The sequence below is a fragment of the Meles meles genome, chromosome 16 (genome assembly GCF_922984935.1).
Source record: "Meles meles chromosome 16, mMelMel3.1 paternal haplotype, whole genome shotgun sequence".
In the NCBI taxonomy this organism is placed as follows: Eukaryota; Metazoa; Chordata; class Mammalia; order Carnivora; family Mustelidae; genus Meles; species Meles meles.
This window is the reverse complement of record NC_060081.1, coordinates 39765846-39881781: the sequence shown is the minus strand read 5'-3', so window position 1 is coordinate 39881781 and position 115936 is coordinate 39765846. Positions and strand designations below refer to the sequence as shown.

The window sequence follows — 115936 nt, the reverse complement described above, 5'->3', positions numbered from 1 at the left end:
TCCTTCACATATGTGTGTGTGAGAGAGAAAGAGAGAGTCTAATTACCCTCCCCATGGATCTGGATTGGCCTTAGGTATTTGCTTGATCAAAAGAATATAGGAGAAATGATATTATGGGACTTCTGATGTTAGTCCATGAAAAACCTTATGGTTTCTACGCTGATTCCCATTTTTGTGCTGTGAAAAAAGCCACACTGAGAGACCTCATCGAGGTATTCTGGTCAATAGCCCTAGCTCAGCTAGCCAACAGTTAACGTCAGCTGCAGTTACGTGATAGAGCTGTCTTGGAAACCCCCTTCTGCTGCTCCTTCACACCTCAAGAGAGAACCGTTCAGCTGAGCTCAGTCAGTCTATGGAACTGTGAGGGATGATGACAATCAAATTGTCTTTAGCCCTAAATTTTAGCATTGCTGTTATATAGCTATAGATAATTTTAACACCTTTGAAACACGGGGCACCTAGGTGGCTCAGTGGGTTAAAGCCTCTGCCTTCAGCTCAGGTCATGATCCCAGGGTCCTGGGATCAAGCCCTGCATCGGGCTCTCTGCTCAGCAGGGGAGCCTGCTTCCTCCTCTCTGTCTGCTTGCCTCTCTGCCTACTTGTGATCTCTGTCTGTCAAATAAATACATAAAATCTTAAAAAAAAAAAAGAAACATAGGACTGACTTTTCTACCTATGACTCAAAATCTTGAAGCCATAGTGAAAATAGGTCGAGTTTTGCTACACAAAAATAAATTCTGCAAGACAACCCACACCTTCAGCCAAAACCAAAGACAAACTGGAGGGACATACTGAAGTCCATAATATAGAGAGACCTACAAAATATCTCTGGAAACGGAGTTTTTAAAATCAACAAAAGGGGTGCCTGGGTGGCTCAGTGGGTTAAGCCTCTGCCTTTGGCTCAGGTCACGATCTCTGGGTCCTGGGATCAAGCCCTGCGTCGGGCTCTCTGCTCAGCAGAGTGCCTGCTTCCCTCTCTCTCTCTGCCTGCCTCTCTGCCTACTTGTTTGTGATCTCTGTCTGTCAAATAAATAAATAAATCTATACTGACTGTATGATCAGACTCAGATCACAGTGTACAAAGTCTTTTTTCATTTGAAAATGTCCTTAATGTCAATGAAGATACAAATGAAAACCCACAGCAAGATTTACACCTGTCAGACTGGCCAAAATTCCAAAAGTTGAAAACATACTCGTGTAATAGACTATGGAAACAGGGACAATTACGTGTTAGTCTTGGGAGTATAAATTGGCACAAGTTACAGCGGGCAACCTAGTGATATCTACCAAAATTATGAATTCATATTCCCCTTATGAGCCCATAAACTCAATGGAATTTATCCGATAGCTGTACATGTGTATGTGCGAAATGATTTACGGAGTTCTTCAGTGCAGTAGTAACTTCAACTTTTAGTAAAGAAGACAACATTCACCAGTAGAGGAACTAATTAAAGTAAACCATGCGTAAATAGAACAAGATGCTGTGTATTGTCAAAGAATGGGAAGCATCATTATGTTCTGACATGTGGAGATCTCCAAGATCAACCAATGGAGGGAGGGTTAGGGAAAACAGTTTGAGAGTGTTAACAGCCATTGTGCTATGTTTTACATTAAAAAGCAGAACATATTTTTAGAAAATAAGAGCTAAGTTGAAAGACTACACTTCCAGTTTCAAAACTTACTAAAGCTAGAGCAACAATCAGTGGCATTTCAGGAACAGAAGCCCCACGGCAGAATTTTCTTCCAAAATAGCCCAAGAAATGCAGCTTTTCATACAAATTCATGCAAAGAGTTTAAGTTTTGCACCTAAACTTATACACTTGGATTTTCTTCTAAAATGGCCTAGAAAGATGTTTTTCATCCAAATTAGCACAATAAGTGGGATTTTCTGTCTGTAATACTACACCATGATTTTGGAAATACAGTTTTTCATCCAAATTTATTAAGTTTTATGGGTTTTTGGAAATAATTCGTATGCCAAACTTCTCTCTCTCTCTCTCTTTTAAGATTTGTTTATTTATTTGAGAGAGAGGGCAGGAACAGGGCAGCAAGGAGCAAAGGGAAAGGGAGAAGGAGGATCCTAATATGCAGGACCTGGGATCTTGACCTGAGTCAAAGGCACTCAATGGAGCTACCAGGCACCCCGCCAGACTTTTCTAAGATGACAAAAAAGTATGACTTTCCATCTAAGTATGCTCAGACTGAAGGGTAGTGTGGTTATAAATGCTATGCTACATTATTTTAACAAACTACCTAGAAATACACTTTCTCATCCGAACTCATTCAAATCATTGGTTTTGGGGGGCACAAATTCTTCATCAAATTGTCCTCCCAAATGGACAAGAAACATGAATTTTAAAATCCAACTTCATATAAATAATGGAGCTTTGGGAAATCAGTCATATGCCACATGTTTGTCCCAGATGCCCCGCTAATGTGGTATTTTCATGTACATCTGTTCAAATTTGGGGTCTTATTGAAACTAGGTCCTACATTGGATTTTTTTTTTCTAAATTATGCCAAACATGTGATTTCTGACCCAAATTCACTCAAATCTTGGTATCTTTTGGACATAAGTATTATGCAAGACTTTTCTTCTAAAAGATCTGGAAATGTGATTTTTCACATTGTCTCAAATAGTTTGTTGGTAGGTTTTTTTTTTTCGGGGAGGACATAATTTCTGTGCCAGATTGTCTTCCAGAGTGGTCTAAAAATGTGACATTTCATCCAAATGTCCTCAACTGGTAGGAGGTTTTTTGGGTAGGCCCTGTGCCAGGTTGTTCCTTGCAAATGGCCATAAAATATTTTTTATTAAAATTTACTAATATCATGAGGTTTATTAGATGTAAGTCCTGTGGCATATTTTCTTATAAAGTGGCCCTTAAACATATTTTTAAACCTAAGTTCATTCCGGGACACCTGGGTGGCTCAGTGGGTTAAGGCCTTTCTTTGCCTTCGGCTCAAGTCATGATCCCAGGGTCTTATGATCGAGCCTCGCATCGAGCCTCACATCAGGCTCTCTGCTCGGCAGGGAGCCTGCTTTTCTGTCTCTCTCTGCCTGCCTCTGCCTACTTGTGATCTGTGTCTGTCAAATAATAAATAAAATCTTAAAAAAAAAAAAACCAAATACCTAAATTCATTCCAAAATGCAGTTTTTTTCCCATAAAGTGGGTTCTTATAGATATGAGTCCCATGACACTTTTTTTTCTTCCAAAATGGTTTAGACTCTTTTTTATAAATTAGTTTTATTAAAGACTTTATTTATTTGACAGAGAGAGATCACAAGTAGACAGAGAAGCAGGCAGAGGTGAGGGAAGCAGGCTCCCTGCTGAGCAGAGAGCCCAATTTGGGGCTCGATCCCAGGACCCTGAGACCATGACCTGAGCTGAAGGCAGAGGCTTTAACCCACTAAGCAACGCAGGCGCCCCGCAAAATGGTTTAGAAAGATGACTTCTCATTCAAATTTTCCCCAAATGTATTTTTGGCCATAATCATATGCCATATTTTCCCTCCAAAATGGTGCAAAAATAAAATATTTTATCCAAATCTCCTAAATATTGGGAAGGTTTTGGACATTAATGCTTCACCATATATTTTCCAAAAAATTTTAAATCCATATTCAAATTGTGGCATTTTCTGGATATATATATTATGGCAATTTTTTCTTCAAAATGGTCCAGAAATATGATGTTTAAATTCAGATTATCCCAAAATTTAGATTATTTGGATATAAATCCTATGTTAGATTATTATTTGAAAATGGCCTAGAAATACAATTTTCTAATCAAAATTTTTATAAGTAATAGATTTCTGCATTTTTTGTTACTCTTTGATAGTTTTTAAGTCCTAGCATAGTGAATTACTGTTTAGATTAGGTGTAAGTACTGGTGGACAAAAAAAGTTTAACACACAAGTTTATACCTTATTTCCCAATATAAATCATTCTCAGTTTCTGAGTATGTGTGAAGCTGAACATCTTTTATCCCAATGAGATTTCTTAAATGCACATATTTGTTCTTTGTATTGAGGCTAGAGGATTGTTCTTTGTTTTTTGTTCTCTAGAGCCTGGCGTTATTTCTTGTATTTTCACATTTCTTCAACAGTAATGAACACCTAGTTCATGAAAAGATTTATGTACTAAAAATTAACCAAGAATGCTTCAGGTTCTGAACATCCTATCATTTTTCTGAAATGAAACACTTTTTTTTTTCTTTTTCAAATTTTTATTTAAATTCCAGTTAGTGAACATACAGTGCAGTACTGGTTTCAGGAGTAGAATTCAGTGATTCATCACTTACATACAACAACACCCAGGGCCCATCATAACAAGTGCCCTCTTTAATACCCATCACCCATGTAGCCCATTCCTTTCTCACCTCCCTCCATCAACCCTGTTTGTTCTCTATCAGTAAGAGTCTCTTACAGTTTGCTTCCCTCTCTCCTTTTCTTTTTTCCTCCTTTCCATATATTCTCTGCTTTCTTTCTTAAATTCCACATATGAGTGAGATCATATGTGTAAGGGCCTATTCAGCCAGAGCACCCCCACCCCGGTTGAACTGCCATTTTGTTGTAAAACTTAAATTGACCTTGCCCTACCCAGGGCAACTTACTTAAAGCAAATCAGGGAAACCAGTCCCAGGTAACAGCCCAAATAAAAGGGTGGGTCAGGTCAGGTGGAGACATTCAATCAGTGGGGGTACATACTGTCTCCTAGCTACCAAGGTGATGGGCTAGTTTCCATGGCTACTGTGGGGGTGAATTGTAATTCAGTTAGACACCTGTGTGTGGCCAGACCCAACTACATGGCCTTTGCTCTATAAAAGTTAGTCTGGAGAGCAGGGAGGGGTCGTCCTTTCTGTAAGGGGCGGCCCCAAACGGTCTGTCTGTTTGACGATCGGTTTGATTCTTGATGCTTGGCGCAAAATAAAGCTTTGCTTGACTTTCGCTTTGTATCAGTCTTGCTCCTTTAATCACGGACCCATTATTGGGGGACCCAACAATATGGTATTTGTCTTTCTCTGACTGACTTCTTTGACTTAGCCAAATACACTATGGCTCCATCCATGTCATCCCAAATGGCAAGATTCCATTCTTTTTTCACATCTTCTTTATCCATTCATCTGTCGATAGACATTTGGGCTCTTTCCATATTTTGGCAATTGTGGATAATGCTGCTATAAGCATTTGGGTGCCTGTGCCCCCTTTGAATCTGTGTTTTTTTATCCTTTGGGTAAATACCTAGGGGTAGAATTGCTGGGTCATAGGGTAGTTCTATTTTTAACTTTTTAAGGACCCTCCATTTCTCTGAGAGTGCTGTGGCATTGTATCTTACCTGCTGAACCTGGAAAAGATTGACCCCACGGACAAACCTTTAGTGAAACTAAGAAAAAAAAAGAGAAAAGATGAAAATAATATCAAAGAGAGGACATTACTACTGGCCTCATGGAAATAAAAAGGAGTCTAAGGAAATATTATGAACAATCGGATGCTGTTCAACAAATTAGAAAACCCAGAGGACAAGGCCAAATTCTAGAAAAAGACCACCTACCAAGATTTACCTAAGAAGAAGTGCAAAATCTGAACAGTTCTAAAACAAGAGATAAAATCAACAATTTTTTGAAGTCTGGCATGGATGTAAGAATCTCAGAAGCACAGATATGAACAGGGTTACTCAGGTCACTTCAGAGCACATGGATGGGATAATAGTAAGGAAGTCAGCTTTGCCCTGGGATAAGTTAAATTCCTTTACCTACTCAACTGGATTGGAGGAGTGAGCCTACCGGCCTGCTTGGCATCCATGCTCCTTGGAGCATGGGGAAGAACCGCCCAGCCCAGCCCAGCCCAGCCCCACAGGCCCAGCATCAACAGGAATGGGAGGAAGTGCCCATATCTACCAACCCTGCTGGTCAGCCATCTATTAATACCGACCACCCACAAAGCCCCAGCAGTCACCGAAGAAGATCAGCCATATTACATGTAACCTGTGTAAGTGAGCACAATACCAATGGGAACAGAAGGCAAGCTGAGGACAAAGCAGGAGCTGACCCCATAACACCCACCCCCTCCCATGGGATGTATGTGGCATTCCTCAGGCACTCTTGGCTGCCCTTGAGGAAAAACAAACAGTTGATTTACAGAGATTACAATCCTGCAAGATAGGAATCTCCCCCCATTTACAAAAGGTTTAGCAATTTACAAGAACAAAGCCTTTCTACCAATGGCCTAGGTTCCAGAAGGGAATGTGGATAGATTAAAAATCCTTATCATCCATGGCCCCTTGAAAGATACCTGAACCTGGCAAAGTGTAATGTTCCTCCAGGAAGCTCCCAGCTATCTTAATGTCAATGCCTTGCTAAAGGCAAAAAAAACCCCTTAACTTGACAATCCGCCAGGCCCCTGTGTATCCTGTGAATCTTTAACAGATGAAAATCCTTTCAAAAACCTCCCTTTCCCTTATCTCCCCCAACCCCATAGTATATAATTAGCCACCCCTCACAGCCCAGGCAGCCCCTCTTCCTGCCACGGGTCCTGTCCCCTGTGCTTTAATAAACCACCTATTTGCACCAAAGACATCTCAAGAATTCCTTCTTAGTCATCTGCTCCAGACCTACCCCCCTGAACCTCACCTATATTCCAAAACCCCATCAACACCACATCTGGCAGCCAAGCACACATATATTTGATTGTGTCCAAGTGGTTAAAGAGAATAAAAACCCTTCCAGTTGTTCCCTTGGGGAAAAGATGGATCATTAGGAGAGTTCCGTGGATGAAATGTTTACACACCATTTACATTCACAGTTTTCAGTAACTAGATTGTGTGAATAATGAAATGGAGATAACAAATGGCATAGCTTAACATACATTTTTGGCAAAAACTGGTGAGTTTATATCCATAGGAGGAGAGTGTACCAGTTCAAATTCATATTTCCTTCGTAAACAAGGGGTCTCTCCCTGAAACATCAGTATGAGCCCTCACTGAGAAAGAAACATGGATAAATTAAGGCAATTAGTCTATTATTAAGGTGAATCCCAAAGACCTGATCTAAAAAGAAAGGGTGGAGGAGGGTAACTCAGGAGAGGTGGGGGAGGGGTGGGAGAGGAGGCACAGGAGGAGGAGAAGGGGGAAGGGAGGCAGAGGAAAGTTGGGGGTGGGGGAGGGAGGGAGAGGAGGAGGGAAGAGGTAAAGGGCAGGAAAAGTAGGAGAGGTGGAAAAGGGGAAGATGGAGATAAGGGGCAGTAGTAAGAAGGGAGGAGAAATTTAGGAGAGTGGGCAGTGAAGCTGAGTTTGCAATATTTAGCCAATTCCATGAAGACATCTAGGTCTAATCTAAGACATACTAGACCAGGTTTGCATCCTAGTAAAAATCTTGCATGACCCATGCCCCAAGAAGGATGTTTCAAGAAATGTATACAATTCTAGGCTTCTTTTGTCACTGAATGGTCAGATGTTTTTAAGTACTTTCCCAGTAGAAACCACCAATCTCTTGGGACACGCGGGGCTATGGATTCCCACCACATGCAAATTCCCAGTTCTAGCTGATGGAACAAAAGGCCTTCAAACTTAGCAGAAGGAAAGAAGCCAGAGGAACCCCCCCCTCGGAACTACCCTCCTGGCCCCGTGCCATGTTCTCCTGAGCCCCCTCCTCCTTTCCTGGGACAAACACCCAGCAGTGTGCGGAGGCTGGTTCCTCCCTGGAAAGGCCAAAGACTCTGCATTTCTCTGTAAAATTTAAAGCCTGAAAACATTTGTTCATGCCTTGGGGATCAAAAAGAAGGGGAGGGATGAATGGAGAAAGGACACTTTTTGCCTATGTCTTTTATGTAAAGGAAACTTTCTAAAGTAGTTTACCTTTAAGGCCCCAAGGCCAGGACACCTGGAGCTGGGGCTCTGGCTGCTACTTAGTGGGGCCCACCAGCCACAGGAGAAGACACTTTCAGACTGGAGGATCCAGGCTCCCAGTGTCCTTGTTGTGTGGAACTCAGAATACAGTGACCTCTAACTATTTCATCACATAGAACAGAAGTTTCTAGAACACTGTGAACACAGCTGACTCATGGGTCACATAGAAACCAGCCATAGTGAACACCATTTTACATTAAAATACTCTAGGTTATGGATAGCTTGAAGGGTCTCAGTTTGCAGAAGTCCTTCATGTTTTCTACTGAAAATCCTCATGTCATTTTATGGAGGCCAAGAAAAGCAAGGCTGTACCCACCTCAAGTCTAACCTTGACATAAGTACAGCCATCTCGGCCCCGGCAGCCATCTTAGGCCTCCATGACCGGTAAATGACCCCTGCTCCAGGAAGACTGACCAGAAACCGGTTTTGAAAACAAAACACCATACCAAAAACCAATTAGGAAAGGTAACTCAACGAGGTATTAAGTCATGTCAGGAGTAGGATAGTTTGACGTTGTAATAAATCATGTCAGAAATAGGATAGCTTAACACTGTAATAGATCACAAGAACATAGGGATGTGGTCATGGCCCAATCACCTGCTGCCAAATCCACCCCTACTCTGTCTTTAAAAACTCTGACTATGATCTGGTTTGGGATCCAAGTCCCTACTCCTCTGTGTTGGGTATACTTGGGCCCAAGCTTAAGCTTGCTGAATAAATCCTCATGTGTTTACATCGGTGTTGGCTCCTTGGTGGTCTCTCAGATGCGAAAACTCAGGCACAACAATTTTTGGCACCTCAGTTGAACAGTGTTTGGAGGAAAAGTTACCAGAATGTTGATATCACTTGATCAGGGCAGTTTTTATTCCTCTTATCGTAGCATACTGTTAAAAATCCTGTTCTCCATTAATAATTTATTGTGTAACACCCTTAAGTCTTCAAGAAAAAAAATTTTTTAATTTATTTATTTGAGAAAGAGAAAGTGTCCAAGTAGGAGGATTGGTAGGCAAGGGAGAGGGAAAAACAGGCTCCCCATGGAGCAGGGAGCCTCAAACGGAGCTCGATCCCAGGACCTTGAGATCATGACTTGAGCCGAAGGCAGATGCTTAACCAACTGAGCCACCCAGGAGCCCCAGGAAAGTGATTTCAAAAGACACAGCACGTTGTGTTTGCCATCACCATAATTAAAATCATGCCAACTGCTAAAAACCAGGAATACCAATAGTCATTCCACGACACACAAAGATCTGAGGCTTAGCATAAATATTTTTGGAACATCTGACAATTTAACACTCTGTTAGTGTTTTCCTTTCTCCATTTCTAGTAAATCTGACCCATAAAGGTCTCCCTCTTCCAGCCACCCAAACCCGTTTAGGGGACACTTGGCGGCATTCTGTTATGTGGCAGCTATACTGACCCAGACTCAGACTTCCCCTCCAGTGCTTGGATAAGCCAGTGGCTCCAAGTACTCCCAGGGACACCAGGGAATACTATGAGTTCTAAGAAGGCTAAGGAATGGAGACCTTCATTTCTTGTGTATCTGCTTTCTTCTCTTCCCTATAGCTTGTCACAGGCTCTGCTGGATCAGAGTTGGGCATACCCACATCCTGCACATGCCTTCAGTTCTTCTTGGTGCGTGCAAGAAGCTGCATGCCTGTCCTCTGGCCTGAGTGTGAGCTGTGGGTGGCAGAGCCTGGAGCACAGGGAAGCCCATCCTCCTGAGGAGCGAAAGACAGAAGGGATGCATTCTAAGCAGTCACCATTGGGGGCACCTTCGTGCAGACCCCTCCAGCAGCTCTGACAGAGTGTGGAGGGACACAAAGGTGGGGGTGGGAACCTGGAGGAGGGCAGTTTCATCAGACTATAAGAGATGACCTTGACTAAGCCAGTGGTTGCAGGAAGAGGAGAAAAGAGAGCCAGGAACAGTTTAGGAGACCCGGTCTGCTAGGCTTGGTGACTGGATGTGAACGGCGGAAAGGGGGAGCTGGGGCCAACTGCCAGGCAGCACACTTGGGCCCCTCGGGGGCTCCCAGCTGGGACAGGGAATAAGCAACAGGGCAAGGTCTTGGGACCAGGGTTTACCCTGCTTCTGAACCCGATCCTTGAGCTCTCTAAGGGATAGAAATTGACAAGAGGGGGCGCCTGGCAGGCTCAGTTGGAAGAGGAAGCAGCTCTTGATCTCATGAGTTGTGAGTTGTGGTTCCGCCTTGGGTGTAGAGATTACTTAAAAATAAAATCTTTTTAAAAGGGGGGAATTGCCTGGGTGGCTCAGTCTGCAGAGCCTTGGACTCTTGATTTCAGTGTTGTGAGTTTGAGCCCAGCCTTGGGCATGGAGTCTACTTAGAAATAAAAATGAAAAAAGGAAGAAAGGGAAGGAAGGGAGGGGAGAGGGAAAGGGGGAGGAATACCTTTTGATTGGAGAAGTTCGATTTCCCTGTAAATCTGGACTCTGATTTTAAGGAATTTAAGAAAAAAGCAGGAGAAGCAGGTGAAATAAGAGATGCTTCCCAAGGTATTTCTTGGTCTATGGAGTAAAACCAGGATATCATTTTTATAAGGAGATAGATTTCAATATATTATTGAGCAAAAATATTTATGTAAAATAGTCTATGTGTAGAGGGATGTTTAGAAAACTATGTCTGGGGATGCCTGGGTGACTCAGACTTTAGGTAAAGCATGGGACTCCTGATTTCAGCTCAGGTCATGATCCCAGGGTTCTGGGATTGAGCCCCATGTCAGGCTCCCTGCTTAGTGGGGAGTCCGCTTGAGATCCTCTCCCTCTGCCCTTTCCTCTCCCCGAACACCCCACTCATGTGTGCTCTCTATAAAAGAAATAAATAAATCTTTAAGAAATTAAAAAAAGGTATTATGCTAAGCTAGATAAGTCAATCAGAGAAAAATAATTATCATACGATCTCACTGATATGAGGAATTTGAGAAGACAGAGGATCATAGGAGAAGGAAGGAAAAATGAAACAAGATGAAATCAGAGAGGGAGACAAACTATAAGAGAATCTTAATCTCAGGAAACAAACTGAGAATTGCTAGAGGGGAGGGCTGTGGGAGGGATGGGGTGACTGGGGCATGGATATAGGGGAGGGTATGTGCTATGGTGAGTGCTGTGAATTGTGTAAGACTGATGATTCACAGACCTGTACCTCTGAAACAAATAATTATATGTTAATAAATATGTTATTATATGTTAATTATATTTTAATAAAAAAATAAAAGAAAACTATTCTGGATGGTGGTATTTCATTTCATTTCATTCTTTGAGTTTTCTGCATTGTTTTAGTTTTTTTTTTTCTTACAACAAACACATAATGCTTTACACAATTATTTCTATAAGAGAAATAGTAAATTACTCAGGCTGTTAACATTTGATGAGGCTTAAATATCAACCTTAACTATAAATGTGGCAAAAAGCAAAACATGCAACATTACCTGTCTTAGAGCAACACATAAACCCACAAATCCAGGATATTATTTGGAATTTAAAATATTTACTTTGAAATTTTTTAGTTGTAAGAGTCAATACCCAAATATTTTATAGTCTACTGACATACATACTTTCATTTTTATCTACAAACTTACAGCAGAATTATCAGATAAAAAAAAATAAGAACTGTGATTTTCAAACTTCACGGGCCAGACACCCAGCCACGAAACTTTGCCCATACCAAAAAGCCCGCAATGTATTACATCAACAACTATTTTTGAGAACCTACCACACACCAGAAACTGGAATTAGGCACCAGATGCAGCGCCCACGTACGTTCAGTGTCCCAGGGAGTTTGGGCATATGGCCAGGCCAGTTCACAACGGACTGGTCACTTGTGCTGGAGGGAGAAGCAGATGCCATTGTGGCAGGTGGTGGAGGAACAGGAGGGGCAGCCAGAGGTGCGCAGGCCCAGAGCTGAGCAAGCACGCCCAGGGAACTTTTTTAGGCCCAGGTGTGGGAGTGAGGAGCAGCAAGGAGAGAGGCCGGGGCGATGGCTGCAGCCACTAATCCAGGAGTCACCTGCCAACATGGGGAGGGCATTGGGATTTCTCATGAGAACAACTGCGGGCTACTTGGAGAAAGGCAGGACACAAGGCAGGACAGGAGGAAGAAGGCTACAAGGGGCCCAGAGCCTGTGGATGGGGGCCTGAGCAAGGTGTCGGGATGGGACCCCAGAGCCTGGCATCCTAGCAGGTGCAGTGTGGGGGTCCCGGCCACAGATGCAGCTGGAGGCTCAAGAACAACGGGCAGGCGTGGCCTCCAGGGGCGCAGGGGGCGGGTGTGATAGAGCCAAGGTGAAGTGTCTGAAAGCCTGCTATGCCCAAGTCAAAGCCTCCAGGAAAGAGAACAAGATGGAGGGAGTGAAATGAGAAATTCACTGACTTGTCACTAACTCCTTCCAAGAGGAAAGAAAATGCATAGTGATGGGCCATGCGTAGAGGAGGGAGCTGTAGAACACTGTAGAACAGTGTAGAACAGTAACTGTAGAATAGTAACTCCCGAATGGCACAACCTGAAAGTTACAGGACTTCCAGCCTGAGAAATAACCCAAGCAGCAGAAAGGGCTCCCAGCTGCATCCAGGGCAGGCAGAGATTTCTGTCTCTGCTGTGTAACTCCTCTTTGAAGGAGAAGAAGGAACATAGTCCTGGGACATCCAAGGGAAAACAAACAATAAATTAAAGCAGTGTGTTTGTCAGGGTTCTCCAGAGAAACAGAGCCAACAGTACAGTGTAGAAAGGAGAGAGCTTTATGGTAAGAAATAGGCTCATGCTCTTAGGAAGGCTGAGAACCCTCATGACGTCCATCTGCAAGCTGGAGGTCCAGGAAAGCCAGTGACATAGTTCCAGTTTGAGTCCAAACTCCTGAGAACCAGGAGCACCACGGTGGAAGTCCCAGTCCAAGGGCAGGAGAAGACTAATGTCTTCTCAATAGTCAATAGTCAAGTGGGCAGTGAATTCTCCCTTCCTCCATCTTTTTGTTCTATCCAGCCCTCAACAGATTGGGTGATGCTCACCACATCGGGGAGGATCATCTGCTTCACTCAGTGCACCAACTCAAATGCTAGTCTCATCCAGACACACCCAGAGATAAGGTTTCACCGAATATCCGGACACTCCATGACCCAGTCAGGCTGACCCATGAAATTAACCATTCTAGGCAGCTTTTCCAAAGACAGGCATGGTGGCTGGGGGTGGGTGCCGGGTGGGCTAAAGTGAGGAAAATAGAAAATCATGTGTGAAGCTACATTTCTCTGTGCACGTTGGTAGAGTCCTGGCCAATCTCAGATTCTGCCTAACTCACTCCACTCCCACAGGTGCAGTATGAAAGTGGGTGCCCTGGACACACAGGGACAGTTAGGAGATGGGGAGGGATGTAGACGGAAGGAGAGCCTGGGGTTGCTTGTCTTAGTGAGAAGTGGATTGTCGTGGGCAGGCAGTCTGAGATGGGAGAGCACCTGAGAGCTCTATGGGCATCTGTGATTTTTTTTTTTTTGATTACTATCTAAAGATAACACTGATTGTGGAAAGGTGGAAAGAGAAGAGAGGAATCAAGTAAATTAAATTACATTTCTTTAATGTGAGGAGCCAGATCCAGATATATTTGTTGTATAAATGCTTATTTTAAAAAGACTAATAAGCGGGGCACCTGGGTGGCTCAGTGGGTTGGGGCCTCTGCCTTCAGCTCGGGTCATGATCCCAGGGTCCTGGGATCGAGCCCCACGTCAGGCTCTCTGCTCTGTGGGGAGCCTGCTTCCTCCTCTCTATCTGCCTGCCTCTCTGCCTAGTTGTGATTTCTCTCTGTCAAATAAATAAAATATTAAAAAAAAATAAAAAGACTAATAAGTGTTAGAGAGCGGGACGTCTGGCTTGTGAATGGCACCTTTGTTTCGCTCGCGACGAAAGAGCGATTTTAAAAAGGGTGATGTTGAGAAGGGCAAGAAGATTTTTGTTTAGAAGTGTGCCCAGTGCCATACCGTGGAAAAGGGAGGCAAGCACAAGACTGGGCCAAATCTCCATGGTTTATTTGGCTGAAAGACAGGCCAGGCCCCTGGATAAAGAATAAAGGCATCACCTGGGGAGAGGAGACACTGATGGAGTATTTGGAGAATCCCAAGAAGTACATCCTGGGACACAAACGATCTTCCCTGGCATCAAGAAGACAGGGGAAAGAACAGACTTGATAGCTTATCTCAAAAAAATCTACTAAGGAGTAATAGTTGGCCATCGCCTTACTTATTGCAAAACAAAAATGTCTCATGACTTTTTTTAGGTGTTCAGTTGATCTCATACACCAGAATTCAGATCATGAATGGCTGATAGAATATTTCTTTTGGACAGTCCTGATTTAAGTAAGATTGGCTTGTGGTTAAGTGAATATGATCAGCTTTTGAACCTTAATAGTCATTCTGGTTCAGCAAGTGCTCTCAGTTTTCCCCTTCTAAAAGTATGGTCAGAATTGATTAGTAATGTTCAGCTTCTCACAGAGGTGGTAAATGCCATCTCTAAACTTATAGGAGGCTGGTTTTGTATTTAGATTTATATAACTGGTTATATTAATATATTTAAATACTGAGGAAATCCCTTCACTGTCTCAGAACCAGCAAGACTCAGCTGTGTTTCAGGTTGTGTTCATTAGCCTGATAAAGGCAAGGGTGGAAGATAAGCTGGCAGTGTCCACTTTTTTCTCTTACCTATGCCAATTTAATTAAAATTCCCTGCATTAAAAAAAATAATAAATAATTAAAAATTCCCTGCATCTAAAATGTTGCCTCTTGCTTAATGAAAGACATTTTAGTGTGGTCCCTCAACACACTGGGTTACCCAGGTGCCCCAATGTTTAACTCTTAACACTTTATTGATACATACTTTTAAAACATTTATGTATTTATCTGCATCATAACCTTCTGCTCCAAGTAGCCAAGTATGAAAAAGGGAAAGGTTTTCTGAAGCTGATTGACAATTATGTGTCAATGCAGAACACTTATTTTCTAGCCCATCTACTAATCAACTCTTACTTGCGGAAGTGGCCAACTTCCAAAATGACCCCCTCATGGCCCTTATCTCCTGGTGTTGTCTTCATGTGTTTGCCTCTCACACTGAACAGAGCTGACCACAGTAGGATGCAGTGGAACTCGTGGTGTGGAATTCCAATCGTAGGTGATAAAAGACAAGTGTCTTCTGCCTCGGTCTCTCTTAGATTGCTCACTTGAGGGGAAGTGGGCCACCATGTTGTGAGGCCACCCAAGCAGCCCATGGAGAGGCCCACCCAGGAAGAACAGAGGCCTCCTCACAAAACCAGCAGCATGGGAGCAAGCCATCTGGAAACCTACCCTCTGGCCTCAGCCAAGCTTTCAGAAGACTGAGGCCCTGACCTGCTTCTTTAGTGCAACTAATCAAAGATCCCAAATCAGAACCACCCAGCTCAGTTGCTTCTGAATTCTTAAGCCAGAGAAACTGCCAGATAGTAAGGCTTTATTGTTTTTAAGCAACAGAGTTTTGGAGTAGTTAGTTATGCAGCAATAAAAACATGACGTAATTAAATATTTACCAAGCATCTCTTGTTTGTCAGGCCCTGGGTCAAGAGAGAGAAATAGCAGATGGTAATTTTTCTGCAAGGGCAGTGTCTCAGAAAGTGGAGGGTCTGGGGTGAGCTGTGCACATCCTGGTGGAAATGTCCAAATGTTGGCTGGAGCAAGGAAGGGGTGAAGAGTCTTGAATTTCTGAACAAATAGCGCTGTTGAGGTAAGATGGTGGTATTAAACTAGCTCAGAGCAAGCCCTCTCTAAACACAATGAAATTATGAGCAAATAAGTAAAAACACAAAAAAACCCACACTTCAGATTTTAAAGCAAGGGATGTTAGAAATTAATTTCTAGAAGTCTCGGGGCACCTGGGTGGCTCAGTTGGTTAGGCATCTGCCTTCGGCTCAGGTCATGATCCCAGGGTTCTGGGATCGAGCATCACATTAGGCTCCCTGCTCCACAGGAAGTCTGCTTCTCCCTTTCCCTCTGCCTGCTGCTCCCCCTGCTTGTGCTCTATCTCTCTCTCTGTCAAATAAATAAATAAAATCTTAAAAAAAAAAAAAAAGAAAATACATGTCTCATACTCTGTAAGGCTAACATTTCGCTTAACAAAGCAGCCTAAGGGAAGGATGTGAAAAGTCATGTTCTAAAAATCTCTAATACCTCCCCAAATTTGAAAACAACCGAAGAACAGAACATACTTGCCAGAGGAAAAGGCATGAATGTCCCTCTAACAGCAATCTGTTCCTAACAACTACGTGGTCAGAAGAAAAGAATCGACCAGATTTCACTGGTTTCTATTTCCACGCTTGGAGAAAGTAGGAAAGGGAATTCCAGGAAGAACAAGAAAAAATAAGAAAAGCACCCAAAACAGCCAGGGAGGAGAATGTGAGTCAAGCCTAATAGTGGACATATTACAGAAAACTGTATTTGAGAATGCCCCTCTCTGCCACAAAATCAGAAAGGATTTGGGAATCCCTCCCAAGGATTGCCTCTTTCCCTTCTGTCTGATTAGGGAAAGGAAGTTTCTGTTGAGCAGATGCAGGATAAAGTTGGGGAGGGGTTGGGGAGAAAAGAATAAAATTTTCCATGTTGAGAGTTTGGGTCAGAAGTAGAATTTCTGAGGTTCTAAGTGCACTGGAAGTAATTAATCAAAAAATCGAAAGACTTATTACCACCCAGCTGGGACTCCAGATCAGGGGCCTGGAAACTGCTGTTTATATAAAAATTACAATAAACAGTAAGTATTGGATTCATATCCACTAAATGGTTTTGTTTTGTTTTGTTTTTGACTCAAGGTGATTCTGGAATGGGTCAACCTCTTCTTCCAGGCCACCTCATTTAAACTCACCCTCCCCTCCCCTATCATGAAGGGGTCCTGGTGGTGGGTAAGGGGTCTGAGAGTGAAGCAGATATGAATGTTAGGTCACTCTGGTCCTTCTCCGAGGATGTGTTTGGGGACTGGGTGGGCCGGAGTGCGGAGAAGGGGTTCAGCTTTGCCAGAAAGTTCTCTTCAACTCTCTTCAACCCTCACTACTTGGGCATTTGCAGGCGGTGAAGCTCTTGCTACTACAAGTGGCTCTAAGTTCACACAAATTGAAATAGTGGCAGTCAAATGAGAGGTTAACAACTGATCTGAATATAAAAACACAAAAGAAGGGTGGATAAAAACTGCATGGCCCCCAAATCCAGGCAACTGGCTGAAAAAAAAAAAAAAGGACACAAAATGTACATGTGTGTGATGTGTGTGTATTACTGATTTTTATTCAAGTCAGGAGTAGGAAAAAGAATCAATAATCAATGACATTGTAACAGAAGCTGTGATGGTCCTTTTTTATGTGTCATCTTGCCTGGGCTCCAGTCCTCAGTTATCCACACACTAACCTATATAGGTGTTGCTGGGACGGTATTTTGTATTGTGATTAAAGTTCTTAGCTGACTTGAAGAAAGGGAGATCATCTGAGCAGGTCTGGGTTTACCTGATTCAGTGGGTTGAAAGCCTGAAGGAAAGAGATCTCCGTAGAGGAGTTCTGCTGGTGGGCACCAGCTTCAGTAGTGCTGGAGCACGCCCTTCCTGACATCCACCCTGTGACTGGGGACTTGCCCAACAGGCCTCTAGAACAACCTCCACCCGTTTCTTGCAGTGAGTCTCTTGATACACATCTCCTGTTAGTCCTACTTCTCTGTCTGAGCCCTGACTGATAAAAGAGGCCCAAGATTAATGCCTAAAAATCACGAGGCCCTGAGTTATACTGAAAGCCTTCTACTAAATCTGCACAACATATTTCATTCCTGTGTTTCATGAACCACTCCAAAATACTCGGAAAACAGAAGGTTATAGCATTGTGAGTCTAGGGGCGCCTGGGTGGCTCAGTGGGTTAAGGTCTCTGACTTTGGCTCAGGTCATGATCCCGGGATCCTGGGATCAAGTCCCGAGTCGGGCTCTCTGCTGAGCGGGGAGCCTGCTTCCTCCTCTCTCTCTGCCTGCCTCTCTGCCTACTTGTGATCTTTGTCTGTCAAATAAATAAATAAAATCTTAAAAAAAAAAAAACATTGTGAGTCTAGCATTACCCTAGTTCCAAAACAAATAGCAAAAATAAATAAATTGAGGTCCATTTCAATTAATAAAAAGACATAATAACCTCAAGCAGATTGTTAGCAAATAAAATCCGGGAGTGGAATTTAGTTAAGAATGTGTTATATTTATCCGAGCAAAGAAGGCTTGATTTAAAAAAGAGACGCTATCAGTATAACTCAGTCATGGGGAAAAATTAATTTAACGGATGCTGAAAATCATTAACGTACAGTTTTTCATCCCATCAGGATTGGTAGTAAGTTAGGAATCAGTGGAAACTAAGTTTGGCTACTAGAAAACTTATATATGCGGCCAGCATTATATTTCTATTCAATATTGCTGCTCAAGACCCTAGAAAATACTCTGATTCTAGAGGGTATAATTCATTTCTCCAAATCAACAAGAAAACTGTAAGGTACTCAATGGCCAATAAACATGTGAGACTCCATTCACCGGATGGTCCGATGGCCGGGGGGTTGGGGGCGAGGTGGGGGGGCGGGCGGGATGGCAAACTCCACAGCCACTGGAGCCCTGTGGGGATGTGGAAGGAAGCTGCAAAGTGAGGGCGGCTCCTCCAAGAGTTGCCGCTGAGCCTCAGAAGGAGTCTGTGGGGAATACAGGTGCAGGGAGTTTGCTGTGGCCTGAGTCACCAGCCACCGGGCCCTCCACTCATTGTCCCTCCATGTACCACCCGGCACCCAGAGCATCAACCACTGGACCTGAGCTGAGAGGGCAGGTGGGCGCTCTGAGGTCGGTGTCCCTGGCATTCAGGGCTGGCTGGTGAGTGGGGGCAGTTCCCACCAGACCCCCTCCTTCAGGCAGCCAGGGTCAGGGACCCACGCCGTGCGCTCGGTGGTACCCACAGGGCACATTCTGTGCATGCCCCTCAGAGCAGGGCTGACCTCCGGGGGTAGGGAATGGAGGCAACAGACAGGGCAGCAGACTGCCTCCAGTCATTAGCAACTTCAGGGACTGCCTCAGGGAGCTGCCTGGGCTGAAGTCATGCTGTCCTGGGGGAGCAGCCACCCAGTGACTGAGCTGCAGCTGTCCAGGCACGGCAGGATGATGGGCAATCCTCCTCTCCAGCACCCTGCCCTGGGGCTTGCTGCAGCTTTGTGGGGGCTGCATCTGGGGTGGCAACTCCTGCAGTACCTCCGCCTTCTTCCTTCCACGAGGGCTGATCCCCCATACATCCGCGGCCTCTTCTATCTGCCATCCCCAGCTGTCTCAGTCTGCTTCTGGAGAGCCCAGCCTGAGATGCTTGGAACAAGTTACGTGCTGAAGGGCGGTCTCATCTCCTGCGGGTCACCTGTGACCATGCAGACAGAGGGAGACTGGGCCCACAGGTTCCACGTTGTCCTCACTCATCCCACTCGGCACCCTCTTTCTCTTCCCCACTGAGGCCCTGCTGAGCTACAGCAGCTCCTGGACTGCGACCAGCCTCACTCACTCACGAAGTCACAGTCCTTTTCATTGCCCCTTACTCGTTATCAACTAAGGTGATTCTGCTCCCATTTCAAGCCCTGATACAGGGTCCCGGGGAAAGGAAAAATAAAACTTCACGACAGACAAGAAATAACATGAATTTTGAAATCAGAAAGGCCTTGCCTGAAACATGTGTGTAACTTTATTTTCCTGAAAATATGTAGTTCAATGTTTATGTAAGGCTTTACATAACCCTGCAGGATTTCAGCAGAGCTCCTGGACCTGAACCTGTGCTCTCGCATCTCGAGCCACCTGCTCACTCTGTAAATGAGGTTTGCCGGAAACTCAAAGGTGATTTGTGCTGGCAGAGGGCAAAAGGGTGGATCCCTGGCAGGAGATGTCAGGTGCGGGCCTTGCCTCTTGGGTACAGGGGCAGGCCACTCCCTCCTCCTGGAAACCCAAGGAACAGTGGAGATGGGCTTCCTGCACTCAGGGCATGAAAGTTACCCCTGAGAGCTCCAAGAGGATAGTTTCTGGAACCCATGGGTCCATGGGGTCTCCCCTGTTCCCTGAGTTCTGGGTAAAATGGTCTTGAACTCCACACTCACCTCCCTGAGCGTCAAATCCAGAGCCTGTAGGGTGTGAGCATCTGGGGCCCTCACCCACCTTCCTAGCGTGAGGACCGCAGCTTCACTTCCATCTTGGGAAGCTGGAACCTTGTGCAGTCACTCCTGCGGCCAATCCCGCACGAAGCCATAAAGGCAGGTTAGTCTGGGACAGGTCGCATTGTACCAGCTGAGCTGATACAATGCAAACTGCCCCTGACCCCCTCTGTGGGTCTATCAGGACCCTGGTTACCTTGCAGCAGCCCAACACAGCGGGCCAAGTGTGACAGGGGCCGGCCAGTGCCACCCAACCCCCCATGGGGGCTTGGCTTTCAGCAACCCTGCTCCTGTCCTCCCGCAGACAGTCGCCCACTCGGGAAAGGTGTGCAGGTAGTGATGACAGCAGTGTCCTCAAAGAAGTCGGGTATTTATTGTGGCGAATTAATCATTCAGAATTAATAAATATTCCATCAACACGCTTTAACAGAAACTATTTAGGGACACCACGATTGCAGCATTATCGCCCGAGGACTGAAATAACAATCTGAAAAAAGACATGTCAAAATTACACATTCCTGCAGATGGCTGATTCGGGGCTTGTTTGCCAACCAAAGAACAAACCGTAACAATAGGAATATTGATGAGCTCAACATCAGAAGCAACATTTTTAAAATAAACTTAATCTTTATGTACTAAGTTGGAACCACCTACGAGATATATTACGGAAGAGAACAAGATGCAACACATCGGAAGAGTGTGTGCTTTGCTGGTACTTGTTTTAAAGAGGGCAAGGACTGTATCTGTTCTCTATATTTGTATTTTATGTATACCCTCTCTGTACAGATGCATATATTATATACATGTGCTTATATAATCCTGTGCTATATCTGGAAAGACACAGATGATACTGGTATCAGTGGTGCCTCTGAGGAGGGGATGTGGGTGGCTGTGGGACAGGGATGGCAGAGTTTTTACTACATAACACTTCATACTTTTTAGCTCTGAACCATGTGCCATTATTATCTACTGAAAAATAAATTTTTTAAACATTTTTAAGGATTTATTTATTTGAGAGAGAGCGTGCGCGTGCTTGCACAAGTGTAGGGAGAGGGCAGAGGAAGAGAGAGAATCTTTTGAGCAGACTCTGCGCTGAGCATGGAGCCCAACGTGGGGCTCGATCTCAGAACCCTGAGATCACGACCTAAGCCAAAACCGAGAGTCAGCCACTCAACTGACTGTGCCACCTAGATGCCCCCTGAAAAATAACTTTAAAAGAAAATTCTAAAATAAGCAGCAACAAACCCTTAAAAAAAAATAGACATATATTAAGATCGTCACCATCGACAGCATATTGGGAAATGCCTGCATGGTGGCTTACAGTGTTGTATTAAAAAAATAAAAAGTCTTATGAGTTCCTTTCCATCTCAATTCTCAAACTGCAAATACACATTTCAGAAAGAAACAAAGAACAGCCAGAACTGGATGCTTTCTTGCAATTAGGTCCTCTGCAGGCCCTTGGGTCTATGAGTCGTCCAGGCTGAGCTTAGCGGCAAAGAGCGAGGTGATGACATCATCCCCAGTCTGCAGAGCCAGGTCATATGGCGTCTGGCCATTCACGTTCTTCTTTTGGATGCTTGCATTGCACCTGCCAAGGGAATGGGCATGAATAGAAGGAAGGACTCAGGCACTTGAACCTGGAGGCCTGGCTCATCCCTGACACAGAGGCCAGTCCGGGAGCCTCCTGGCCCCACCTTCCTAAACCCGTCCCCAAAAGACCCCAAGGCAACTCTACCCTGAGATCTTTGGAGGGGCTCTGTGATTTCAACACATTCAATTACCAGTCCTGCCCATTGGCTCCCATTGCATCGAAGTCCCACAACCAAGTATGTTTGGTGGGGGGACAACATTTTCATTGTGCTTTTCAGAGGCTTCAGTGCTGGGGATCCACGGTGGGATGGTAGCCCCTATTCACAGGGTTAACTGCTCTGGAACTAGGGCCTTCTGAAATCATCACAGGTCAGAAGGGGGCCCTCAGAAGTCTCCCCCAAAGGCCGAGAGCATACCGCAGTAAAGCAGCGACGCACTCCTTTCCTGCCAGGCCAAGCAGAGTAGCTTCATGAAGAGCTGTGTTTTGGAGCCTGTTTTGGGGGAAGAAAATCATCCTGCTAAAGTAGTTGTAACACAGGATACCATGGGCATGCCGACAGAGTCATGCCAATGACGCCAACCCTTCCTTACCTTTCATCTTTCCTTTCTCCCTGGTAGCACAACTGCTTGTTACTTCAGCCCTCACATTCCTTGGGTCTTGCTTAGGCATTTAAGACTGGAACTTACATGTATTCACGGGCTTGCCCCATCTCCCGAGCGGACACATGATCTTCTTTCATAACTCCCCCTAAACTGAGAGCCGAGCGCATGTTCTATTTCCCAGTTGGGGGAGGGGGGCGGCAGGGCACCATGGCTGGCTTTTCTGTGTAACCACAGTTCAGCCCAGGAAAGTAATGAATTGTGACTGCCGACTCTAACTTTGTACACTGGTCATCAAATGACATGACTCCAACAAGGCAACACTAGAGGGGACACCTTCTTCTGTTCAGAGCAGAGGTGATACTTGTGAATCTGTTGCTCCGAGCAGCTTGGTGCTACATCACCAGACCTTCTAGAACATGCTTTGTACAGCAGGTACAACCATGGCATTCTGTGACTTTGTATTTTAAAGAAACTCTACTGTGAATGCACAAATTACTCAAACGGTTTACTCAAATCTAAGTATCATGGTGGATGAAGGTACCTTCTCTCTTTGTAAATCAGGAATTACCTAATAGAATAACTCTCCACAGTTGAACCTCTAAGAAGCAAAGTGATGGTTACATCTGCCCCTCCCGGTTACTGGGGCAGAACTAAGAGCCAGAACGTAGGTAAATGTCAATTTATAGAATGGTGAGGAAGTAAGAAAGGGCACTGAGGAACACAAGGGAAAAACGGGAACTCTGTTTCATGCCCAGAGCAGTTTCTTCCTCTCAGCTGGACTTCTCATAAGGCTGGGACTCATCATATATAAGCATCAGTTCAAAATCTGTTCAAGAGATTTTGTATCAACCACGGGCATTATACACAAGCGCTCTAAGAAAAGCTTGCCTGAATTGAACAAATATAAAGTACACCTCAGTTCCAAACAAGGTGGCATTATTTTTATGAATAATGATAACTCAAATGTGGGATAAATGAAGAAGCTGACAGAGTACGAAGAATGAGAACCCTGGGAAAAGGTGAGCAAGTAAATTACAGCCACAAAATACATCCACCAAATGTGTCAAATGTTCTGCTCTAAAATAAACTAAAAAGGAGGTTGTGTCTACCTCCCATAGCTGTTTTATTGGGCCAAAACATAAAAGCATGCACAGAAAAATTAACGGGTATATATCTTGAATAAAAACCCTGGAGGAAATGTTGAGACAGAGGAAAACAGAAGCAAAGCTCTCTAACTTCATCTCCGTGTGCTGGCTTAGCATACTCAGCAGCCTGAGTCCCTGGTGGGCCTTGATCTGGTCTCAGTCATCGGCCAGGGGGTCGCAGTGTCAGATGGCTGCAGGACCCCTAGAGGACTCCCAGCCTGGCAGCTTAGTTGGCAGGCTATGAGCAGTTAACATGTGGAACCCGTACTCAAGGAACTGTCCACCCCATGTTTCCAAAGGAATTGGGAGAGAACAACAGAACCCCAAGGCTGGGAGAGGCCAAGAAGTAGGGAGGGCCCAAGACTAGGGAAGTGACAAAAGCCCCCAGCGGGACTTGATGTCTGTCCGTCCTGCTTCCCAGCTGGGGAAACCAAGGCACAGATCACATAGTGAACTTGGATGAAGTTTCCTTTGTGCAGTAACTTCATGGCTACGTTTCTATAGGGACTACACTGGGCCTACTCTCCTCTGAGCGATCTCAACAGTTCAGATCATTATGAAAATAATGTTGCTTAACATCCCAAGGGGGAAGGATTTGCCGGCCACCTCAGTGTAAATTGCGAGCTAGCAAAATGTATCATCATTTATAGAAGCTACAAAAAATTTGGCAATCCAACAGTCCAATTAAAAGTTTTTATTTTGCCAAGATTTGGAAGACAGTGGCAGTTAAGCCTCTGCTTAAGGCCCAGATAGGTTAAGATGGATCCCAAGGATCATTCCCTGCATATTTTCAGACCACAATACTCTGAAGCTAGAACTCAATCACAAGGGGAAAGTTGGAAAGAATCAAAACACATGGAGATTAAACAGCATACTTCTAAAGAATGAATGGGTCAACCAGGAAATTAAAGAAGAATTGAAAAAATTCATGGAAACAAATGATAATGAAAACACAACGGTTCAAAATCTGTGGGACACACCCAAGGCAGTCCTGAGAGGAAAATATATATCGGTACAAGCCTCTCTCAAGAAACAAGAAAGGTCTCAAGTACACAACCTAACCCTACACCTAAAGGAGCTGGAGAAAGAACAAGAAAGAAATCCTAAACCCAGCAGGAGAAGAGAAATCATAAAGATCAGAGCAGAAATCAATGAAATAGAAACCAAAAAAACAATAGAACAAATCAACAAAACTAGGAGCTGGTTCTTTGAAAGAATTAATAAGATTGATAAACCCCTGGCCAGACTTATCAAAAAGAGAAGAGAAAGGACCCAAATAAATAAATTCATGAATGAAAGAGGAGAGATCACAACTAACACCAAAGAAATACAGACAATTATAAGAACATACTATGCGCAACTCTACGCCAACAAATTTGACAATCTGGAAGAAATGGATGCATTCTTAGAGACATATGAACTACCACAACTGAACCAGGAAGAAATAGAAAACCTGAACAGGCCCATAACCAGTAAGGAGATTGAAACAGTCATCAAAAATCTCCAAACAAAAGCCCAGGGCCAGACGGCTTCCCAGGGGAATTTTACCAAACATTTAAAGAAGAACTAATTCCTATTCTCCTGAAACTGTTCCAAAAAAATAGAAATGGAAGGAAAACTTCCAAACTCATTTTATGAGGCAAGCATCACCTTGATCCCAAAACCAGACAAGGATCCCACCAAAAAAGAGAACTACAGACCAATATCCTTGATGAACACAGATGCAAAAATTCTCACCGAAATACTAGCCAATAGGATTCAACAGTACATTAAAAGGATTATTCACCACGACCAAGTGGGATTTATTCCAGGGCTGCAGGGTTGGTTCAACATCCGCAAATCAATCAATGTGATACAACACATTAATAAAAGAAAGAACAAGAACCATATGATACTCTCAATAGATGCTGAAAAAGCATTTGACAAAGTACAGCATCCCTTCCTGATCAAAACTCTGCAAAGTGTAGGGATAGAGGGCACATACCTCAATATTATCAAAGCCATCTATGAAAAACCCACCGCAAATATCATTCTCAATAGAGAAAAACCGAGAGTTTTTCCGCTAAGGTCAGGAACACGGCAGGGATGTCCATTATCACCACTGCTATTCAACATAGTACTAGAAGTCCTAGCCTCAGCAATCAGACAACAAAAGGAAATTAAAGGCATCCAAATCAGCAAAGAAGAAGTCAAACTATCACTCTTCGCAGATGATATGATACTATATGTGGAAAACCCAAAAGACTCCACTCCAAAACTGCTAGAACTTGTACAGGAATTCAGTAAAGTGTCAGGATATAAAATCAATGCACAGAAATCAGTTGCATTTCTCTACACCAACAACAAGACAGAAGAAAGAGAAATTAAGGAGTCAATCCCATTTACAATTGCACCCAAAACTATAGGATACCTGGGAATATACCTAACCAAAGAGGCTAAGAATCAATATGCAGAAAACTATAAAGTACTCATGAAAGAAATTGAGGAAGACACAAAGAAATGGAAAAATGTTCCATGCTCCTGGATTGGAAGAATAAATATTGTGAAAATGTCTATGCTACCTAAAGCAATCTACACATTTAATGCAATCCCTATCAAAATACCATCCATTTTTTTTTCAAAGAAATGGAACAAATAATCCTAAAATTTATATGGAACCAGAAAAGATCTCAAATAGCCAAAGGAACATTGAAAAAGAAAGCCAAAGTTGGTGGCACCACAATTCCGGACTTCAAGCTCTATTACAAAGCTGTCATCATCAAGCAGCATGGTACTGGCACAAAAACAGACACATAGATCAATGGAACAGAATAGAGAGCCCAGAAATCGACCCTCAACTGTATGGTCAACTCATCTTCGACAAAGCAGGAAAGAATGTCCAATGGAAAAAAGACAGCCTCTTCAATAAATGGTGCTGGGAAAATTGGACAGCCACATGCAGAAAAATGAAATTGGACCACTTCCTTACACCACACACGAAAATAGACTCCAAATGGATGAAGGACCTCAATGTGAGAAAGGAATCCATCAAAATCCTTGAGGAGAACACAGGCAGCAACCTCTTCGACCTCAGCCGCAGCAACATCTTCCTAGGAATATCGCCAAAGGCAAGGGAAGCAATGGCAAAAATGAACTATTGGGATTTCATCAAGATCAAAAGCTTTTGCACAGCAAAGGAAACAGTTCACAAAACCAAAAGACAACTGACAGAATGGGAGAAGATATTTGCAAACGACATATCAGATAAAGGGCTACTGTCCAAAATCTATGAGGAACTTAGCAAACTCAACACCCAGAGAACAAATAATCCAATCAAGAAATGGGCAGAGGACACGACAGACACTTCTGAAAAGAAGACATCCAGATGGCCAACAGACACATGAAAAAGTGCTCTACATCACTCGGCATCAGGGAAATACAAATCAAAACCACAATGAGATATCACCTCACACCAGTCAGAATGGCTAAAATTAACAAGTCAGGAAATGACAGATGCTGGCAAGGATGCGGAGAAAGGGGAACCCTCCTACACTATTGGTGAGAATGCAAGCTGGTGCAACCACTCTGGAAAACAGCATGGAGGTTCCTCAAAATGTTGAAAATAGAACTACCCTATGACCCAGCAATTGCACTACTGGGTATTTACCCTAAAGATACAAACATAGTGATCCGAAGGGGCACATGCACCCGAATGTTTATAGCAGCAATGTCCACAATAGCCAAGCTATGGAAAGAACCTAGATGTCCATCAACAGATGAATGGATAAAGAAGAGGTGGTATATATACACAATGGAATACTATGCAGCCATCAAAAGAAATGAACTCTTGCCATTTGCGATGATGTGGATGGAACTAGAGGGTATCATGCTTAGTGAAATAAGTCAGTCGGAGAAAGACAACTATCATAAGATCTCCCTGATATGAGGACGTGGAGATGCAACATGGGGGGTTAATGGGATAGGAGAAGAATAAATGAAACAAGATGGGATTGGGAGGGAGACAAACCATAAGTGACTCTTAATCTCACAAAACAAACTGAGCGTTGCTGGAGGGAGGGGGGGTTGGGAGAGGGGGAGTGGGGTTATGTACATTGGGGAGGGTATGTGCTATGGTGAGTGCTGTGAAGTGTGTAAACCTGGCGATTCACAGACCTGTACCCCTGGGGATAAAAATACATTATATGTTTATAAAAAATAAATAAAAAAATTAAAAAAAAAAAAAAAGATGGATCCCAAGGGGTTCCAGCCGAGCAGAGCAGGCATGTGGATGGACGCTGCTGGGGCAGGGCCCCGGGGCAGCTGCTGGCCGCCACATGCACCAGGACTCTCCTGTGACTGCGTCTTACTTACGGGCCCCAGCGCTGCTCCGTGTCTGCTCCTCTCTGCACAAGGACTGGAATCACTTCATGGTGCTTGTTCAAAACGGCCTTGATTATCACAGGTTGCTCTTCGCCATCCCTGCAGTTGGGATCTGCTCCCTGCAGCATAAGGAAATGGACAGACTGGCCACAAAACCCCGCTCTTGGCAGCATCCTGCTGCCATCCTGCAAAGTAACACACATGCTTGGAGGAACTAAACTGCTTTAAATCAAAAGAGAAAAGAATCAGGACACCCAAGATCTAACTGCCTTTACTTGGGTGATAAAACTTCTGCTTGCCCCCAATCAGGAGGGGCAGGCACCCTCAAAACTCGCTTATTTAGGAAACATGAAGGTCACATGGGGACACAGACCAGGGATTCGGTCCACCTTTATGTACAGCATTTGGGCTCATATGACGTTCTTCTTTGCTATTAAAACTAGTAATCAGTAATAATTAATGTAAAAGTTCTTGACTGGCTGTTTAGCCCACTTCCAGGCAGTTTTAAATGAAGTAGCCCGTGGTTCTCACAATACCAAACAAGACTTGCATCCAAAAGAGACAGAAGTGAAACGTGAGGCTGAAATCCACAGAGACTTGGTCTTTGAGTTGGACTGACCTCCTCGAGTAGCTGTTCAATCACAGAGACTCTCCCTTCCCCTGTTGGTCCAACTTCCTTCAGCAGGAGACGGTTTTCAGGCTGCAGGGTTATACAACAAGGTCATTTCCACCACCACAAAACAGCATGGTCCCCCTTGCCCCAGCTCAACCTGCCAGGCAAACACTTCTCCAAGGTTAAGTTCTGAGCTCCAGGAACAGGTGAGTGTGAGCGTGTGCGTGTATGTGCTCATGCATGTGTGTGACTATGTGTGGGTGTCATCTCTGACACCAGCAGCACAAATAAACCTAGCTAATGAAAATCTGGCTGGTTTCGGGGCACCTGGGTGGCTCAGTTGTTGAGTGTCTGCCTTTGGCTCAAGTCATGATCTCAGGGTCCACAGATCGAGCCCCGCATCGGACTCCCTGCTTGGGGGGAAACCTGCTTCTCCTTCTCCCCTCCTCCTGCTTGTGTTCCCTCTCTCATTGCCTCTCTCTGTCAAATATAAATACTTAAAATCTTAAAAAAAATGTTTAATAAAAAAAGAAAGAAAGAAAATTTTGCTGTCCTCTGAAACATAGTTTCGAGGAAGGACGCCACATTGGCATTGTTTTATCTTTACTAAGGACAGGGATGCAATGAAAAACTTCTCCACCACTAGTTTAATTACAAAGGAAATAAATATTCCTAGGAAAAGCAACCAGATGAATCCTAATATTTTCTCTGCATGTTTTTGTAAAGTGTTCTGAATCAGCCTAAGTATGACCATTCAGAAAATGTGCTCAGCTGAGGCATGAGTGAACTCATAAAGTCGACTCTTATTGCGGGGGGGGGGGGTCTCACCTAACATCAGACATCTGAAGAATTTCTTATATGCTTAATTTTCAAAATGTGATGGAATTCCCCTTTATTTGCAATTTTTCTTTATATATAAAGGATTGCAGGTGCTGGTTGTTACAAGACTGAAGAGGCCATCTAGAAGGCTGGAGACATTACTTTCAGTAGCTTTCCACCACTGGATCTGAGGGCAACTTGGGGTGGTCCCAGGACTCTCATTTTCCTGTCTACAAAGTAGAAATAATATATCTGCCCTCTCCTGGATCTCTGAGGAGCCATTAGGATGAGGACATTAGTCAAGGCCTCTAAGCCTTCCAGAAGAAGATCCCGGGTTCAGGCTGTGTCCCTTCTGCCCCCTACTCTAGGCTAGTTACACAACGGTACAAGGTATTCTAATAGGTGAACACCTAAGGAGTCTTGGGGGGCACACTTGTTCTTACTGAATTCCATTCCTTATGGAAACGTCTACTAGAATGTACTAGAATGTTACCCTCAAGAGGTCTGAGACTTTTACAGCTTTTGTTTATTATTTATTTTTCACCACTGAGAACTGTGCCTGGTATATGTGTGCTCCGAATAACCACTAAATGAGTGAGCCACTGGACACTGTTATTATTTGTCTGATACTTATCCCCTAAATACAAATGAGAAAATAAAGGCATCTAGTAATGGGGGATTTGGGTCACATACCGAGTAAGTGGGGGTGGTCTCTAAAACTGTTAAAGTTTATGCAACTCTGTACTTCTTTTTTGGTCACTGACAGTATTTTAAACTGGGAGAAGGCCAAGAGAATCATACACAATACAGGTTAATATAATTCTAAGGTCTTCTTCCCCAATTTATTGGTGTTTATGACATGCAAAGCATGTGGTGGGGCAAACACAAGATGAGGTGAGACGTGACCTACCTCTGGAGAAATGATACAATCTAGATGCCGGTATATACACCCCTGAGGGTGCCTTGAGGGCCTGGCTTCATGGAAGGTGGAGGGAAGAACCACATGTGTCCATCCCCATCTCCGTGGAGACCTAGGCTTTGGGCTTGCTGCTAACACATCTGTCTTCCCTTACCGCAGCCAAAGAGGACGGACTGAAAGGCAAGTTGGGGGACTGAACAAGGGCATCCACTGTCTCTTTCTCTAAAGCTCCACTTAAAAGTGTTCATGGTCTATATTTTGGAAAAACAAAACTCTAACAGCCGTGGGAAGCTCTGGAAGGGTGCCATCAGTGGATCAGGAATTGTGAGGAATTCCAAAGATTGGAAGTAGCTGGAATTTGGCTGAGATGGAAAACAAAGCAAAGAAAAACAAGCTGAAGATGCCAGAGATAGAGTCGGTTCCCTCCAGGGAGCCCTGCAGAAGCTGAGTTAATCAAGGAGGGCTGGTGTTGGGTGCAGGCTGGATTCTATGGAAGGGCTTTGCTTTGAGTGGCTGAGATGAGTGATGCCTTCCTCTCTCTGCTGTGCTCTCTGCTTAAAGACTGGTAACTTTTTTCCAGAGAGTTCATGATTTGCCTAACAAAGTTTTCTACTGGGAATACTGGGTCCAAGAAGGGCAGAGCCCAGATCTCTGTGACAGACACAGGGAAGGAGAGTAAGGAAGGAAAGATAGCTCCATCCAGGAATGAAATATGCTAGAGCCCTTCACAGCACCATCCTTACTTCCAGAGGAAAGGCAGTTTACGGGACCCCAATGCATTTTCCTGCCCTCCGCCCAAACACCGTTCAGGGAGGCCTGCCCCACAGCATGCCCATCCACCCTCACAGAGACCTGAGGCCGAAACATCCATGCCACACACCCATGGCAGGCACTGGTGCTACTCAAACTGGCCCTTCACTTGTCAACATGATCTAGTAACCAAGGATCATCGCATATTTGAGACAAACCAAAAATAAGATAGAGACAGATGGACAGACAGAACTGACCCCAGAGGAAATAGGTGATTCCAGAAACTATTAAGAAATTTAAAATAATTCCTTTTTTTTTTTTACTAAAAAATTGTATTTATTTATTTGACAGACAGAGATCACAAGTAGGCAGAGAGGCAGGCAGAGAGAGAGGAGGAAGCAGGCTCCCTGCTGAGCAGAGAGCCTGATGTGGGGCTTGATCCCAGGACCCTGGGATCATGAGCTGAGCAGAAGGCAGAGGCTTTAACCCACTGAGCCACCCAGGCACCCCGTGAACTTTAAAATAATTCTAATTAATAATATTGACATACTTTAAAGGATTCCACAAAATAAAAATACACTTCTAAAAAGGAACAGAAAATTAAAGGTATTCTTTAATGTAAAAAAAATCTCAAAGTACAGCCATCTGGCTGGCTCAGTCAGTAGACCACGCAACTCTTGATCACAGGCCCATGAGTTCAAGTCCCATGTTGGGTGTGGAGACTACTTTAAAAAATAAATAGAATGGAATGGAATAGAGTAAAATAAATAAGATAAAATAAAATGAAATAAAATAAAATATCTCAAAGTAAAACATTCAATAGACAGGCCTAAGAAGACAGCTATAAGGACAAAGGAGTACACATACTGTGAGCGGCTCCTTTTCTTGAAACTTTTTGATCTTGAAATTCTTTGTCCTCTTGACTTTTTCAGTGGTATCTGAGGTGCTCTGGCTGTAGTCACTCACTGAAATGACAGAGTCAAGGACTAAAATGATACCCCCCGCCATTCCCCACATATAAAGATCTATGCCCCTCAAGAGGTCAGAAGTATAAAATGGCTTGTATAGAAATGTCTATTTTATTGAACCTCACAAGAAGGACTCCTGGAGCCACTCATCTCAGTCCAGGACCAGAGGATGAATGGGAGGGAGGGGAGAAAAGGAGACTACAGTTTTTTAACTTATCTCTCCAAGCCCTGTGAAAGATTTCAAAAATCTCACTCCTAACTTCAGAGAAGCCAAAAGAATAAAAGGGCTGGAACACTAAAGGAAGATGTGTGGTTGGACCGGCAAATTTTAAGCAATTCCCTGCCCTCCTTTCCAGGTCAGTATGTTCCTGGTTGACTGTTTTAAAATTACTGTAAGGGTATAACTCACCCAAGCTAGACCTGCTGCCAAATGGCCCATCACCACCCTCGGTGACACTGCTCAGAAAGTGGTTGCTGAAATCCACTGCCTTGCTGAGGTAAAGGTTCTGGGCAACAGAAAAAACATAGACACCGTGACTGATGATGCTCTCTCCCTGATAACCTGTTCCACTCTTCATTAATGACTGCTCTAGCTACACATATAGCCAACCCCGGAACTGGACATCCCCTCACTGTGATGTCTTGTCTGTTCTGTCTCTTAAATGGCTCCTCAGCCTGGCCCCTCCTTTCTGTCATTATAGCCACAGCCCCTTCTTCACACACCAAGATCCCTGCAAGGGATTCCCAACTGGTTCCTGATAGCACACATTCTACATGGCTGCCCCAGTCAAACTTCTACAATTTATATGTGATGGTGTTCCCCTGCTTCGAACCCCTCTATGTCTTAGAATTTGGGTGGCAAGATGGGAAAGCTCAGGCTACAGAGTTCGAATCTTGGCTCTATCACTTATTAGCTTAGGGACCGTGAACAAAGGTGGTTAAATTTCTCTGTACTTCAATTTCTTCACCTGTAAAGTGAAAATATCATGGCCTACCTCAAAGGGATGCTGTGAAAGTCAAACAGGTAAAATGAAGGTCTATAAAATTAGGAGAGATGATCACAGACCAGACCTGGAATTCTGTATCCACCTGGATGGATTCCACAGCCTGGCATCCTGCCCCACCCTCATGTGGCTGCCTCTCCCACCACAGGGCACCACCTGCTACTGCCTGAACAGAATGCACAGGCTAAGAAAAAAACATATTAAACCTGGGGATAATGATTCCACTTCTACCTGATAGACTGAATGTTGAAGATGTTCTTGGTGCCCACCCGGTTCCCCAAACAGTTTAGCGTATCCCTCTCAGCTGCTAACACCTCACAGCTGGCCAGCTGCCTCTACAGATGGGTGCTGCCTTGCCCTAGAGGTTACATCTCTCCTTTTCTTGCATCAACTGGGACAACTTCATGGTGCAAGTCACATTTAGAGCTCCTCATGGATGGTTGAAGCTGGACTCTATTCAGACCACTCAGCCCCTTTCCTTGCCTTATCTCATGTCCCTCACTCCCCTTCTCCTCAAGTACCTCCCTGACCCAAGCTCTTCTGTAGCCACACAACTGAAAACACTGCATTAGTGCTTGACTTCAAAACACTTTTGTGTGTGTCCATAGAATGCATTCTCCCAGCCTCTGAATTAGGCAGAGTCCATGTGTCTGTCCTCATTTTAGAGACACTGCTAGTCCCCTGTTGTGGACATGGCCAGGGTCTGATAAATACTGATCAGTATGCTTTTCCTTACCTTCTTTACCAGTCTTCTCAATCCATTCCTTATTCTTCTGTATATTCTGACTTCTTGTCCAATGAAACTACAGCTACTGGTATGAGTCAGTCAGTCTGACAAACAGACATAGTGTTTGTCACACACTATGGGCACTGTAGCAAAGTTCCAGTCACCACATAAGAGGGTAGATCAAGGGAGGCAGAGCCACAGAGTTTGGTTTGTTATAGGCAAATAGGTGAAAGTACATACTGGCAAACATATCTGTCCATCTTCCACCTATAGTCAGACTTCAGTGAGTATAAATAAGTCTGAGAACCACCGGACCAATAGGGTGGGTAATAATTTCTGTTCTTACTACATCTTTATGTGCCTAAAACTTGGCTTCTCTGAGATTTGGTGCAGTTATTTATCTATTTCTATGAAATTACTGGCCTTTAGTCAAGTTTTATAACATTTGGAATTTATGCCTTCTATGCATTACACAGAAGTATTTCAATAGAGTGCAAGCTACAATTTACTGGTTTGGTCAATTTTCAAATGAATAGCTTCTAAAGGTTTTATTCACCTTGTTGGATACTTGAATATAATTCAGCCGGATGCTAACTTGATAGCCATCTTCATGGACAGTAGCAGAGATGAGCTTTTAAAAAAACATTGGAGAGAATTCACAACCACGTACATGGGACTTGATGTCCTGAGCAACAGCCAAGAAATCCTGAGATGTTAAACTGTAAATTTAATCAAATATTTAACAAACTCAAAAGAAGACAAGAAAAAAGAAACAAAGGAACAAAAGCTAAGTAAAACAGGGCATAAGTAGCAAAGTAACAGACACAAATCCAGCCACAGCTATAATTCCATTAATTGTAAATGAACAAAATTAATGTTCCCATCAAAGAGCAGAGACTGCCAGACTGGATAAGAAAGCAAGACCCTAATTTATATTCTCTAAAGAGACATACTTTACATCTAATCAATCCACCTGGCTGGATATCATCAGCTGGGTGTCCTGAGGGGCCAGGCCTTGGCAATCAAGGGCCAAGTATCGTAGTTGAGCAACCTTCTCTGTTAAGCTGCTGGAAGAATTTCAACCACACAGGGGTAAGCAAATGCTTTAAGGATCAGACAGAAAATATTTTAGGTTTTGTGGACTATATGGCCATTGCCACTGCAGCACAAAAGCAGTTATGGACAATAAGTAAATGAATGAACTGTGGTCCAATAAAACCTGATTTACAGTGCACCTGGGTGGCTCAGTTGGTTAAGTGGCTGCCTTCGGCTTGGGTCATGATCCCAGGGTCCTGTGACTGAGCCCCACATTGGTCTCCTTGCTCAGTGGGGAGCCTGCTTCTCCCCCTGCTTGTGCTCTCTCTCTCTCTCTCTCTCTTGCTCGCTCTGTGCCAAATAAATAAATAAAATCTTTAAAAAATTTTGATTTACAAAACTGGGCGGCAGGCCTGATCTGCCACACACACCATAGTTTACAGACCTCTGGATTAGGCCAAAGAATGAATAAACCACCAAAATAGATTATCAAAGGAAACCAAGCAATACTTGACAATAAATAGCTTCAATGTTCCTATTTGGTGGCAGAGGATCAAACAGGCTGATTTTCCAAGGTTCCTTTCTAGTGTCATACAAACAGAAGAGATCTTCTCACAGAGCTCTGTGGTATAATGCTCGACAGACCTGCTTCAAATCTTGAATCCCCCAAGACACATCAGTGCAGTCCTGGGCAAGTCACCAAACTTCTCTGAACCAATTTTCCCAAGTGTCAAATAAGGCTTGTTCAGATTATATACTGCAGTGTAAAAAAAAAAAACACCTCAAACTTAGTGGCACTAAACAACAACCATTTTATGAAGTTCATGGCTTCCAACAGGGCACAGCAGGGACTGTCTTTGCTCTATTCGTCTGACATCTCAGCTGGGAAAACTCAAATGGCTAGAGGTGGCTGCATGTTTGGAGGCTGGAATGACCTTGACTCTCATCACTCATCTGCCTGGCTCCTGAGCCAAGATGACTCAAGGGTTCAGCTACGGCTGCAGAGGGGGTACACCTCCATGTCACCTCTCCACGGAGCTTGGGTTTCTCACGGCAGGGTGGCTGGGCTCCAAGAAGGAGTGTTGGAAGGGAGTCTGCCCAATAGGAGAGGAAGCAGTGTGGCCTCACAGGACCACACCTTGGAAGTCCCACAGCATCACTGCCACCACTCTGTAAGCCCAACTGCCACAAGCCCGCCCACATCTGAGGTAAGAAGACAGTGACTCCACTCTCTGAAGGGAAGACTACCGGTGAATTTGTGGCCATTAAAAAACAAAAACAAAAACAAAACACTGCTGCCAAAGTAATATTCCTACCTTATAGGTTTGTTATGAGCACTAGGGACAGATGAATACCATGCACATAGTGAGTGTGTTGGGAAATTGCAACCCTTATGATTACTATTGCTGCTAATATAGATTGGATTTAAGTGCACAATTTGGGAGACTAAACTCTTCTGGGTTTTTTAGCTCTGAACCCCAGAATCTCCATAGCTTGTGGCATCTAAAAGCATGGAATGTTCACAATTTACTATCTTAGGTGCCCAGAAGCGGACTCAAGAGACAAGGCTCATGTGCAAGTGATTTGCTAAGACAGTGTTTGCAGGGGAGGACTGTACGGAAGTGTGGAAAGCAGGACAGGAATGGGGAAAAAGCCAAGCAAAGTGCAGTCTCAGATGACGTCAGAGGAGGGGACCTGCAGCCTGATCCCACGGGACTCTCTGGAGTGGAGATTCCATCAAGAGCTCACCCACCTTTCCCATTCTGGGTTCTGCGATCAAGGTTCGGAATTCAGGGTTGTTCTGAGCATAAGACCTGAGATGAGCAGAGACATGATCCAATTGTTTTCTCCAGTATCCTAAAAAAAAAGAGAAACCCATCCTTGTGGATAACTCTTCTGAAGCCAAGAAAGAAAAATGTTCCTGTGCAACAAGAATTCTTGGATTATTTTTCTTTGCCAAACTTTGTGATGGTTTTTACTTACTGAACTTCAACTAGGTACCAGAATAAGTTCCAGTTTTGCTCCCAAGTGTATTTTTCACATGACTGATCATAGAAAAGTAGAGAATCTCAAAAGAATATATTTTGATGGCCACATATGGGGTCTTTTTCTTTTATTCTTTTAAAATTAATCATATTGAGGGGCACCTGGGTGGCTCAGTCAGTTAAGCATCTGCCCTCAGCTTAGGTCATGATCTCAGGGTCCTGGGATCAAGCCCCTCATTAGGCTCTCTGCTCGGCAAGAAGTCTGCTTCTCCCTCTCCCTCTGTCCTCCTGTCCCATGCTGTCACGTTCTCTCTCTAAAAATCTTTAAGAATAAATAAATCAAATTAACCATATTGAGATATAACTTTCAAGTGTACAGTTTGAGTTTCAGCGAGTGTATATATCCCAATCAGTATGAAGGACACTTCCATTGCTCCAGAAAGCTCCCTTGTGCCCCTCTGCAGTGTGCGTAGTGCTGAAAACACATTTGAATTCACACATCACTACCACTTAACGTTTGGAAGATTTTTGCATGAGTCTGGATTTCTGGTTTCTCAAGTACAGGCAGGAGATGCATTTATAGGAAATGTCCAGAAGAGGAAAACCCATCAAAACAGAAAGTAGATTTGTACTTGCCAGGCACCTGGGAGAGGAGATGTGGGGCATGTTTGCAAAATGAATACTGGGTCTACTTTTGGGGTGATGAAAACATTCTCGACAAACAGAGTGGTGATGCTTCTATATTGCTGCTAATGTACTAAATAGCACTCTACACTTTAAAATGGCTAAAATGGTGAATTTAGTTAGGTGAGTTTTAGAATGGTAAAAAGAGAAAGATAACGGTAGATAGCAATAATGACACAGGCTAACATTTCTACTGCAATAACAGCCATCTATACGTGCTATTTGATTTACAGACTAGACAATGGAGCTATGAGTCAAAACATCAGATTACTGGGGCATCTGGATGGCTCAGATGGCTCTGGATTTTGGCTCTGGTCATGATCTCAGGGTCCTGGAACTGAGCCCCATGTCAGGCTCCATGCTCAGCGGGAGTCTGCTCATGGATTCTCTCTACCTCTCTCTCTGTCCCTACCCTTCTCTCTCTCTCTCTCAAATAAGTAAATAAAATCTTTTTATAAAACATTGAAAAAAAAATAGGGGTACCTGGGTGGCTCATTTGTTAAGTGTCTGCATTCGGCTCAGGTCATGATCCCAGAGTACTGGGATCGAGCCCAGCAGAGCGGGGAGCCTGTTTCTCCCTCTCCTACTCCCTCTGCTTGTGTTCCCTCTCTCACTGTGTCTCTATCAAATAAATAAATAAAATCTTTTTTAAAAATTGGAAAAAATAAAAATAAAAATATCAGAATCCTTAAAGTTTAAGAGCTATAATATGAGGGAAAATTACCTAAAGAAAAACAATGGAATTTACTCCTTAAGTATAGAAATAAATCTAAAGGAAGAAAAAAGGCAATTTTCTTTCCAAGAGGGAGTTCCCTACTGATGAGAAGGTATACATTTTACCTCACCTCTTCCTGGGCTGATGGCTGTGAGGAGAGGTTTATGGCCACTCATTTTTTGCCTCTGCTTCTGAGAAGCCATTTCCTGTTCCTTTTTAGCTAGTAGCGTGCCAGATGGGTAGAACAGGCCAGCGGTCTGTGTGCCCACATCCTTCCGAGTCCCAGCATCAGGTCTGGGTGAAGGAACATTGAGGGACTGCCAGGCAGATCGGGGCTATAAGCAAGGCAGAAAACATAAAATATTAGCATATAATTGAATTAATTCTTCATATTACTAATAGAAAAGAATTCTAATCAGAAGTAAAAATATCTCTAAGAAACTGTACTTCAAACTAAAAAGAGGTTTTCAGCCCTTGCCTCACCTTCCTTGCTTCTGTCTCTCCTGGCGACTCCCAGCCTGATCCATATAGCCAGCCTCATCTGTTTGGCCATTTACTATCTCAGATTCAGCCAATCAACCGAACTGATATTCTCTGTTTTGCTGCCTGAGGCCTGAAAGAAATCTAATTTATCAGTTCTATTTATTTATCAATAGAATATAGGCTTAACTACTCATCCAACCACTAGTCATCAGTATTTTCTCTGAGATACTCTTGCATCTGGATGTGGGGTCTTGAGAGGACCATCATGTAAGGTTATGTAGTTTGTACAGTACAACTTCACTGCATCTAAAGGGATAAAATTCACGTGGTGGGTATTATATGTCTGCATATTTATTAGGACAATTTCTCTGGTAGAAGGAAGAAAATGTTTTCCTAACAAAATCAGTATATTATAATCAATTTCCAAAAGATCACAGTGAAGTATCTTGAGGAAAGAATCCCTTTGTCTCATTAGCATATGGTTCCATATGGGCTATTCGCAGTCCCAGGATCTGTAAGTCTCAGTCTGGGTTATGAAGGCCAGGAACTCCCTAAAAAGGGATGCAAAGATGTTGAATGTATGGGCATTCTCTCTAATAACTATCATCAGTCTTCAAATTCTTCTAATGAAGAACTAAGCTTTTATTTGCCTTAGAGAAATTTATAAAAGGTTAACACCAAGCTGGTTAGAGATTAAGTCCTCCTGAAGATAATCTTGTAAGATTTTCCTTAAATTGTACACTGTTGTTATAAATGGAAAAAGCAATTTCATATATCTGCTGAAAGTTTTCTAAAATATAAAAGAGCAGGAGGAAAGTTCCTGGTATGCCTCATGAAATTCGTGGCGAGTATGTCTGACTCAGAGTGCCTGGGTGGCTCAGTCGGTTAAGTGTCTGCAGTCCACTCAGGTCATGGTCTCAAGGTCCTGGGATTGAGCCCAGTGTTGGGCTCCCTGCTCAGTGGGGAGCCTGCTTCTCCCTCTGCCTTTCCCCTGCCGACCCACCACTTGTGCTTTTCTCTGTCTGTCTCAAACAAATAAATAAAATCTTTAAAAAAATGCATTTTAAATCCACTTCTCCTTCATGCTATTGTATTGATTTACATTATTTATATTAGTAGTCTTGCAAATGCAATTAAACCTCAAACTTCTACAAATAAATCTTTGAATTCTGAAATCACTCGAGTGTTTAAAGCCTAAATTGATCGAATTTATTTACACATCTAGTTGAAAATCCAAGGTAAAGGTCTACATATTTTGGCTCTTCCTCCCCAGGTTGATCCACAAGGTAGAGGAAAAAATTCAGAGCCTTAAGCTTGTCCCCCAGCACCAGTGCTTCCTACAGTGGAGGTCTCTCACCTGAGGAAAAAGGCCAAGTCCTCCAGTGGCTAGGGCCAGGCTGTTGTCCAGGCTAAGTCTTGCCAAGGACGTCACATAAATACCACAGGAACCACAGAATTGGGCAGATGGGTGATTGCTGGCCCCACATTTGGGGCAAACAGAGATGCCTGGCTAGAGGACAGAAAATATTTCCACACTTTCATAAATAGTAGAGTCCTAATTTTTCTGTATAAATTATTGTCACACCATACAATCCCCAGCCATCAAAATAACATATGCCTACACCTCTGACTCTGCAAGTTCACCTTCTAGAACTTATCCTACAGATGGACAAGTACACAAAGAAGTATATTTAATACCATTCCCTGCAGGATTGTTGTTTTAGACAAAGTAACTGGAAACAACCTAATGTCTGGCAAGAGGGTATGGCCTAAATGCATCATGGTACAGACAGATGGCGGTCTATTATGGAGCCACTGAAAAGAATGAGGTGGTTACTAACGAGGCACATTGCTAGCTGAAAGGAACAGAATTAGTGTCTGTATGAAACTACTAGTTTACTTATTAATGCACTGAATGGCTCAAAGAACACTCACACACTAGGTAAGTGTGATGGCTTCTGGGGATAGGTTCTGTGGCCCGGGATGAGAAGGGAGATTAACTCTTTACACGAAACCTGCTCTATTGTTTACATGCAATACTCATTCAAAGAAATGACTTTGAGTGTTTCATTAAAAAGGTAAGGGGTGGGCGCCTGGGTGGCTCAGTGGGTTAAAGCCTCTGCCTTTGGCTCAGGTAATGATCCCGGGGTCCTGGGATGGAGCCCCGCATCGGGCTCTCTGCTCAGCAGGGAGCCTGCTTCCCCCTCTCTCTCTGCCTGCCTCTCTGCCTATTTGTGATCTCTGTCTGTCAAATAAATAAATAAAATCTTTAAAAAAAAAAAAAAAAAGGTAAGGGGCACCTGGGTGGCTCAGTGGGTTAAGCTTCTGGCTCTTTGCTTTGCTTCAGCTCAGGTCATGATCCTGGGGTCTTGGGATCGATCTCCATGTCAGGTTCCACACTCAATGGGGAGTCTGCTTGAAGATTCTCCCTCTCCCTCTGCCCTTCCCCCACTTGAATGAGCACTCTCTCTTTTACTAAAATAAATTTTAAAATCTTTAAAAAAAAAGGTAAGTAGATAATTCATAAAAGAAGAAATACCAAGAGTTAGTAAATCATCGAAAGTTTAACCTCAAAGAAATGCAAGGCAAAACAGCAACAACAGAGCTTTCTTAATTCAAGAGAATTAATTATCTCTGTCTCCAGATTCTTACCTAAATAGGTGCTAGTACTCAAATCCCAAGAAGTGATTTCTGTAAGGGGGATGGGGGGAGCCTGGCTCTCTCTAGAGAGAGGTGAGGCCTCCACACTAAGAAGCTCAGATTTAAAATACCCACCTTGGCTCCACACCAGTCACAGAAGCAAGCTTCCCTGCGATTCCTGCGACCACACTTGGAGCAGGAAATGGTCTCCCTTTTCTGAGTGGGCGGAGAAGGTGGTTTCTCTCCACCGCGCATGCGCTGGGGAACACAATGGCATTTATCAATAGACAGATCAATACTATATTCTGCAGTCTCCCTCTGAATCCAGGGAGGGAAAAGCCCCAAATTAATGCAAGCCCTGGAATAAGGTATTTTTGCCCCAAAGAGTAAAACTGTGATAAACTTCACCAATTAATAAATTCGTACAAGGAAGACACATTTCACAAGTTGATAAAACTGGTTCCTCACACATCTTGATATTCCTCAGTATCTTCAATACCGAAGGTAGCAAGCCTACCATTGATTTACCATAACGATATTTATAAGCAAGAATGTAAACAGAATGTCACAATTGAGGTTCATCTTCTTTCCTTTAGGGCTCTGGTTTTTGTCCGGAAATGTGAATTTATTTTCCACCCCTGACACATGAAAATAATTATTGTGGGGTGCCTGGGTGGCTCAGTTATTAGGTGTCTGCCTTTGGCTCAGGTCATGATCCCAGAGTCCTGGGATCGAGTCCCACATCTGGCTCCCTCTTTCGCTGCCTCTCTCTGTCAAATAAATAAATTAAAAAAATCTTAAAAAAAAAAAAGGAATTATTTTATTCTGGGGAAAGACAATTGTTTCATGAGAATTCCTGAAACTTCGTGAGGTAGGCCTGGATTAGAATCTTTGCTCCGGCTACTTTCTTACGGTCTAGGAAGAGACTTCCTCATCAGACAAATGAGGATGAGAGTATTTGTCACTGCTCTGTGATCACCTACTGTGCAGGCATGTCGTGCTGAGCACAGTCCTTCTAACCTCACATCAAACCACAGGAAGACCTGTGAGGCAGGTGCCATTGTCACCCGTGTTTTACAGAGATTGGAAACTGAGGCACGGAGAAGGCGAGACCTACGATTTGACCCCAGGCCATGTGATTATATCTATGACCTTGTGCAACCTCTTAGAGCCTCTCCACAGATCTGTAGGCGGTGTTCAGATGGCTCAGGGCAACTAAGTACGGAGGGATGTTTAGCACAGGGTCAGGCTCCATATGTCAGCTTTCCTTCTTTCTCTTGCTTTCCACTAGACCCTGATTTCTTTCTTTCTTTTTTTTTTAAAGACTTTATTTATTTATTTGAAAGAGTGAGAGAGAACATGAGAGGGGAGAAGGTCAGAGGGAGAAGCAGATTCCCTGCGGAGCTGAGAGCCTGATGCAGGACTCAATCCCTGGACCCCAGGATCATGACCTGAGCCAAAGGCAGTTGCTTAACCACCCAGGCGCCCATAGACCCTGATTTCTTTAGAAGAAAGGACTACACTTCACATTGTTCCCCCACTAACACAGTACCTTGTACCTTGGCACATTAGAGTCATGCAAATGGTTACTGAATGAATGAATGAATCAATCAATGCTGAAACTGAGAAATATCCCACATCCAATATTAAGAACATGCACACTAGGGAAGACATTTTCAAAGGACCATTTTTTCCTCCAGGACTGATATTTTAGTCAGCTTTATTTGCTTAGCTATATCCTGTTTCACTTCAGGGACAGTTTCGGTACTCTAAAACAGACATCTATCCGGAAAGACAGAACGAAGATCTCTGTTTGTAAATACTTAACCATTACACCATTTCTGTGAAAGAGTGAGACTCCTTGGGACAAATCAAGAGAGAAATGCTTTGCACCCTTTTGCTTTAGACTTAAATTTCAAATATATCCTCCTGCTACAACAGGGTTTTGATATAAAACTTGCTGACCTGGGTTTCTAAATAGAAAGCCTTCAGCTCTTTTATTTAAATGCATCTACTATTCAGGGTGCCCGGGCGGCTCAGTTGGTTAAGCATCCAACTCTTGATTTTGGATGAGGTCATGATCCCACTGCTGTGAGACTGAGCCCTGCATCTGGCTATACGGGCTCGGAGCATTCTTGAGATTCTTTCCCCCTTTTTTCTCCTTCCCCCTCCACTCCTCCTCCCCGCACCCCACCCCCATTTGTGCACACTCCCCCAAACTAAAAAAAAAAAAAAAGAAAGAAATCTTTAAAAAAATGCCTCTATTGTTCAAGTGGATTTTTAAAAACATAACATTGCTTTACAGAAAGAAAAGGTATTTTATTCCATTCATATTAACGCCATTAAACAAAGAAAAGACATAAGCTATCAGACTGACGACACACTGTTACTTCTTTGACACTTCAATGGTATATACTCTTATTGTGACATCCAAACTCCGATATACCATTCAAAGAGAAATCAAATACGGAAAACAAATTCAATTTTGTAATTGTTCCTGAAACAGTTCTGCTGATAGGTGAGACCCAGAAACCACTACATCCCTGACAGATAGTAACATCAATTTCAGTTGCATGTACTCTTATCCTTCACTATAAATACTCAGAATAGACTGGTAGGAAATCCAGAAGCGAGTACTCACCATGTTCTCGATTTCAAAAAACAGCATGGCATAGTCAGCGAAGACATATGTGACCATGAATGAAATATGAGGGGGTCTACTTCTCCACTGGCTGCCACCAGCCTTCCAGGCAAAGTTATCAAAGGAAATTGTAGGAAACTGCTGATTTTAGGGGCGCCTGGGTGGCTCAGTGGGTTAAAGCCTCTGCCTTCAGCTCAGGTCATGATCTCAGGGTCCTGGGATCGAGCCCCGCATCGGGCTCTCTGCTCAGCAGGGAGCCTGCTTCCTCCTCTCTCTCTGCCTGCCTCTCTGTCTACTAGTGATCTCTCTGTCAAACAAAATAAATAAAATCTTAAAAAAAAAAAATTGCTGATTTTATTGAATCCCCTGGAGTTAAGACTTTGAAAACAGTTTTGTATTGGTGAATATATAAAGTCCTCTCCACATTTAGAAATGTTGCCTTCCATGTCTCTCTCCAACCTCCTACTTCTCTCCTCTGCAGATTATATTTCTTCATTATTATAATTATTTTTTAAAGATTTTATTTGACACACAGAGAGAGAGAACAGGAGTGGGGAGGAGAGGGAGAAGCAGGCTCCCCACTGAGCAGGGAGCCTGATATGGGGCTTGATCCCAGGCCCCTGGGATCATGACCCAAGCTGAAGGCAGACACTTAACTGACTGAGCCACCCAGGCACCCCTCTTCATTATTATTGACACTGGACTTTGAGCACCCACCAAACAGAGGCCTGGCCCATGCTGTCAACTTACCTCCTGAGATGAAGGCAGGGCCCCCTCACAGGTGACACAGTATTTCAGGTGAGCTGGATTCCCTGTGCCACAGGTTCGGCAGACTACTTTCTCCTTGAAAACAAGGAACAAGAAACACATTTTTCTCTGAGCAAACAACTGTGCAAAGAAATCATCAAGCAGTCTTTTCAATCAGTCAGATATGGACTTTATTTTAGCACCAAGACCCTGAAATTGGATTGGTTTAGGAATGATTATAACAGTGTTAGACAAATGAAAATTGTTTTAAAAAAGAAACAACCCAAAAATGAACAAACAAACTGAAAACGGGTATTCATTTGGCCTCGGGAAGGCAAAAAAAAATTTTGCACTGATTATGTGTGAGTTTTTTACTTTCTTTTTTTTCCCCAGTGGAAAACATGGTGGTAGGCTCTCCATCTCATGGCTTGAACAATAAACAGAAAAGCCCAGGACTAGCAAAACGTTACCTATGTGTTTACAAGTCATCTTGTAAACTGCCTATAAGACTTCATGTTAATGAATTTAGGTTTGCTCTGTAGTTTCTTACTCAGAAAATGAGAAGACTGTCTTAGAAAATAAATGGTAAGTACAACTGTCCAAGTTAGGAAACTGAGGATAAGTAGCAATACAGAGAGGAAGGAAGGAAAGAAGGAAGGAAGGAAGGAATATTAAAATACTCCAACTAGAGATGAGCTATTAAAGGTTTGCTAACACCTATTCGGTCGCTGGACCCTCCTGCACTGTCAGGATACTATCCCCTTCACTTATCAATGACTGATGACACTCAAATATTCCTTGTTCCTCCAGTGCCTACATTTCCCGGGTGTCCTGAAACTGACATGGTGTGTTCTGAAGCTGTAGAGGCAACGATAACAATCAAAAGAAAGTCCAACTCCCAGGACTGTAGTTCCAATGCCACTAGGTAGGCTATGAAGTCCCTGGTCTTTCCAAGGCTGGTTAATTTCACTCTAGTTCTTGCAACTCAAAGAACTCCGAAAGTGCAAACGGCCAACTGACTGATATTGAAAATGGCAGAGAATCACAGACTTGCTCCTAGTGGATCCTGACACTCTGGTTCAGCATTCTTCAAAGCTGCTTAGTCTCTGTAGCATAACCTGTAATTGCCAGAGCTTTTCTGTGAGATTTAGGGTTGTGGTCTTCCTGGAGACTCAGAAAAGATTTGGTGACTCTCAGATACTCACTGAGAGTGAATCAAATTTCCTGTCCCTGTGTTAAAGAAATACCAAGATCAAACAAAAATAATAAAAGCTGTTTGCTTCAGGAAATACTCTGGAAAGACTGAAAACCAATAAGGCTGCTTACTTATTTATTTAGTCCAACAGCTTACTTTAGGATCCTCACACGGGCAGGTCCCACAATCCAAAATTAATATATTCCCACATCATTAACAGTTCTGTGTGTGTGTGTGTGCGCGCGCACGCACACACACATGTGCATGCATACATGTGTAGTGAAAACACCTAAAATCTACTCTCAGCAAATTTCCACTATACAAAGATGGATATGTTACTTAGCTTGAATATAGTAATCATTTCACTATGTTCATGTATATTAAAACATCATTACCTTAAATGTATAAAATTTTTATTTATTTATTTTGAGAGAGAGAGCGAGTTGGGGTGGGGGTAAGGAGAGAGAGGGAATCTTAAGGAGACCACACACTCAGCACACAACCTGAAGTGAGGTTCAATCTCACGACCCTGAGATCATGACCTGATCCAAATCAAGAGTCAGATGCTTAACCGACTGAGACGCCCAGTGGCTAAAATTCTTTACTTAAAAAATTATTAAAATTTTATTTAAATATTTAAAATTTTTAATAAACTATTTTTAAAACTAGCATATCATAACTTAGCCTGATCCAAACTAACTCAGCCCTCAAGCCTGCCTTGCAAAACTCCCTTTTAAATTTTTTTAACTAATAAACTTCATTTTTTTGGAGTGGTTTTAGGTTTATATGAAAACTGAGCAGAAATTACAGGGAGTAATGTTTATAGCAGCAATGGCCACGGTCACCAAACTGTGGAAAGAACCAAGATGCCCTTCAACAGACGAATGGATAAGGAAGATGTGGTCCATATACACGATGGAGTATTATGCCTTCATCAGAAAAGATGAATACCCAACTTTTGTAGCAACATGGACGGGACTGGAAGAGATTATGCTGAGTGAAATAAGTTAAGCAGAGAGAGTCAAGTATCATATGGTCTCGCTTATTTGTGGAGCATAACAAATAACATGGAGGACATGGGGAGATGGAGAGGAGAAGGGAGTTGAGGGAAACTGGAAGGGGAGATGAACCATGTGAGACTATGGACTCTGAAAAACAACCTGAGGGTTTTGAAGGGGCGGGGGGTGGGAGGTTGGGGGAACCAGAACCAGGTGGTGGGCAACAGGGAGGGCATGTACTGCATGGAGTACTGGGTGTGGTGCAAAAACAATGAATACTATTACACTGAAAAGAAATAAAAAAAAAAAAAGAAATTACAGGGGGTTCCCATATACTTATTCCCTGTTCCCACACACATACAACCCCCCACTGCTGATATCCCACACTAGGATGGTACACTCAGTACAACCAGTGAACGCACAGAGACACATCATTATCACCCAAAGTCCATAATTGACCTTAGGGTTCATGCTTGTCAAACTCCCTTTTAAAAAAATCACCCAAATGTAGTACTAAAACCCTATAAACACCCTCCCTGCCTTCTCTCTTCTGAGATAATCAACACAGTCAAAGTGGCAGTCTACCTTCCTGTTTTAGGTCCAGGAAATAGTCTTCTTGGTCAAGAGGTCTCTTTAATGGTTCTGTTGGTGACTTTCTGACACCATGTCATGGCTCACTTCCTTGAAGAGCAGTGACCACGACCCACAGATAGAAATGATTTTAGGTCATAATCACTGTACTCAAAGATGTCCATAGGGATGACTTGAGATTGAGGCCACTATCAGACTACCTTAAAGAGATGCTAAACATCTGTGATGAGAACATTTTTTTTTTAAAAAGTCATTACCCTTCCGTGCCTGGGTGGCTCAGTCTGTTAAGCGTCTGCCTTTGGCTCAAGTTGTGATCCCAGGATCCTGGGATTGAGCCCCATGTCTGGCTCTCTGCTCAGCAGGGAGTTTGCTTCTCCCTCTGCCCCCATCCTCTCATGCGTGCTCTCTCTCTCTCTCTCAGATAAATAAATAAAATCTTTTTTAAAAAGTCAGTACCCTCAGATGCTACCTCACCCACAGCATTTGCAATGTTTTGTTGAATGGTTCTATGCAATTTAGCGGACCCAACTTAGTTATTAGGGTAACATTTTTCCTTACAAAGTAGTTGGGAGATGAGAACAATTTTCTAATCTCCCAAATGATGAGCTCTGACAAAATGAAGTGAGGAAAAATATAGTAGGTCATTGCAAAGCTCACTTCCAAGTGGATTTTGTATGTTACCAAGCTAAAGTTCTGCTTGATGCAGAGCTGTGGTTACACTAGCTTTAGCCCCAAATCATTGTGTGAGAGGCGGGGGTCTCATAAGGAGGTAACTGCCCCAGTCACGTGAATCATCAGATCTTTTTCAGTAATGACTTAAAGAGGATCCCAGCCCTAAGGTAACTGTATGCATTTTGCCCAAATCCATGTTCAAGGAACACACCTCTATGCATCTCTCTTAGTAATTATAGATCCTATTGGCAGGTAAAATTCTTGGGCAGCATAGCTTCTCAAAAATTAGAGTGGATTAGTGTAGAGTAGTTAGTGTAGAGTAGATACAAGTTTATCAATTGTTCACCAACTCCACAGCTGAAAACATTTAATGACTTACATGTCACTTTCTATGTATTTTATTCATGTTTTTACAGAATCACATTTTATTACCTTCAAGCGGAGGCTGGCCTGTGGCTGCAACTGTAGGGTAAGAGAGGCCTCACACACCACACAGATGGGAGTGTTCATGGGCACCATGTTTCCACACTCTGCACATAAGCCCATCTGCACAAAGAAAGAGATTTGTCTTGGAATGCAAAAACTGAAGGTGTAAGTAGATCTTCAAATATAAAATTTATTTTGCTTTTTGGGGGCCCCTGGGTGGCTTAGTCGGTTAAGCATCTGCTTTCGGCTCAGGTCATGATCCTGGAGTCCTGGCATCAAGTCTGGCATCAGCTCCCCGGTGAGCCAGGAGTCCGCTTCTCTTTCTCTCCCTCGGCCCCTCCCCCTGTTCATGCTCTGTCTCTCTCTCTCTGTCCGTCCCCCTTGCTCTCAAATAAATAAAATCTTTAAAAAAAAAATTAATTTGCTTTGTAAAAAAAATCTTTAAAAATAATTACCTATTCTTATTTTTGTGTATTGTGAGTAAGAATATGTTTATTGTAGAACATAGACATATAAAAAAAGAAAAAATATCTTATAGCACAATGGAGTAAGGAAACCCACAACTCCTCTCTCCAAAAAGCAATTATAAAGTTGGATAAAACTGTCATTTCAGATTCAAAAAACCATTCCAGATTCTGAAAGTCACCAAAGGTACACAGCAAACTGAAAAGTGGTGAATTACAGATAAGAACACAAGTCTATGTGGTTCCTGCTTGAGGCTGTTCCCATCCTCCTTCAGCTCTGTCAGTGTGAGAGCTTCACTGGGGCAGGACAGGCTGTGAAAACCAGCAGCTTCATAGCTGCTGCTGCTGGGCAGGGCTCCCTTGATTTGGAGCACTGTTAAGATGACAATCTCAGTGGCCAGCAAACAGAGATGGCCAGTGGCTCTATAATTATGCCTGAAATCATTGTCCTGTTTGAGGCAACTAGCCAGGGATTTAACACAAAGTTCCAGGAGGTAAGTCAAATATAGGGAGCTTGATAAGCCCCCCACATATCTTTAGTTGACTAGAAGATATGCACATGTACAGCATAAACCACAGTGGGTGTAAGCCACTCACACATCTCTGGCTGATGGAGGCTGCACATGGAGATGCAAAGGAGTTTAGTATAAAGTAAAAGCTGAGGCAGACTTGAAAATAGCCTGAAGGTTGAATGTTCGGTCCAGCCCACACGGATCCATCAGCAGAGAGTGGAAGCCTTACTGGACCAAGGTATTTGAGTACAACTTCTGGCCAGTCTTCAATTGAGCACTAAGCTATGCAGACCCAGGGAGTCCCCAGGCTTAAAAATAAAAACAAGAACATAATAATACATTATATGTTAATAAAAAATTTTAAAAATTATATTTAAAAAAAAAAAACAAGAACAAGAAACCTGATATCAGTGGCCGCACATTTCAGGAGAGACAAACATGAGGAAAAAAATAATCCCAGTAATTAACAATAAAAACAGCAGAAAAAAAAAAGAAAAACAACACTATGAAAAAAACTCAGAGTCTAGAGTTGTTACAATATATCATCTAACATGTCCAGAATTGGGGCACCTGGGTGGCTCAGTGGGGTAAGCCTCTGCCTTTGGCTCAGGTCATGATCTCAGGGTCCTGGGATTGAGCCCCACATCGGGCTCTCTGCTCCACAGGGAGCCTGCTTCCCCCTCCCCCTCTGCCTATCTCTCTGCCTACTTGTGATCTCTGTCTGTCAAATAAATAAATAAAATCTTTAAAAAAAATGTCCAGAATCAAAGAAAAAAATTATGAGGCATATGAAAAACAAGAAAGTGTGACCTATACTCAGGGAGAAAAAAAACAGTTGATATACTATCCCCAAATGTTGGATTTACAAAGATTTCAAAACAGCTATTATAAAAATGTTCAAAGAACTCAAGGAAACCATGTTTGTTTGTTTTTTAAATATTTTATTTATTTAATTGTCAGAGAGAGAGTGAGAGAGAGAGCATAAGCAAGTGGAGAGGCAGGCAGAGCAGACAGAGGGAGAAGCAGAGGGAGAAGCAGGTTCCCTGCTGAGCAAGGAGCCTGATGTGGGACTCGATCCTAGGACCTGGGATCATGACCTGAGCTGAAGGCAGCCACTTAACCAACTGAACCATCCAGGCATCCCTCAAGGAAATCATGTTTAAAAGATAAAGAAAGTATGATAGCAATGATCCAAAAAATAAGGACTCTCAATAAAGACATAGAAATTATTTTTTAAAAAGAACCATATAAAAACCTGGAGTTTATTATTGTTTTTAAAGATTTTATATATTTATTTGACAGAGAGACAGAGAGAGAGAGAGAGCGAGAGAGAGCACTCAAGCACAAGCAGGGGGAGCAGCAGGCAGAGGGAGAAGCAGGCTCCCGGCTGAGCAAGGAGCCCAGTGCAGGGCTCGATCCCAGGACCCTAGAATCATGACTTGAGTGGAAGGCAGATGCTTAATTGACTGAGCAGCCCAAATGCCCCGAAATTAAGATGAAAATTAAATTTTTAAAATTAAAATAACTGAAGTGGGAAAAAAAAATTCTCCAGAGGGACTCAAAAGCAGATCAGAGATGACAGAAGAATCGGTGAACATGAATATGTCCAATAGAAATGTTCCAAACTGAAGAACAGAGAGAAAAAGGGTGGAAGAAAATAAACAAACCATCAAACACCTGTGGGACAACATAAAACATATCAACATACATGTAACAGGAATCCTAGAAGGAAAGGAGAGGGAAGAAAAGCCAAAAAAAGAATGTGAGGAAATAATAGCCAGAAACTTCCCACATTTAAAGAAAACATGAATCCATAGCTCCAAGAAAATCAATTCCAAGAAAGATAAACAGAAAGAGATCCACAGTCATAGTATAAACAAATTATTGAATATCAGAGACAGAGAAAAGTCTTAAAAGTAACAGGAGAAAAAACTACTTATCACATACATCAAAAACCATGCAGGTCAGAGGTAGGAGAATAATGTATTCAAATGACTGAAATTAAAAATAACTGTCAAACAAGGGGCATCTGGGTGGCTCAGTTGGTTAAGCATCCAACTCTTGGTTTCAGCTCAGGTCATGATCTCAGGGTTGGACGATAGAGTCCCACATCAGGGTCCATGCTCAGCAGGGAGTCTGCTTGAGATTCCCCCTTCTCCCTCTGCCCCTCCCTTCCTTCTCTCTCAAATAAATAAGTAAATCCTTTCAAACAAGAATTCTACATCCAGTAAAACTATCCTTCAGAAGAGGATGCAAAATAAATATTCTCAGATAAACAAAGACAGAGAGAAATGGCAAGCAGATGTGCATTTAGTAAAGGAAGTCCACCAGGCTGAAGATAAGTGACACTAGATGATAACCTGAGTTCACAGGAAAGAAATGAAGAAATTAGAGACCAGATTTAATAAATATGTGAGTGCCTTCGGCTCAGGTCATGATCCCAGAGTCCTGGGATCGAGCCCCATATCGGGCTCTCTGCTCGGCGGGGAGCCTGCTTCCCCCTCTCTCTCTGCCTGCCTCTCTGCCTCCTTGTGATCTCTGTCTGTCAAATAAATAAATAAAATCAACATTTTTTCTCATCTTTAAATGACATAAGATCATGTAACACTGCATTTTCAGTTTATAACATGTATAGTTGTAATATATATATAATATATATTACAGAAAAGATAAATAAATGGGGAGGAAAAGGAGTATGGCTGTTGACTATTGGATAGCAGAGAAGTTTAACTGGGGTGACGCAGACCTGAACCGGCAAGCAAAAAACAAAAAACTGGGTCCAGTGAAACCTGTTTGGAAATCTCCTTCTGGGGAGCCATGTGCAGGCATGCTGTTAAAAGTTGCTGGCAAACAACTGGGTTCCTGCAGGTTAGTTGAGCACCATCAAAGCACAAAGAGATGAAAGCATATCAGAACCAGGAAGAAAACCCAAGCCCCTTGTCCTGCAGTGTTCTTCCAGCAGCAATGTCTCTCTACTAACAAAAATTAACATCTAGCTAGCTGGCACAGGAGAAATGTTTAAAGGGTCCAGCTCTAAGACCCATGAGATAGGGCAACGAAGGGTGGATCTGGAGCTGTAAGGTGCACTTCTCCATCTGTCTAACAGGACTCCGAGTGTTTTGGGTCTAGGATCTTAGGAGTAGGCTCCACCCTTTTGAATCCCAGAAACCCAGCTGAGAGCAGGACACCATAAGTAGCAAATAAAGAGTTTAAATTACAAATCTGTTTATACACACACACACACACACACATATATACATACACACACACATATATATATATTTATATTTTTTTATTTTTTTAAAGATTTTATTTATTTATTTGACAGAGAGAGAGAGATCACAAGTAGGCAGAGAGGTAGATGGAGAGAGAGAGGGAAGCAGGCTCCCTGCTGAGGAGAGAGCCCGATGTGGGGTTCGATCCCAGGACCCTGGGACCATGACCTGAGCCAAAGGCAGAGGCTTAACCCACTGAGCCACCCAGGCGCCCCCAAATCTGTTTATATATTATAGCATATTAACAAATATTATTTGGGGGACAATATAGATGTTTCAAAGTTTGTCATTTAAAATATTCACCTGGGTGGCTCAGTTGGTTAAAGTCTGCCTTTGGTTCAAGTCATGATCCCAGGGTCCTAGGATCAAGCTGAGCAGGGAGTCTGCTTCTCCCTCTCTTTATGCCTGCTGCTCCCCTGCTTGTGCTCTCTCGGTCAAATAAATAAATAAAATCTTTAAAAAATAAATAAAATATTGGGGTGCCTGGGTGGCTCAGTGGGTTAAGCCTCTGCCTTCGACTCAGGTCATGATCTCAGGGTCCTGGGATCGAGCCCCACATCGGGCTCTCTGCTCAGGAGGGAGCCTGCTTCCCCCTCTCTCTGCCTGCCTCTCTGCCTACTTGTGATGTCTCTCTGTGTCAAATAAGTAAATAAAATCTTTAAAAAATAAATAAATGAATAAATAATAAAATATTTATAATCTTTGATGACCTTTCCTCCCTAAAGGAACAAAGAAAGTTCTGAAAATCTGTTTTCCAGGGCACTGGGTTGCACAGTTGGTTGAGCAATTGACTCTTGGTTTCAACTTGTGTTGTGATCTCAAGGTTCTGGGATCGAGCCCCACATCGGGCTCTGTGCTCAGCAGAGTCTGCTTGGGAGTCTTTCTCTCTCTCTCCCTAGTCCCATTCCCTGTTCATGTTATCTCTCTCTCTAAAATAATAAATAAAATCTTTGAAAATCTGTTTTCAGGCAAGTAAAAAATATCTTTGACACTGTACCAACAAATGAATATAAGCAGGGAAAATCCAAACTACTGAGAGCTGTTTATGTTTTATTTGCTGTATTATCTTCTTCATGAAGTTCAAGGTATTTTATAGTAAATTAAATTAACTTCTACAACATTCTTGAGCAATATGTTGGAATAAAATGTAAAAAAGATATCCATTTAGATTCTCACCCTTTGCTTGAAGATATAACTCAATTCTAGAACTCTAGACTTAAACTCACTGAATTAGTGGCTTTTTCTTAGTGACTACCTTTTTAAAGATGGTTATCTTTCAGTCAACATCATAGATCCTTTTATTTCATTTTGCAAACCCTACTCCAAAAAACTCCCCAAGTTTCAAATGCATAAAAGACAACACATTTTGGCAAAGGTTTTGATTTTTAGTAAGCTGAGTATCTTTTCTAACTACAAACTCTTTAGTAGGCTAATACCAATTATTATCTACACTTAACAGCCAAAATTTTTTAGTTGATCCCTCTATAGGTTATACCAAGAGCATCTTTGGACAGAATGATGTATCTTAAGGATACAAAGACTTGAATTAGTACTTCTCTCCATTTATTTCTAGAATAGAAATATTACTGTACACAGGTTATAAACTGAATATCATGCAAGTAGGACATAGATATTTATCTATGCACATATCACTGAAACAGTAAGATTTCAGTATCCTTTTCAGCCTGTACTTTTTTAAGGCCACTGAAAGAAATGGCATTGGAAACAAGGTTTTCCATTCTTAAGTAAGAGACTGGACAATAAGAGATTAATCTGTCAGTAATTTTTTCAACAAGAATTTATGTTTGGGGATCATGAATACCAGGTACTATGCTACTGTGGCTATTAAAGATCAGATAAACCAATGAAAGAAATTTTTGAAGATTCTGCTGCTCACCTGAGCTCCTTCCGGGGGTGGGAGACGACAGCCAAATATGGGTGGGACAGGAGAGCCGCATTCTTGACAGAAGCGAGCAAAGGGGTCAGATGGGCGGGGGGCCAGGCAGTGGGCACACCTGCAATAAAACAGGTTCCTCATTGGCCATGTTCTGATGAGTTCGCATTAAGAAGTCAGATGAAAATCTCCAAGTGTTCAAACATTTTAGAAAAACAAAAACAAAGAGCAGACCACTCTCAGAGGCTATGGAAAAAGGTCAAGACAGGGATGCTTCTCTGGTCATTCTATTACAAAGTGGCCTTCCACATGGACCCACTGGTGCCCTTCACCTGGTCTGGCTTACCTTGCTTCCTGACTGTGGCAGAAGTTTATCAGCAGTCTTGATCCCACTTCTGAGTCATCCTATCACATTGGATTTGACATGTGTGACGGTGAGCCTCGAAAATTCCAGCAAAGTCTATATTAAGTGCAATTTTCTGACTTTCCACCTGACCTCTGAGCTCAGCCTAAGTGACAGATCTTGCCTGGCATGCTGGAGAACCACTCCTTGACCAAAGAAGATATACAAATGGCCAAGAAACACGTGAAAAACATTCTCAAGATCACTTGTCACTAGGAATGCAAAGCAAAAACCCCAATGAAAATCCACTTTATATTTACTAGGATGACTATTAGAAAAACAGAAAATATTAAGTATTGGTGGAGAAAGTGACACCCTTGTGCATTTCTGGTGGAAGGTAAAATGAGGCAGTTGTTGTGAGAAAGAGCTTGGCAGTTCCTCAAAGTGTTGGACAAGAATTACCATAAAATCAAAATTCCAGTCCTAGGTAAATACCCAAAAGAACTGAAGTCAGGGACTCAGATACTTGGACACCAGTGTTCACAGCAGCGTTATTCACAATAGTCAAATGTCGTAACAACTCAAGTGTCCATCAACAGATGAGCAGAGAAACAAATGGTTGTGTATATATAATGGAATATTTTTCATCTTTAATATGGAATGAAATTCTGATACATACTACAACATGAGAACTTTGAAAATATTATGCTAAGTGAAATAAGGCAAACACTAAAGGACAAATACTATCTGATGTCTGATTCTACTTATATAAAGTAACTAGAATAGGCAAATTCATCGAAACAGAAAGGAGATCAGAAGTCATCAGGGGCTGCAAGGATTAGGTAAAGGGGTTGTTGTTTAATGGGAACTGAGTTCCATTTGGAATGACAAAAAAATTCTGGAAATGGATGGCTGGTGATGGTTGCACAACACTGTGGATGTACTTAATGCCAGAGAACTGTACACTTAAAAATTGTTAAAATGGTAGATTTTATTTATTTACAACAATAAAAGTATAAAGGGCCTCAAAAATAATTGATTATATCAAATAAAAGTAATAATATAATAATGTATATGTATAATATGTTTAAACATAATAATGTATTATGGGGTTCATAGTATTTGTAGATGTGAAATGAGTAACCACAACAGCACTAAGGCTACTGTTACTGAGCTCCTAGAAGTATAGGATATAATGTTCTTATGCTTTATACAAGGTGGCATAGTCCTATTTGAGGATAGGCTGTGATGAGTTAAATATGTTTTAGAAACCCTAAAGCAACCACCAAAAACAAAGTTACAGCTAATAAGCTAACAAAGCATATAAAATAAAATGGAATCATGAAACATACCCAATTAATCCAACAGATGGCAGAAAAAAGAAAAGCAACAAAGGACAGATAAGATGAACAGAGAACAAAAAGCATGATGGTTGATTTAAATTCAAACATATCAATCAACAGAATATACTCTTTTTTTTTTTTAAAGATTTTATCTATTATTTGACAGACAGAGATCACAAGTAGGGAGAGAGGCAGGCAGAGAGAGAGAGAGGAGGAAGCAGGCTCCCTGCCAAGCAGAGAGTCCGATGCGGGGCTCGATCCCAGGACTCTGGGATCACGACCTGAGCGAAAGGCAGAGGCTTTAACCCACTGAGCCACCCAGGCGCCCCAACAGAATATACTCTTAACACCCCAATTAAAATATTTTTAAAGCAACTAGATGCTGTTTTTAAAAAAACTTAAAGAGGGACGCCTGGGTGGCTCAGTTGGTTAAGCAGTTGCCTTCGGCTCGAGTCATGACCCCAACATCCTCGGATTGAGTCCCGAATCGGGCTCCTTGCTCAGCAGGGAGCCTGCTTCTCCCTCTGCCTCTGCCTACCACTGTCTGCCTGTGCATGTGCTCTCTCTCTCTCTTTTTCTCTCTAACAAATAAATAAATTTTAAAAAAATTTAAAAACTTGAAGAAAAACAAATAGGTTAAAAGTAAAAGGATGAAAAAAGTTAGACCACGCAAACACTAATCAGAAGAAAGCAGGAGTAGCTATGTTAATGTCAAACAAAATAGATTTTTTTTTTCAGACAAAACAGATTTCTAAGCAAAGGGTATCACCAAGGTTAAAGAAGTAAAGGGGTCAACTCAGCAATAGGACATAAGAATCCAAAATGTTTATACATGATAATAGAACTTAAAAGTACATGAAGCAAAATTTGATAGAAAGCAAGGATAAGTAGACAAATTCATAATTATAGTCACATAGATTTCTCAATCACTCATTAAGTAATAGAGTTAAACAATACTATCAATTAACTTAACCTAATTGACATTTACAGAATACTTACCCTAGCAAAATGCACATTCTTTTCAAATGTACATGGAGCATTCACCAATCAAATCATATATGTTCTCTGATCAAAAAGGGAATTAAATTTGAAATAAATATCAGCGGATATAAGGAAAATCCCCAAATATTTAGGAATTTAATAAAATACTTTCAAATAACCCATGGGTCAAAAAAGAAACAAGGACAATTAGAGTTTACACTGAATTAAAATGAAAACACAACAGGGGCACCTTTCTCAGTCAGTAGAGCGTGTGGCTCTTGATCTCAGGATCATGAGTTCAAGCCCTACAATGGGCATGGAGTCTACTTAAAAAATTTTAAAATAAAAATGAAATGAAATGAAAAGACAACATACCAACATTAGGGGCTAACGCAGTACTCAGGGGGAAATGCAGAGTTCTAAATGTCTATATTCGAAAGAAGAAAGGCTTCAAATGAATGACTTCATCTTCCACATTAAAGAAATTAGAAAAAGAAGAGGAGGGGTGCCTGGATGGTGCAGTTGGTTGAGCAAACAGCTCATGGTTTCAGCTCAGGCGCTGATCTCAGGGTCAGGAGATTGAGCCCTGTGTCCAGCTCCACATTCAGTGTACAGTCTGCTTCAGATTCTCTCTCCCTCTGCCCCCTGCTCCTTTTCTAACAAATAAATAAATCTTAAAAAAAAAAAAAAGAAAAAAGAAAAGCAAATGAAACCAAAGGTTCACAAAAAAAAGAAATAAACCTAAAAAATTTATATTAAACAAATTTTATTTATTTATTTTTTTAAAGATATTTATTTATTTATTTGACAGACAGAGATCACAAGTAGGTAGAGAGGCAGGCAGAGAGAGAAAGGAGGAAGCAGGCTCCCTGCTGAGCAGAGAGCCCGATGTGGGGCTCAATCCCAGGACCCTGGGATCATGACCTGAGCCGAAGGCAGAGGCTTTAACCCACTGAGCCACCCAGGTGCCCCTATTAAAGAAATTTAATATGTAGTTTAAAATCTTCCTTAAAACTCTGGGCCCCAGTGCCTTTACTAGTGTACACTACCAAACACCTAAGGAAAAATAATACCAATTCTACACAAACTCAGAAAATTAAAGGAAAGAGAATACTTCCCAACTCATTTAGTATTATCCTGATACTAAAATCAGACAAAGATCTTCACTGTAAGGTGTGAAAACTACAGACCAATATCCTTCATGCACACATACACAAAAGTTCTTTATATTTTAGCAAATGAAATTAAACATGACATAAAATAAATAATACTTCAAGTGAGACTTATCTCAGAAATGCATGGGTGATTTAAAACTTAAAAATCAGGGGCACCTGGGTGGCTCAGGTGGTTAAGCATCTGCCTTCAACTCAGGTCATGATCCCAGGGTCCTAGGATTGAGCCCTGCATTGGGCTCCCTGCTCAGTGGGGAGCCTGCTTCTCCTTCTCCCTCTGCGTGCTGCTCTGCCTACTTGTGTGTTCCCTGCCCACCCCCGTCAAATAAATACATAAAATATATATATTTTTTAAACTTGAAAATCAAGGGTGCCTGGGTGGCTCAGTCAGTTAAGCATTTGCCTCTGGCTCAGGTCATGATCCCCAGCATTCTGGAATCAAACCCCGAATCAGGCTCTATGCTCAGCAGGGAGTCTGCTTCTCCCTCTTTCTCTGCCCTTTCCCCAGCTCAGGTTCTCCCTCTCACTCTCTCTCCCTCTATTTCAGATAGATAAATAAAATCTTTAAAAAAAAGAAACTCTCAGCAAGCTAGTAATAGAAAGTTTCCTCAATCTGAAAGGTCAACAAAAAAATCTCTAGCCAATATCATATTTAATGTTAAAAAATGGAATATTTTCTCCCTATGTTCAGGAATAAGGAGGCAAGAATGTCCACGCTCATCACTTCTATTCTTTTTTTTTTTTTTAAGATTTTATTTATTTATTTGACAGAGATCACAAGTAAGCAGAGAGGCAGGCAGAGAGAGAGAGGAGGAAGCAGGCTCCCCGCAGAGCAGAGAGCCCAATGCGGGGCTCGATCCCAGGACCCTGGGATCATGACCTGAGCCGAAGGCAGAGGCTTTAACCCACTGAGCCACCCAGGCACCCCTCATCACTTCTATTCTAAATTTATTGGAAATTCTGGCCAAGACAACAAGTCAAGAAAAAAAAAAAAAGGGATCTGCATATATGTTCCAGCTGCAGAGGGCAGACAGTTTTGGCTTGCAGAGTTCCTTAGGGAGGGAAGAATATATGCATAGAGAATGTTGCCATCTAGGTGGCTTTAGGGTCCTAAGGAGTAGAGAGGGATGGCACTGGGGAGGTCTGGAAGCCTCTAATTTGTGTAGAGTTCCCTGTAGATAAATAACAGATCCCCCAACTTCTATCCCCCAGGATGTAACAGCTGAGGTAATACGTAATTGATTGCACTGTGACTAAGGCAGGTGCACCCCCACCCAATACCATTTCTTACCCTCGAACACTACCTGCTCTTTAACAAAGCATTGCTAATTCTAAGGATAATCTCTAGTTTACTGCGCTTTTTTAAACTTTTAAATAAATCAGTTTATGCTGGAAGGAAGGAAGGATGGAAGGAAGGAAGGACCCACACAGAAAATGAAGAAATAAAACAATTGCCTTTATTTGCAGGTGAGGGGCGCCTGGCTGCCACAGTCAGAAGAGCATGTGACTCTCGATCTCAGGGTCGTGAGTTTGAACCCCATGTTGTGTGTAGAGATTAAATAAATAAACTTAAAAAAAAAATATTCACAGGTGTCCTGACCACCTATAGATAATTCTATGGACTCTACCAAAAAAAGTTAAAAGAATACGTGAGTTGAGTAAGATTCCAGGATGTACGAACACTACATAAAACTCCATTTAATATCCCAGCAATGAAAAATCAGAAATTTATATTTTAAAAGTAATAACATTTATGACTGCATCAAAAAATTATGAAATACTTGGGAATCAATTTGACAAAGGATATGTAAAACCTGAGCACTGAAAACTACACAACATTGCTGAAAGAAATTAAGGAAGACCTAAATAAATGATGATACCCCATTTTCCTGGACTGTAAAAGGCAGTAACAATTGCAAAATTGTTAATAACATCAATCTGTCCTAAATTAATGTATCAACTAAATGCAATCCAAATCAAAACTCTAGCAGACATTTTGTAGATGTTGAGAACTTGATTTTAAAACTTGTTTGAAAATGCGAAGTATCGGGATGACTGGGTGGCTCAGTGGGTTAGGTGGCTGCCTTTGGCTCAGGTCATGATTCCATGGTCCTGTGATCGAGACCCGCATCAGGCTCCTTGCTCAGTGGGGAGTCTGCTTCTCCCTCTGCCCCTCCCCCTGCTTGTGCTCTCTCTCTCTCTGACAAATGGATAAATAAAATCTTAATAAAAAAAATGCAAAGTACCGAGAAGAGCCAAACTATTTTTATAAAAGAAGAACAAAGTTGGAGAATTTATAACACTTAGTTTCAAGACTTATTATAAGGGATGGTAATCAAGAAATGTGGTAGTAAATAAATAAAAACAAACATCAGTGGATCAGAATACAGAGTCCAGAAACACAGCCACAAAATCCCAAAAGTAATCAATAAGGAAAGGACAATCTTTTCAGCCAATGGTCCTGGAATACCTCACACCATAATTAAATTTGGATCATAAGAGATGAAATTTCTAGAAGAAAACATAGAGGAAAATCTTGTGGTGGGATCTGTCTTGGGTTTAGGAAGGACTTTTTAAATATGTCAAAATAAATATTAAGTATAAAAGAAAAATAAATATATTTCATTTCATCAAAAGTAAAAAACTTTGCTCTTCAAAAAAAGCCCCAAAACCTTCTTAAGCAAATAATGAGCCAAAATTGGGAGAAAATATTTACTAAACATATATTAACAAAAGAGAACATGTACAACTCTATAATTAGGAGATATAGTACTCAATTTTTAAAAAGGGCAAAATGTTTGAAAAGGCAACTTCCCAAAGAAGGCATATGGATGAATAATAAATACTTTTAAAAATGCTCAAAATCATTAGTCACTAGGGAAATTCAAATGAAATGCACAAGCACCATCTCAAACATTATGGCCAAACATAAAAATTAAAGCATTGGTGAGGACATAGAGAAAGTGGGATTCTCATATACTGCTGCTGAGAATGTAAAATGGTGCACCTCCTTTGGAAAACAGTTTGGCAGTTTCTTTAAAAAGTTAAATGTACACATATCATATGACCGAGGCAATTCACTCCAGGATGTATTTAAGGAAAATGAAACTATATGTGCACATCATGACTTGCATACAAATTGTTCTTAGCTTTATCTGTAACAGCCCCAAACTAGAAACACCCCAGATGTCCATCAATAGACAGACTGGTGTATCCATACAATGGGATACTACTCAACAGTAAAATGAAATGAGCATTTGCTATGTGCAGCAATGTGGGTGAATCTCAAAATAACTAGGAAAATGGAAGAGGCATATACTGAATTATTCCATTTATGTATGGAATCAAATGCAAACTAAGCTACAGTGACCAGAAGTAGATCAATAGTTGCCTTGGGATAGGGAGAGATTTCAAAAGGGTACAGTGCAAGAAACTTTTGGAGGTGATGGACTTGTTCATTTTCTTGATTATGGTGATAGTTTCAAGGTTATATGCGTGTCAGTTGCACTTTTCTTGCAAAATGAATTAAATTTTTTTTTTTTTACTTGAGTAGAGTTGATACACAATGTTATGTAACATAGTGGTTAGATTTCTTTCTTTTCTTTTCTTTCTTTTTTTTTTTTAGTGGTTAGATTTCTTTATATGCTATGCTCACCCCAACTATAGCTACCGTCTATCACCATACAATGTTATTACCACTCACTATATTCCCTATGCTTTTATTCCTTTAATTTATTCATTCCATAACTGGAATTCTATTTCTCCCACTCCTCTTCCCCATTTTGCCCATCCCTCCGACCCCTTCCCCTCCAGCAACCATTAGTTTGTTCTTTGTATTTATAAGTCTGATTCTTCTGTTCATTTATTCATTTGTCTTGTTTTTAGACTCCACATATGAGTGAAATCATATGGTATTTGTCTTTCTCAGTGTGATTTATTTCACTCAGCATAATATCCCCTAGGTCTAGCTATGATGTCACAAATGGCATGGTCTCATCCTTTTTTATGGCTGTGTAATATTCCACTGTGTAACTATACCGCATCTTCCCTATTCATTAGCCTACTGATGAACACCTAGGTTGTTTCCATGTCTTGGCCATTGTACATAATGATCTGATATACATAAGGGTCAACTGTACTTTTTAAATAAGTACAGTTTTATTGTACACTTTTAAAATTTGTAAAAATTTAATGAAAGACAGTTGGGTGAGCAAACACCATTCTTATGCCTCATCCTTAAATTTTCTTGACAATGCATCAGTAGAATTGAAGAAATAGTAAAGAAAATGTGATACTTACTTAAGAAAGTCTGTCTCTCTTTGAATTCTCATGATCTCTGTGCTTGTCAAACTCTTCTGGCCAGTTATGTGTGCAAAACTAGGGAACTACAATAAAGGATACACATAAAATCACGGCAAAAGCTCTGGTACAGTAAAATTGCATTAAAATTTTTTTTAATGTGTTGTCTTATCACATCCAGCACTCATCTTTTAAGAACCATGATGGGAGAGTCAGAAGTTAACGATTACCCCAGGCCCCAACATTTAAAAAAAATTAAGGTGCTATCACAATTAGACATGTATATTTCATTAGAAACAAGAGTTTACAAGAAGAGATCCAAATCTATCATCAGACAGACCAGAGTTTAGAATTTAAAAACCTAAGCTGCCCTCCATTTTTCTCAAAGATTACATCCCTGGGAAACAATTCAAAAATTGAGGTGGGATTGGGAGAGGGGGAGCGGGCTATGGACATTGGGGAGGGGAGGCGAACCATAAGAGACTATGGACTCTGAAAAACAACCTGAGGGTTTTGAAGGGTCAGGGGTGGGAGGTTGGGGCAACCTGAGGGTTTTGAAGGGTCAAGGGTGGGAGGTTGGGGGAACAGGTGGTGGGTAATGGGGAGGGCACGTTTTGCATGGAGCACTGGGTGTTGTGCAAAAAGAATGAATACTGTTACGCTGAAAAAATAAATAAAATGGAAAAAAAAATTCACGTAAAAGAACCTATGCAGAGAAAACACTTAACTCATTCTGATATATTTTTATTTGAGCATTCTTTGTACCAGGCACTATGTTTGACACAGGGAGGGGACAAAGATAGATATTACATGGTCCCTACCCTTTAGGAGCTGAACTGGTATACACAGAAAATACTGAAACACTGTGGGTTCAGTGTCGTAATGCATTTGTATTGAGTCCCATGGAACTCTAGAAGACGAAATAATCACATTCATTGCTTCAGGGGAGAAAGGCGTCCCAGGGTGCTAACACCTGAGCTGGGCCTGGGAGAATAAAAAAAAGGTTGTCAAATGGACACAGGACAATGGGAATAAGAAGCAGAGGAAACCCATTTGCAAAGGCACAGTGATAGGGCAGTGCTTTGCCTATCGTGGGGCTCAGGGATGTGACATGATTTAGAAGTCTGAGTAGCTGGAGAAGGAACACAGAGGGGAGGAGCTATCATTTAGGAAGGGTCTGACACCTGCTAAAATGGTATTATGTAGCCATTATCTCAACATTTCACAGTGATCTTATGAGGTGGGTAATATTATCCTCATTTAAAAATTTTTTTGTGGGGCGCCTGGGTGGCTCAGTCATTAAGCATCTGCCTTTGGCTCAGGTCATGATCCCAGGGTCCTGGGATTGAACCCCCTGGTGGACTTTCTGCTTAGCAGGAGGCCTGCTTCTCCCTCTCCCTCTCGCTGTGTCTCTGTCAAATAAATAAAATCTTTTAAAAAATAATTTTTTGTAATAGTTTCTTTTGATATAATTTGCAAGGAGAATACAAATAACTCCTGAATACCCAGCTTGACCAGTTTTTCATATTAACATTTTGTCCAGTGCACCTTCCTTCTCTCTCTCTCTCTCTGTGGGTGTCCCTGAATCATTTGAGAATGAACAGCAGTAACTTTGCCCTTCTGCCCCTACATACTTCAGTGTGCACATCCTAAGAACTATGATGTCCTCTTACACAACAATGCAATTATCAAAACCAGAAAATTTAATGGCCACACAATACTATTATCTAGTCCCCAGATCTTTTTTCAAATGTCATGTTCGCACCAACGATGTCCTTCACACTATGTATTTTTTTCTTAGTCTAGGATCCAGTCCAGTGTCACGCTGTGCATTTAGTTGTCAAGTCTCTTTTGTCTCCTTTATTTTGGTTTTGTGTGTGTGTGTGTGTGTGTGTGTGTGTGTTTTAAGATTTTATTTGTCTATTTATTCGACAGACAGAGATCACAAGTAGGCAGAGAGGCAGGCAGAGAGAGAGAGAGGGGGGAGGAAGCAGGCTCCCCGCTGAGCAGAGAGCCCGATGCGGGGCTCAATCCCAGGACCCTGAGATCACGACCCAAGCCGAAGGCAGAGGCCCACCCACTGAGCCACCCAGGTGCCCCTCTTTTGTCTCCTTTAATCTGAAATTGTTCCTCGGTCTACCTGCATCTTTCATGATCTTGACATGTTTGAAGAGTAACATGTCATTTAATTTGTAGAATCTCCTTCAATTTGGTTTTGTCTGATGTTTTGTCATGATTGGATTCACGTATGCATTTGGCACAAATATGAGAGAAATGATATAGTGTCCATCTCAGTGCCTCACACCAAGAGGTGCATATAATCCCCATTTTTATCTCCCTTGCCTTTGAAGACGTGTCTAGCAAGAAGTTGCTGCAGCCAAGGTCAAAGACATTGCTGCCTATATTCTCCTTTAGGATTTTCATGGATTCCTTTCCCAGAGTTGGGTCTTTTTTTTTTTTTTAAGATTTTTATTTATTTGACAGAGAGAGAGAGAGAGCACAAGCAGGGGCAACAGCAGGCAGAGAAAGAAGCAGGCTCTCCACTGAGTAGGGAGCCTGATGTGGGACTTGATCCCAGGACTCTAGGATCATGACCTGAGCCGAAGGCAAATGCTTAACTGACTGAGTGACTCAGGCGTCCCTCAGATTTAATCTGAGGTCTTTAATCCATTTTGAGTTTATCTTTGTATAAGGTGTAATGATATGGTCCAGTTTCACTCTTCTGCATGTGGCTGTCCAGTTTTCCCAACACCGTTTGTTGAAGAGACTGTCTTTTTCCAGTGGACATTCTTTCCTGTTTCGTCGAAAATTAGTTGACCATAGAGTTGAAGGTCTATTTCTGGGCTCTCTATTCTGTTCCATTGATCTATGTGTCTGTTTTTGTGCCAGTAGCATACCGTCTTGATGATGACAGCTTTGTAATAGACCTTGGAGTCTGGAATTATGATGCTACCAGCTTTGGTTTTCTTTTTCAACATTCCTTTGGCTATTTGGCTATTTCTGATTCCAGACAAATTTTAGGATTATTTGTTCCATCTCTTTGAAAAATATTGATGGTATTTTGATAGGAATTGCATTGAATGCATAGATTGTTTTGGGTAGCCCAGACATTTTCACAGTATTTGTTCTTGGACGGAGGTGGGTGTAACCCGGTGATGGGCATTAAGGAGGGCACGTGATGTAATGAGGAATGTAATATCCAACTTATGAATCACTAAACTCTGCCTCTGAAACTAAAAATAATCATCATCATCATCAGCATCCCCATTTTTGAGATGAAGATGCTGAGGCTCAGAAAGTTTGAGTCACTTGCTCGAAGTCATGTTAACAATATGTGAACTAGCTTAAGTACTCAGGCCTCTCTGACCCCGAAAGGGTCCCTGTCCACCACATACCTGTGGGCTGAGCTTAGGACTCCAGAATTTATGCTTCAGGCAATGGGGAGCAGTCAGAGGTTCTGAGTTGCTTTTGTGTCAGATCCATCATGGCACAGACCAGATATTGCAAAGTGGTGGTCTACTTGACCAAATCTGGACCGCCACTGAGTTTCATTTGGCCCAATATATTGGTCCACACAGCATTTCAAAATCTGATTTAATTGTTAACATTTAAAATTAGATCATAGCACATAAAGATGCAGGTTTCTGGATTTTTCTTGCAAAATCATGAGATGTGGCAACACTAAGCCTGTAGGCTTTCTTGTCAATAGTTGACTGGAGCTGAGTAGAGATAACTAACCCATTCAGCTGTCTCAGGTATTCCACGTTGCCAGAAAACCCCCAGCTCTTATGCCCTGAAACTAAAGCCCTGTGTCAGCTGTCATTTATGTCCAACTCAGGTTTTACATTTACTCTGCTGCATAGCCCCTAACGATGCCTAAGGTCAGACACTTAGTTCAGAGACATCTTGTCTCCCTGGTGGTATTGTTGAAATGTTGTAATACCCAGTATCGTTAATTCTGATGTTTCTTGACATATGCGTCAGATGGGATTCAGCTGGAATATTGATAAGAATCTCTTGCCAAGAGGAATGAAAAGAGTGGGAGATAAATGTTCTGCAGTCCTTTTCTGGACCCCTTGGTGTTTCGACTTCTAGTCAAATTCCCCAAATGTGTCCCCATGTTCCTAGTTTTGGGGGATTCTAAATCTTAGAATATTTACATATTGTCTCATTTTATCTTAACTCTTAAAAGGTGCGCAAGGTAATCCAAATATTTATACACAAAGAAAATCACTCTTTCTGGACACATTACAGATTATTATGGTCATGTGAGAATGTTTTCCGAAAAGTTATGATTGCATTTTGTCATATACCATTCGTTCTTCAAAATGGTATTTTTCTATCTCAAAACCAGTATTCTTATATACTACACTGGCTGCACTGGTGAGCACTGCTCACAGGAGTTGAATGCTCATTAGTCCATTTGGTAACCAGGGAATCTTTCTTCCAGGAGACTAAGATGGGCAATCTTCTATTTCAGGGATGTGTGTCCTTTTGTTTACTGAGATTTCTGGGAAGGCCTTACTAGATCTGTGGTCCTCTGGTCTGGGCTTTGTGACTCGCCAGGAAGTATAGTCATGGGCTGATAGAAGAACCCAGGAAGTTCCACTGAGATGCACTATGGCACTGGAGACTGGAAATGAAGAAAAGGATTGGACTTTGGGAGAAGGATAGCTGGTCTTCTAGGCCAGGGATACTCAGACTGAAGTGATCACCAAAATCTTTCAGGACTCCATCCCAGGCTTATGGGATCAGATTATCTAAAAGGATTGCAGGAAGGTGTAACTGGGAGGGCATATATATTTAAAGTTCCCCCAGGTGATTCTGTGCAACCAGGGTTGGGAGTCACGCTTTTTTTATACTTGATGCTAAGTACAAGCAGCCTTGGATCACAGGCAAAGAAGCAGCAGCTGTGGCTGGATAGACAGTGTGATTCCAGGTACACTCTACTTAGGACTCAGAATTAGAGGAAGAAAGCAAGGGCTCCTGTGTTGCCCTTAGATGCCTAAGTCTAAACTACAATTTTATAAACACTGAAAAACCCGATGCTAGAATAGTTGTAGTAGGCAACTAGTATGAGAGAATCTTTGTGTTATACAGTAATTAAATTATTGACAGGGCTTTTATTTAGGTAGTAAATCACCTCCATCTTGTCAAATCCAATGGGCAAGTCCCAGTCCTTGTCTAATTTGAATCCTTGGTGACATTTGACATAGATGTCCACTTCTCCTTGAAACTCTTTCTTCTTTTGGCTTCTATGGCACCACTTTTTCCCCCACTTTGGCTTTCTTCCTATTTCTCAGGCTCTTCCTCCTCTGCTCAACCTCTAAGTCAAGGATTTTGTCTTGTGCCATCTGCTCTTCATCTTTTATACACTGTCAGCAAGTAATCTCATTCAGACCCAAGCTTTAAACACCATCATTTTATTGGATATTTCTAAATATGTATCTGTGGCCCTGACCTCTTCCCTGAGTTTGAACTTGCACATGTAATGGTCTACTTAAGACCTCCATCTGGATATGTAATGAGTCCTTTTATACCTGCTCCTCCCTGGCCTTCCCCATCTCAGTTAATACCACCACCATCTCTAGACGCCCAGGCCAGAAACCAGAGTCAACTTTGGCTCCTCCCTGTCCCTTATCCCATCCATCTGATCCTTCAGCCAAACCTGGGGGCTCTTGCTCCAAAACATGTCTGGATTCCCATGCCTCCCACCACCACCGCTTCTACAACCTTAGTCCAAGCTACCATCATCTCTCCCCTGGAGTAAAAACCTTCTAAATGTTACTCCCCTCTTACTTCTCTACAGCTTAATCTCCATATTTTTAATGCAAATGATAAAAAAAAATTTTTTAATTTTTAAATGCAAATGATATCTTGTCTGACCTTCCAAATAGATTTTCTTTACAATGAGAAGAAAATTCAAACTCCTTGCTATTGGCCTCAAGATCCTAGCATCTGTGATTCTCAACCATGCCTGTCCATTAGAATCACTTGTGGGTGAATTTTATTCATTTTTTTAAAGATTTATTTATTTATTTATTTGAGAGAGAGAGGGAGAGAGAGAGATTGTGCACAAGCTGGGGGGAGGGGCAGAGGGAGAAGGAGAAGCAGGCTTCCTGCTGAGCAGGGAGCCTGATGAGGGACTCAACCCCAGGACCCTAGGATCATGACCTGAGCCAAAGGCAGATGCTTAAGCAGCTAAGCCACTCAGGCGTTCCCACTACTCTAAAATTTTTGGTTGATGACTTCCATGTTTATTATCTTCATGCTCCCACCCCGCATAAAATGTAAGCTCCTGAGTACAGGGACTTTCTTGTCCAACACAATATTCCCAACACTGAAACAGTGCCTGACAAATGGCGAAAAGGCTAGGGGACATTGCCTTAAAAGGATTTCATGGGAAGTTTAAAAATATAGGAGGTATTTAGTACCATGAAGATTTTCTTTAGAAGTTACCTGAGACTGGCGAGTGGGTGGTCTAGAGCCTGATTCTTCATAGTGAGATGGGATTTCCAGTGGACTCTCTGAGAAACGAAGATCCTTCCATGTTTTAGAGTCAGTTCTTTCACCTACTTCAAGATCTACAATTATTTAAAAAAAAAATTCTATGATTATCTGTAATTACATATGTAATCGTGCAAATATGTCTTCATAGGTGGAAACCTTTTGAGGGACCACAGTCATCACATCTTGAACTAGACGGAGGAATTATATAAAGAAGCCCCCACTCCGTGAACTAGCACCGGGAAAGAAAAAAACTAGCCCAGACTGAGAAAAGAAAAATCTGCCCTGCTACATTCTACAACACTCCACATGAGGCTGAGAAAAGTGAGAAATCCAATGGCAGGGTGAGTAGGAAACCCTCTTTCTCCTACGGACGCACTGGAGCCATAAAATGTCATAACAACCCCCTTCCCCCTTCTTTGAGTGGTTGTTGTTTCTTACTTGCTAAGAAACCTTGTTCTCTAAAACCAGAAATTATCACAAATCTTGCTGGTTAAAATCTTATCAGAAAGAATGAACCATCCAACTCTTGACACAGAGCAGCAGCCTCAATTTCCAACCTTGGTGCAGAGTATCAGAGAATTGTCTCTGAACACAACATTCCACATTTATTTTTGTAGTTTCCAAGGTGAACAAAGCCCTCGTTCCCTTTGTAATCCATATATGATGGTGACAGTTCACGTGCAGCCCTGCTTTGCTTCGAGCCTGTCAAAACTTGGCTCTCACTTCAATTTCATCCAGACTCCACCTGCCCCCCAATCCCTATAACCTTGTCTTTTCCTTTGTTTGGTGTGATGCCCCATACTTCTGCTGTGTGGTCTCCCTCACTGCAACAAGTCAACAAATCTCACTTTGTTGGACTCCGTGATGATCCCTCTTGGTCTTAAGCTGTTGGCAAGGATAGCACTAAGATTATCTTACTTTTCTATTCCAGTATTTCTTATTCCAACCGTTCTGTAGTCAAGAACATGAGCAATGAACGCGTTTGGTGGTTTAGAATATTAAACCTTATCTTCATCCTTCCATGTCATACCTGCAGACTTTCTAAGGTTAAGATTCCAATCCTGTTTATTTTCAGCATTCTTGTATTTCTTCCATAGTTTTGATCCAACAAATCCATTTTTCAATTCCTAGGAATGACAATCCTATGTCAATCACTTGATTACATGTTGGATGTCATGTACATATGTTGCATGTCAATCACTTGATTACACCCATTTGCAAGGTGAAAATGAAAAGTTGCCAAGTAGAGACAATGTCATAGCATGCCCTTCTTACTCGAAAGGGTTTACAGTAGTTTTTACAAAATGACCTTTGTTTCACCTTACTCTGGAAACCCATGGCTTTGTATCTGGGCCAGTTAGCTGGCAGAATGTCTGGCTATTAGGCTCCACCATTTAAGCAGTCAAGGCCAGCAGCAGGACATGAAGGCAGGATGTTACAATCATTGGAATCTGGGGAATAACAAAGGGACCACCAGATCCAGGAGGCAAATAAAGGGTTGGGTTCAGACCAAAATAGGACTTAACTACACTACCTGCCCATGCACAGTACTCATATTCTTCTCCATGGACTTTCTTCCCCCTGGACTCAGTCCCTTATGCCTGATTCACGCCTGAGCATCTACTGAGGCAAATAAGCTCCGCTTCTACTGGATACCCCTGCCCATGGTAGATCCCTGCCACAATCATACTTGAGCCCCACATTAGGCCTGCACCCACTGCTCTGGTCCCATAGCCACCTCTCTGGGCTCTGGTCCATCCTGGGGCTGAAGGGATCCCCTCCCAAACTTCTGGTCACCCCCACCAAGACCTCCATGACTGAGACTTTTCAGTTGATTGCCTTACCATGAGCTAGCCCATCCTCTGGCCCTTGGATCTATCTCACTGGTGCCCAAAGCCCAGGGACTGAAGTTTGAAACACCCTTGTAGGTAAGTCTGGTTCATCCTCCGGAGAAGCAAGGCTTTGAGCTTTTCAGGGTTGAAGATTTCAGCATAATCAACAGCTATGGTCACAGAGGATTTCTACTAGTCTGATGTATCTGTTCAACAAATATACACTCACTGCCCTCTCCAGCCCTCCTCTGTGCAAGGCAATGAGTATGACAGACATGTTCTCTGCCACCTTGGAACTTACTCTGCATGGGGAAGGTAAACGATGAGCAAAGTAATCACATATTCAAAGCACTATAAAAGAGAAGGTCCAGACGCTAGGGGAGCAGTGACAGAACACAGCATACACAATGTAGTTTGGCTGGAGGAATATACAGGGGAGTCACACAATGAGAAAGGATGACTGAAGACAGAAACCGATCACTTTCTTCAATAGGTAAGCGGGGGTCACTGAAGACAATGGAGCATGGGCCATAATGCTGGGGAGGAATTTCTAATGTGCAGGATAGAACACATGCAGGATGACTGGCTAACAGAAGGGCAATCACTTCATAGTGGTGGCTACTGACCACAATTATAATAACCTATGAGCATAGGCGATGAAATGAAAGAGAAGATGGAATCACTGAGAAAGAAGGAACCAAGAATGCGGTGACCATCTGAAAGTGTTACATCTACTTGCTTGCTTGGAAGAATCTTTGAGGACATTTCCGACATGGTTTTCTGAAGAGACTGTATTTGCTGGTTCGCAGCCCACCTGAAACACCTTTGTTACAATGCCACTCTGTCTACAGTCCCTGAAAATAGAAAAAGTGTTAATGAAGTTTCCAAGAAAAGACAGCTCTCTTGAATAACCACACTGCCAGCCACACCACTGCCAGGCCACTGGGAGCCTGGGTGGCTCAGTGGGTTAAAACCTCTGCCTTCAGCTCAGGTCATGATCTCAGGGTCCTGGGATCGAGCCCCGCATCAGGCTCTCTGCTCAGCAGGGAGCCTACTTCCCCCCACTCTCTCCGTCTGCCTCTCTGCCTACTTGTGATCTCTGTCTGTCAAATCAATAAATAAAATCTTAAAAAAAAAAAAAAAAGAACCAGGGTACTGCTATCTTCAAACCCCACCTCCCCACCTCACCCCCGCCAGGCTCCTTGGTTGGTTTCCATAAATTACCATTTGGGGCCCTTGTTTGTTTGTTGTCTTCCCAAGCTTCAAATTCCTGCTCTTATGTTTTAAATTAACCAATAAAGAGTGAGACCAAGAGACCCTAGGCCCCCAACCTCAACTCCAATAGAAGCAGCACCCCAGGCCCATATACTCTCTCTACTGGTGACCTTGCTGTGTGGCCCAGGTATGCTACATAATTTCCAGGACTTTTAAGTAATAAACCTTGTCTCTGAGAGTTTCCTGATGGTTCCTGCTGAGGATATCTTACAATCATGATAAGAACCACAAGGGCCAGTCCAGCTACAACACTGGTTACTGATGGGCCAAGGCCAGCCTATGACAGTCTTCATGTGGACATGTTTTCGTTTCTCTTGAATAGATATACAGGAGTGGAATTGCTGGGTCAAGTGTATCTCTAACTTTTTAGAAACTGCTAAACTGTGGTTGTTCCATTTTACATTCCCACCAGTATTATTTGAAGGTTCCAGTTTCTCCACATACTCATCAACATTTGATATTGTCAGCCTTTTTGGTCACCTGTACTCTTGATTATGTTCTCTGTAGGCATTTGCTTCTGCTGTGTCCCTACAATATTGGGACATAGGCTTGGCTGTTGTAACACAGAATCAAAATAATAGTGGTTTAAACTAGAGAGAATCAACAGGGTATAATCAGCTCAGAGCTGGTACAGAGGTGCCATGGTGATGGGTGCATGGTGTCAAGTTTCTTTCTTACTGCTCCATCTCTAGGACCTTGAAATTATCTTCATGGGCCAACACGGCTGACCACATCCACATTCCAGCTAGCAGGAAGCAGGGCCCACCTCTTCCCTTTAAGGGCACAATCTAGAAGTTGCACAGACCACTTTTACCTACATCCCACTGGCCACACCTTGCTCTGACCAGTTGCAAGGAGGATTGGGAAATATCTTTCTTCCAGGCAAACATGTGTCCAGCTAAAAATCATGGGTTCTGTTATTCTAGAAGAAGGGAAACACAGATACTGGGGGACAGCCAACAGCCTCCAATGATCATCATGACCATGAATCAAATTTAACATTTTAAACTCTCATGCCCACTAATTTGTGTTGAAAGCTCACAGCTGGAACACAGGTGATTCTGTGTGAATTCTATTCTGCCCAGGCACTTAACTCTTTCTTCATTCCCATTCTCTTCTTCCTTTTGTGTTCTCTGTCTGCTTTGCTCTTGCTGATTTTCATATTGGTCTCTGAAACATTTCATGTTTCATTAGCCTTTCTTTTGCAATTTCTCAGATCTCTTACTTGCCAGGTTTTTAATGTTTCTTAAAAAATTTTGAAGCTTTAAGTTTTAGATTCTTTGATCAAGTAAATATTTATAAATGCATAAGCATCAATTACAAAACAGAAATATTTAACATTAAGCAATAAAGAAGTTTCAAGCTACATTTCTAGGAGAAAAAAAAAGATCAGAAATACACAATTTATCTCAATGGCACTATCAGTGTGTAACAGTATTTAACAATATCTAAATAATATTATATTGTAATATAATATTGTAATAATATTAACAATATTTAAACTGCATGTTCACTGGTTGGAGTGATTTATGGGTGGCTACTTTTGGGGAAGCACACGGTTTTTGCTTTCCTTTGTTTTGTTCAGTTTTACAGTTACAGAAATCTGGCTGCAGATACAGAGGATCTTTTAGATGAGATGCTTATTTAACTCATTCACCTACATCCATCTCACCTAAATGTTCATCTTTGGTCCCAGGTCTGCCATCCAAGATACAGCTGTCTTCCTTGCTAGCACACTTCCTGGACACCACAAATATCTCCATCTAGGGATCCTTCAAATCCTGGATAATCGTGGTGCTCCCTGAAATGTGCGCTTCTAGTCCCACCATCAAACTGAGCAGAAGCCTGACTCCCATCCGCTTGCTCTACTCCTGGAAGGTACAGGTTGTCTCCCCCACCATAGCTGGTCCCTTCCACAGGGACACAGCACGGGCTTTTACCCATGGACTTGTTCCCTCCATGAGGAGCACAGAAACTAGCTTCAACTGCCTGCTAAGTAGAAGGATTTCCTGATTGTGATATCAAAAAATGTTTAAGTTTGACGTTGGAGCTAGAAATCACACTCTACCCAAATCTCATTTAAATACATAGGAATTTTGCTAGGATTGATAACAGAGGCCTTAAATATGTATCTTTAGAAATAGCAATATAAGGGGCGCCTGGGTGGTTCAGTGGGTTAAGCCGCTGCCTTCGGCTCAGGTCATGATCTTAGGGTTCTGGGATCAAGCCCCGCTTCGGGCTCTCTGCTCAGCGGGGAGCCTGCTTCCCCCTCTCTCTCTGCCTGCTGCTCTGCCTACTTGTGATCTTTCTCTCTGTGTGTTAAATAAATAAATAAAATCTTTAAAAAAAATACTGATGCCTGGCTCCCATCCCAAAACATTGTTATTTAGTTGGTCTGGAGTGTACACATGACCTGGGCATGGAGATTCTGCAAAGCTCCCTGGGTGATTCTGAGAGGGACTTGTGGTAGAATGTTACAATCCCAGTCCCTGAGGCATTATGTCTTCTATCTGCACCTCCTGGTGCCCTTGTGCCCTTACAGAATCCCATCACACATTGACCTTGGGGGTTGCCAAGTGACTTGCTTTGGCCAGTGAAACATTAACAAATATGACACAAGCAGAGACTAGAAAAAACATCTGCATATCCAGGCTTGCCCTTTCTCTTACAGCTTTTGGAGATGAATGAAAAAACTCAGGTGACCCAGCTGGAGACCCAAGGCTCAGCCAACCACCAGCACCAACCACCAGAAAAGTGACTCAAGCTTTCTTAGACTCTCCAGCTCAAGGTGAGCCAAAAAAAAAAAAATGTAGCCAGGTCAGGGACCTCAGGAAAGACTAAGAGAACAAGTGCTCAGCCAAATGTATACCAAAATGCTGACCCACAGAATAATGAGCAAATGAATGATTGTTCAAACCTTTAAGACACTAAATGTCAGGGTGGTTGGTTATACAGCAATAGCCAACTGATTAAGCAGCCAAGGTTGAGAAGCACTGGTTACATGATAATTTCAGAGACTCTTTTATCACAAAAGCAGAGCTCACTGTTAAATTTTGGAAACTACAAAAATTATCAACACAAACAATGCAAACCATGACTGAATCACCAGAGGCAATGAAATGCTAAAGTTGGGCTTGTTTGTTGTTTTGTTCCCAAATCATTTAATCATGAGAACCAAACAAAAATCAGATAGAGAGATAAACCATAAGAGGTTCTTAATCATAGGAAACAAACAGAGTGTTGCTGGAGGGGAGGGGGATGGGGGACGGGGTAACTTTGTGATGGGCATTATGGAGGGCATGTGATGTAATGAGCACTGGGTATTATACAGGACTGATGAATCACCGAACTCTACCTCTGAAACTAATAATACATTATATGTTAATTAAATTTAAATTTAAAATTTTTTTTTAAAAAGGAAAGCTTACAATAGAGAAGAATTACATGTCAGTACCTTTTCCAAACTGAGCTGGGGCAGAAAGAGACTGGGGGGCTGCCCCTCAACCTGACCCCTTTGAAACAAAGACATCCACAATGTCCCTGGCCATCTGGCTCAGGGAAGGAGAAGATGGCTGGCTCCGTGCAATGAGCACTCTTTGCCCACCACTCACTCCCTCCTGGATGCCTCTGGTAGTGCCCTTCTTCAGTTTTCTCCTGACACATTTTGAAGATTCTTTAAAAAAGTTTTATTTAACAAAGGGGGAGAGAGTGGGAGAGCACAAGCAGGGGGAGCAGCAGGCAGAGGGAGAGGGAGAAGCAGGCTCCCTGCTCAGCAAGGAGCCCAACAGAGCTAGATCCCAGGACCATGGGATCATGACCTGAGCCTAAGGCAGATGCTTAAAGGACTGAGCCACCCAGGCGCCCATACTGACACATTATTAAACAATGTCAAAATACTATAGTGCACTCATATATCCTAACTTGTTTTCACTTGAATCATAAATATTTCCCCAAATCATTCAAAATTTCATGACCATAATTTTTCCTTATAACATACTAGTGGCCTTTAATTAACACTCTCATTTCAAAGCCTTTTCTCCTCATTAAGAAATTAATTACTGTAAGTACCTAGAAAAGGGCTTGAATGAAGCAGTATAATTTCTATAAAGAAAACTTACTGCATTTAAATTCATTTAAATGCATACAAGCACAAATCTTTTTTTTCTTCTTTTTTTTTTTTTTAAGATTTTGTTTATTTATTTGACAGACAGAGATCACAAGTAGGCAGAGAGGTGGGCAGAGAGAGAGGAGGAAGCAGGCTCCCTGCTGAGCAGAGAGCCCGATGCAGGGCTCCATCCCAGGACCCTGAGATCATGACCTGAGCCTAAGGCAGAGGCTTTAAACCACTGAGCCACTCAGGCGCCTCACAAGCACAAATCTTTCTGTCTTGAAGACAGAAAAAATTTTTACATAAATACTTTCCCTGAGCTGAGCATACCTGAACTACTAAGAGTGCTTTCAGAAAAGACACTAAGTAGGTACAGAGCAAGATGGTGAGAGGCATAAAGAGTGACCTTATTTTAGATGTTTTTGAAAGCTTTGTTAACTTCTTTGAATTACATAGTAATTATTACTTCATTTTATTACTACCTGTAAATTATAAAAAGGCCTGCCTTACAGCATTAGGCACCAAAGTATTTTGTTAATTTTTCATAACTGAGATGATTGTTTCGACAGAAGTGGTTTGACGAGTGAAAGCCAATTTTTTTCTAGTCTTTAATAAAGAATGATAATGTGTATTAGCATTTTTGTTTATTTTTATTTTTATTTTTTAAAACTTTCAGATGCCAAAGCTGTCATCTGCATCTTAATCTCACAAAACAAACTGAGGGTTACTGGTGGTAGGGAGTAGGGAGAGGGAAGTGGGGTTATGGACACTGAGGAAGGTATGTGCTATGGTGAGTGCTGTGAAGTTTGTAAACCTGGTGATTCACAGACCTGTACCCCTGGGCTAAAAATACATTATATGTTAATTAAAAAAAAAAAAAAAGAAAGGAATTTCTAATTCTCAAACGCTATGCAGTACCTCAGCCACCAGGGGGAGCCCGGAGAGACACTGTGCCCACGCCCACCTTTTTTTTTTTTTTCCTAAGTGCCTGCTCAAAGTCAGGTTTTGGTTTGGGGCTAAAAAGTGTTCAAAAGGGACGCCTGGGTGGCTCAGTTCGTTAAGCGGCTGCCTTCGGCTCAGGTCATGATCCCAGCGACCTAGGATTGAGTCCCACATTGGGCTCCTTGCTCGGCGGGGAGCCTGCTTCTCCCTCTCCCTCTGCCTCTGCCTGCCACTCTGCCTGTGCTCGCTCTCTCTCTCTCTCTCTCTCTCTCTCTCTGACAAATAAATAAATAAAATCTTTTTTAAAAAAAAAGTGTTAAAAAATGTGGCTAAACCTGTCTTGCTGTGCGGAATAATTCCTCTATCTCGGACACACAGACGTGCAAAGCACTTGAGTCTTTTTCTCCACAACATACGGTTTCCAAATTGAGTGGTGTCTCTATATTTGAAAACCCTTAAAAAAAAAAAAAATTAAAAATTAAAAAAAAACTCCCTCCACTAACTGAAAATAATTTAAAAATAATAATAATTTTTAAAAAAAGAGTCTCTGAGGCTATGTCTCTCTCTGTCAAATAAATAAAATCTTCAAAAAAATATTTAAAAAGAAAGGACAAAGAAACAAATAAAGGAGCTAATGTCCAACAAATTAAAATGACAGTAGCCATGAAGGCCGATTAAGTGAATACAAAACATAACAGAGAATGATGGTAGTGATTGAAGGCCATGTCCTGTGGAATAAAAGGACCATCTACTAAAAACAGTATTTTCTTCACAGCCAGATGAATCATTTCAAAGGTCCCAAGCCCTGAAAAGGCTCTTCCTTCCCAAAATTCCAATGTGGAATTCAAAAGAAAAACAGTAGATACATAGGATCTCATCAAGCTGTACACTCGTGATTTGTGCACTTTACCATATAACTTGGTAAAAGACAAACAAAACCCCAAAGTTATAGATATATGTTGAAATTAAAATAACTTTGCCTTGAGAGCCCTTCTAATACTGCACTTGTTCTCACAGGAAGAAATAAATAAAATCAAAACGTAATGTCATTGTATTACCAATTATTTTCATCACCATGTGCTTAACTTACTTAGAGACTGCAACAGCTTTAACTTGTATTTTTCCATCAGGCAGAGTAATAGGCTTCGTGTACTTATATGTATTATTTTCACCATAACCAATTCTCTTTAGAAATTCAGGTTTGCTGCCATCCAGCGTATAATATATGTTGACATCAGGGGTGTCTGAAAAACCCAAAACAGGTAACTGTAATTAACACTAAAGTAGCACAGTCTCTGAATAATGTTTGTGGGTCAGTTAATTAACGAGATTTTTTTTTAATATATCATAGTAACAGTAAGTAGCAATAAGTGAGTTCTTTCTCCGTGCCAGGCACTGTGTCTTATATGAATTAGCTCCCTGCATGTGTACAAGCCTATGTGACAGGTCCCATTTTATACCCACGGTGTAGATGAGGAAACTGAGTCCCAGAGAGGTTAAGGAGGTTGCTTGGTAACAGCAGAGTTGTGGTTTCACTTTGGCTATGGATCCAGAGCCCATGTTCTTGAACCACTATGCTACTGTGCCACTCCAATAAGGCACTGATGCGAAAAGAGCAGGGCTCAGTTTTAAGACTACAATACCCATTTAGAAAGCAGAAGCTAGGGGTACCTGGGTGGCTCAGTGGGTTAAGCCTCTGCCTTCGGCTCAGGTCATGATCTCAGGGTCCTGGGATTGAGCCCTGTGTCCAGCTCTCTGTTCAGCAGGGAGCCTGCCTCCCTCTCCCCCTCTACCTGCCTCTCTGCCTACTTGTGACGTCTCTCTCTCTGTCAAATAAATTTAAAAAATGTTTTAAAAAAAACTATTAAAAAAAAAAAGAAAGCAGAAGCTAATTTTTTATTTTTTTTTGATGTTTTCTTTTTTTTTTTCCCTTTTTATTAATTTTTTCAGCGTAACAGTATTCATTCTTTTTGCACAACACCCAGTGCTCCATGCAAAACGTGCCCCCCCATCACCCACCACCTGTTCCCCCAACCTCCCACCCCTGACCCTTCAAAACCCTCAGGTTGTTTTTCAGAGTCCATAGTCTCTTATGGTGCTAATTTTTTATTTTTTGAGCACTGCTTCAGAAATGGTGTTATTGGGGCGCTTGGGTGTCTCAATCAGTTAAGCCTCCAACTCTTGACCTTGGCTTAGGTCTTGATCTCAGGGTTGTGAGTTCAGCCTACTTAAAAAGAAAATGTTTTTAGGGGTGCCTGGGTGGCTCAGTGGGTTAAAGCCTCTGCCTTAGGCTCAGGTCATACTCTCAGGGTCCTGGGATTGAGCTCTGCATCGGGCTCTCTGCTCAGCAGGGAGCCTGCTTCATGCTATTCCCCCTCGCCTGCCTCTCTGCCTACTTGTGATTTCTCTCTGTCAAATAAATAAACAAAATCTTTAAAAAATGTTTTTTAAAAAGAAATGTTTTTATTACATTTTATTTGGACCTGGTAAATAATTCCCATACTTCTTGGAAAAATTTAAAAGGTAATAAATTCATACAATTCAAGGTTCAAGAGGTCAGAAAAGTTTGCTAAGAGAGGAGATCTTAAAAGTTCTCATCAAGGGGGCACCTGGGTGGCTCAGTTGGTTAAGCCGCTGCCTTTGGCTCAGGTCATGATCCCAGAATCCTGGGATCGAGTCCCACATTGGGCTCTCTGCTTTGGCAGGGAGCCTGCTTCCCCCTCTCTCTCTTTGCCTGCCTCTCTGCCTACTTGTGCTCTCTGTCTGTCAAATGAATAAATAAAATCTTTAAAAAAAATTAAAAAAAAAAAGTTCTCATCAAAAGAAAAAAACCTAACTTTTGGTGATAGACAGCAACTACATTAATTGTGGGAATGACTTTGCAATACATATAAATAACAAATCATTACACTGTACACATGAAACTAACATAAAGTTATACATTAATTATATCTCAATTTTTTTAAGTTGAAAAAGAATATATAATTAAAACCCTCTCCCACCCCTGATATCAATCAGATGGCCAAAGGCAATCAGTGGTGTCTTGAGTATCCTTCCAAAAATATTTTATATCCATACACGCATGTTATATTCTTATTTTCCCCTCTCTTTTAATACAAATGGTGACATAACATATCCTGTTCCACACACATCTTTTTTCATTGAACAGTATTACCTTGGCTACTGTACTATACTGCTATACAGGGTGTCCTCACTCTTTGTTATGTCTGTATTGGGTTCTTTCCTTAGACAAATGAACCAATATTTAACCAATCCCCTACAGATGAATATTTAGGCTCTTTTTCTTTGTCTTTCTTCTTTTTTTCTTTTGCCATCAGAAGCACTACAATGAATATCTTTGCATAAAGTTATTTTAATACCTACAAAATATGTAGAACTAGTATTGCTCAGTCAAAAGATATGTGCATTTGTAATTTTAGCTTATAGGGTCAAACTTCCCTTCACAGACACTGAAACAATTTACACTGTTACCAGCAACTCATGAAAGTGCCTGTCCACCCATATTTACCCCTATAGTGTTTTATTAATTCTTCTCTTATTTTTGCCATCTCCTAGGTATAAAAACAAAAAATAACAACAACAAAAAAACCTGATAGTTTTAGCTCACATTTCTTACATTTTTGAGTAAGATTCATTCATTCAGTCAACAAATATTAATCAAGTACCTATTCTGTGCCAGACACTGTTCTAGGCACTGGGGAATATGTCAGTAACCAAAGACCCAGCTCTCAGGGAGCCTCTATTTTTAGGAAGGACATACAAACAGGAAACAAAATAGACAGGTATATGTGTGATATCAAGTGGTGACTAAATACCACGGAATAAATAAAGCAAGGGATACGGTCTGCTCAGCAAGTAGGTAAAGGGATGGCCAGGCATATATTTCCCTATGTTTAAAAGACATTTATATTTCCTTTTCTATAAAATGTCCTTTCACATCTTTTGCCTACTTTTCTATTGGGTTACTATTCTTCTTGTTATTGAATTGTAGAACCTATTTATTTATTTGTTTATTTATTTAGAAGGTTTTATTTATTTATTTGAGAGAGAATGGGGGCAAACACAAGTGGGGGGGCAGAGGGAGAGGAGCAGCAGACTTCTCACTGAGCACGGGCCCTACACTGGGCTCTATCCCAGGAAACCAGAGATCATGACCTAAGCCAAGTTAGACACTCAACCTACTAAGCCACCCAGGTACCCAGAACCTTTTTATTTAGTAAACATTTTAAATATTAGGGAATTTAGATACTCTATCATTCATATCATCATTTGTCAGTAATAACCCACCTTCTCCCAAGAGTTATGGACACATTTATTAAAATTTGTATTCTGGGGGCGCCTGGGTGGCTCAGTGGGTTAAAGCCTCTGCCTTCGGCTCAGGTCATGATCCCAGGATCCTGGGATCGAGCCCCGCATCGGGCTCTCTGCTCAGCAGGGAGCCTGCTTCCTCTCTCTCTCTGTCTGCCTCTCTGCCTACTTGTGATCTCTGTCTGTCAAATAAATGAATAAAATCTTTAAAAAAAAATTTGTATTCTGATTTGAGAATTTTTTTAAGATTTTATTTATTTATTTGATAGAGAGGTCACAAGTAGGCAGGCAGAGAGAGAGAGGGAAGCAGGCCCCCTGCCAAACAGAGAGCCGGATGTAGGGCTCAATCCCAGGACCCTGAGATCATGAACCAAGCTGAAGGCAGAGGCTTAACCCACTGAGCCACCCATGCACCCCAGATTTGAGAATTTTTTTTAAAGATTTTATTTATTTATTTGACAGAGAGAGAGAAAGCACAAGCAAGGGGAGCTACAGGCAGAGGGGGAGGGAAAAGCAGGCTCCCGGCTGAGCAGGGAGCCCAATGCGGGGCTCAATCCCAGGACCCAGGGATCATGACCGGCTTGAGCGAAAGCAGACACCCAACTGGCTGAGCTACCCAGGCGCCCCTGGTTTGAGAATTTTTTAAAATAATACTAGCTTTTAAGATAAAGGGAGATATAGTATATTATATTCTTAGTTGGAATTTGTCTAGGAAGCACAGGGGTCACCAGAAGTACAGATAAACAGATTTTACACATTAACTATCAAAATATATAATTGGAATTTTAAAGTCTTTTTAAACAAGTATTTGTTCATATGTTTTATCTATAAAACTTTCCTGAGGCACCCAGCTGGGTCAGTCAGTAGAACATGCAACTCTTGATCTCAGGGTCATGAGTTTAATCCCCACCCGGGGCACAGAGATTAAGAAAAAAAAAAAAAAAAAAAGGTTTCTTGGGCGCCTGGGTGGCTCAGTGGGTTAAAGCCTCTGCCTTCGGCTCAGGTCATGATCCCAGGGTCCTGGGATCAAGCCCCGCATTGGACTCTCTGCTTATTGAGGAGCCTGCTTCCCTTCCTCTCTCTCTGCCTGCCTCTCTGCCTACTTGTGATCTCTGTCAAATAAATAAATAAAATCTTTAAAAAACCTTTCTCTTCTCCTTATGTTAATTATATACATATGTGTGTATATATGTAGATATATATGTGTATACATATATGTATATACGTGTGTATAAGTATATATAAATTCCTGTTATTACCAGGAAATATATTCACTGCTTTCCTTCTGTAATAATAGTTAAGATTTATTTTGGCATTACTAAATGCCAGATGCTGTGTACCTCACATAACATGTCAACTCATTTAATCCTCACAGTGGCTCCAAATGGCAGACATTATTCTCACTAACAATGAGAAAACTGAGACTCAGAAAGGCTAAGTAATGTATCATTAGAAGTTGTCCAAGGCAGGATTTAATCCCTGGCACGTCTGACTGGAAAGCCTGTGTTAGTAGGTCAAATTACTATCCCAGCAACATAATGAGAATCCTGGGAAAGTCCCAGCACGAACCGGGACATCTTACCTTGGCTAATGTGAATCAAGGCATTGCTCTAATTATCTACTGATACAAATGAAAAATTGGTCAAAGCCAACTGCTTTCATCTAAAAATATACCACTCTATAAACCACCAAGTACCACGCTGTTTCAAATTTTGAAACTTTTACAAAATTCCCAAGGTCCTAATTGTAGAAAGCATGCAAAGTAAAAAATTAACAACCCAAGAAACCTAGAGTATGGCAGTTATTTTACATGCTTTCAAGTACATTTGATTCTTACCAGATTTCATTTCCAAAAGTGTATTGTTATCAATTTCATGGTTGGCTCTTCCGGGGGGAGGCACTCGCAATGGTATGATCTGAGGGACACACACTGAGCCTGCAGTCATCTTCCCTCCTTATATTAAAAAAAGTAAAGGAAAATAAATTCCAATGGGCACCTTTTTGAACACAAAAGTTAAAGAGAAGTACGTTGTCTAAATAGAGCAAAACTAGTAAAAAACTAAAGAGAATGTCATAAAAACATTATTTAATTTTTAATTCAAATAATTATTGTTTCGGCTGCATTTCTGCTGTTGAGGGCTTATGTGGGATTTTGAGTATCTAAATACTTACCTTACTTCTGAGAAAACAGAATGAAAGAATGGGATGGGGAAATAAAATTATTTTAAATGAACAAATTAGATGAATACAACAGTCCCCTCCCCCTTGTCCACAGGGGAAATGTTCAAGACCCCCAATGGAGGCTTGAAATGACAGATATTACCAAACCCTATATATACTGTTTTTCATATACATATATATATACATATATATATATATATGCCTATGACAAAGTTTAATTTATAAATTAGGCACAGTAAGAGATTAACAATAATAAAATAGAACAATTAAAATAGCATACTGTAATTAAAGTTTTGTGAATGAGGTCTCTCTCAAAATATTGTACTGTACTCACCCTTCTTGTGATGATGTGAGATGATAAAATGCTTCCGTGATGAGATGAAGTGAGGCAAATGACCTAGACACTGTGATGTGACATTTGGCTACCACTGACCTTCTGCCATCAGAAAGAGGATCATCTGCTTCTAGGCCCCAGTTGACTGCAGGTAAGAGTAACCATGGAAAGCAAAACTGCAGATAAGAGGAGACTACTATCTATCAGAACAGAGACCATCACTACTGATCTGATCTGAGCTTCCCCTAAATCATTATCACCCTTTCTTGCCTTTTGTTAACATGCCACCTCTCTTGACTTCAGGGTAAGTCATCACCCAAGAGGAACAGAAGTAACTCTGTATGTGAAATGTTCATTTAGAGCCAACTCCCTTGGGAAAGCTCTAGGTCCAAGGCCCTGCTGTTGTTGCCAAGTGGTTCTTGAATTTGAAAGCTGCAAAGAAATTTTAGAAGGATGGCAGAGTACTATGCTTCAGCTGAAAGTTGGCACAGATATAAACAGTGAGCAACAAACAAAAAGACTCTATATGTTCATTCAATTTTTACAGTGTACTTCTTGCACCCTCACTCTTTTATTTACAATTTTCCACATACTTATATAATCTTATTTATCATTTTGTGGTTGGGCATTTAGACTATTACTAGTTTTGGTCTGTTCAATTCTAAATGCTGCTCTGGGAGTGCCTGGTTGGCTCAGTCGTTAAGCGTCTGCCTTGGGCTCAAATCATGATCCCAGGTCCTGGGATAGAGCCCTGCTTCAGGCTCCCTGCTCAGCGGAAGGCCTGCTTCTCCCTCTCCCACTCCCCCTTCTTGTATTCCCCCTCTTTCTGTCTCTCAGTCAAATAAATAAAAAAAAATCTTTAAAAAATAATGTTGTTCTGAACAACTTTTGGTTTGAATTTTGTTCCAGACTACATTCCCTAAAGTCGGATAACTAAATTTAAGAAGTGACTTTAAGGGACACCTGGGTGTTAAGCCACTGTCTTCAGCTCAGGCGATGATCTCAGAGTCCTGGGATGGAGACTCGCATGGGGCTCTCTGCTCAGCAGGGAGCCTGCTTTCCCCTATCTTTCTGCCTGCCTCTCTGCCTACTTGTGATCTCTCTCTCTCTGTCAAATAAATAAATAAATCTTTAAAAAAAAAAAAAAAGAAGTGACATTAATGCCTGCTTGGATAATTCCAGATGAGAGGCTAAGAATTTAAAATGCAGATACTGATTTTAGAGTAATGGCCTCTACAGAAGGATGGCTGGACCCCGGGAAGGGGTAGGGAGGGGAGAAGGAGGTGCTGTTCCTCATTTTTCCATTTAAGTAAGAGGCAGTTAAAATTAAAATAGCCGAAGGGCGCCTGGGTGGCTCCGTGGGTTAAGCCTCTGCCTTCGGCTCAGGTCATGATCTCAAGGTCCTAGAATCGAGCCCCATATCGGGCTCTCTGCAGCAGGGAGCCTGCTTCACCCTCTCTCTGCCTGCCTCTCTGACTACTTGTGATCTCTGTCTGTCAAATAAATAAATAAACTCTTTACATATATAAAAAAATTAAAATAGCTGAAAAATTAATCCAAAAAAAAATCGGGGATTCATACCCGCTGCAATTAGGAGCTACCCTTGGGAGGCTAGGGCGGCCAGTGGGCCCCAAGCGAAGAGGATCAAGACGTAGACCGATAGGCTAGGTCCACAAGGCAGTCTGGGATCAATGGCACCCCTCACCCCTCCACTCTTTCCATCAATACCGCCCCCTCGCCTCCCGGATCCGGAACCCCTTCCGGTCCCTGTCCCTGTCCATCAGGGGCAAATAAGGGCGCCCGCTTCCTTTCAGCTGGAGTGAGGGAGCCCCTTCTCCGCCTCTCCCCTCCTCCTCTGGCCACCGGGACCTGGATTGGGGCCCCGATGTACCGCCACGGTCCCCAGTCAGGAAACCCACCTCTCACCTCCTCCTGCCCTCTTCTGGGCCGCCTCCTGCGTTTCCACAGACGCTGCGAATCGGGGCCCGCCCACGAGAGCCGAGCAGATGATTGGCGGACACGGACTTCCTAGCAACTAGCTCCGCCCCTGCCGCTAGGCCCAGATGCTGGTACTTGCCTCTAGCGCCTTTCCTAAGGCTTCACTGCAGGCCTCTGAGAATATGCCTTCACTAACATTGGAAAGTGCTCGGAGGTGGCGTCCTAACTCACAGTGAGGGAACCAGGCTCGTTCGTCTCACAGGTATTAACATTCAGAAAAACAAGATGCAGCGACGCGGGCAAGTGAGACGGGCAGGCGCGCCTTGGCCACCTCAAGCCGACAGAACAAGTAAGGACCGGCTGCGACACAAAGAAGAAGGCCCCTTGCCCAAGCCAGGCGCCGTTTTCCTTTTATTGCCCCGTTCCTCGGTTCCCCGACTGGCTGTGTGGCGACCCCGAGCGTCTCCCACCGAGGGCCCGGGAACTGGGGAGTCATGGCTGAGGTGAAAGTGAAGGTGCAGCCGCCCGACGCGGATCCGGTCGAAATAGAAAACAGGTAAAAACCAGTGAGTGAGACTCGCTTCCCGGCTCTGGAGCCTCTCCGCAGGCGACCGGTCATTTGGGCAGCCGGACCCCTAATCCTGGGACCCTCGGTAGATACCGGCACGCGCAGGAAGGGGATTGGGGATTTGGAACCCCTCTCCTATGCCTGGAACGCAGACTTCTTAAGAAGTTCCGAGCGAGTTTGACAGTTTGTAACTTTATCTCCCCTTGCCCGGGTACTGTTTGGAAAGTTGTGATGATGTGCTTCCTTCCTGCATTAAGGTGATCTATGCCCAGAGAGGACACGGTGTTTTTCCCGTAGTGCTTGTAGCTACATATTTTGATCCAGGATTGCTCTTGTCGCTAAGGGAACTCCCACGACAGAACATCTGGGCGAAGTTAAGGTGCAGTTTGTGCTTTTGAAGAAACATTAAGCCAAGTGGTTCCGTGCAGTACTTAAGTCAAGATTTTAGGTCACCTAAAGCCTCTCCTAATTTTATATTTGCTCTCCGTGCACTGCTATTTTTAGGTTATCATAGTTTTAAAAGACCTTAACTTCCTCAAACTTATGAAAACACGTATGATGATCCTATGACAAGGTGGGTATTTGGACTTATTTTTGTTTGGTAGAGATAATTCCAAAAGCAAGCCCCAGTTATGGTGACTTGTTGTAACAAATTTCGCCTTCCTACCAGAGGTGTCTGATTTGACTCCTCCTTGCAGACGTATGGCTGCCCAACACACTGAATGTTAATTTTGTCATACTTGTTCCATCTGAGAACATTGAAGCCTCAGCTTTAATTTTTTTCTGTGTTTTCATTTGACTTTTGTTCTAATTTTAAGTTCATATTAGTGAGGAAAAGAAACACTCCTCTTAAATAATAGTGTAATTTAAATATGTACTTTATCTTGCTCACTTTCTAACATGCTTTGATTCAGAACCATCGTAGAAACCCAGATTATCTGATTTTAGCGTGGGGCACTTTACTGGGTATCTCAGTAGGTTAAGCATCCAACTCTTGATTTCAGCTCAGATCACGATCTCAGGGTTGTGAGATGGAGCCAGGCATGATTCTCTCCCTCTTCCTCCATCCTTCCCTCTTTACCCCCACCACCACACTAAAAAACCAAACAGACCAAAAAACAGATTATCTGCCAAATATGAGTAAAGGCACAATTTCAAACTGTTCTGCTTGTATTCCCACCCCCTTGAAACAGGTGAAAACATGAATATTATTACCTTTGTTCCTAGGATTATAGAATTATGTCACCAGTTTCCCCATGGAATAACAGACCAAGTAATTCAGAATGAAATGCCTCATATAGAAGCCCAGCAGCGGGCCGTGGCCATCAATAGACTCCTGTCCATGGTAAGGCAAATTCAACTAGTTCATATAATCATGTATGTGCTGTGATTGTCATTACTTCCATGTATGTAGTGGTGAAACCATTCACAAGTGTCTTAAGATTCCAAGCCAAAAAACAGCTCAGACTGACTGAACTGAGGAAAGAAGGAATAATTACACATCATTTTACAAGATGAATGAGGGGCACCTGTGTGGTGCAGTCAGTTAAGCATCTAACTGTTGGTTTCCACTCTGGTCATGATCTCTGGGTTGTGGGATCAAGACCCATGTGGGCTGTGTGCTCAGTGAAGAGTCTTCCAGAGATTTTCTCTGTCCCTCTCCTTCCTCCCCCCTCCACCATGTGCTCGTTCTCACTCTCTCTCTCAAATAAATAAATATTTTAAAAATGAATGAAATAAATGTATTTTGTTTTAACCATTGTATTTGTTAACCTAATTGTCATCATGTACACAGGGCACATAGGGTTAGTCTGCTCTCACCTTCTGTTTGCTTCTTGCTGCCAGTGTTGGGCCATTCCCTATGAAATATGCCCTCTGCCAACTATCACCGAGCCAGTTCATTAGGGTTTCATTCTCCACAATTTCACTCTGAACATTTCAGGAGGCAGGAATGAGTCAAGTAACACTACAATGTGGTCTTTCAATGAAGCCCTTCTACCTGCTTTTACCTTTTCTCTTGTCCTGGGGCCTTAATGTCATTCTCCTCCACTGTCCAGAAACACCCACCTTGTGGGACCCCATCCTCTAAGTCTACCTATTTGTCCTTCCATTTCCCCTACATCAAAATTCCCCTATCGTGAAAGCATTTCAGTTTGGTCGTAGTAGAAATTGGTTAAAAGATTTCCACACTAAGACCTCATAGAAATTTGAGGACCAGTGAAATTTCTGTTAAACTACTCCCTTCAGGGGCGCCTGGGTGGCTCAGCGGGTTAAAGCCTCTGCTTTCAGCTCAGGTCATGATCCCGGGGTGCTGGGATCGAGCCCCGCATCGGGCTCTCTGCTTAGCTGGGAGCCTGCTTCCGCCTCTCTCTCTGCCTGCCTCTCTGCCTACTTGTAATTTCTGTCAAATAAATAAATCTTTAAAAAAAAAAAAACAAAAAAACTACTCCCTTCAACCCTCTAGCTCAATGGCTGGAGAACTTTACTTTCTGTAAAGTGCCAGATAGTATGTATTTAGGCTTTGCAGGCCAAGTGGTTTCTGTCACAAATATTCAGCTCTGCAAGAAAGTAGTCATGGACCATGCATACATAAACCAATGAGCATGCTGCATTCCAGTAGAATTTTATTTATAAAAACAAGCAGTGGGCCAGATTGCTGACCTCTTTGTTAGTACTGTTGGTGATTTCTAATCAGTTCACCTCAGTGAAGGACTTGGCTCCAGGAGGGATAGTGGAAGGGATGCTGGAGGTGGTGCCAATGGAAACTGCTTTTGTCCCCCGACTACTCTTTCAGCCTTTTGCTTTCTGTCTGAAAATCATCCTCCACACCTCCCCCTCTCTTTCTCCACCTCTGCAGCCCCATCTGCTACCAGTCCTGTTGTCTAGAGGATATAAACAGTGGTGGAACTATGATGAATTTTAAGGGAATAAGTATTAGTGAATCACAAAGTGTTGGTGATTGTAGCTCTTAAAGAGCTCTCAGATTTGCCCCCTCATTTCCATTCCTACTACTCCTGCATGTGTTCAGATCTTGGCTTTTTCCTGGACTATTATGCTGTATTCTAACCGGCTCTCCTGGCTTCATCTGCCTTAGAGAAGCCTGCCTGATTGTCTCAAACACAGATCTGGCCAAGTCGCAGAATCCTCTCAGCACTAGGGATTCAAGTCCAAACTCATGGCTTTACCAGACTGAGCTGCTACCTTCCTCACCTGCCCCATCTGCCACCACACTGCCTCAAAAGTTAGGTTTCAGAAGAACAGATTGTTTTTGGTTCCCTGCCACCTCATGCCTCAGGTTCCCTTTCTTCACAGACTAACTCCTCATTATCCTTCAAGACTCAGCTCTGCTTCCTGTTTCCCACAAAGTCTTCCTGAACTCCCCAGTTTGGGCCAAAGCTGCTACTCTGAGTGCCCATCCCACCCTTTACTTACCTTTATGTTAATGCTTACCAGATAGTTGAAATCAGCTGTGTGATTCTCTTTTAGAATCCGTGTTGGTCCCCCCAAATATATATCGTAGTATGGGCTTTCAGCAAACATTCATAGGCTGAATTAACCTCCAGGGGCACTTGGGTGGCTCAGTCGCTTAAGTGTCTGTTTTTGGCTCAGATCATGATCCCAGGGTCCTGAGATCGAGCTCCACGTTGGGCTCTCTGCTCAGCAGGGAGTCTCCTTTTTCCTCTCCCTGCAACTCTGCCTCCTTGTGCTCCCTCTGTCAAATAAATAAAATCTTTAAAAAAAAATAAATAATAGGGGCGCCTGGGTGGCTTAGTGGGTTAAAGCCTCTGCCTTTGGCTCAGGTCATGATCCCAGGGTCCTGGGATCAAGCCCCACATTGGGCTCTCTGCTCCGCAGGGAGCCTGCTTCCTCCTCTCTCTCTGCCTCTCTGCCTACTTGTGATCTCTGTCAAATAAATAAATAAAATATTTTTATAAATAAATAAATCATAAACTACCTTCAAATGGAACTTTGTGGTTCAGTTTTGCTGTGTGAGGTCTGGGGAGGAAGTTATTGCTGTTCATCCATATATAAACCTGTTTGCAAGTCATGTGTCATCCCAGTCTTAATCCATAGGATTGGGGCCTCTTGGTCATGGATTCCACACACTGCCAGAAGCCCGGTGGTACAGCCACCTGAGTGCTTCTGAGTTCAGGCCCGAAGGCCCAAGTAATTTCAAAAGCACATCAGACAGGCTTTGCTTTCCTTTTGATTTGTTTTTGGTTTTGTTTTTCAAAGATTTTATTTATTTGAGAGAGAGGGACACAGTGAGAGAGGGAACACAAGTAGGGGGAGTGGGAAAGGGAGAGGGAACAAGGAGCATGCGATGCAGAGCTCAAACCCAAGACCCTGGGATCATGATCTGAGCCGAAGGCGGAAGCTTAACGACTGAGCCACCCAGGCACTCCTTGATTTTTTATATAAAACTGAAACCATTGCATCTTTTATTCATTACTTGACCTTTCTGCCTGTCATGTAATGCAGTAGAAATCACACAAATCAGTAAATGTCACTGTTAACATTGCAGATTTTATTCAATCATCATGTTATAGAATATTTATGCATGTTAGTCTTTATTTGAACTTTTTGTTTATATAAATTATATTTCATTTTTATATTTATATATACTTAGTGAATTTATTTGAATTTGAATATGGGTTTTTATTTATTATTCTGAAGCTGTTTTTCAGAATTCATTATGCATTGGTCATATAACCAAGCTAGAATATAGCATATAGAAACTGATAGGTATTTATATTTTGGAAAGTGATGAACTAAAGAGCTAAGTTTTCAAAAATATATTACATGTGATATGTAGGCAAAAACTTAAGTCTCAAGTGAGGAACTAACAAATAACTGTGCTGGGTAGGATATTTTGGTTTGTGTATAATTTTAAAGAATACATTAACATTTGTGATTGATTTGAAATATCTCCAGAATAATTCATTGTTATTTTCTATAAAAACAACAACAACAACAACAACAAACTTTAGGGTCAGTTGGATCTCTTAAGGAGCAATACGGGACTACTGTATAGAATAAAGGATTCTCAGAATGCTGGGTAAGCCCCAATTTTTTTATTTTAAGAAATGTCTATTATTACAAATGTAAATGTGTATTTGGGGGATAAATGTCAATATAAAATTGCATAATGAAAACTTGTCCTGCATACCATCCCTGCCTCTTATCATGAGTTCCATTTCTCAGAGATAACTGCTCTTAATAATTTGGTATATGTCCTTTTTTCTAGGAATATATATAAATATATAGAAATGATTATATATTTATATACTATATATAATCTCTTTTTTTTCTTTTCTTTTTTTTTTTTTAAACAAAAATGGGATCATGCTATCCATACTGTTTTGCAACTTGTTTTTTTCACTTACTATATCTTGGACATCTTTTCATTCTGGTACATACAGCCCTGTCTCATTCTTTTTAAGGTAAGCCTTTATTTTGGTAAATAAGTCAATGTGATGACCTTGTCTGCTAATTCATTAAAACAGTCATGTAGATTATTAGATTATCCTGTATCTCTTTGCCTTTTTAATTCTACTTTATTCCCCTGCAGTAAAATGAAAGGATCAGATAACCAAGAAAAACTAGTATATCAAATCATAGAGGATGCAGGAAATAAAGGTAAGCATGTGAGGGAAGAAATAGAAAAAAACATTGTCTTTAGGACCAGAAATAGGGACTGAGCTCTGGCTTGCCAGGGTACAGATCAACATATAGAGAATGCTGCCATGTATGTTAAAAGAAGAGGAAATAGAAATATGTAACATGCATATGTTTGCAGGACACCCAGGTGTGATGCCATTCTTATTAGTAGGGAGGCAGGACCTAGATGGCTGTGGGCCAGGATGGAAAGAAAGTTAGAAATTCTGAATCATGGGAATGTACTGTCGATAGAAAATAAACCAGTTAAAACTTAAGGGTGTTTTTTTTTTTTTTTTTTTTTTTTTTCAATTCTCATTTCTAAACTTTGGAGGCATTCATTTCTTCATCTTCATCTTACCTGTAAATTGTGGATAATACCATCTCTCTCTCTGGTTTTTGCAAAAATCAGAGGGATGTCCAGCGCACTGTGGCAGTGTCCTGATAGAGGTCCCTCAGCAACTGTTCCGTTTTCTCTGTCCTTCTTAGAGAACTATACCTAATAGCTATTACTACAATTTAGGATCTATTTGAGTCCCTGATATTAGTTTCAACAATGTATCAGCAATGATATAATTTGAAATCATATCATTCTTATATTATTAGGAGTTTAATATTTTAAAAATAGACATGACAAAAGCCATTCTCTTTTTTTTTAAAGTATTTGTTTGAATGAGGGAGAGAGAACAAGCGGGGAGACTGGGGAGAGGGAGAAGCAGACTCCCCACTGAGCAAGGAGCCCCATGTGGGACTGGATCCCAGAACCCCAGGACCGCAACCTGAGCCAAAGGCAGACACTTAACAGACTAAGCTACCCAGGCACCCCCCTTCTCTATGGTTTTGTTTTGTTAATTCTTCCTATCTCATGCCTCTGTGCTAGAAAGAAAATAGGTAATATGTTTAATAAAAAATTCCACATACAACCCTTTTTTTTTTTTTTAAAGGATTTTATTTATTTATTTGACAGACAGAGATCACAAGTAGGCAGAGAGGCAGGCAGAGAGAGAGAGGAGGAAGCAGGCTCCCTGGTGAGCAGAGAGCCCGATGTGGGGCTCGATCCCAGGACCCTGGGATCATGACCTGAGCGGAAGGCAAAGGCTTTAACCCGCTGAGCCACCCAGGCACCCCTACAACCCTTCTTTGAAAGAGAAATCCTAGCTTCTTGCACAGGGCTTTCGGTGGCTATGAGAACTGCAGTCTTCCATTTTTTCATCTCCTAAATATAGGGTATAAATAATGGGTATACATGCACACAGATGCTTACATAAAGAGTTTTTTTGCTCTCCATTGACAGTGGTACCTGACCTTGGCTCAAACTTACCTTATAATCTAAATACAATCTAAAGTAAAAATAATAGAAAACAAAAGTTGGGGTGTGGAAGGGGATGGAAGAGACAATGTAAGTTAATGCAGTAACATTTAAGATTTTTCTTCCATTGAAAAGTATCTTTTTCACACGCTTTTAAAAAGGTGCCACACTAGGAGTCCTAAGAACTTTCTGGTTAGAAGGTAGAGCACATAACTTATCGTTTTGCATACTTTTGTTGTTATCTGAGATTCTTACCTCTGTTTTTCCAATGGCTATGCCCTAGGAATGTATACATATATACATATTTTGCTAGTTTTGTCCTGTGATGTAAGCAATAGGACTATAAGCACAAATCCTATGGTGTTGAACTCATTTTACTTTACTTTCTTACAGGAATATGGAGCAGAGATATCCGGTACAAAAGTAACTTGCCCTTAACAGAAATTAACAAAATTCTAAAGAATTTGGAAAGTAAAAAGCTTATCAAAGCTGTTAAGTCTGTGGCAGTGAGTAGTTTCCTCTTTCCTTCCCCCAAGTGTTCGTTGTATATATATGTTTTGCTCTGAATATGTTTCGAGATCTTACTGTTCTTCAAGCTATGTCATGATTTAAAACTACCAGTCAAAAAGATTTTTAAAAATTTAGCTCATATCGGATTGGTTTGGAGATGTTGCTTAGATTTATCACCACCTAATTAATTCTTTGTGTCTCACCAACTTGAAAAGCTAAAACTACTATACTCTTCAGTAAGGAATTTTTGGAATCATAAACATTTTTCCTGGATTTTCAGCGTGTGAGATAATTTACTTCATTTTAGCTATTAGATCACTCATTCAACAAATACCTATTGTATGTTTGTTCTGTGCCAGCCACTGTTGTGTGTGCTTGGGCTACGTTAGTGAACAAGTCAGAGGAAGATCTCTGTCCTGGTAGAGGGTCCGTTCCAGGACATGGCATTTCTCTTCTCTCCCACACCACCCCACTCCCCTCCCATGATCTCCTGCAGGGGTTTCTACTCCACAGGGACACCAGCTGCTGACCTCACTGACCCAGCAGCAGAAAAGCCGAGATTCCTCTTAAGTTTGATTGAATGAGGATTTCAGCAAATAAGAATTTTATGTTCGGGGCGCCTGGGTGGCTCAGTTAAAGCCTCTGCCTTCGGCTCAGGTGATGATCCCAGGGTCCTGGGATAGAACTCCACATCAGCCTCTCTGCTTAGTGGGGAGCCTGTTTCCTCCTCTCTTTCTCTGCCTGCCTCTCTGCCTACTTGTGATCTATCTGTCAAATAAATAAAAACTCTTAAAAAGAATTTTAAAAAAAAGAATTTGATGTTCACCTGAGGTTTTTTTTTTTTTTAAGATTTTATTTATTTATTTGACAGACAGAGATCACAAGTAGGCAGAGAGGCAGGCAGAGAGAGAGGAGGAAGCAGGCTCCCTGCAGAGCAGAGAGCCCGATGCGGGGCTCGATCCCAGGACTCTGGGATCATGACCTGAACCGAAGGCAGAGGCTTTAACCCACTGAGCCACCCAGTTGCCCCTGAGATTTTATTTTTAACTTACTCCCTTATTTATTTATTTACTGTAAAGATTTTATTATTAGAGCATGTGTGCACGATCACAGGGAGGGGAAGGGGTTAAGGAGAGAGAGAATCTCCAACAGACTTGGAGTTGAGCATGGAGCCTGACACAGGGCTCGATCTCACAACCCTGAGATCATGACCTGAGCCAAAATCAATAGCCAGACACTTAACCGACTGTGCCACCCAGGCACTCCTCAGTCCCTAATTTAGAACATTACCTCCCTTCAGCATTTTTTTTTTCCATTTTATTTATTTTTTCAGCGTAACAGTATTCATTGTTTTTGCACAACACCCAGTGCTCCATGCAAAACGTGCCCTCCCTATTACCCACCACCTGTTCCCCCAGCCTCCCACCCCTGACCCTTCAAAACCCTCAGGTTGTTTTTCAGAGTCCATAGTCTCTTATGGTTCGCCTCCCCTTCAGCATTTTTAATGGATGATTTCAAATATATATTAAAGTAGAGGAAATAATACAAGTCCCCACATACTGATCGCCCAGCTTCACTTTACCAATCTTTCTTCTCCATCTTTATTTATTTATTTTTAAAGATTTTATTTATTTATTTGACACAGAGATCACAAGTAGGCAAAGAGGCAGGCAGAGAGAGAGGGGGAAGCAGGCTCCCTGCTGAGCAGAGATCCCGATGTGGGGCTCGATCCCAGGACCCTGAGACCATGACCTGAGCTGAAGGCTCAGAGACTTAACCCACTGAGCCACTCAGGTGCCCCTCCATCTTTATTTTTAATAGCAGTTTTATTGAAATCATCGACATACCGTTAAATTCATATGTTTAAAATGTACAATTTGGTAGTTTATAGTATACTCACAGTCGTGCATTTATCACATTATTCTAATTTTAGGACATTTTGATCACCCCTGAAATATGACCCCACTAGGAGTCACTTCCCAGCCTCCCTGCCCATAGGCACTAACAGCCACTAATGTAGTTTCTGTCCCTGGAGATTTGCCTATTCTGGACATTTTCTATAAACAGAATCATACACTGTGTTGTCTTTTGTGTTGGGCTGCTTTCATTTACATCATGTTCTCAAGGTTTCAAACTAAAGTAGTATTAGATTATAACCGAAAGTATAAAAAAATATTTATGAGTCCATACGGATATAAATGTTTAAATAAATAAATGACGGATCAGGTCGACTGGGTGGCTCAGCCAGTTAAGCGTCCGACTCTTCATTTTGGCTCAGGTCAAGATCTGAAGGTTGTGAGGTTAAGCCCCACACTGGACTCCAGGCTCAGTGCAGAGTCTGACTGTCCCACTCCCTCCCCTCCATTTGTACTTGCTCTCTCTCCTCCTCTCAAATAAGTAAAAAAATAACAGATCTGCCATGAGTAGATGCAGAATAGACAGGCCTCCTGTGCAGAAGAAATCCAAGTAATCTAAAATGGACATTCCACCTTCAAGGAAGTAGAAAGTAACTCCCACTCCTTAAGTGTGGGCTGTGCATAGTGACGTCCTTCCACACATGGAAAGGCTAGGTGAAAAAAAGTCAGTTTACAGTGGAGAAACAAGCCACATGATCAAGGTTAACCTCAACACTAAGAAGTCCTATTGGTGGTGATCAGTCATAACTGATCAAGTTTGAGTGCCCTTGACAGGATGTGATGAGAAGGGCACTTTTCCTCCGTGGTCCTTCTGATCTTGTCATGAGAAAAACATCAGACAAATCCCAGTCAACAGATGTCCTACAGAACACATGACCAGTAATTCTCAGAACTGGCAAGTTATCAAAAGCAAGGAAAGTCTGGGAATCTGCCAAGGAAACATGACAAGTAAATGTAATGTGGTAACCTGAATAAGTTCTTGGGCCAGAAAAAGGATATTAGGCAAAAACTAAGGAAACCTCAAAGAAGTATGGACTTTAGTTAATAATAATGCATCAATATTGGTTCATTAATTGTCATAAATGCACCCTACTAATGTAAGATGTTAAGAGGGGAAACTGAGCACAAGGTAAATGTACCATCTTTACAACAATTGTATAAATCTGAAACTGCTTAAAATATAAAGTTCTGAAGGGTGCCTGGGTGGCTCAGTCAGGTAAGCATTCGATTCTTGATCTTAGCTCAGTTCATGATCTCAGGGTCAGTTCTGTGCTGGGTGTGGAACCTGCTTAAGTCTCTCTCCCTCTCCCACCCCTGGCTACCAAAAAAAAAAAAAAAGTGTTGAGGGCTTTTAAAAGTATTTTATTTTTTAAAGGTCTTATTTATTTATTTGACAGGGGGAGCAGCAGAAGGAGGAGGATAGGCAGGCTCCCCATGGAGCAGGGATCCCGAAGCAGGGCTCGATCCCAGGACCCCAGTATCAAAACCTGATCCGAAAGCAGGCGCTTAACCAACTGAGCCATTAGGCACCCCAAGGGTTTTTTAAAATCTCAGTTTTGGAAGACTTGATTATCTTCACCCCGCCACTAAGATTGATTGATTGATTTATAGAGAGTGCATGGGCACAAGCTGGGGACTCGATCTCTTGACCCTGAGATCATGACTTGAGCTGAGATCAAGACTCAGACACGTAATCAGGCACCCCCAGAAGACTTGGTTATCTTATTAACACATCTGCTGTACATTTTTTCCCTAGGCCTCAAAAAAGAAAGTATACATGCTCTATAACCTGCAACCGGACCGATCTGTGACTGGTGGAGCCTGGTACAGTGATCAGGATTTTGAATCAGAATTTGTAGAGGTGCTTAACCAACAGTGTTTTAAATTCCTACAAACCAAGGTGAGCCGTTCAGGAAACATCACTGTAGGTCTTTTTTTAAAAGTTGCTTCATAAAGAATGAATGAACAATCTTGTATATCATATTTTATAGGACTTGAAATATTCAAATTGGTAATATTTTCTTAATATATTCTGCTGTTGATATCACACTAAATAATTGTATTCATAAAATACTAGTGTTCTTGCTAAGATTTATGGTTCTTCCCTTATAGGCAGAAACAGCACGAGAAAGCAAACAGAATCCAATGATACAAAGAAATAGTTCATTTGCCTCATCACATGAAGTGTGGAAGTATATCTGTGAACTGGGGATCAGTAAGGTGAGAGCACAGTTTTTATTTTCATCTTATGTTTAAATTTTATTTTTTTAAATATTTCATTTATTTATTTATTTGTCAGAGAAAGAGAACACACAAGCAGGCAGAGTGACAGGCAGAGGAAGAGAGAGAAGCAGGCTCCCTGCTGAGCAAGGAGCCCAATTCAGGACTCGATCCCAGAACCCCGGGATCATGAGCTGAGCCAAAGGCAGCAGCTTAACCAACTGAGCCACCCAGGCATCCCTCATCTTACCTTTTAAAGGTTACTCTTCATCATAGGGATATAGTTTACAAGGTATTCTAAACGTATTTGCCCCCAACCCTTTTTTCAGGGTGAACATTCTGCAGAACCCACTTTGAGAAAGCACTGTCCTAAGCCATTTAGACTAAGATGACTACCATGTCATCAGGCACTGTGGGCTCTGTATGTACTCAGCTTGGGATACAAGCAACAGAGGCCTGGCAATGCGTTGTACTATCAAAATGCAACAGTCTGTTGACAAGGTCCTGACTTTCTCAGGGACCTTTCAATGTAGAAGCCAAACATCAGCCATCCCATCAGTTGTCATTTAATTGGTATTGTGTTCCCCTTGTAAGACGTGACTGGTGTTGTCAGCATATGCTTTTGAAGACCTGTACATAAAGACACAGTGCTGGGTGCTTTTCATAATCAGAGGAGAAACTGAAGTGACCATTTGGACAAGTAATTTTCATTTCCTGGACCCCAGATCTCTCATTTATAAAAAAGAAGGAATTTGGATTGTTTGATGTCTAAAGTAACTTTCTGTTCAACCATTTTGTAAATCTCCATCATATTCTTGCCCCAAAACTGTTACTTTAGAAGACTTCTAAATTTTACTGAAGAGGGTAGAAAAATAAGAGTGTGTCAAATTCGACATGAGTTAGGAGTTCTGTCCCTAGCGTTTCAGTGGTTTGTGCTAACCTGGGCTGTTCAACCCGTGCTTTTAATGACTCACCAGCATAATGCTTCCCCATTTCACCAAGGCATTGTGGACCCTTTACTGTTTAAAGACTCTCCAAAAGGATGTCTTCTTGTGCTTTTTGTGTGCTTTCTAATGCATTTCCTTTTCAGGTAGAGTTGTCCATGGAGGACATTGAAACGATCTTAAATACACTCATTTATGATGGGAAAGTGGAGATGACTATCATTGCTGCGAAAGAAGGCACAGTTGGCAGTGTAGATGGACACATGAAACTGTACAGAGCAGTCAATCCAATCATCCCACCCACAGGTTTGGTCCGGGCACCGTGTGGACTCTGCCCGGTGAGTTAAAGTGGCTTCACGTCATACCTGACTGTCAGCAAGTGCAAATGCCACCTAACTTAGCAGCACGCACACCCCAGTTTTCTGACTGTCAGAGTTGACCAACAGCAACTCAAACCTCCATGTAACCTTGACGACGGGCCCTTGATGAACAAGTCATTGCTTTACGTTCTTTTTTAGAATAACCAAGTTAGAGAAATTTGTGTTTTCTGCCCTTGGCCCTGAAATGGACAATTTTTAATGAGGTCTGATCATTTAACCAAAGTAGGGAGGAAAACGAGATTTGACGAGAACCCACCACAATGCAGGCATATTCTGGAAGATTTTCATGGTCTCATTTAATCCTACTTCTGTCCTTTGGAGCTAGTGGTATTATTTCTGCATAAGCATGAAGATAAGGAAGCTGTAGGAGCTACAGCTTTGAAGTAACATCCAGGATGGAAACCCAGACATGTTCTTTCCCCTGCAGCATGCCCCACCACTCTTCATTCATCTGGTCCCGTATGGTTTGTGCATGCTGGCTGCGTGCTGCAGGCACTCCTTCTGCCCTAAGGGCATTTATATTCTGGGACTGCTGGTGTCAGTTTTATTTCATTAAACCAGCCCTTGTCTATATGCCTAAGTTCTTTGTATGCTGGTTTTAAGTCCCAGAAAAAACAGCATATTGGGAATTCTTCACAAAAACGAATATAGCTAACATGAAACATTTGGTTAGTGAAACATATATATAGATCTGCTCTCCAGTTAACCTGCTGATAGCTTTTGGCCCACTGGGCAGATGAGCAGATTATCTTAGTGCTACAGTGAAAGGCCTCATATTCACTAACTTTATAATCACACAGCGTGTTCTTAAACAGCCCTAGTCTCTTTGAAACTTTTATTTTTTAAGATTTTTTTTTTTAATTTGAGAGAGGGAAAGAGAGAGAACAAGCAGTGGGGAGAGGGAAAAGCAGACTCCCTGCTGAGCAGGGAACCTGATATGGAGCTTGATCCCAGGACCCTGGGATCATGACCTGAGCCAAAGGCAGACGTTTAACCAACTGAGCCATGCAGGTGCCCTGAAAATTTTATTTTTAGTATATGTGCTGCCGAAGCGAGCACTGAAAATTTTATTTTTAATACTGCTTTAAAAAATGGTTGGATCTTGGATACTTTTAACAGAAATTTTAGTTAGAGGTGACATTTAAGACTTATAATGTAATAATTTTAAAACTCTCATTTGATTGTAAACTTTTATCTTTTTTAAAGGTTTTTGATGACTGCCATGAAGGTGGTGAGATTTCACCATCTAACTGTATTTATATGACAGAGTGGCTCGAATTTTAACGGAGAACTAGGAACTTTACTGACATTTTGCAAATGAAGTTACTTTGGGAGCAGATAATTTAACTCACGATGGAACATCAAATTCCCTTGAAAGCAAACTTCACAATAATGGACAGATGTGCTGCTATGCAAAAGTATTTTTTTAATCTATGAAGACTAAATTTATATTGGTAGAGTAGCCAACAGAATATGAAACAGGTAAGGTTAATAGTGAAATCCATTCTTCAATAAATATAATACTTTGAACTTCCAGAAGACCACCTTCTGAAGCTTTCAAGACTTTTTTTGATGGTTCGTGGAAAAAGAAGCCAACAAATCCATATTTGCCATATACTACAATAATGACTAAAGTTTAAAAATGCCCATTTTAAAGTTATTTATTAAGGCCTTCATTGGAAAATTTTATCTGGTTCACTATTGCCATTTCTGTTTTCTCTTTTCTCAGTGGTTTCATTGGGAAGGAATCAAAAGTGGTGAGGCAGGAATAGCACTTACAGGCTTGAGTAGGGGAGAGTGTGGAACATCCCTTTCCACACACTATTCATTCCTTTTTACATCAGAAATATTCTTTGAGTATTATGCCTTTGTTCTTACCTCAAATGCAAATGGTGACCGTTGCCAGAGATGTTTTCAGTGCATAAATATGATTATTCTAGTCCTAAAGAGAATGTTTTCACTGATCCTTCTTTGTCAGAGTCTCCCAAGTTTCACTCTGTGTTTCAGCTGCCTTATTTGCTAGAATTGCCCTATAATGCATTGCCCTCCATTCACACTTTATTGTGAGCGGGGTACCACTCCACTTTTCTTGTCTTATTTTAGATTTTTTTTCTTTATGGTCTTAAAAATCATGGTGTAATTGGTCTAATCTAAGCAGAAAGCCATTATAATTTTTCTCAGTTCTAATAGTACTTTCAAGCCTGCGTTATTTGGTGTATTGTTGCACAGAAGTTAGCTTTTTAGGATCTCAGCTGTTGTATTTTCACTTTATAGCTCTACTTAATGATTTCTGTGTCCAGGCCAAAAGCATGGGACCAAAGGAAAGGAACTCAAAGCCAGCTACTACCAAGGCCTGAGTTCAAACACCAGTTTGGTAAACATCAGAAGGGTTATTTTGAGATATATGGGATCAATAAAATAAAATTCAGCTCAGTAACCAACTAAGAACCAGCTGGAGTCTGTGGCCAGCTCTACAGAAATAGAATCAATAACACTAGACTTTGAAACAAAGATCATTTCAGGTATTGGATATATAGAAGATAAAGAAGAATCTAGGAGCCTGAAACTACAACACCCCCAGAGAGCGCGGGAATAGTAACATTATCTGTCCTTGGGACCTGGCCTGTCATGAAGGTGCTAGTCTTATTTAATGAGAAAACTGAACTTGGGGGAGAGGTACAGGTGGGGAGAAGGAAGCAGTTCATGCATTAAATACAGACTTTGCCTTGTGTCTTGACAGCCAAAGATTTTAAAGCTTACAATCAGAGACCACAACATAAATGCTTTTCCCTCAGCATGTTTTTCATTCTGAATAGTAGCTGAAGGAGAAAAGAGACAAAAATACTGTGCCTTTAATACATAGTTAAGTGGATATTTACCCGTCAGAAGCAAACTGTGACTAAAACAAATTATGGAACTGTTGACTCCTGACCCGAAAAAATCAAATTATGAGTGAAGTCCTAATCCTTACAGTTGATTTCCATTTAGTATAAGATATTTTGGTCACCTAAGTATAGATATTCCCTGGAGTCTGTTAGGGCCCCTCAACTCTGTTTAATAATGATTCATTGGGAGTCAATCATGAGAGACCATGATTCAGTGATTTAAATGGATAGTTTATGTGGGATTCTTCTATAAAACTCCTCTGAGCTTAATCTGGTGAAGAATAAATTTTATGCAGCCAGGATTTTTATGGCGATCAACTGAGTAAATGAGTCAAACAGTTTCAAGTTGAGTGACTTTTACTTTGAACCATTATTATTACATGGTGGGTAGGAAGAATAAAAATACATGTCCTAGGCTACTGCTGTCCCACAAACTTTTTATAAGGGTGACAGTATTCCATATCTATTATTCAACAAGGCAGCCACTAGTCACCTGTGGCTGTTAAAACTTGAAATGTGTGAATTTCAAGTGTGAATGAAGAACTGAATTTTTAATCTTCTAGCTCCCTGTGGTTATTGGCTACTATATTGGATAACACAACTAGGTCTAGATTAATTATAGGAATGAAGAATATCATATTAACTGTTATTTGTATAAGTTTGTAATTTTTTATGGCTTTTTTAAAAAAAGATTTTATTTATTCATTCGACAGAGATTACAAGTAGGCAGAGAGGCAGGCAGAGACAAAGAGAGTGGGAAGCAGGCTGCCCGCTGAGCAGAGAGCCTGATGCAGGGCTCCATCCCAGGACCCTGGGATCACGACCCTAGCCGAAGGCAGAGGCTTTAACCCATTGAGCCACCCAGGTGCCCCAGTTTGTAATATTTTGACAAAGGACTTCAGAAAACAAGACTGAGAGTAAGTAGAGCAGTGACTAATTCCAAATAATCCAAATAGAATCAAATTTTGGTTATAGGCTTGATCAAATTATTGCTAAACAACCTCTTTAAGAAAATTATTATTCAACTGATTTATTGAATTTGCTTTTCACTAACAAATCAAATGAGTTGTTTTAATTCTTAATTTTTTAAATTATAAAAGTAATACATGTTCACTATAATAAACTCAAATACCCAGGTAAATAAAAAGGAGACTCCCACCACACCTATCTAAAATTCTCATTCCCAAAAGATAATTGCCATTAAATGTTGAGAGTCTTTATCTTTTTCTCTTTGATCGCATTTAGAAACCAAGACTTTTCAGGTTAAACTGATGGCTTTGAATCTCCTTTAGACATAAACAGGGAATTCACATCTTTGCAGCAAACATCAGGTTCTGCAACATCAAGTATGAAGTTACTGGAAGTTGCTTGAGGCAATACTTAGGGATCATAATAGCCAAAAAATTTTGGGAAATAAAAAGCATTTTTTTGAGGGAATATGATCAGAAAAAAAAAAATCATGGAATAAGGCTTAAAATCATGGAATAAGGCCTAAATGAGAGCCAAAGGACCATGGGAGTTAAAAGGTAGAATTCTTTACAGAACAAAATTTGAGGTATGGAAAGATTCTTTTAAAAAATAGTTAAGATTTTGTAACAAAATCCAAATTATTCCCATGATTGCATCCTTTGACATTATGTTCATTTCTTATGCTTCACAAAGAATCATTTAAAGCATGTGGCTAAGTCAGTCCTAATGACAGAGGTCACAAATGGGTGACTTGGACTTTGTGTGTCTTGCAGTGTTTGTAAATTTTTTATTTACGCTGTCACTGCCAAATTACATCATCCATATGAATTGTGTATACAAACATATATATAGTCCCTAAATATAAAAACCACTGCATAGAGTTTTTTCCTTGAAAAATCAGAAAATTGGCAATACCCTTCCCCCTTCCCACATGGCAACAATTTAGAAAAGGCATGAGTTCCCCATGTTGCCCTAATCACCACCACTCTAGTCTAGCACAGATCTGATTGGCTGTGCTCATATGTATGTCCAGGTTGGGCTTATGGTCACTGTCTGACCTGGCAGACCCGACTCTTAGTTATGTATGGATCATTCTTCCTCAACATGAAGGACTGGGGCAGGGTGTCAAAGATGGGGGCCCTGGTCTGGGTTTTAATGTCCTGGGCCAGCCCAAAATAGCTAGTGGTTTGAGTTCTAAGCCAGCACTCTGGACCTTTAGTCAGGTTTTCTTTCCTCCCAAAATAACAAAAGGTTCATTCCAAAGAGGAGTACCACTCCTACAACATACACAGAACTACTTCGTTTTAATCTGGTCTGGGAATCAGGAAACCTGGATTCCAGTTCTGCTTATTCACTTTGGACAGATAATGGTAGATAAACTGTCCTTATGCCCCAAATCAAATGGGAAAAACACTGCTTCAGTTCATAGCAGTTTGTGAGATATAGACCCTATGGAAAATGAAAATGCTGTTTCTAACTTATTTTGAACATTGAACTTGTGTTTTTTTCAGAACTTAATTTGATTTATGTGTCCACTAATCATCTGGTCACAGATGATTTTTACCTATTAATAACCTGATGATTGCTCTGTCTGTATACTGGAATGCAAAATAGCAGAAACCATCCTGTCTATGCTGGTACTTTGAGCATAGACTTTACCACACTAATCAGTTCATGAAACTCCACATTCTGAAAGTGGCCATGGTCAGTGAATTTGTACAATCTGGCTTCCAGCCTATCAGCCACTTCCTGTTGTTCCTTCCAGGGAAGGAAAGGATCATCAGTGGAGCCGAACTGTACAATGTGAGGGCAGTTGGCTTTGATCTTCTCCCACTGCCAGGGACGGTTGAAGTATCCTATGGGAAAAAAACATACATATATAACCTATTACCACCCATGGATAATTTCCATTCTAGCCACTGTAAAATATCTAGCAAAGACCATAGCAGAGACACAAAGATTCAGTGCCTACGTGCGAGTTAGAAGTCCTTTAGTTTTCAAATCTGTAGAGCTCCATACCATAGCCACTTGGGAAGAGGGGGTACATGGCTCAGATAAAATCAGGGTTCAATGTATTAGGAAGTGGTCTATCACCTCTCAAAGGGCCTAATTTGCATCTAAAGAAGGGCAGTAAATGTTTCTCAAATGCTACTAGAGGGTTCAGTGCTGTGTAAACTGAACAAGCATCCCTGTGACTAGAGGAAGGGCTTTTCTGTATTGGTTCCTGCCTTCAAACTTACCACTGGCCCGCTCATTTTCATCCCCCAAGTCAGAGGTGTATGCGGACACTAACACAATAGCATATACTTGGTGTGTTTCTGCATACCTGAAGAAAGAGAAATGATGTCAGCTAACACTTAGTGTTAAATCTTACTGCCAAAAAATAAAACAAAACAAAACCAAACCTGAAAACTCATTTGATTCAGTTTACAGAAAGCAGGTGCTATCACTTGTTGAGTTTAACATGAAAAATTGGAAGGAATCTGCAGAACTACAAGCCCAGTGTTAATGGCTTACCCTTGGCCACTTGGTGAGTTTCTACTCATTTTTTCAAGGTAGTCCAAACCTCTTTGGTAATCCTTTCCAAAAAAACAAAGTGTAATCATTCTCTTTGATGTGCCTATTAACCTACCTTCAGTGTGCATCAGCATTGCTTTGTTGGTCAACCTGTAGATTCAGCCCCAGAACAACTGATGCAGAGGCTTGATACAAGGCCCAGGAATCTGCATTTTAAGGCATGACACCTTCTTCAACCCAGATGACAAATGCCAGTGATCTGTGAACCATATTTTTAAGAAATTCTGTACCATGATGGAAATGTACCTCTTTTGCCACACACTACATTGCATTAGAGTAATTGTTTGTGTCATATTATATCTATCTTCTCCAATAAACCTTCAGCTCCTTAAGGGCAGGTGTGAGTCTCCTTGATCTTTGTGACCCTGGTGCCTAGTATAGTGCCTGGCAAACAGACACTCAACTATTTGCAGAAGGTTCTGCTCACTCAGCAAAGACTAGCCTAGGGAAAGATGTAGAGTGGTCATTGTTTCCAGAGGCCAGGAAAGATTTAGGGTTGGTATTTTGTTTTCAGCCTAAACTTTTTGTCCAGCCATTTGTTGTTTTGTTTTGTTTGGTGAAAAAAAGTGGTTTCAATAAAGAATGGGCACAGAACCCGTGGGCAGAAAGAGCTGCTGTTCCAACATTTGTTTTGAAAAATTTCAAACCTAGAACAAGCACCTATTCGTTTATTTTACCACATTTCACACCTAAACATGTCAACATGTATCCCCTAAGAACAAGGTAGTCTCATATATCTGCAGTGCCATTATTACAGATAGTGCATTTAGCATAGAAACGGTAATACTATCTGTATTCATTTTTTCCCCAGTTGTACCAAAAATGTTCTTTAAAACTGCTTTTCAATCCTAGATAAAGATCATACACTGCATTTGGTTTTCACGACTCACTAGTCACTTAAATTTTTTGTTTGAAATGACATTGACATTTGTTAAGACTTTAAGCCAGTTGTCTTGTACATCATACCCTAAACTGAATTTGGCTGTATTCCTCGAGATCAGAGGTTAGAGGTTAAACATTTTTGGCAAGAATACTACATAGGCAACGTGTCCATCCCACTCCGTCCCATCAGAGACACACAATGCCAGAGTCCCTTTACTGGTGAGATTAAGTGTGATTACTTAGGGTGAGTGCTATCAGATATCCCTTGTAGACACAACTGTCCCCTTCGTGAATAGTAAGTAAGCTGTGGGGTGGTCCTCTGTGACTCTCAATCTCCCGTTCCCCTATCAGTCTCCTGTTCCCTTACAGTACCCCATAGTTTTGGCATCTATTTTCTCCTTGCCTACCTTAACTCTAGAAGTTAATTTTTAGAAGTTTGCAAACAATCCCACAGTAAGTTTCAGGGATTTTTTTAAAAGAAGACACAACTTTAGTAGCCCATGGCCTGAGAAAAATTCAGTGGCCTTGGGTTGGTACAGATTTCAGCATAAAGGGATTTCTTCATTTTCCAGACAACCCTAGCAGTTTATAAACATTAGGACTATACAGAAATTCTGTACCTCCACATTGGGAAGCATTATCTCAGAGCTTTGGATGGTGTGGCAGAAAGATTATGGAATCTGGCAAGGTTCTCTGACAAGCAATTCATAGGACACCCTGAGCAACTGCTTGGGTCAAGGGGCTACACAAAAACTATACTCCTAGCAAATATGGAAGAAACTCAACCCTAATACACTTACTCAGCCAGTAAGTCCTATCCTCTAGGCCTTATAAGCTTAAAGGGAGAGAGACCTGATGTTCCAAGAGCATCAGGGAAGCACCATGAATCCTAAGGACCTGTGGGTGGGGGCAGAGGGGCGGGGGGGGGGGGTGGCAAGGAGGTAACAGCCTCCACCCTCCAACAAATATTTACTGAGCACCTACAATATATTCCAGACACTCTTCTAGGTGTCTGGTTTCAGAGTGAACAAAATCCCACCCTCACAGAGCTCATATTTCTACTGGCTGGAGACAGACAAATAAACAGGACATCAGGTGGTGAAAAGTGCTATAGATAAAAAGGGGGATACCAAGATATAAAGGGGATAGGAGCCAGTGGAGTGAAGTTGCTGTTTCATCTGAAGTGACTAGAGAAGGCCTCAGTGGAAAGAGACATTAGAGCCTTAAAGAAGAGAAATCCATACAAGTAGCTAGGAATAGAGTATTTCACGTAAAACAATGGCAAACACAGGCCTAAGGCAGGTGCACACTTGGCATGTTCAAGGAATTGCAATGAGGTCTGCAAACCGGCTGGAGCCCACATCGGGGGAGAATTCAGCAAGGATCGCACCTCATTGCTGCAATGGCCCCAGAACTGTGTCCTATGATGATGGTCTTCTCATCACAGTGCAGCTCCGCCTCCATGAAGGGCAGCCAGATGCTCTCTCGAGCTGTAACTAAGGTTCAGGGTAAAGAAAGAGTGTCATTTGATAGGACAGTCTTATAGTCTAATGCTGTCCCACCTTTCTAATCAATGACTACTCAGCACTTCTCAATTTAAGAACTGCAGGACCAAATGGGAGATGGGGCTGTTTTAACAGAGCCAATGACGTACTGGCTGTTGTTGCTATGTTGCTGTTTGAAAGACTCAGATCCACAGTGTTGGTCTATCTATCTATCCATCTATCTATCTGATTTTGCTTTTATTTTTCACCATGTTCTTATAATAAAATGCCGAGGAAATAAAAATATAACTCTGAAGCTTTAATGTGAACTTTCAAACTTAAGAAAAAGAACTCTAGACCACATTCTCAAATTCATGCGCACATATATTCTTTTTTCCCCAAAAAATTTCCTGACACAGGTCATAGGCACAGTCAGAACAAAAGTGGCATAACTGTTACATTTTGAAATAATCCAATCTCCTATAGGTGCTGTAAAGTTTTATCGTATCTCTGTCTCACATGAAACACCCATAAATTTTGCCTGAAAATATCTGTTGACCTCAAGAAGGGAAAACCGAGTGACCTGCAAAGTTGAAAATCAAATTTTACCAAGCCCAGGTGTTTTCTTGATCCTTACTAGAATTTTCTAGAATATTTTTTTCTAGAATATTTAGTTATTAGAATAAAATAACTTTTCCCTAAACTACTTGCCATCATTCATTCTTAGGTATATATTCCCTTTGGCTTCTCTGGTATGATACTCTTGTTCTCTACCAGGAAAATGATAAGATCAAAACCCAACAAGATGAGGCTATTTAAAAACATGTTTAAAACTTACTTGGGTCAGGCATGTTTTTAGCCAAACACTGGAAACCAGGTATCTATGATATGAGGGGAAAAAAAAGCTATAATAAAGATCTTAATTACAACTAATATGCTAATAAGAAATGAGACACCTGATATGATCTTTATCAATTCAATAAATATTTGCTTATATTATGAAATAAAGTGAGTTAAGTGCCACAGGATTACATATGAACACAAAATCCCTCCAGTGATAAACTCCACCTGTCTGTATTTCTATATGTAGCTAGCTCTGTAGGTCTCTATATACAGAGACCTATATCCACATTTTTATATCTTTGTTTATTGCTGTAAACAGATACTGTAGAGGTATCATGAATGAATGCAGTCTAGACAAACTGACTGTAGTCAGACTGTGTCCTAGGGATTAGGTAAAACATGGTACAGAAACATAGAAGAGAAAGTTGGAGATCCCACCCTCTTGGACAGCTTCAGCCCTGATCTTTTTGGTTTGTAGCTCTGACCTTGGTTTTCAGCCACAGCCCTGGAACTTTATTCTAGAAACGTACTCTAGAGCTCTAGAGGATGGCAATCCAGGAAGCAGTCCTATTGCCTGATTATGGAAGAGGTTAAAAAAAAAAAATCAAGATGCACAATAGCTGGTCATTTTCATAAAGCTCATAAAGAAGCCAAATTAAATATATTGTTCAAAGCACACAAGACGGGTAATGAAAAAGATTTCAGGATGGTAGGGAAATGGGTTTCGAAGGTATTGTTAATGTTGCAGATTCTAGTTTGGTGATGGAGCTTCAGGTATTCATTACATTATACTTCATAATTTACATATATGTTACATACAGCTTTTGAACGTATCAAATATTACATATTGATGTTTTAAAAATCAGAGACAGGGAGCAGAGAAGCAGATATACAATCATCTGAACTAGGGGCACATGCAGGGAAACGGAGGGGGCTCTAGGAAGTGGTGCCTTGTACTCTTAGTGCCGGAGCCCTCAGAGAAGTCTTCCAGGCAGTTTCACCCACCAAAATTCCCACCACTAGTACTAGAGTTCGAGACAGCGCAGCAGGGAGAGGCATGAAAACACACTGGCCTTTGCTGAAGGGGGTGTGTTGGGGTGGGGTAGGGGCTGGTGAACACACGTTCCAACTTCAGTCCTCCGAGCCCTCCATCCCTTCCGTCCCCTCGGGCTCCAAGCTGACTTCCCAGAGCAGCCAGACGTGTCTCTTACCTGCTCCAGCCCCTTCTTCACCCAGCCGTACCAGCCATGGGTGGCCACATCGCCGCCTCCGTTCCCGGGAACAATAACTGCCTTGCTTGGGGAAGCCATGAGCTCACTGGGTCCGAATTCGCCCAGTAGCGGAACCTGTAGTGCCGGGAGCCCAAGACTGAATCCGCCGAGGAGTCTGCGCCATGGCATTCTGGGAATTGTAGTTCTGGGAGCCCGTGGGTCCGCTCGTGGACTCCCGCGGTACTTACCGCACGCACATGGTGGCCAAAGCAAACCCGGGAGTTTCCATCATATGTGAACCATCTTCCGCTTGCCTCTTACGCTAGTCCCCTCACCACCTTATATAGGACAGCTGTGACATGCCCAGAATTTGTTCTCTCTTTACTACAATTACCATTGTATTTCTATAGGAAAGTGTGTTTTTAGTTCCAATACACGGAAATAACCTATTATGAGTTGAGGACTCCTGAAATTCTTATTACTTTTCCTTCTCATTTCAAAACATTTGTTAGTACAATAGTTACTGTCAGCCCTGGTTGTTATTTTTCATCGCTTTAAATGCTGTCTTTTTAAAAGGTGCACATGGATAAGATTCATACTCAAACCAGTTTAGAGACTGGGGAAACTGAGGTAGCAATGAAGTAGTGTAGCACCTATTATATTAAATGCAGTCCTGAAATTTTAGGAACCAGTCGTGCCTCGCAGATATATCTAAATCTTTTATTTTTCTTAAAGATTTTGTTTATTTGAAAGAGAGGGAGAGAGAGAGAGAGAACGAGCAGGGAGGGAGGGATAGAGGGAGAAGAAGACTCCCGCTGAGCTGGGAGCCCCACATGGGGCTTGGTCCCAGGACTGCAGGATCACAGTCGGAGCTGAAGGCAGCCGTTTAACCGAATGAGCCACCCAGGCATCCCTACTTTTATATTGAGATGGGCAGAAGTGTGTATGTGTGGTTATAAATGGGAATAAACATGCAGCACCTCTGTAGCTCAGTGGGTTAAAAAAGTGGCTGACTTTGGCTTGGTCATGATCTTGGGGTCCTGGGATAGAGCCCAGACCCAGGTGGCCTCCTGGCTCAGCAGGGAGTCCGCTTGTCCCTAGGTCTCCCTCTGCCCCTAGTCCCCTCATGCTCTCTCTCTCAAATAAATCACTAAAATCTTTTAAAATAAAGAAACCAAATAAATGGGAATGAATAGAAAAGTGCTTCTTTCTTGCCCCTCCCACGGACTTACTCACTGTGTACATGACAGGTACTTCAGTATCTGTTACTGAGGAACACTCTCAGGCAGTTTATATTTTGAACAGGCACAAGCAGGTGATCAAGGATACACTGCCCCACCACCACGTTCTTTAGTAAGAGCCAGACATACTCTTTCTTCTTGAACCTCAGACTCTGAATTTTCTTTAAAAGGTCAATATTCGGGGCACCTGGGTGGCTCAGTGGGTTAAAGCCTCTGCCTTTGGCTCTGGTCATGATTCCAGGGCCCTGGGATCAAGCCCCGCATTGGGGGGTCTCTGCTCAGCAGGGAGCCTGCTTCCTCATCTCTCTCTCTCTCTCTGCCTGCCTCTCTGCCTACTTGTGATCTCTGTCAAATAAATAAAATCTTTAAAAAAAAAAAGTCAATGTTATTGGATGCCTGGGTGGCTCAGCTGGTTAAGCTGCAGTCTTCTGCTCAGGTCATGATCCCAGAGTCCTGGGATCAAGTCCCGCATTGGGCTCCTTGCTCGGCAGGGAGCCTGCTTCTCTCTTCGACTCTGCCTGCTTGTGCGCGCGCTCTCTCTCTCTCTCTGACAAATAAATAAGTAAATAAAATCTTTTAAAAAAGTAAAAGTTCAATATTATTGAATTTTAAATGTAACCTTATTCACTTCAGAAGGGATGAATAACTGAGACACACACCACCATGGATTGATCTCAAAATAATTGTGCTGAGTGAAAGATAAAACTAGACAAAAAAAGAGAACATACCATATTATTCCACTTATTTAAAACTATGGAAAATACCAGCAGCACAAGGAAACATTATACATGCTCATTATCCTGATTGTGGTGATGGAAGTCAAAAGTTAATAAATTGTACATTTTAGGGCACCTGGGTGGATCAATTGGTTAAGGACTGCCTTTGGCTCAGGTCATGATCCTGGAGTCCCAGGATCCAGTCCTACATCAGGCTCCCAGCTCAGCGGGGAGTCTGCTTCTCCCTCTGACCTTTCCCCTTCTCATGCTGTCTCTCTTTCTCTTTCTCTGTCTCTCAAATAAATAAATAAAATTTAAAAATATATATATAGTACACTGTAAATTTGTGCAACTTACTGTGTGTCAATTATACCACAATGAAGCTGTTTAAAATTTAAATATAAATTAAAACAATCACAGGCATTCCTGTAGCCTAGAGATTTCTTGCTTCGTGGTGTTTGTTTTTTTTTTTAAGGTTTTATTTATTTATTTGACAGACAAAGATCACAAGTAGGCAGAGAGGCAGGCAGAGAGAGAGAGAGGAGGAAGTAGGCTCCCTGCTGAGCAGAGAGTCCGACTCGGGGCTCGATTCCAGGACCCTGAGATCATGACCTGAGCCAAAAGCAGAGGCTTTAACCCACTGAGCCACCCAGATGCCCCTGCTTCGTGGTTTTTAGTTCAATAAACAGTGACATTCCATTAACAGGAACTGTGGGCTGAAAAAGGATCTATCCTTCTTTAAGATTTAAGATTTGTCTTTCTTCTCAGTCGCAAGGTAATTGGCTCTTCCTTCGAGGAGAAAAATAAGGTAATGGTCTCAAATGTCATCTTTCTCAGGTTGTCTTTGTCAACAATGATTGCAAAGATTATGTACTTACACATAAATCCACCTTGTTTTCTTTTTTACTTTCTATCTCTTGGACAAGCATTTTTCTGAGCTTGTCATTATCAAAGAATAAATAGCTTGGTTTCAAAACTAAAATCATTTTTACGAATCAAAAAAATGAAAATGCACATTTATGTCTGGTATATCATTTGCTAATATTGAAAGAGCCATTCTTAAGAACTTGACAAAACCATTTTCATTTTTCTTTTATTTAAGAGTTTATTTTAAGTAATCTCTACACCCAACATGGGGCTTGAACTCATGAGTCCAAGATCAAGAGATGGATACTTTACCAACTGAGCCAGCCAGGCACCACTCATTTTCATTTTTCTGACAGACTCAGCCATCAGTCTCTATGGCTCTCTTTCTGAATCACCTTCCTTTCCCTGAACTTTTCTTTCCGGGTCAGAATCTCTTCTTTATGCAATTTGCCTCTGATTCTCCAAACTCACAGGTTAGACATTCTACCCTCTTCTATGGTTCCTTTTCTATTTCTTTCACTTAGTATTATTGTTTTAACCACTAAGAAGGAAAATATAAGGAAAGCTTCTTTGGAGTCCTGAAGGACACATGGGAGTTAAGTGAGAAAAGAAGGGAGGCAACCAATGATGTGGAAATGTTGGGGTTTAAAGCAAAGGGTCAAGAAAGAATTCTTGAGATGTCTTTGGTCCCCAAAGGTGGTTTTATTAAAGCATGGGGACAGGACCCATGGGCAGAAAGAGCTGCCCTGAGTTTGTGAGGAGCAACTGATTATATTTAAAGTTGGAATTGGGGGTTAGGGATAGTGTAAGTCTCTAAGGAATTTTGGAAGCAAGGTTTCCAAGACCCTGAGGAGGCTAGCTATTGTCAGGAAAAAGTCAGTTATTACGATTTAGTAAAACCCTAACCATGAGACCCTTCAGTGGGCTGTTTGCTTGGAGGATGATTGCTAAATAGATCTTGGGTGTAGAAATAAAGGAAGTTTCCAAAGGAATTTTTATATGTTAAAGGATCAGGAGGTTGGGATAATGTTAAGCTAAGATTGACTTTTGCCCTTAGCAAGTATTAACATCCAGGCTGTTGAGTTCCTAGAGGAAGGTCAATTTGCCTGTTCCAAGGACTTGTCAATGGGCTGCAAGTAGTAAAGAAATTTTCATTTTTTCCTTTTGCCTTTGTTACCCCCATAAACCAGATTGTTCTTGGCAGTGTGGAGGGCATGCACAAGGGCACAGAGGTGAGACAGCAACATAGGCTAGGAAAGACAACTGGTTCAGTGCTGTAGAATTGAAGTAAGTAGATCATGGAGGCCCTTGTACAGCAAGATGGGGCATCTACTTTATCCTGTAAGTGACTGAAACCCAGGTAGAGGTTTTTTGGGTTTTGGGGGTTTGTTTGGTTTTTTTTGTTTTGTTTTGTTTTGTTTTTTGCCAGGTAGAGTTTTAAACAAGGGATGATCTGGGTCAGATGTGTGACTCTGAAAAATCCATCTAGCAATCAAAGTGAGATTTGGGTTTGACAAAATTTGGGGAGAGAGATCATTCTGGGGGGCTGTTATCATAATTGAACGAAAAAGAATGAGGGCTTGAAATAAGTAGATAGATGGAACTGAGAAATAATTAGAATAAAAAAATCAACAGGACCAAGTGATTCATTATTAGTTTCAAGTTTGGGGTGTCAGAGATGTAGGGGAAGAAAAAATATCTTTTCCTTCGATCCTTCTAGGTTCTTGGCTGGGACTCTGAAACAAAAAACATATGAACAAGAGAAAAGCATACAAATTGATTTTTAAATTTTTTTTATTTATTTGACAGCGATCACAAGCAGGCAGAGAGGCAGGAAGAGAGAAGGGAGGAAGCAGGCTCCCTGCTAAGCAGAGAGCCTGATGCGGGGCTCAATCCTAAGACCCTGGGATCATGACCTGAGCCAAAGGCAGAGGCTTTAACCCACTGAGCCACCCAGGCGCCCTACAAATTGATTTTTAAGTATGTTTTACATGACATAGGAGCCTTCATAAAGAAATGACAACCCAACAAAGCAGTTAAACCAGATTATTTTTATGTGGCAAAGAGTGGTAGGTAGTGAAGAAAATTCAATGGGATAAAAAGATATGAGCTAAGGGTAGTAAGCAGAAAAAAACTTAGCAAGGCCTGTTCATTCTGATTCCTCTCTTCATCTAAGGGAAGTATATGCAAAACTACCTCCAAAGGGTGAAGGAGGCATAAGACAAAGAAAAAGCCCAGTAAGTCCAGCTTGACAAGAGATGATTTACTAAAGAGACTTTAGTTTGGGTGGCTGCAAGATGAGTAGATCTGTGCAGCCCCACCTCTCATAAGACTTGCTTTTTTTTTTTTTTTTTTTTTTAGCCCTAGAGGCAGGGAAGTATGTCCTGGGAGACCATCCCCAGGGGAAATGTTTGAAAATAGTTGTGTCATTTCATAGTCATAACTCCACAGCCTGTAAAGGATGTCATGCCTCAAGGGTGTACTCAAGGGTGGGGTTAGACAAAAAGAAGGTGTGCGGGGGCAGCTATGCTGAAGGCTTCAGTTACAAAGAGATAGTCATGGTGGATTCACCCAAGACAGTGCTAGTCCAGCTCACAGAGCGCCCCTCTGTCTGCAGAGGTAACAGATGT

At 41.8% G+C, this 115936-nt stretch overlaps 3 protein-coding genes and 1 pseudogene across 10 annotated transcripts; 2 read left to right on the top strand and 2 right to left on the bottom strand.

Moving 5' to 3' along the window:
- Positions 1 to 13774: 13774 nt before the first annotated feature.
- On the top strand, positions 13775 to 14179 carry LOC123926605 (annotated as a pseudogene).
- A 7076-nt stretch (positions 14180 to 21255) lies between these two features.
- Positions 21256 to 86147, bottom strand: DZANK1 (double zinc ribbon and ankyrin repeat domains 1). Of its 6 annotated transcripts, none has more exons than XM_045980129.1 (22): positions 86115 to 86147; positions 84189 to 84364; positions 83511 to 83627; positions 78435 to 78588; positions 71759 to 71873; positions 70218 to 70314; positions 69137 to 69261; positions 62678 to 62763; positions 54543 to 54660; positions 48401 to 48514; positions 44516 to 44608; positions 41260 to 41382; positions 39842 to 39994; positions 38132 to 38336; positions 36371 to 36474; positions 34139 to 34213; positions 32261 to 32357; positions 31751 to 31848; positions 28402 to 28482; positions 27774 to 27901; positions 22092 to 22166; positions 21256 to 21673 (listed from the first exon to the last, which is right to left on the bottom strand). In XM_045980129.1, exons 3-22 carry the CDS (start codon positions 83617 to 83619, stop codon positions 21550 to 21552), a joined length of 2274 nt encoding a protein of 757 aa, XP_045836085.1. In that variant the 5' UTR covers positions 83620 to 83627; positions 84189 to 84364; positions 86115 to 86147; the 3' UTR covers positions 21256 to 21549. The 6 variants fall into 6 exon arrangements, with proteins under 6 accessions (XP_045836085.1, XP_045836086.1, XP_045836084.1 ...); XM_045980130.1 differs by having other exon boundaries at positions 84189 to 84333; positions 86108 to 86136; XM_045980128.1 differs by having other exon boundaries at positions 86108 to 86132.
- Positions 86148 to 86310: 163 nt separating this feature from the next.
- Positions 86311 to 102117, top strand: POLR3F (RNA polymerase III subunit F). Of its 3 annotated transcripts, XR_006815308.1 has the most exons (11): positions 86312 to 86682; positions 87922 to 88039; positions 91686 to 91753; positions 92118 to 92138; positions 92267 to 92334; positions 94055 to 94167; positions 97844 to 97987; positions 98200 to 98307; positions 99398 to 99589; positions 100838 to 101113; positions 101932 to 102117. XR_006815308.1 is itself a non-coding variant. In XM_045980909.1 (10 exons), exons 1-10 carry the CDS (start codon positions 86621 to 86623, stop codon positions 100913 to 100915), a joined length of 972 nt encoding a protein of 323 aa, XP_045836865.1. In that variant the 5' UTR covers positions 86312 to 86620; the 3' UTR covers positions 100916 to 101818. The 3 variants fall into 3 exon arrangements, 2 of the variants coding, with proteins under 2 accessions (XP_045836866.1, XP_045836865.1); XM_045980909.1 differs by lacking the exon at positions 101932 to 102117 and having other exon boundaries at positions 100838 to 101818; XM_045980910.1 differs by lacking the exons at positions 92118 to 92138; positions 101932 to 102117 and having other exon boundaries at positions 86311 to 86682; positions 100838 to 101818.
- Positions 102118 to 102262: 145 nt separating this feature from the next.
- On the bottom strand, positions 102263 to 110642 carry RBBP9 (RB binding protein 9, serine hydrolase). Its single transcript, XM_045980911.1, has 5 exons — positions 110483 to 110642; positions 109267 to 109309; positions 108335 to 108440; positions 105726 to 105811; positions 102263 to 105341 (listed from the first exon to the last, which is right to left on the bottom strand). Exons 1-5 carry the CDS (start codon positions 110579 to 110581, stop codon positions 105115 to 105117), a joined length of 561 nt encoding a protein of 186 aa, XP_045836867.1. The 5' UTR covers positions 110582 to 110642; the 3' UTR covers positions 102263 to 105114.
- Between the last annotated feature and the right edge of the window lie 5294 nt (positions 110643 to 115936).

Coding starts and splice junctions, on each gene's coding strand:
- RBBP9 (XM_045980911.1), bottom strand. CDS start 110,581: ATGGCTTCCCCAAGCAAGGCAGTTATTGTTCCCGGGAACGGAGGCGGC. Junction 108,441..109,266: donor TAAAAACATGCCTGACCCAA/GTAAGTTTTAAA, acceptor CCTGAACCTTAG/TTACAGCTCGAGAGAGCATC. Junction 105,342..105,725: donor TGAAAATGAGCGGGCCAGTG/GTAAGTTTGAAG, acceptor TTTTTCCCATAG/GATACTTCAACCGTCCCTGG.
- POLR3F (XM_045980909.1), top strand. CDS start 86,621: ATGGCTGAGGTGAAAGTGAAGGTGCAGCCGCCCGACGCGGATCCGGTC. Junction 91,754..92,117: donor AAGGATTCTCAGAATGCTGG/GTAAGCCCCAAT, acceptor TGGTACATACAG/CCCTGTCTCATTCTTTTTAA. Junction 98,308..99,397: donor GTGAACTGGGGATCAGTAAG/GTGAGAGCACAG, acceptor TTTCCTTTTCAG/GTAGAGTTGTCCATGGAGGA.
- DZANK1 (XM_045980129.1), bottom strand. CDS start 83,619: ATGACTGCAGGCTCAGTGTGTGTCCCTCAGATCATACCATTGCGAGTG. Junction 70,315..71,758: donor TCAAAGATTCTTCCAAGCAA/GCAAGTAGATGT, acceptor TGTCATTCCTAG/GAATTGAAAAATGGATTTGT. Junction 21,674..22,091: donor TGCGTCGCTGCTTTACTGCG/GTATGCTCTCGG, acceptor TTCCCTTGGCAG/GTGCAATGCAAGCATCCAAA.